At 38.9% G+C, this 135,407-nt stretch overlaps 1 protein-coding gene across 1 annotated transcript; it reads right to left on the bottom strand.

The window, feature by feature from the left end:
- Positions 1–41,928: 41,928 nt before the first annotated feature.
- Positions 41,929–126,282, bottom strand: LOC113051606 (potassium channel subfamily K member 5-like). Its single transcript, XM_026215503.1, has 5 exons — positions 125,663–126,282; positions 88,130–88,241; positions 87,629–87,795; positions 87,301–87,469; positions 41,929–43,737 (listed from the first exon to the last, which is right to left on the bottom strand). Exons 1-5 carry the CDS (start codon positions 125,846–125,848, stop codon positions 42,815–42,817), a joined length of 1,557 nt encoding a protein of 518 aa, XP_026071288.1. The 5' UTR covers positions 125,849–126,282; the 3' UTR covers positions 41,929–42,814.
- Positions 126,283–135,407: the final 9,125 nt, after the last annotated feature.

The raw sequence follows: 135,407 nt of genomic DNA, 5'->3' as shown, positions 1-135,407 counted from the left end.
GAAAATAGCCTACTGTATGAACGTAATTAAATGATTCAGTGGAAAAAAAAAAATTAATACATTTCTAAAATAAATATCCACATTTCTCGAACACTAGCACTTAACACATAATATAGATCTTATGTGTTATATTATTCCTCACTGAGGCTGTCACAATATATTATTTAATGGCTTTTTACATTAATTTCGCTGTTGTGTTTGTTCATGTGCATTCTTTTTATAATTATTATTATCTATGAGTTTGTGTCATTTAATACACTGCAAAGTATCTATTTATGTAACATTAATATTTTTATGTACTTGTCAAATTCCAGTCATGAAAATGTGTTTATTTTTCTAATGCCTCAAATGCAGCATATTGAGTTCAGTTCAATTAAGTTTATTTGGAAAGCACTTTTTACAATACAATCGTTACAAAGCAACTTTAAAGAAAATTATGTTTCTACAATATTTAGTAATAGTGGTGACTGTCAGTTTGTGCATGTATGACGGGATTTGTAGAACAATTAATACAAGACGTAGTCAGCCAGATGATGAACATTATTAATATTATTATTAATTATTATATGATGAAGTCACACTTGTAGCAATATTTGTTAGTTATGTTTGTTGTGTTTTATGGTGTCACCTTTATCTATACACATTTTACCTATTTATTTATTATTCTCAGGTAGGTAAGGAAAGTCGACTCTGGACAAAACTATAAGCATTAAAAAAAAACTTACAATAAGCTCAGAAGACTTCCCTGTGGTCAGTTCTTGCTTAGGGCTCTTAAATTACTACTTTTGCAGACAATAATTTCAATAAAGTCAAGGTATAATCAGCTGGTATCAGGCGTCGAGGGATACTGCGCTTGTTCAGTATCCGTCCGTCTAGTCTCTCTCTCAGTATTTTATACACAGACGTCGAACGCTGGTTCTTCTGATGTCATCACCTGGAGTGCGGCCAACTCCTCTGCCGAAGCTTTCAGTTGTTTAAGTCGCATTGCTTTAGCCCTTTTCCTCTTCTTTTTCCTCTTAACCATCTGCGAAATACACCTTAATTACTATATTGTCCATTCATCATAAAAACTATTTCTAATACATAAGTGTTTCTACTCTATATCACTATACATTTCATGCAAAAGATGCGTTTTTAATCTATATTTAAACAGAAACAGTGTGCCTGAACCCCCGAACATTATCAGGAAGGCTATTCCAGAGTTTGGGAGCCAAATGTGAAAAAGCTCTACCTCCTTTAGTGGACTTTGCTATTCTAGGACCAACCAAAAGTCCAGCGTTTTGTGACCTTAGTGATGGATTGTAACGTGGTAGAAGGCTAGTTAGGTACGCAGGAGCTAAACCATCTAGGGCCTTACAGGCAAGTAATGATAATTTGTAACTGATACAGAACGTAATAGGTAGCCAGTACAGGGACTGTAAAATTGGGGTAATATGATCATATTTTCTTGACCTGGTAAGGACTCTAGCTGAGGTATTTTGGACTACCTGTAGCTTATTGAAGAAGCAGGACAACCACCAAGAAGTGCATTACAATAGTCCAGTCTAGAGGTCATAAATGCATGAAATAGCTTTTCTGCATCAGAAAAAGATAACATGTTTCGTAGCTTGGCAATGTTTCTAAGATGGAAGAATGCAGTTTTTGTAACATGGGAAATATGATTTTCAAAAGACAATTTGCTGTCTAATATAACACCCATATTTTTGAGTGTAGAGGAAGTAACAGTACATCTGTCTAGTTGCAGATTGTAATCTACAAGATTCTGTGTTGTGTTTTTTGGTCCAATAATTAATATCTCTGTCTTATCCGAATTTAATTGGAGAAAATTATTTGTCATCCAATCTTTTACATTTTTGACACACTCTGTTAGCTTAGATAATTTAGAAATTTAATCTGGTCTCGTTGAGATATATAGCTGAGTATCATCAGCATAACAGTGGAAGCTAATTCCGTATTTTCAAATAATATTACCAAGGGGCAACATGTATATTGAAAATAGAAGGGGACTTTGTACGGATCCTTGTGGCACTCCATATTTTACTGATGATAAATGAGATGACTCCCCATTTAAGTAAACAAAATGGTAGCGATCGGACAGGTAGGATCTAAACCATCTTATAGCCTGCCCTTGAATACCTGTATAGTTTTGTAATCGATCTATGAGTATGTCATGATCTATGGTGTCGAACGTAGCACTGAGATCAAGTAAGACTAGAAATGAGATGCAGCCTGGATCTGACGAAAGAAGCAGGTCATTTGTAATTTTAACAAGTGCAGTTTCTGTGCTATGATGGGGCCTTAAACCTGACTGAAATTCTTCATACAGATCATTTTTGTGTAGGAAGGTGCTCAATTGAGCAGACACAACTTTTTCTAAAATTGTAGACATAAATGGAAGATTTGAAATAGGCCTATAATTTGCCAGTTCACTAGGATCTAGTTTTGGTTTCTTAATAAGAGGCTTAATAATCACCAGCTTGAATGGTTTTGGGACGTGACCTAAAGATAACGAAGAGTTAATGATATTGAGAAGCGGTTCTTCGGCTACAGGTAACAACTCTTTCAGTAATTTAGTGGGTACAGGATCTAATAAACATGTTGCTGATTTAGATACAGTGATAAGTTTATTTAGCTCTTCCTGTCCTATATTTGTAAAGCACTGCAGTTTATCTTTGGGTGCGATGGATGAAACTGAAGTGTTAAACGCTGTAGAATCTACATTCGCTATTTTATTTCTAATGTTATCTATTTGATCAGTGAAGAAATTCATAAAGTCATTACTATTAAAGCTGCAGTAGGTAACTTTTGTAAAAATGTGTTTTTTACATATTTGTTAAACCTGTCATTATGTCCTGACAGTAGAATATGAGACAGATAATCTGTGAAAAAAATCAAGCTCCTCTGGCTCCTCCCAGTGGTCCTATTGCAATTTGCAGGAATACATCGCTCCCGGTAAGAAACAACCAATCAGAGCTGCGGTCCGTAACTTTTTTATGTGTTCAAAATTTTAAAAAATTTATATAATAAGTGAGTACATCATGAATCCATTTTCCAAACCGGGTTTTTAGCCTGTCCTGAATCACTAGGGTACACCTATAATAAGTGTTTATATTCAGACTATTTTAGATTGCTTGGGGGCAACACGGCGGAGTAACCCAGTACCTTTGTGATTCTTCATAGACATAAACAGAGAGAAGTAGATCCGGCTACAATGTTCTTCCGCAAGACGCAAGCAGTTCTGTTTATTAACCGCTAGAGCGTCAAAAGTTACCGACTGCAGCTTTAAACGTTGGTGTAATATTTGAATCAGGTGGCGTCTGGTAATTTGTTAATTTAGCCACAGTGCTAAATAAAAACCTTGGATTGTTTTGGTTATTTTCTATGAGTTTGTGGATATGCTCTGCCCTAGCAGTTTTTAGAGCCTGTCTGGGTAGACATACTGTTTTTCCATGCAATTCTAAAAACTTCCAGGTTAGTTTTTCTCTATTTGCGTTCAAGACTACGAGTTACTTTCTTGAGAGAGTGAGTATTACTGTTATACCATGGCACAGTACGTTTTTCTCTAACCTTTTTCAATTTGATGGGGGCAACAGCCTTTAATGTATTAGAGAAAATAGTGCCCATGTTGTCAATCATTTAGTCTAATTCATGTGTATTTTTGGTTACAAATAGCAGTTGAGATAGATCATGCAGGTTATTTGGGAATCTGTCTTTGATGGCTGGAACAATATAGTTCTGCCCAGACGGTAACCCTGAGACATATGCATGCACGATACAAGGAAATGGTCTGTAACATCATCACTTTGAGGTACGATATCTATATCAGTAAGATCGATTCCATGCAAATTAAATTTAGTGTATGATTAAAACGATGAGTGGGCCCGGTGACATTTTGCTTGACTCTAAAAGAGTTTATTAGGTCAGTAAACGCAAGTCCTAATGCATCATTTGTATTATCAATGTGAATATTAAAATCTCCCATGATTAGCGCCTTATCAACTGTAACCAGAAGGTCTGAGAGGAAATCTGCATATTCTTTTAGGAATTCTGTATACGGCCCTGGTGGTCTATACACAGTAGCCAGAGCAAGAGATACATTACATTTATTTTGCATGTCTGACAGTATAACATTAAAGGTGCTGTAGGGAAGTTTTGTAAAAAAATATTTTTTACATATTTATTAAACCTGTCATTATGTCCTGACAGTAGAATATGAGACAGATAATCTGTGAAAAAAAAATCAAGCTCCTCTGGCTCCTCCCAGTGGTCCTATTGCCATTTGCAGAAACTCCATCGCTCCCGGTAAAAAATAACCAATCAGAGCTGCGGTCCGTAACTTTGTTTGTGTTCAAAATGCAGAAAAATTTATATAATAAGCGAGTACACCATGAATCCATTTTCCAAACCGTGTTTTTGCTTGTTCTGAATCACTAGGGTGCACCTATAATAAGTGTTTATATTCTGACTATTTTAGATTGCTTCAGGGATACCGCGGCGGAGTAACCCAGTACCTTTGTGATTCTTCATAGACATAAACAGAGAGAAGTAGTTCCGGCTACGATGTTCTTCCGCAAGACGCAAGAAGTTCTGTTTATTAACCGCTAGAGCGTCAAAAGTTACAGACTGCAGCTTTAAACGTTGGTGGGATATTTGAATCAGGTGGCGTCTGGTAATTTGTTAATTTAGCCACAGTGCTAAATAAAAACCTTGGATTGTTTTGGTAGAGCGTCAAAAGTTCCCTACCGCAGCTTTAAGCAGAACTATTTCAAAGTAGTTAAACCTGTATCCTGTTTTCTGGGTAACATTGAGAATATCAGTACATGTTTTGCCATTGACTTGCAATCTTGAACAGATTATCAGGTTATCTGTTATCACCCCCTCACCTCTTGTGTACTCTGTGACCAGTGTGAACACTGATTCATTAGAAAATAGTTGTCAGATCAAGTCACCTTTATTTATTTATTTATTTAAATAGTCTTGTTTTGGTTTATAGTTTTCATAGTCTCTTTTCAGTTTAATGTTTTCATAGTCTCTTTTCAGTTTATTGTTTTCATACTCTTGTTTCAGTTTATAGATTTCATAGTTTAGTCGTTTTCTTGTATTTCTAGTCTTTTTCTCTGTTACTCTTGTTTTGACCCTTTGCTCTGGATTCTGTAATACTCCTCTTGCTTAGCCCTCTGGATATTGTTCTTTCATTGAAGACCCATGCTTGCCCTTGGAATATTCTTTGTCTTGTCCTCTATATACCTGTTTGCCATTGTTTGACCCATGCCTTTTATGAGCACGTCTCTGTGTAATAAAAGCTTGCACATTGGATCCGCACGTCTCTCCCCGTTACAGAACACTCGGCCACACGAATATCCAGAGGCTTTTTTTAAGAACATTGGCCAGAACACAGCAAGAATTTTGTTAGCCCTTAGATAGTGTTAATTTTGTCAGACGAGACGAAATGTGTTCGTCAACTACCTTTTTTTCATTACTAAGACAAGACGATGACAAGACTGCACCACTGTCCAAAAACGCTGACTAAGACTAAATTAACATGCATTATTGTTGACGAAAAAAGATTAGATGAAAATGTTTTGTATAAAATAAAAACTGAGATAAAATCACTCTTTATTTTCGTCTACAATCGCTTCTGCTTTTTCATCAGCTGTTAAGCCTTTAAAATATTCAGAACGAGTTCTCGGCTTCGTACTGTTGCTCAAGTTACAGGTCTCTTACTACTGTTGCTGCCAGCCTGTGGGCAGCCTTAACCCGGGTGAAGGCCTGTTGGCTCTGCTCCGTCCACTGGACCGTATCTGGTACCCCCTTTTTAGTGAGGTCAGTCAGCGGGCTGGTGAGGTTCGAATAGTCAGGGATAAACCTCCTGTAATATCCTGCCAGCCCCAGGAACTGCCTCACATCCTTTTTGGTCTTGGGCCTGGGGCAGGCTGCAATCACTGCAGTCTTATCAATTTGGGGACGCACCTGCCCATGACCCAAGTGGAAGCCCAGATACCTTACCTCCACCCGCCCAACTTCGCACTTCTTCGGGTTGGCCGTTAGCCCCGCCTGTCTCAGCGCCCCAAGGACGGCCCTCACATGCTCCATGTGCTGCTGCCAGTCTCCAATATAGATGATGATATCATCCAGATAGGCCACGGCATATGCAGCATGGGGTCTTAGCACCCTATCCATGAGACGCTGGAACGTAGCCGGGGCCCCGAACAAACCGAATGGAAGCGTCACGAATTGGTGCAATCCAAACGGCGTTGTGAAGGCTGTTTTTTCTTTGGACAGTGGAGATAAGGGGATCCGCCAATATACTGAAATGTTTTTTCAGTAACGGGGTAATCTAACTAATTACTTTTCCCGTCGTTACAATGCCCTTAACGTTACTGAACGTTAAATGCGGTGCGTTACTATGCATTGATTTAATAATATGCAATCCGAACGCACCCCTGGCTCACACAGCGAGTGAGCAGGTGGGTTAATGACGAGATAAGCGGTTGTGATTGGCTAAGGCAGAGTCATGTGTTTCATGGTAGCCAATCAGAGCCAGTGTTTTTACACACATGCCGGCACACGCGGCTCACGCGGCAAACACACACACGCAACAGCTACACAGAGATTCGCAGCAGAGATGGCGAGTCAGGAGCAATCCGATGAAAAGTTGGCATTTTCATCAATTCGAACAATTCTCTGACATGTAGCAACTTTTTTTTTTTTTTACAGTAACGCAAATAGTTACTTTCCCTGGTAACGAGTTACTTTTATTATAGAGTAATTCAGTTACTAACTCAGTTACTTTTTGAAACAAGTAGTGAGTAACTATAACTAATTACTTTTTTAAAGTAACGTTCCCAACACTGCTCGTAATGTGAGCAACCCTTAAAGCCGTAAACCCGTAAAGTACAGTAAACCTTGGACGCCAACAACGACTCAAATCACAGACAAACTTTAAGCAGCATTTAAATCTCCATAGAAAAATTATACTTGCAAATGCCTCTGTGTAACGCTTGATCTTTTGAAACCAGCGTGCGTGTGCTGGAGCCGCGTGAGCTGGAGCAGCATGGTCCTTTGTGGCAAGGAGTGTCCGTTCATCTTCCGGGCTGCTGCGGAATCGCGCTGTATTTGAAAGGTTTAACAAGGCAGTGTTTCAGGATTCGTCTTCCTCGTGTGGAGAGGCGAATAGGTGAATAAACTTAGTAATGAAAAGAAAAGGCATTAGTGTAAAAAGGTTTCATTTGTATGCCTGAATTTAACCCATGAATCGATGACCTGCATATCCGTTACACCTCCCCCTTTTCGTCGGATGAAGTCCCTGTGTGGACATCATCGGACTGCAATTATCAGGATGGGCAGATGACAGGTGAATCGTGATGGTCATGTAGCAGGTGGATCATGATGGCAGGTAGTTCCTGAAGTTGAGGATTCAGCTTGATGAGGTTCGGTGTTGTCTTTGACTTGGCACCCCCTTTCCGGGGATTCCATCGGAGACCTCCAGCCATGCTTGTCGTGAGTTTGGCTGTAGCGGTTTGCATCTCGTTGAGTACTTGGTCAAGCAGGTTGACATGGGTGGCAGTGTCATGCTGGTCGTAGGTCAGTGTAGCTGAGCGCACAGGAGTGTTGACGAGCTATCTGTCACCCACAATCTCTGCTTGCGTTTCTGTGACTTGTGTACGAGGCTTGACTTCGGCAGGGCAGCGCGTATCGCTGACCCGGGGTTGCAACCCGCAGATTCCTTCAGCGTTGTGTCTGAGGAAGGGTGCATGTTTGGGGCCAGGTACAGCTGTGTGTCGCTGTCGTGGTAGGCCACCACATCTGGAATGTGTGTCTTGGTGTGGGTGTTGCTTTTCCACAACCTGACACTGACAATGTCTTTACGTCTGTAGACTTGGCTTGACTCGCTGATGGGTTGGTTCAGGAGCACATTCACTTCTCTCTGTTTGGGGTTGACGTGCAGTAGGATGGCATTATCCAGAGAGTTGGCCAGGTGTATTTGTAGTAGGTCAGCTGGCGTGGTGATGGTGTAAGCCAGCACAGTTAGCACAAGGCTTAAGGGTATCATGTATGGTGGGGTGTTACCCGTGGTTAGGGTGTCATTGGAGGAGGTAACCTCCCACAGCATGTCTGTTGTTAACTCTGTAAACAGCTGAGTCAGATAATAGGGAGAGAGAGAGAGAAAGGGGAGGAAGAAACAAGCGAGGGCTGTCTTTGGTTGGATAGGGCAGCCTCTTTGCTTAGTGGGCGGCGACTGGGTTTTGCTCACCCTGCCCCATGTTTTGCCACATCTTGCTGCTGGCATGACGGTTGCTTCAATGTTTTGTCAGTGGCTCTGGTGCTGCGTGGTGCAGTACATGCTGTGTCATGGAAATATATTGGCATTATCCCCCTTTTGCTCCGTGGCATTACAAGCCCTGGCATTGTGATGTCAGACGGTGCACAACCCACAATATTGTTCTGTGCACGCAGCATGTTTTGTGTATCATGCAGTGGTCTGGGGCGTTGGTTGTCAGTGACTGTAGACTGGTTGCCAGGGTGGATGGAGGGGTCTGAGAGGTGGTAAAGCAAAGTCATTATGGAGGTTTCAGAAGCCTGCATGTCCACTATGTTGGTCAGTGTAGACAACGGAGCCAGCGTAAGCGATTCTGAGGTAGACAGTTTAGCTAGTAAAGTTCTCATGCTGTGTGTAATCACTACAACTTTGAATGTGGGTGGGTGGGTTGGGAGTGACCACAGAATGTTGTTTAGTGTGCCAGTATTGGCAAGGGTGTCAGATTGATCTTTTAAGTCCTTGTCTAGACTTAGTAGCTTCGAGTGTTCTTTTACCTTCCTCCAGTACATGGTCACATTGTGTGTTTTTGTGATGTTATCACATTGCTGGAACAGGTGTTGGTGTTTGACATGCTTGTTGTTTGCAGTTTTGAAACCATTCTGTTTACAGCATGGAAGATGGCACACGAAACTGAGTCTAGCATAGTTAGAGTCTGTACAGGCTTTGTTCAAACAGATGTTGAATTCAGCTGGTGAGTTGGCATAGTCGAACAGACACCTGTTGAAGGTGAACTGACGGTCGCCAAGTGTTAATGTCAGTTTGGTATTGAGAGGTGTAGCAGCTTCATCAGCCTCACTGACGTTCTGGTGGGAGACTGTGTATACTGTGAGGTGTTGGTCATCTGTCAGATCCATTCTGCACACCTGGTCTTTGCTCACCGACATGAGAGATGTGATGGCGACAAATTTGAAGGGTGCAGTGTACAATGTGTTGTTTGTACTCCCTTCGGGTATCAGTGCAGGTGGAATGGGCTCAATGACAGGTAGTACTAGTTCAAAGTCATTAAAGTCATGGCTCACTAGCCATCCCAGCTGGTAGGCCTTGGGAATGTTGATGTCCGTTGCCCTGCAGTTGTTGCACAGGATGTAGACTATACAAGATGACATTTCAGTGAGAGGTGTGGCTTCAAATGTGAGTCCGAGTTCCACACATTCAGGTGAGGATTGGAAGAAACCCAGCGTGTGGTTTAAGGTTTGACCACATTGCAGGTTGAGCCGACCAGCGACCCCTTTGGTGTAAGCTGGTACCACCATACCCTGTTTGTTGACTAAGGTGCAGGGGCTTGAATTTGAACTTGAGCCACGGCTGGGTGCTGGGGTTCCTGTGACCTCTGTGACCTGACAGTCTGGCTCTGTAGGAGTTCCTGTGACCTCTGTGACCTGGCAGTCTGGCTCTGGCAACCTGTGTGGCTGGAGGGAAAGAGGTTATCGCACTTGAGCAAAGTCTTTTAGCTGTTTGAAGTTCAGACAAGGGTCAAAGTGGTCTAGCAGGTCTTTGTCGATGAGAAATGTATGAGTGTTCATTGGTGAGACATACATGGGATGTACTAGACTCATCAGAACGATTGTCAGGTGAATGGAAACAACCTGTTCAAACCGGATGTCATTCTGTCTGTACGCCTGTACATTCAGTTCATAAGTTTGAGGTGTAAGAGTTCGATCTTGTCTCTTAGCTTCAAATTGGAGTCTTTTGAAAAGGTGGGATGAGATCACCGTCAGGTTTAATCCTGTGTCGATCAGGTCTTCCATGCTGACTCCATTTCGGCTCACCCCCTTTTTGACAATGCTGCCCAGGAATGTTGGCATCAGGGCAGGTGTGACGATCGATCGGTGGTGAGGACCGGTCTTGTGTAGCTCGCTGCGAAGGCAGGTAGTCAAAACAGCATTTTCTGGTACCTTGTGTTTGTGGTACCTGGTGTGAGGACCTGTGCCGTCTTGTTCAGGGTGTGCAGGTGTCAGCTGTGGAGCTTGGGTGATGTTGTCACCTTGTGATGTGAAAGTTAGCTTTGTGGTCTGTGGATGACGGGCAGTGTTCTGGGTGCTTGGCTCATCCAAATGGCAGTTAGACAGGGTGTTGGTTTCAGTTCTTATGCTTAGACATACGATGTCTGGTTCATCTTCCTTGTCTTTCTTGCGAGTTTTCATGTAAAGAAGCTCTTTCAGCATCCTCAGGATCTCTGCTGTCTCAGACGTGGCTGCACTCTGTTTTTCTGACGTGGGCTCAGGATTGAGCTTACCAGTGTCATGTTGAGAGTGGTTCCATTGCCGGCTGTCGGGGCTTTGTGTCCTGGATGGTGGGGATCGGCTCTTTTTGGGTCGCCGGTCCCAGAATCACTCGCTCTGGTGCGTTGGATGAGCACCACCATGATTGTGTTGCCCTCTGCTGGCTTGGAACGGTATTGACTCAGTAAAAATGTCTGTGACTGTGGTGTTGTAGGGCGCCCTCTAGGGTTAACTCCAAGCAGTGCTCAGAGACAGAGATTTTGGGGTTTTTCACAGTCTTTTCACAAATAGTCTTTTGCTTGGTGCAAGCTTTGTGGGCCAAGTTCCGTAACTCTTGTGTAGTCATGGTACTCGGACACGCTGGGACTCTGAGATGAAAACTCCAACTGGCATGTAGGTTTAGAAGGAACAGAGTTTTTAAGTTGACATCCCTTTCCATACTTGGTTCGTTGCATGCTCCGAAGTAGGCTTTTCGTAGCTGACTACAGAAAGTCTGTGGGTTTTCAAGTCGGCCCTGTTTGAGGTCCATAGCAATAAGGAGCCCATGGTCTAAGCCTGGATCAGAGAATTCAAGAATCAAAGTTTGTAGCAGTTGCTGGTAGTACGCTTTGACAGTCTCTGGTTGACGATCCAGAAAACAATGCACATCATGGCAGGACGTGATTTTTAACAGGTATGTGTTCACATCTGTCACGTTGGTGACAGTTTGCCAGTGAAAGCCAATTTCTTGTAAAGAAGCATGAACATCATGTTCTCCTGCAGGATCTGGATTGAATGTAGAGATGCTTCTGGCTAGCTTGTCAAGTTCTCGGTGAGCCGTGCAGGGTTTAGTGGCATGCGTTCTCTGGAAGGGTTCTCTCCCCTCCGTTGTTGACAGGTGTTCTTGTAAGCTGGCTGGTGATTTCTTGAGCCGTGAGCAGGGGCGTAGCAGCCATTTTAAAAGTGGGGGGGACAGCTGTATGGTGATTTGACCCAAAGCTGATGTTCATAATAAATTCTAAATAGAATACCAATTGGCATTTTACTTTTTCAAATTTGGGAACATGACATGATAGCTTACAGGAACCTATTTTTGTTAAATCATACTCAAAATTTAAAAATACTGCAGGACTTTGAGACCAATGGGAGACCATCTATATATATATATATTTTTTTTATGAAATAAAGATATTTTATGATATTTACAATATTTCAGTTGCACTACATTTGAACAATAACTTTTTTTTTTTTTAAAGTTGGACAAAAACAGGTGTTAAATGAGTATACAGATTACATCTACAGTAATTTTATACAACATACATTTTATGAAAAATATGAGACAGATAATCTGTGAAAAAATCAAGCTCCTCTGGCTCCTCCCAGTGGTCCTATTGCCTTTTGCAGAAATACATCGCTCCCGTTAAAAAACAACCAATCAGAGCTGCGGTCCGTAACTTTGTTTGTTCAAAATGTAGAAAAATGTATATAATAAGCGAGTACACCATGAATCCATTTTCCAAACCGTGTTTTTGGCTTGTCCTGAATCACTAGGGTGCACCTATAATAAGTGTTTATATTCGGACTATTTTAGATTGCTTCGGGGATACCGCGGCGGATTAACCCAGTACATGTGATTCTTCATAGACATTAACCATAGAGAAGTAATTCCGTCTACGATGTTCTTCCGCAAGACGCAAGCAGTTCTGTTTATTAACCGCTAGAGCGACAAAAGTTCCCTACTGCAGTTTAAGATAGTCAATCTGCTTTTTTTTTATACAAATCTCACCTGTACACATTCTGGAGAGGTTGAGCAACTGCCCCCTCTCTCTGCCAGTGACGTCACAGCCTGCCTTTCCTACAGACTAGTTAGGACATAAAGTAACAGTTATGAATTAAAAGAATAAAATTTGATAAAGTATTTTAAGATATTCGTTGCAAAACAAATATGATTTATTGTGAAATGATAATTTTACTCCGCGAGCAGCATGTAGACAAACAAAAGACAGCAGAAACCAATAACATTGTTACGTCTTATTTAGCAGACGCTTTTATCCAAAGTGACAATTAGGAGAGCATTTAACACACTGAATCCGGCGCGACGTGACGAGGTCCATTAGGGTTCAATAGGTTAAATCATAACATGAAAACTTTATCGCGCGATTCGTGTCATCGCGACATACTGTAACATACTTACAGTGTGTGTTTGAAAAAAGGATGTAATCGTCCTTTGCTTTTTTCTGGGGTGCATTTTATCCCAGACGGCCTAATAGCAAAGTGAACAAACGAACGAACGAAAATTCAGAAGAGCAACAAGAGATTTGAAGCTCATAGCAGACGCGCCCAGGAGATGATTCGCTCTGTGATTGGCTGAATGTTACTTCACTCAAATCTAAGTAACAAATCAGAGAACACTACAGGAAATATTCACGCTGGATCCTAAAAAAAAAAAAAAAAAAAATAGCAGGGGTCAGAATCACCTGTTTCTAAAAGTGCGGGGGACGTGTCCCCCCCCCCGTCCCCCCCGGTTGCTACGCCCCTGGCCGTGAGCTTACACCCCCTTTTTAAGCTCTGGGTTCTTGGCTGAAAGGGTTGGAGTGGCGGGCCGACAGAAACTTTGTGGTGTGTGTTTCTCCAATCCAGCCACTCTGTAATCTGTGAGATTATCTCAGTTCTGTGTGAACAGTGTCAAGTTCATCTTGGAGCTCATCTCTCTGCAGAGTAAGCTCGTTGATTTTAGCTAGGGCCGCTTGCAAGTGTGTTTTGCAGGCCCAGGTTTTATAGTCTCTTTCTTTTTGTTCAGTCTCTGCTCTTTTTAGGAGAGCGTCACCTGGCTGGAGTTTTTTTGTTGAGTTCTTTTCTGGCTTCTCTCTCCAGCTGTTCTGTGTCGTTTATGAGAATTTTGGGGCTAACTGATGCAAACAGTCAGACAGTTCAGTAGCCAATTAACTTGGGTCAACGAAGGACCTGAAAAGGAGATTTGACAGGCAGTAGCCTAGCGGGTCACGTGATGACACCGGCTGCTGGTTGTCGCTCTACTATTTAGCTTCCTTGGTGGCTCTCACAGGTTACTGTCTCTATGTGAAATGAAAGAAACAAATCACAACAGAACAGAGGATAGAAAAAGATCAAAGTGAAACACAACACTTGAAATGAGATAAAAACAATAGAAACACAATGTGTTAGTGAGAGTAAGGAGGCCTAAGCCTACTGCTAGGTTTTAAGATAGGGCCAACAGGTGAGTGGGCTATCTGGGTAGGAAACCTAGAAATATGGTGTGGCTTAAAGAAGCAAAAGGGGTCAAACACTTAAAGGGGGGGTGAAATGCTATTTCATGCATACTGAGTTTTTTACACTGTTAAAGAGTTGGATTCCCATGCTAAACATGGACAAAGTTTCAAAAATTAAGTTGTACGTTTGAAGGAGTATTTTTGTTCCAAAAAAACCTCTTCCGGTTTGTCACAAGTTTCGGAAAGTTTTTTTTGAGTATGGCTCTGTGTGACGTTAGATGGAGCGGAATTTCCTTATATGGGTCCTAAGGCACTTCTGCCGGAAGAGCGCGCGCTCCCGTATAGCAGAGCACTGAGAGGCTGAGCACAGCCTGATCAGAGCGAGAGCGTCGCGAAAAGTCACAAAAGAAGTGTGTTTTTGGTTGCCAGGGCAAGACAACCCTGCACAGATTACCAAAAGAGAAACAGCATTAAGGGACCAGTGGATGGAGTTTATTTTTACAGAGCATCAACGGAGTTGTGCAAGAGCTTTTGTTTGTTCCCTGCATTTCGGATTGCACATAAAAACTAAAAAGGGTCACGATCGTGTGTTAGAACCACATGCGGTGAGTAAAACTGCTTCAAATATCTCTGTGTTGTTAACTTAGCTATCAGCGCGTAAGCACATCAAGTAAACAACATGCGATGTTGTCATCAAACTGCACTTTCCACATGTACAGCTTAAAAAAAAAAAAAAAGACGACATAAAGTGGAACTTAGTCATTTTCCAAAACCGCTAAGCAAATATATACAGTTTCAGTACATACCACATAGCATACCGCCTTTGCTGATGCTGCTCTTGTTAAATTTCAGCCTCTGGATCTGTGTCACAGCTTCCACATGCTCTCAACTCAAAAGCCTACTGGCGCTCGTGATTCTTTAGCTCCGCCCACACGTCACGCCTCTAGGCGCTCGTGTTTTTCCGGGAAAAATTGGTACAGACTATCTTTCTCTTATAAATATAATAAAAATAAAGACTTTTTGGAGTTATGAAGGATGCAGTACTACTCTATAGGTACTCAAGATTAACAGGATATTGAGTGAAAACGAGCATTTCACCCCCCCCCCCCTTTAAAATATATCCGGGGGATATCTAATATTCTGTGGCTTATAATAAGTGGATGGGTTTTATCACATTTGGTTCACCTGGGTGAATTGTAGTCATTCAGGTGGAAACCAGTGGCTGGGTCAACCTCTCCGGTGCTCCACAAACACTCAACCGCAGTGTCCCCGGTCCTCTGTTACTCTGGCGTTGCACCCTCTTGAACAGCTTGTGACTTTTAACACAACCTTTGGAGTGCCAAATTGCTGATGTCTCCACTGCGTGCCGCTAACGGACAGAGACAAGAGGAACCGAGTTTCACTCGCAGCCAGTGTCGGTGACACTGGTCGGGCAGCCTTGCTCACTGGAAACCTGAGATGACTGTCCAATCTCCAAGGGAGTTCTACACTCAAATACACAAAGGATGAACAAAGGAAACTTAAAGTTAATTAAGGTTTGGTTTGTTTAACAACGATTGAGTAAATATATATGTAGAAAGGAAAGGTAACAGCTTTTACCTAATAATGATAAAACAAAGAAAAGGGATTATGATAATAATGGTAATTATCAAAATAACCTAAGCCAAGAGAGAGAAGAAAAATAATAAAAAATCAAAATAAAAGACAGGAATGGAACACGTGAGAAGTAGCTGGTTTTCACCACTAGGGGGAAGTACTGCCTCTCTGTGCTTAACCTGGTGAGCAGAAAACTTAATTCAAATTAAAAAAATTCAAAACTGGTTTAAATCAAAATTTTAAATAAGCATGTAAGAATTAAAATGAAAATCTGAATAATATTCTATAATAACCAATGATAGCTGTAAGGTATCATTAATAATTATGAAATTAATCAAAACAAAGGTAAGACATGCAATTCAAAGGGAGATATCTGTTAGTCAATTTAACAGGAGACTGCCACTAGATGGCTTACCTTCTAAGTGGGTCAATCAGTAGTTGACCTGAAACATCTAGATTTCCAATATTAAACAATTACATTTTAATTCAAATCATGTTTGAACCAAACTCAAAGTAAATGTCAACAGTCAAAGGAAGGGAAAATTCTTTTGTTTCCCTGTAATAATATTCGCACGAGCAAAGCTGTAAATGCAAATAATTGTTGAGAATTTTAGACTTTAGAATTTTGCACTCATGCAAGATGGAATCAGAAGGCAGGGCGTAACTTGAAACTTCTAAACAACGAGCTCCCTCTGGTGTTTACATAGCGGAATTACAGAATTGCCATTTCAAAATGACTTAGAATCTGATCGTTTGTAAGGCTGATTTTCTGCATCAAACAGAAAAGGTTTTAACTCTGTGGTGCTATATTAAACATAGGGTGAAGGAAGGATCCGTTCACTTCCAAAACACAAATGTAAAAAAAAAACAAAAAAAAAAAAAAACAGGAATTTTCCATCTGTTGACTCCCATTAAACATTTATCAAAATAGCACTTATGATTTAAATGTTATAGGTTTAGAAATCGGGTAGCTAAGCCAATTTTAGACCAGGAGTTTTTTTTATAGTTTATTTTTGAATATCACTGTGGTTCACCACAAATTCAATAACAATATTTAATAAGCAAGGCCTTTTTAACTGAATCAGAAGAACATCGCTCATGTTCAGATTTACGTTGCAACTAATAAAAGATTTCTTCATCTTTTAATTATTCCAGGGTTTATACAGAGATTCTTAAATTGAATTTACTACCTTTTTACCACCTATTTTACTACCACCACAATATTTTTACTACCAACACGGCTTCAAACTTCAACTGTAGCAGTGTTAAGTGTTAAGTAAAGTGACAAGTAAAGACATGAAACATCTTTCCAAAATTAATTAATAACATATTTAATCACAATTTAATGAGGCAATTATAACTTAATTTCAACACTGGGAGGGAGAGATAGAGAACCAGAGAGAGCGAGAAAGTGAAAGTCAGGAGAGGTTCTGTAGGTGTATGTGAGTGTGCATGTGTGTTAGGGCAAGTGAGTGAGCTACATTCAAGTAAGAGGAAACGCTACCATAGGACTTGGATTAATCAAGATATCACAACAGGTCTTGGTCCATAGGATTTACTCAATATGTCAAAGAGTAACAATTACATAAAAATTAGAAGACAGACTGGACCTTTAGAATGAACAGCTACACAATGTGTAATAATAGAGTGCACTGCAATTGTACACTATAGTAACAGTATTTCATTAATAAACAAATAACGTTAACACTGGACACAAGCCAAGCACTGTCCAACACACACACACAGAGAGAGAAAAGAGAGAAAACATCAAACAGAAAACACAAAGCCTCTCTTTGAAACGAATTTCGTTTTGTATTAATTTTATCTTAATTTTAATCCATGTTTCATTATTTTGTATAATCATAACACGTTCAGACATGAACCGAAACTCAGCGTATAGGTAGCCTAGGCTACTCGCCTCACAGACCTAAACAAATTACAAATATCCTATATCTATTATCTACAGAAAGGTTGAAATTTCTACTTTTAAACAGAACCATTCAAAACTAAATAAAAGTAGGCTAGGCAGTGGTGGACTGGGACAGTAAATCAGGCCGGGAATCTGACTCCACCCCAGGCCACCTCTGTTGCTGCAGTCACCACCCAATTCATATGTCCACCAGTCTGTTAAACTTTTTGGCTCTTTCAGTTGTTTGAATTGGGTTATACTTAAAAAATAAATCAAAATCCTTAGACTGTGGACAGGCAAAATAATCAAATTAAGTATCAAGAAGTATCAAGGCATTCACTGTCTCTATCATCTTTCCCTGAATCCCCTCTCTCTCACTCTGCACATTGAGTTTCTCTGCAATATCAAATAAAAACTTTCAATAATCTATATTAATTATGCAGCCATCAATTGTATGTCCCAATGATCACAGTCCTACTACTGATGACCTTATTAATCATAAAAGCACATATTTTTCTAAGAGTATAGCCAGCATGTTTAGTTTTGTTAATAGCTTAAACTTTACCTGAAGGTTTCCTGCTCTGACTCAAAAGCTGAACTGTCCACCCCCTCTTGTTCAACAGCAGGAGCACTAACAGCACTAGTGCTACTGTTGCTTCCTTCATCACCAAATAAATAAGCATTGTACACTAGGCTATATATGGTAGGCTAGAAATAGAAAATCAGTTTCTGGTCAATTTTGGCTCTAAAAAAATACTGTATCTTCATATGCAAAACAGTGTGCTAGTTTGTCATTAAGATGCTCTTTTAAAACATCTATCATTATATACATTTGTAATATATATTTATTTTAAATTGATTTTATCTATTGTAAGTCGCTTTGAATGAAAGCTTCCATCTGCCAAATGATTGTGTAAATATTAGGGTGGAACAGTTCAACTTTTTCACAGTTCGGTTTGTTTCACGTTTTAGAGTCACGGTTTCGGTATAGTTGTATATTCTGTGTTTATGGAAAAACTATACTTTCACAAAATATATATTATCATATTATTAAGAATATTCTAAATACAAGCAACATCACAAATAAGTACAATAGAGTAAAGATACAAATAAAATAAATTGACTTTCAGTTTTTTTTTTAGGTAGGTCTTGCATTAGTTTTTAGGTACAGAAATTAAAGTAATCAAATGTAAAACAGCATTGCATTTTGGACTATAAATGTAAGATTATTCTTTATTTAAGTAAAAAAAAAAAAGGCTTTTTAATCAAGAGCAGTGAGTGATTTCTTGGTTGTTGCTGTTCGATTAATATAAAGACTTTTTCACTTTTTCACATTCACTTTTTTTTTTACAGTGTTCGTATTAGTATTGAACAAGAGTGAATGATTTGTAGAGGGTTTTTTTCCATTGCTGTTGTTGTAATGTCTGGGAATCCAGAATGCGCAAGCATCAACAGAAACATATATTATCTGAACCCTGTTTGTTTTACGTGTCATTTATTTAAACCATATTACAGATGCTTTGTCAGATTTAAGTTGAACAGCGGTCCCAGCGCGTGTCGAACCGTGTGTGCTAAACTGAACAGTTCGTTTTTTTCAGTGAACCATAGTAAATATAAATTTAATTCTGACCGACCTGCTCCCTTTCTGGCAAAAATGGCTGGGATTTTGCAACAACTTGCTGCGTCTGTGGCCAGGGCTTTTCTCCTTTCCCTCTCTGCTCCTCCTTTGCGCTCCATTTTTTGCGCGATTTTCTAAGATAAAGCCTGCCTTTGGATATAGCAAATTAGGCAGTGCTTCGCTGATGTTTGGTCATGTGGTGGGTTCATATCACTCCGCGATCGCCGGATTCATAGATTCAAGACCGTCAATTAATTCGCAGTTGCATAACAGCCTATTGCACGTCAGCTTGATCGACTGCACAGCGGCAGCCGGCAGGCCAGACTGACCGTCAGGCCACTGGGAAATGTCCCGGTGCTCCCGATGGTCAGTCCACCCCTGGCTAATCCTTGAGAAATGCCTTTTTCTCCGGTGCGTTCACTACTGCGAAGATCGCGAGTCAGTGTCAACCTCATCTTTGCAGCTGGCACAGAAACACTTGTTTATTAATAAACAATTAAAATGTCATAATATTTTTTTTTTTACAGTGTTTAGGTGCCGTTCATATAAACGCGCCACCACTGCATGAGAGAGAGACACACACACACACACACACACACACATGCAAGGTCTCTCCCGCTTTGCCGTGCGCTTGCTACACGGTTTGCATGCGCGCTTTTGCTCACTCGCTCTAGATTCGCAGGAGATTTGAACAGACGCCGAAACTGGCACTTCACTGTCGCCAAACGAAAAATCTAACCGCACTTAACTTAATTTCGGACCCTGACTTCCGGTTGGGCCTCGGAGAGATGTAGACGTGTCTAACTGAGCTCTCCCACATGAACCTTAAAATTCGTTGACAAGACACTTTTTTCGGTGTATGAAGCCATACAGACACTTTGTGCATTGGTAAACTGTGAGAATTTTGTTTTTTATTCTGTTAATTGAGTTGAGCCATCTATAAACATGCCGGACCTGAGGAAGGCTGCTAAAGCTAGCGAACCAGCAGAAAGCACAAGCTCGGGGCAGTCAGTCAATAAATTCATTAAGAAATGAACTGCTGGCGAAAATGGATGAGAAAGCAGAAATGCAAAATGAAGAAATACGCAAGCAAATCAGTGGTCTGAGAGACGAGCTGAAAGGTGCAATCGATCAGGCTAACACCAAAGCTAACGCGCTAGAGGAGCGCACCGCAGGCTTGGAAACTGCAGCTAACACTCACTCGGATGCTATCGCTAATCTGGAGCAGCAGGTGGCTGAACTGAAAAAAGAGGTGGTGAGTTTGATGGCAAAGGCTGAGGATTTGGAAGCGAGATCACGGAGATGTAATTTACGCATCTTTGGGGTGAAAGAAGGACGAGAGGCAGGCGTTTCAGCGAGCACCTTCGTTGCAAAACTTTTACAAAAAGTGATGGGCCTGGACGAGCCGCCAGTTATTGACAGGGCTCACCGTACTTTGCAGCAAGCCCCGGGAGATGGGCAGCCACCGAGAGCCTTTGTCGTCAAATGCCATTACTATCAAGAGAAGGAAAGCATTCTACGAAAGGCTGTTACATCTCCAAAACTCGTATCTGAAAATGGCGACACTATCAGAGTGTTCCCTGATTACACGCAGAACGTGGCGCGACGGAGAGCGGCTTTCGGACAGGTGAGACAGTTATTACGGCAATGCGAGGGAGTAAAATACGGGCTGTTGTATCCTGCAAAACTGAGGATTACGACTCGGGACGGCCAGCAGAAGAGCTTTACTGACCCAGAGAAGGCGGTTACCTTCGTCAGGGGACTTATGAGTGATTAATATGGGTGTCTGTTCGGCTACACACCTCGATATATTTGTTGGGAGTATTGGAGTGAACCAATTATTGTTGGGGATCAATATTGCTGCAATGTAATGCCATGGGACATTGGATCAGTTCAGTGGCATTGGACAGTGGGTGTACTGACGGCTAGTTGCATATGCGGATTGAGGCGTGTTTTTTTTTTTTTTGTCTCACTCAGAACTGTCTTCTAATGTAGGAACAAGTATGGATAATTTGACGGTTTTAAAATGTTCGGCTAAATGGTTATTATAAGGTTTGTGTGGGGCCTCAGCTCCACTCGGTAAGTTTTATTTTCTTCTTTCTATGAAACTTCATAGTGGCTTGGGAGGTTGGGGGGGTGCAGTCTCTCATTTGGGGAGGGACCAGCAGGGGTTTGTGTTGTTAATGGGTGAGTTAAAAGTTTTCTTTTTACTTTGCACAGTTTGTTTTTTCTCTGTCTTTGTGTCTTTGTTCCTTTCCCCTTTACCTTCTTTCTTTTTCTTAGCGTTGGAGATGAGTTTTCATAATAGCACTGAGTTGGACTTTATCAGCCATGGGTTCTGCAGATGGAATGAATAGACCTGCGACTAAATTTGTGAGCTGGAACGTGAGGGGACTCAATCATCCTGTAAAGCGAAGTAAGGTGTTTTCACATTTAAACAAATTGAAAGCAGAGATAATATTCCTACAGGAAACACACCTTCGCACAACAGACATTCCTATATTAAAGAGAGGATGCGTATCACAGGTCTACCACTCTGAATTAAATTCTAAATTTCGCGGTACAGCCATCTTGATTGGCAAAAATGTACAATTTATACAAACCAGTGTTATTAGGGATAAATGCGGGTGTTTTGTTATTGTCCAGGGTAGACTTTATAACGTGCCGGTGGTCCTAGTTAGTGTGTACGCTCCAAATTGGGATAACCCAGACTTTTTTAAAGAACTGTTTGGCCGTATACCAGAGCCGGGCACACATCATCTGATTGTGGGAGGAGACTTTAATACGGTTCTTAAACCTCATCTAGACCGTTCCAAAGCATTTACAGCCCCTCCTTCCCCCTCTAAATCTGCAACTATTATAAATGCTTTTTGCGGTTCTAGTGGTGTAGTAGATCCATGGAGATTTAAGAATCCTACATTAAAGGAGTTTTCCTTTTTCTCCGCTGTTCATCAAACATACTCAAGAATAGATTTCTTTTTGCTGGATCAAAAAATGCTTTCATCAATTAAGTCTTGCAGTTATGAAAGCATTGTTATTTCTGACCACTCTCCGGTCACTATGGAACTTTGGCTCCAGGCTAGAAGGCCAATTCAATGTAATTGGCGATTTAATACATCTTTGTTGTCTGATGAAACATTTGTAGACTTTATTTCAACACAGATTGATTTCTTTATTGAAACTAACCAGCTGCCAGACACTGATATTTTAATACTTTGGGAAACTCTTAAAGCATATATTAGAGGTCAAATAATAGAATACACTGCTCGTCTAAAAAAAAACAGGTCTAGACGCTACAATGAGTTGATCAATCTAATCCACAATGTTGACCAGCAACACTCCTCGGCCCCTACAGCTGACCTACGCAAAAAAAGAATAGCATTACAAACTGAATTTGATCTTCTTGCCTCTACGGAAGCAGGAGAGAAATTTCTGAAATCTAGACAAAACTTTTACGAACATGGAGAGCGGGCAAGCAGGTTACTCTCTCACCAGCTGCGTCAATATTCTGCAACCAATTTTATTACAAAAATACAAACTGCGGATGGAGAATTTAAGCTTGACCCAAAAGACATTAATGAACAATTCAGATTATTTTATTCATCCTTATATTCTTCAGAAAATCCTAGTGACCATGTATTTCTTGAAAATTTAACTCTGCCGACTATAGCTGAGGAGGATAAGGCCATCCTTGAACAGCCGATATTTGAAACTGAGATTAGTCAAGCAATTAGGTTAATGAAAAATAGAAAGGCACCAGGCCCTGATGGGTATCCAATTGAGTTTTATAAGGCTTTTGCCTCTAAGTTGATACCTTTACTGTGCTTAGTCTATAATGAATCACTCAAACAAGGAAAGCTGCCTACATCTATGACCCAGGCCACAATATCTGTGCTTCCCAAAAAGGACAAAGACCCCACTAAATGCGAGTCTTATCGCCCGATCAGCCTACTCACATGTGATTATAAAATACTTACAAAGATTCTCTCCTTAAGATTGGAACCCATAGTACCAAAAATTGTGCATCCTGACCAGACAGGCTTTGTAAAGGGCAGGCAGTCTTTTCATAATTTACGTCGCCTCTTTAACATAATATATTCTAAACATTCGATTCACTCGCCAGAAATAGTGATCTCATTAGACGCGCATAAAGCTTTCGATCGAATTGAGTATGGACACCTTTTCAAAACTCTGAGCAAATTCGGCTTTGGCCCAGTCTTTGTTTCTTGGATTCAGACGTTGTATGCAGCACCCCAAGCTAGAGTGAGGACTAATAACTTTAATTCGCAATATTTCACTGTTCAGAGAGGGACACGACAGGGTTGTCCGTTGTCCCCTCTTCTCTTTGATCTGGTCATTGAGCCACTTGCCGCGGCATTGCGAAGTAATAACAATATACGGGGTATCACGAGGGGTGGCCTGGTTCATAAAGAGGGCCCCATGACATACCTGGGAGTAAGTGTCACAAGTAGATATAAGGACCTATTCCAAAATAACTTCAAACCAGCTTTAGGACAGATCAAGGAGAACCTTAATCGCTGGTCTAATCTGCCCCTGTCCCTAGCTGGACGCATTAATTCAATAAAGATGGTAACGCTACCTAAAATCTTGTACTTATTCCAAACAGTCCCGATCTTCATACCCAAATCATTCTTTAAAGAGCTTGACAGGCATATCAGTACATTTATATGGAACAAAACTATACCTCGCGTACGGAAAACAGTTCTCGAGAGACGTAAGGAGAATGCTGGGCTAGCTCTACCAAATTTTTTATACTATTATTGGGCTGCAAACATTCACAAATTAGTAATATGGTATGGAGCTTCTATTGGTGGGAGTAGTCCGAGTTGGTGTCTAATGGAACAACATTCATGCTCGTCCGTTTCTTTGGCCTCAATGTTGTGTGCTCCACTGCCAGTGGCGGTGGGTGCACACACGGACAATCCTATTGTAAGAGGCAGCTTACGCATATGGACCCAATTTCGGAAACATTTTGGTCACATACAAGCTTTGGTGTCTATGCCTCTTTCCTCAAACTTTCTTTTTAAGCCATCGCTTATAGATGCGGCCTTTCTCACCTGGACTAGAAAAGGCATAAACAGTGTGGGAGATCTTTTTGTAGATGGCACGTTTGTTTCTTTTGACTATTTGGTTAATGAATTAAGTTTACCAAAAACACATTTTTTTAGGTACCTTCAGGTCCGTGATTTTGTCCGTTCCCAGTTTCGTTCATTCCCCTTAAAACCAAATATCGGCCCTCTTGATCATTGTCTGACGGTCAAGCCTCATCTTTCGGGTGGTGTCTCCCAGCTGTATACTGCTATTCAGGCCATGAAATGCCCTTCTCTACTGTCTCTTAAGGTACAGTGGGAGGAGGATCTAAACACAGAATTGACGGATGAAATTTGGCAAAGAGCTATACATAAAATATACACATCGTCTATCTGTGTTAGGCACAGGTTGATACAATTCAAAGTATTTAATCGCCTGCATCTCTCTAGGACCAAATTGGCCAAAATATATACTAATGTGGATCCCAACTGTACGCGCTGTCACCAAGCCCCTGCCTCTCTGGCTCACATGTTTTGGTCATGCCCAAGCATAGGCACATTCTGGTCTGAGATATTTAATATATTCACCTACATCTGTAAAAAGAATATGGATCCAGATCCTATAATTGCAATATTTGGGGTGGTACATGGTAAATTTGGGGTATCAAGAGACCAATCTCAATTAATAGCATTTTCTACACTGTTAGCTCGTCGACTAATTCTTACAAATTGGAAATCTTCCTCACCCCCAAAACACTCACGTTGGGTGTGCGAAACTATGTCCTTCCTCCAGCTTGAAAAGTTAAGAACTATAGTCCAAAACTCAGCAGAAAGGTTTCAGAATGTATGGCAACCTTTCTTCGATTATTACGAAACTGCATTTGATGCTAATTCTTTAGATTAAAAAAAAAAAAAGGTATGTTGTCATCTCCTCTTTTCCCCTCTCCTTATTTTTTTATTTTTTATTTTATTTTATTTATTTATTTATTATTTATTTTTTTATTATTATTATTTATTTTTCTTTTTTGTTTGTTTTGTTTTGTTTTTGGGTGTTCTGTGTGCATTCTCAATATTTGTGCAAACCTTGGATGCCAATCTGCGACGAAAGGGGATATGTGAGATAATGTATAAAGTATGAGGTTTGTGGATGGGGATGCCTTGTATGACATAAGAGAATATATGTCGGTTTGTGTTATGTACATTTAAAACAATAAAAACACTTTGAAATAAAAAAAAAAAAAAATAAATAAAAATAAAATAAAAAAAACTTAATTTCGGACCCTGGATATAGACCCAGTTAGATGGGGCTTCGAAAATTTACTACCTCGTTAGATGACGTTTACTACTTTTTACTTCTATTTACTGGCCTTAGTTTGGCATAATTTAATTTACTACCTTTTACAACCCCGCGGAAACCCTGTATTCATATTAAAATGTTCTCACTGTAAAAAGATTTTGGTCTTTCTTAACAGGAGACTTTTAACGTTATACTGCAGTTTACTTTCATTAAAAATGACAGTGACTATACTGTTAAGTTTCTATAAATACCTAACGTGCTGACTGATAAGCTTTTTGCCTCAGTCAGTTAGGAGTGAGTTCGCGTCTTGCGACTTATCTCACAAGTACATAATTTAATAGCGCACATGCAGAAATTATTAAAAACCATATACACAGATTGATTGCTCACAAAACGACGTTTGAAATGCCCGCTTTTCTCCACCAATATGTAGCCGCACTGGGTTGTACATAATAATTAACTCAAATTATATATAGGGAATTTGAATAATTAATCAGGAATATGATTAATATATATCTCATATGACATTTACACTAAATTTTATTGAAGATGAAAATAGCTCAATTGCCTATACCAATAACTCATACCTGACAGTAAATCTATGGCACAGTCATAGGACAATGCGGAGGGAGAGAAGCAGCATGAGACTTACTGAACACTTCCTTCAGGTTGAGGGACTCCGCGGGCACGTTAGACAAATTTGCAATCAGCTGCAAACATGAGGTGATAGCGAACGTGTGCACGGCTGCGGGAATGGCGCGTCACATGTCTGTCTATCTTCACCGTAAAACACAAATTCACTGCTTCCTCCTGAAACATAGACATAGAAACAGACGGACAAGCAGACACTAGACAAGACTCATTACATTTATTACTGATTGCAAACTGATGGAATGAAGTTGCCAGTCCACTTTGGGATTGTGATGGAGGAGCCAGGGGTGACCAAGAACTATGGGTGCAAGGGGTGAGTCTAGTATATAGAATGAGGTGACTTCTGAGTGGTTGCCTGATGTGATGAGGGTAATGTTTCCAGTGGTGAGTGAGATAACCGGCAGTCTTTGTCCAATGAGGGCGTGAACCGTGATCTGGTGAGTGAGGGGTCTGAGGGGAATTTGCTGCCAGCCTTTGCGTGCAAGTGCATGGTCCATGAAATTACCTTCAGCCCTGGAGTCCAGAAGTGCTTGACAGTCATGAGATCATGCTGACCATCTCAGTCTTACCGGGAGGAGTGTAGATGCTGATGAGGTCTTCTCGGCGGAGATCCCACCCGATAGTAGCCTCATACTTACTACCGAGCTTGGCCTTTTACCGGACAGATGTAGGCATGATGACCAGTTCCACCGCAGTAGAGGCAAAGGTCCAGGGATCTTCACCTCTCCTTCTCCTCCCGGGAAAGCTGAGCTCGCCCTACCTGCATGGGCTCGTGATCGTAGAAGGGGCTGGCCGCATCCTCGCCGCGTCAGTGTCAGTCATGCCTCTACCCTTAGTGCCAGCTCAATGAGTCCATTGAGTGAGGTCAGAAGGTCCAGGGCGTAGATCTCCTTCTGGACGTGGTCAGCCAGCCCATGCAGGAACATGTCCCACTGCGCCTCCTCGTTCCATTGACAAACAAGAGACAAAAGACAGGGCATTAAATAGGCTGATGTAATGAGCTGCAGCTGCAGCTGATCAAGATGATCAGCGGTAACACCCACCTGAAACAATCAACATGACGTAACATGAGACGAGCAGGAAACAGTGCGACAGTATGTATACGTAAATAAGCATGTAAACGTGAACATATATATATATATATACAATCATAAAAAATGTGTTTTACGGTGAAGATAGACAGACATGTGACGCGCCATTCCCGCAGCCGTGCACACGTTCGCTCTCACCTCATGTTTGCAGCTGATTGCAAATGATCATAACTGATGGACAACTATACCCGGGAAAAGACAACAGTAGTCCGGTGTTGAGATAAGAAAAAGAAAAAAGCCCAAGATGAGGCCCTTGCGTCACTTTTAGGTAGCCTGCCTTTATATTCCTGTTAAACTTTTTTGGATTTGATAACATTAAGCTAATAACGTGTTTTAATGTTGGTGATAGTAATATCACCGCTGCATCTGACTTAAAGCTCACATTTTTTTAAAGCTTTGATTGTGTTTACAGTGTGCAATATAACGTGTTCATGTTTCGCATGTAAAAAACACTGTATTTTTCACACAATTAACTTATCTGTATACCGCTGTTTTCACTGTCATAAAAACGGGGTGATGACTTCCTTGTTCTATAAAGCCCCTCCTTCAGAAATATGTAGCGAGTTCTGATTGTGCCAGCGGTTCCTGTGTTGTTATTCGACAGCAGTTTAGCGCACGCTGCCCTCCTGGAAACGCAATTGGGCTAGTTTTGGTAGTCTTTGTGTTTACTTCAACAATGTGTGGTGCCATGATGCTGTTGTGGTCTGCACACCCCTGGTTGAGTTTATGATTATGAAGTACCAGCTGTTCTATCTAGTGAGGGAATATACAGCCATACTGCTCGTTGCTGTTTACATTCCTCCAAACTCAAACAACAGCAACAGGAATAATGCACTAAATTAACTGTACCAGCAAATCAGTGAGCAGCAGACAGCCTACCCTGATGCTTTTCTCATCATAGTTGGATATTTCAACCATGCAGACTTAAAGAGTGTGTTTCCAAAAATACACCAACACATTAACTTTCCAACATGAGGTAATAACATTTTAGACTGTGTTTACACCACACAGAGAGGAGCCCGCCCCCTCCCCCATCTCGGTGCCTCAGACCACATCATGCTATTGCCTGCATACAGAATGTTCATTAAAGTCTCCAAACCAGTTCACAAACAAATTGTGGCCGGAAGGGTCGTCAGAGGCTCTTCAAGACTGCTTTGACACCACTGACTGGAATATGTTTAAGCAGACTGCCACATACAATAACACCACAGACCTCCAAGAGTACTCAGAGACTGTCACTGCCTACATCAACAAGTTTACTGATGATGTAACAGTCACAAAAACCATCATTGTCCGGGCCAACCAGAAGCCGTGGATGACAGGGGAGGTCTACAAACTCCTGAAGACGCGGAAGACTGCCTTAGAGCTGGAGATGAGATGGGCCTGAGGACAGCCAGGGACAACCTATTCCGTGGCATCAGAGAGGCTAAGAGACAGTACTCCGGGAGGATAGCCCATCAATTCAGCGACAGCAGAGACACACGGAGCCTGTGGCAGGGCATACAGACCATTACGGACTACAAGCCACCACCGTCGACCTGTTACAGCAACATCTCTCTGCTGAACGAGGTAAACGCCTTCTTTGCTAGCTTTTAGAAACAAAACAGCACCACTGCACAGAAAGTTCCACCTTTTCCCGGCAACCAGGTGATGATGATGACCCAAGACAGCGTCAGGAGATCCTTCAGCAGGATCAATGCACGCAAAGCTCCGGGTCCTGACAACATTACTTGGCGTGTACTGACAAACTGTGCAGTGGAACTCACTGATGTCTTTACAGACATTTTCAACATCCCACTTAGTCAGGCTGTTGCTCCCACATGCTTCAAGGCTACCACCATCATTACAGTCCTGAAGAAGCCATCTCCAACCTGCTTCAATGCCTACTGTCTAGTTGCACTTACTCCTATTATAATGAAGTGCTCTGAATGGCTAGTCATGGACCATATCAAGTCATAGCAACAGAGATGAGACCAACTACAGGAGTGAGGTGAGCCGCCTGGTCGGGTGGTGCGGTGACCACAATCTCTCTCTGAATGTAGAGAAGACAAAGGAGATTGTTGTAGACTTCGAGAGAGTGAACACTCAGCATGCTCCTTTGACCATCAACGGTGCGACTGTGAAAAGAGTTAGCAGCAACAAGTTCCTGGGTGTGCACATCACAGAGGACCTCGCCTGGACTGAAAACACAGCAGCACTGGCCAATAAATCCAAACTGATTAATGTTATCTGTAAGCGCTAGCCAAGACAGTGTAAAGAAATACCCTTTGTGAGAAGCAGTTAAATCAGCGGGAATTAAAAGCAGATCATAAGTGTATTTATTTCTTGTCTCATTAGTGTTTAGCGCAGTTGTCGTTGCTCTAGGAAACACTTGTTTGTTTACTGTGTTAAGACGTGCTGCGTTAAGTCTCTACTCTACCGCATACGTTGTCAGTGTTGTGCGCTTGCTTAGACCTTTGTTGTGATAAACAGTAAAGTGCTTTCAAGCGCTAGCCAAGACAGTGTAAAGAAATACCCTTTGTGAGAAGCAGTTAAATCAGCAGGAGTTAAAAGCAGATCGTAAGTGTATTTATTTCTTGTCTCATTAGTGTCTAGCACAGTTGTCGTTGCTAGGAAAAACTTGTTTCACTTGACACTTGACCTTTGTTATGATAAACAGTAAAGTGCGTTCATCTGAATTCAATTTCCATTTTGTTGGGTATTAAAAAAGGTTAGTATAACGTGGTAGTGGTTGCGGCAACCCTCCAGTTCAGCCCTCCTCGCGAGAAGTATTGTTTTGATCAATCTCTTTTACCTTCTCCTTCTTGCATTTCTGTTTCAGTTGTTTTTTGTTTATAACCAATTCTTACTATGTGTTTCCAGATCTCTACTATCACTACCACTGGCAAACCACACATCACGCAATGTAGGCAGCGCAATCTTAACAACTTGCACACTTTGCCTATATCTGCTAATACACTACTTTCTTTTTCTATTGTTCTTTGGAATTGCCAGTCTGCTGTAAACAAAGCCGATTTCATTACTTCTATTATTAGTTATTCAAAGCTCAATATCATGGCCCTAACAGAGACCTGGATCAAACCAGAGGACACTGCTTCACCTGCAGCACTCTACTGATAACTCTGCAGAACAACATCTCATGAAGCACGTTTAGTCCAATGAAGCAATAACGTTATAATATGGATTAAATTCCTTTTTACGTTTCAGTTCTTCAGTGACAGAACTGTTTACGTCCGTTACGGAATAACTCACGGTTGGAAACTGCGTCTTCGTAGTAAAAAGACAGCATGGTTTTGCAGCGTACAGTGTCACAAACAGATTGAGACAATCCACCAGAAAAAAGAATGAATGAAAGATAGGCGAAAGATAGTTTATTTGAATTTGCCGCTCCCTCATGACTTGCTCTGACGCACCTGTCAGCTGATGGAGGCGGAATTTACAGCGATCGCCTTTTCCTTTGTTTTATTTTTCAACAGTTCTTATATATGTGAGAGTGTGTTTTATGTTGAATGTGAATGTATTTGCATGATTACCATCTGTTTGCCAAGCAAGATATTTTATTTAACAGAATTCACCTACAAAAAACGACCCGTTTGGAGTACATCCCTCTACATAATTCCTGCAGTAATGACGTCACTAAAACACTTTTTTGACTTACCTCCGCCCAAATGAATTCACAAAAAGGGGGGGTGTGGCCTTGTTGTGCTCCAACGTAGAAGAAGGAAGAGCTGCATTTGTTTTTGTCGCCATGTCGTTGAAACGCTGTTATTTTCATCTCGGAGTCCAATCATCTTTGTTTGGCCTTCCCAGGGACGCTGTACTTGGAGATTTATGGTTACAATTTATGTTTAATTTGGTTCCCGAAAATTATAATCCACATGTAAATCTATGTGCAGCACATTTTGCTGAGGACAGCTTGCTGAGGAGAACTTCCTCAATCTCAATCAGTTTAATGCCGGATTCGCACAAAGATTATTCCTGAAAGATGGAGCAGTTCCCTCTTTGTCTGGAGAAGGCGTTGTTTATGGACCACAACTGGTAAGTGTATTTAATTATTTAAGTTGGTGTGTTTAACGGTTTCTGTAACTTATTACACAAAGGGCAACGCTGTTTAACTTTGTTAACTAGGGCTGTGGAAAAAAACGAATGCGATTTTCATGCACATCTCGTCAGTAATTATTATAAGTACATCTCCCGCACATGCTCCTGCCCACTTGCTTCTCAAAGCTAGTCCAATCGCATTTTGAGGGGGGCCGCGCGCGCTCAGCTGTTGTCGAATCAAAACACAGGAGCCGCTGGCACAATCAGAACTCGTTACGTATTTCTGAAGGAGGGACTTTATAGAACAAAGAAGTCATCAGCTCGTTTTTATGACAGTGAAAACAGCAGTACACATATAGGTGAATTGTGTAAAAAATACTGAGTTTTTTTACACGTGAAACATGAACACATGTTATATTGCACACTGTAAACACAATCAAAGCTTCAAAAAAGTGCGTAAAATGGGACCTACAATCACCTTCTGTTTTTTAAAGTGATAAAATATAACTTAATTCACACCATATTTCTGATATTATCGATCAATCTTATCAGATTAACTTTGATCGTTCACTTTTATTTTATATCCGTGAGTGCAGTACACCTGCAAAGCATTAGCATTAGTTAGCTTGTCATTAGCGTTTTCATTCGAACCTATCGCTGTTTTCTTTTCTCCTCTCCTCTCTCTCGCTCCAGTTTTTTACAAGTTCATCAAACAACCGCAGTAAGAATATTTCATCAAGCACGGTGAGTAATGGCTTCTCCTGCTATTGTTATTTGCACCTCTTGCCACATGTACAGTTTATCTGAGGAAATCACATGTGATAAATGCAGGAAAATAGTTAGGCTGACAGAGAAGATTTCAGAATTAGAGACACGCATCCAAACTTTAATTGAGGACAGTAAGAATGTTAGGGCACTAGATACGTCTTTGGATGCGTCTAGCTCAGGGATTCCTCTACATTGTTCGGCTCCGGAAACAGAGCCCCTGCAGCAGGGCAAGTGGGTGACGGTGAGGCAATGTAGTCGTGGGTCAAAACACCGCTCTTCTGTTACGATCAAAACATTAAACAGGTTGTCCCCACTCTGTGATGCACCCACTGAGAAACCTGATGAAAGTGCTCTAGTTATTGGTGATTCTATTGTACGGAACGTGAATATAGAGACACCAGCCACCATAGTCAAATTTTTACTGGGAGCCAGAGCGCCTGACATCTTGGCAAATTTAAAAGTGCTGGCTAATGCTAAACGTAAATACAGTAAGATTGTTATTCATGCCGGCGCTAATGATGTCGGAGATCACTAAAAATAACATTAAAGAGGTGTGTGAACTTGCAAGCACGATGTCAGAAACTGTAATATGCTCTGGTTCCCTTCCCTGCTTACCGTGGTGACGAGATGCATAGCAGATTGTCATCACTCAATGGCTGGATGTCTAAGTGGTGCCCCCAGAATAACATAGGTTTCACAGACAATTGGATGAGCTTTTGCGACAGACCTGACCTGTTGAAAAGAGATGGTCTTCATCCCTCCTGGGGTGGCGCCACTCATCTCTCTAGAAATATGGCAAATAGTCTTAGTGTTTATACTTGACTAACTGGGGCCCAGGTCAGGAAGCAGACAGACTGGCTAAACCGACCGTCTGTTAGCTGCCTCACATCACAGAGGTCAGTTAATTCTCAGCACATAGAGACTCTCTCAGAAGAACGAAGAACACTTTTTGTAAATAATATGATCACTGATCATAATATAGATGTACTCAGTTTGACAGAAACCTGGCTAAAACCTGATGAATACATTATTTTAAATGAGTCCACCCCCCAAGATTACTGTTATAAACATGAGCCGTGTCTAAAAGGCAAAGGGGGAGGAGTTGCTTCAATATATAACAACGTTTTTCAGGATTTCTCAGAGGGCAGGCTTCAAGTATAACTTGTTTGAAGTAATGGTGCTACATATAACATTGTCCAGAGAAACAAATGTTAATGATAAATCCCCTGTTATGTTTGTACTGGCTACTGTATACAGGCCACCAAGGCACGATACAGACTTTATTAAAGAGTTTGGTGATTTTACATCCGAGTTAGTTCTGGCTGTAGATAAAGTTTTAATAATTGGTGATTTTAATATCCATGTCGATAATGAAAAAGATGCATTGGGATCAGCATTTATAGACATTCTGAACTCTATTGGTGTTAGACAACACGTTTCAGGACCTACTCATTTTCGAAATCATACTCTAGATTTAATACTGTCACATGGAATTGATGTTGATAGTGTTGGAATTATTCAGCCAAGTGATGATATCTCAGATCAATATTTAGTTCTGTGCAAACTTCATATAGCCAAAATTGTAAATTGTACTTCTTGTTACAAGTATGGAAGAACCATCACTTCTACCACAAAAGACTGCTTTTTAAGTTATCTTCCTGATGTATCCAAATTCCTTAGCATATCCAAAACCTCAGAACAACTTGATGATGTAACAGAAACTATGGACTCTCTCTTTTCTAGCACTTTAAATAAAGTTGCTCCTTTACGCTTAAGGAATGTTAAGGAAAAGAGTTTGACACCATGGTATAATGAGCATACTCGCACCCTAAAGAGAGCAGCCCGAAAAATGGAGCGCAGCTGGAGGAAAACAAAACTAGAGGTATTTTGTATGGCTTGGCGGGAAAGTAACCTATCCTACAGAAAAGCATTAAAAACTGCTAGATCCGATTACTTTTCTTCTCTTTTAGAATGAAGATGTATCATATCGATCACAAGTGCAGTGTGGAGTACCTCAAGACTCAGTACTAGGGCCGCTACTCTTCACGCTTTATATTTCCATTAATGCCAACAAAGTGTCTATGCAAAAAAATGTTGTGGTCAATAGAGTCAAATGCAGCACTAAGACCCAATAGCACTAATAGAGAGATACAACCACGATCAGATGATAAGAGCAGGTCATTTGTAACTATAAGGAAAGCAGTCTCAGTACTATAATACGGTCTAAATCCTGACTGGAAATCCTCACATATACCATTATTTTCTAAGAAGGAATATAATTGTGAGGATACTACCTTTACTAGTATCTTGGACAGAAAAGGGAGATTCGAGATCGGTCTATAACTAACTAGTTCTTTGGGGTCAAGTTGTGGTTATTTGATTATAGGCTTAATAACAGCCAGTTTGAAGGTTTTGGGAACATATCCTAATGACAATGAGGAATTAAAAACAGTCAGAAGAGGATCTATGACTTCTGGAAGCACCTCTTTTAGGAGCTTAGATGGAATATGGTCTAACATACATGTTGCTGGTTTAGATGATTTAACAAGTTTATACAATTGTTCCTCTCCTATAGTAGAGAAAGAGTGGAATTGTTCCTCAAGGGGTCTAAAGTGCACTCTCTGATGTGATACTGTAGCTGACGACTGAATGGTTACAATTTAATCTCTAATAGTATCAATTTTAGATGTAAAGTAGTTCATAAAGTCATTACTGCAGTGATGTTGGTAAATGTCAACCCTTGTTGAGGCTTTATTTTTCATTAATTTAGCCACTGTATTGAATAAATACCTGGGGTTATGTTTGTTTTCTTCTAAAAGAGAAGAAAAGTAATCGGGTCTAGCAGTTTTTAATGCTTTTCTGTAGGATAGGTTACTTTCCCGCCAAGCTATACGAAATACCTCTAGTTTTGTTATTTTTTGGGCTGTTCTCTTTAGGGTGTGAGTGTGCTCATTATACCATGGTGTCAGACTCTTTTGCTTAACCTTCCCCTAAGCAGCAACTGTATTTAAAATTCTAGAAAAGAGAGAGTTGTACATGTCCAATTTCTAATCCTTTATGTACCCTGGTGGAAGGCCTGAATTGCCTTCTCTTCATTCTCTTTGTGCTGGCCTTCAGGAAGCAGAAACATTTCCCAGACAGCAAAAGAGAGAACAGACCAATGTTAGGATGGCTCAGGTCTTTCATTATCTTGCTGCCCTTGTTCCAGTTTGTAAAAAAAAGAAAAGAAATACAACACCCAGCCCTAGCTCAGCTGATCGCACCACCCTCTGGAGAGCTCATCTGTCTTTGTGCAGTTCCCAAACCAGGCTGTAATGTTTCCCATCAAGATGCTCTTAGTGGTGCAGGTTTAAAAGTTCCTGAGCACCTTAGAGGGCAGTTTAAAGTCCTTTAAGCATATGTGGTGGAACAAAGACCGATGTGGTTTCTTCACCAGGGTGTTAATGTGACAGGACCATGTCAGGTTATTAACATATTATGATGTGCTAAACATGTAAGCAACAATGTCAGCCTCTTAGCCTGCACCCCAATGCCCTCGTCCTGAACGCCCCTCAACTTACACGTGTCAGTGTTTATGAACAGATTAAATGAAACGGGACAAATTTACTCTTGACAAACTATGTATCATTATAAAGATCTAAGCCTCAAGCAGCGATGACAGATCGCTGTTTTTCAATGGAAAGCTTATAAAGACTGTATTTGCTACATGTGTAAGCAGTACACATTAAAACATGAACATTTGAAACGCAGTACATACCAGATCCGTTGTAATAATGAGTCATAAACACATCCACAGCTGTAAATCCCAGTTTAGTTAGAAAGTTAAGGGTCAACTGAACGACATCTCATGGAGCACGTTTATTCCAACGAAGCAATAAAGTTGTAATATGGATCATAATTCCTTTGTTTACGTTTCAGTAAAATGTACAAATGTTTGGCTCGGTAATGCAAGTGAACTGGTTCAAGAAGGTCCGGTTACATCGATGTGATTAGTTCGCAAACAATACGTCACTCCAGAAAAATGCAGAGCCTCCAAAGCTCTCTCAAGCACCACCAGCTGGTTGTTTTCAGAAGAACACTAGGCATTACGCTAAAAATGCTCTGGTGGACTAAATCATTTGTTGTTAGGCATATAGCCTATTAGTTTCTTACTTGCCAAACCTGAGCATTGAGTCCAACGGATTTCACACTATTGCTAGATAAATAATTTGCGTAGCTGTAGTTCATGGTCGGGGAATGTGCTAATTTGTGAATGCATGTGCATTTACGAATTATTGGAATTCATTAACTTACACTTTTAACTATCAAATCTGACCTTTACAAAGTATTTGTGAATACAGAGGAGAGTTTGTTTTTCATGTAAATTACTCCGAATTTACTCCTGGCCAGTGATGCTGACCTGAACAGTTAACCTTCCTCAGAGAAGAACCAAGATGACTTGGGGGGCCCAGGCAAAATTATTAGATGAAGCCCTTCTAAAAGATTATTTTGTTAATATATATTCGTTAACTAAATATAAATTAACACAACATACAAAAATTTGTTAAAACCTGTTAGCCTGCACCTGGACGCTGGCAAACTACCTCAGTCACTTCAGCTTGGGTGATGTACGAATCTACCTCCAAACCCTTGGCCTCTGCTTCCTCAATGGATGACATGTTGGTGGGGTTGAGGAGATCCTCAAAGTATTCCACCCACCATCAGACGATATCCCCAGATGAGGTCAACAGCTGCCCACCTCCAATGTAAATGATGTTGGCACGCTGGCTGGCTTGTGGGACTCTTGAAGCAGCTGACGGGTACCGGCAGGCCAAGCGGCTTGCAGCCCGGTGGTTATGGAGGCAAAAACTCGAGTCTGGGAGGAGTTTGGTGATACCATGGAGAAAGACTATTGGTTGGCTTCGAAGTACATACATACAGAGGATTGAAATTGTGTTACTCTCAGACCCTTGGTGCATACAGATAACACTAACAATTGGACATTAAATACAGATGATAAAATGAAAAGTACGACTATACAAATATACAAAAAGGTAATGTAAAAAGAAAGATAAGTAAAGCAGCACAAGGCACATGGCAGATGGAGTGAAAACCAGTGAAGTAAACAGTGCAGATAAAATGATTGTAGTGCAATAAAGCGTATTCAGTCTGATTAAAGTGTCAAAAATCTCAGAGAGCAGTTCTTAATTTAGACTGACAGCTGAGGTAGTTGAATGAGGTCAGTTAACTGCTGAATGAGGCAGTGAGCAGACCAATGCTGCAAAAAGTGTCTGGTGGAGGTCCCAGTATGTTAGTGGGAGTTGGGGGGGGGGTTGTTGGGGGATGAGGTTCAGATTGATGAATGAGACTGTCCTTCAGTCTGCTGGTCCTGATCACCTGTGATGCAGATGGCTTTATGGGTGAGGCAGGCTCCATAAGTGTCCTGGAGGGAGGGGAAAGAGACATCAACAATCTTTTCAGCTGCTCTCTCTATGCATTGAAAGGTCTTCCAGCAGGATGCGTTGCAGCCGCCATACAGTGATGAAGCTAGTCAGGATGCTCTCGATGGTGCCTCTGTAGAAGGTGAACATGATGGTGGCCGGGACTATGGCTCTTCTCACTTTGTGGAGGAAGTAGAGATGCTGCTGTGCTTTCTTGGCCAGTGCCGCAGTATTGTAAGTCCAGGAGATGACCTCTGTGATGTGCACACCCAGGAAATTAATGCTGCACACTCTCTCAACAGTCAGAGGAGCATGCTGAGTGTGCACTCTCCTGAAGTCAACAACAATCTCCTTTGTCTTCTCCACATTCAGAGAGAGATTTCTGTCACTGCACAACACAGGCCAGGTGGCTCACCTCGCTCCTGTAGTTTGTCTCATCTCTGTTGCTCGACTGTTACCACAGTCATGTCATCCACAGACTTAATAAAGAGGTTGGACTTGTGCTAAGGTGTGCAGTCGTGGGTCAACTGAGTGAAGATGAGGGTGCTCAGCACACATCCTTGTGGGTCCCCTGTGTTCAGTGTTATGGTGCTGGATGTGTTGCTGCCGACCCGTACTGCCTGAGGTCTTCCAGTCAGAAAGTGTAACAGCCAGTTGCACAGTGAAGTGTTGAGCCCCAGCTGGACCAATTTGTTAATGAGCTGTTGAGGGAGGTTTGTGTTGAATGGTGAACTGAAGTCTTCTGATGTATGAGTCCTTTTCCTCTAGATGTGTGAGTGCTGAGTGGAGGGTAGTGGCTGTGGCATCATCGTCCTAGTGTTTGGAACTGGAATTAATCCGGGAGGCGGGGGGGGGGGGACTTGATGTGGTGCATGACTAGCCATTCAAAGCACTTCATGGAATGGGGTAAGTGCAACAGGACGGTAGTCATTTTGGCAGGAAAGAGACAGCTTCTTCGGGAATGGAAAGGTGGTGGTAGCTTTGAAGCATGTGTGAACAACAGCCTGATTAAGTAAGATGTTGAAAACATCAGTGTAGACATCAGTGAGTTCCAATGCACTGTCTCTCAGTACACACCCAAGAATGCTGTCAGGACCCTGAGCTTTGCGTGTGTTAAACCTGCTGAAGGATCTCTTCACGATGTCTCGGGTCAGCATCATCTCTTGGTCACTGGGAGGAAGTGTGGTCTTCTGTGCAGTGGTGCTGTTTTGTGCATCAAAGCAAGTGAAGAGGGCGTTCAGCTCATTCAGCAGGTAGATGGTGCTGATGGGGCTTAACAAGAACAATATGACATATGTAACCAAATCCCTTGACATGTCTGTATGCCTTGACCCCAACCTCAGTCAATTCCTTGTAAAGTTAATTCAAATTCTTGAATTTATTTTGCTTGACAATCCTCATAACGCTGCAGTTCTCTCTGTGGGTTGTGCATCTTTTTCTTCCACACTTTTTCCTTCTACTCAATTTTCTGTTAACAATCTAGTCAATGATTGTCTTCTGGATAACTGTCAGATCAGCAGTCTTCCCCATGATTGTGTAGCCTAGTGAACCAAACTGAGAGACCATTTTGAAGGCTCAGGAAACATTTTCATGTATTCAGGTGCATGTCACCATATTCTAATTTGTTCAGTGAATTTGTGCATTTTGTTTATTGTGAGCCAAAATCATCACAATTAAAAGAACCAAAAACTTAAACTACTTCAGTCTGTGTGCATTTAAGTTATTTAATACATGAGTTTCACAATTTTAGTTGAATTACTGAAATAAATGACATTTTCTATGAATCTCTAATTTATTGAGATGCACCTGTACAATTGAATTTAGTTTGCTTAATTGCATTCTTGTCTATCAGTGTAAAGCAGCTTTGAAACGATCTGTATTGTATAAAGCTCTAAATAAATAAAGGTGAATTGACTTTGAATCATTGTGAATGATTTATCATTCATCATTTATGCTTTCGGCACAGAATAAAATTTTTCTACTTTCAAATTAAAGGAATTATTTTCCTATTCAAATAAAACAAGCCATATCACCCTGGAGCCCAAGACCGGTTTCCCACTGAAGCTAAGCAGGCCTGAGCCTGGTCAGTACCTGGATGGAAGACCTCCTGAGAAAACTAGGTTGCTGCTGGAAGAGCTGCTTCTGAGGCCAGCAGGGGGTGCTCACCCTGTGGTCTGTTTGGTGGGGACACTATACTGTCAACAAGCACCGTCCTTCGGATGAGACGTTAAACCGAGGTCCAAAAGAGTAGAGGTGTGACCTCGGCATCCTGGCTAAATTCACCCATTGGCCTCTGACCATCATGGCCTCATAACAATCCCCATATCCGCTGATTGGCTTCATCACTCCGTCTACTCTCCACCAGTAAGATGGTGTGTGGTGGGCGTTCTGGCGCACTATATATTCAATACCTAGAAAATAAATAAATATTAAACTTTAAAAGCAATTAGACCTAAACCTGAACACCTACAAAACTTTTAGCCAATTTAATTACCATCTACACAATAGTGGAAAAACAAAACAAAAACAAAAGTACTGTGATTTAAACTAGAACATGTAACTTTTTGCTGTGAATTCTAAACAATAAATACCTGTTATTCTTGTTCTGTAAAATTTTTAAACAAAGGAATATACTGTGTAAAGCTACTTATTAGCACTTATTGCACTTTTAAGGATAGTTGATTTGAGACATCAAATATTTTCAAGTATTGAGAAATGTGTTCTAGTGATTTTAAACTGTGACAAGCTTTCCCCCTGCTGGTGAAATGATAGGGTTGTGTGACATTTGTTCCAATGAGGAATGTAAGCGTGGGTTGTAGGGTAACACTGCATGACTGATGCAGCTTCAGTGCCAACTCCGCAGTGCAAAGATCAATTTTGTTATTGGTTTAATTTGATTGATATTATTCTAACTGGATTTACTCAATAATGTTTGGCATCGATGACATGACAGTACAATTTTACACCTTTAGTTGCACTTTAACATTTCATTGAGGGACAATTTATCATTCCATGTAAAATGGTAACTACTTTTTTTTTTACCACTCTGCTTGTGAACCTTTCTCAAGCAAGGCAGTTTTACAATTCAGCAGAAAAGTTTTATGACCTCATATTACAATGCTGGCATGTTTCTGATGGAACTGGCGTGAGACAATGCAATTATTTGCAGCTTTACCAAAATAACTTGTGTAATTACAAATTTTAACAAAATGAGTTACCAAAAAACTAACTCTTAGTTTTTAGTGAGAAAATAATAGTGTGTTTAAAAGGCTAAAGTTGGTTGAGTGTCACTTGGACTGGATAATTTTAAGCTGTTGTTGTTCTCTTGTTGATCTGATTGCTTCTATTGTTCTCATTTGTAAGTCGCACTGGATAAAAGCGTCTGCTAAATTATTAAATGTAAATGTAAGCAACACTGACCTCTGGGCTCAAAGTGTATTTATAGTGAGCTCACAAGGAGTTAATGTTATTCAATAGGCCTTACGTGAACAAAATACTAGTAGCCTCACACTGTATTCTTGGCATGCAAGCTCTAATCGGAGCCTTTTCAGCAAATGAGTAATGAGATAAAAGAGGCCAGCACTTATCCCGTATTGAAATACAGTGATCGATTCCTTAAGTACTGTATCACATAAATAAATGTGACATCCCTATTGTCCAATCCTTTCCTTATAATCACCATCAAGTCTAAATAAGTGGCCTTTGTGGTTTAGAAATAGAATTCAAACAGAGAACAATTGTGTGCTTGTAATGACATGGAACAAATGTTTATAACTTCAGAAGGCCATAAAAAAAAGAGAGAAGAGAGAAGACTAAGGTTCATCATGCAAAATAGACATGTTTTCAGCATCATTACTGCTTATGTGAAATTAAGAATATATTTAGCTTCAAATAAGGCCAAGTATCTTTCTGAAACCACTGCTCAAAGATGAGAGAGAGCGAGAGAAAAAAACTAATGGCAGGAATCCTACTTGTTTATTTCAAAAGAAAAATGCTTATTCATCCCAACATTCAAGTCCATGCAGTGATCATATGAACAGATTAAAACAACACTATAAAAATACAGCATTACAAAGTACAGGATATTTAAAACGAAGAAAACTATCAAATCCTCTACCTTTCACATAGTTTAGGAAAAATGCTTATGCTTATTTTATGAAAATGGGACGAAAGTTTGCAGCATGAACAAAACACAAAACCACGACATGACAGGTTAACCTAAGGTCAGTTAAGCTTGGCCAGTAATATAAATTCTAGTTTTAATCATTTGAGACATATTAGCTCATAGCTAATTAAACAGAGACTACAGGCGAATACAAAGAAAACAAATACTAATGGTGGCAGTTGATGAAAACCATTTTCAAATGTTCACCTAAGAAACACATTGTTCTCTCAAGAGAAATAAAGCGATCTCAGAAGAAGTGTAATCGGGAGAATGGGGGTGGGCCTTTATTTATTTTATTTTTCAAAGTTTGAGCTTGTGAAAACCCTGTTTGCACGCAATTGAGAATGACACCAAAAGTTAAACTGAAATGTAACATTCAACTAATTGTAGCACAAACCAATAACAGGCTCACAACAAAGAGCCTTATATCTGGTTAAGAGTACACAGGAGAATGATTGAACAAAAGACAACACTAAAGCTCCTTAGATGAAAGGTAAATTGGTGCAAAAAGTATTTACGTGATGCACACACAAATTAATATTAGAGACATCCATTAGCAAATAAGAGTGCACATATAAATTCAATCAACTTTTATTAAAACAAGAAAAAAAGAAATTCCAAAAGATTATTAAGGAATCGCTCTTAAAATACAAAATTACATCTGCAAAACGAAACTGACTCAGGATGCATCTCTACACACAAGGGGCATTCAGTATCATGATGCAAGAGGATCATGTGAGAAAACAAAGCTCAGTGAAGGCAACCACAACTAGGAATTTTATTTTTTAATCCCTTGGGGCATTATAATGGTTATTTTGTATGTTGGTTTTATGTCAACATGGAACCAGCATAATGTCAACACATGAGTCAGACACCAAAACAGTCATTATTATGTTAGGAAAACTAACTGCAATAATTTCCTGTTATCTTGGTTGATTTCCTGTAATCTCGGGTCTATTCAACTACTGTCTTCTTGAATTGACAGGGACACAGAGCAAGGCCCATAGGGTATTTCAGTGTGGATTATCAGTGTGGATGTATTGTCAGTTATAGGAGTTAACACATTTTAGGAACATACAAACAATGCCTGCATCAATAAAAGACTTGGAATTAAAATCAGTGTTAAACAGTCAAACCATGGCATAACTTTTAAAACAAATCCCAAGATAAGACCTAAAAGGTCGACATGGTTACCCAATAGAAAACCTTGGGCTAAAATGGAAGACAATAAAAATAGGTTCAGCATCCAATAAGGATTAAGCTTTGACAGTTTTATTTCCTCTTTCTTATCTAAAAAATATTCCACCAATATGGTGGGGAAAAACATGCAGAGAACATGCATTTTTAGTGATTTAGGTCATATTGACTATTAAACCCTGCAGTTTAGACACATCTGATGTATCATTTCTGGTTTCCATGAAATACATTTTTTTACAGAAGTTTTTGAAAGGAGACAGAATCAAATGTCAGTGTTGTCCTCTTTGGAATACTCTTCCACCAGCTGTTGGTCATGGTCCGATCCTTCTGTGGTGAATACAGAGGTCTCTGATTCCGTGAACTGTCCCTTTTTGAAATCTGTCTCATAAGCAGTTGAGAACTTAGCTATAAAGTCATTATCATTATCCTCCAAGTTGTTTATTAGCAAATTCTCTTCATCAATGAAGGTAATGTTGGGATTGGGAAACATGAGGGTTTGGTAACTTTTGGAGTCCCATGTGATCCGGCCATCATTGCAGCCTCTAGGTTCAAGACCTTTATGGTCCTCTCCTGCCTCCTTGTCCAACTGATTCTCATACAACCTTATACAGTCTAGGTCGGTGTCTTTTTCTCCTTCCCCATGCCTTTCATTCATGAGGCATCGTTCTTCTTGGTAGGCCCTTGGAAGGTAGCTCTTGGATTTGGAGAGAGCTACAGTAACTCTGTCACTGAAGCTATAGTGGCGCTTCTGTCGAGGTGAACGGTCTAGACTGAGAATGGAATTTCCATTAATGCAAAGACTATCACTGCAGCTCTTTGAGCGGTTTATCGTTTTATTCTTGCTGCCAGTGATAAAGCTGACATGTTGAGCTTCTCCTTCCTTCTCTGTACCTATCTGCTTGATTAAGTCATTATAACATTCTTTTCTCTTGGACAAGAAGCTAAATATGTTGGCATCATTAGGAGTTGGTGGCAGATGTAGGGTCTTGTGATTTTCCTTGATGCGCTGCAACTCATCCAGAGAAAGTTTGCGCCTTTTACGGCGCTTCTTTAGAGCCTTGTGAGCCTCCACAACCATGCGCACCTTCCAGTTGAAAAACAAAGAGAGCCATGCAAGACCAAGATAAATCCACACCTCTACAAAGTACCTATACAAAGTAGGGTAGTCAGCACTGGGGTCAACACCTAAAATAAAAAAAATAAAAAATACAAAGAAAATAGTTTACAAATGTATATTTAAAATATACAGTTGACATTTATGATTAACTCTACCATCCCTATATGCCTTTCTCATGATTTCAAAATGACTCCTCTCTACATTTCACTAAAACAACTTAGACTGAATTTCCCAAAAGTAACTAGAACAGGGGTCGGTAACCTTTCCGACATGATGTGCCATTTTTTATTTTTCTGGGAAACCACTTTGCCAACACATTCTTTCTCTCAACATGGCCATATTAGAGAATATATATATATATATATATATATATATATATATATATATATATATATATATATATATATATATATATATATATATATATATATATATATATATATATATATTAGTGGTGGGCCATTATCGCGTTAACGTGCCGTGACGAGACTCTTATCGGGCGATAAACAAATATCGCCGTTAATCTATTCTCAAAGTTGGGTTGGGAGCTGGGTCTATACTAAGCAAGCTATGATGACTTTAAGCTTGATATTTTATATAACCGACTGGCTGAGGCCAGCCTAACGGACAGCGACACTGAACCGAGCTCTCTTCTGCGAAGTTCTCCTCGAAGTCCCTCCTGCACCCGAACGAACAAATACAAATCGCAGTTTGAAACAAACAACAAGATGTGAAAGAGCCCGATTCAGTACTCGCGCTGTTCTGGTGTTCAGGGTTCACGCAGAGAAAGGCGTCTCGAGGCGCAAAAAATAAGCGTTTTCAACTGTTTTGATCAAAACACTTGAACATCGAATTTGCTTATTTTTGCTCTAGTGCCGACAAATACATACGAAATATGTCAAAATATCCACTTGGGAAATTATGCTCGAAAAAACAGTCAGTTATTTCTTAAGTGAAAGTAAACAGTTGAGGGAAAAAAATGGGATGTGTATTATATTGGATGCGTTCATCGTCTCTTAAAGGGACCGCGCCTAATTTAGCGACTGGCTGCTGTAATGTTAATCCAAGAAAATGAAAATCACACACTGCTCTTGACTGAATTACTTAGTTTTAACAGTCAAACCAAAAATTATTCAGACACCAGATACATTTTTTTGACATATATAGCAAAACTGTAATAATGTGAGAAATGTTGAAGGTGTCTGAATAAATGTAGGTTTCATTGTATATTTAATTTTTACATTGAAGACTATCCAGTGTTTTTTTTTTACATTTAATTATTTAGTTTCTGTACCTTGACACCTACAAACTGAAAAAAAAAAAACTTAAACATTGTGTAAATAGCACAAATAAATAAAAATAAACGAACATACAAATTAGACAGTTTCAAACAAGGCCCACTGGTACAACCTTCACCGGGTCCCCGCTTGTGCAATGTGGAATTAGTTTACAGCTTTTTCAAGCAGTTTGTGATGCATTTTGGAAACAGGAGATGTACATTTCTAATGCACCATCTAGCTTGATAAACCCCTTCTCAAAGACTTACTGTTTGTCAATTTTATTTGGGTAACACACATATTCTGAATGCCGTCGGCAGAATTCAAATGAGCCATTTCAATATAGATTAATCTAGATTAATTTCAAGATCACAGTGAGATTAATCTAGATTAAAATTGCCCATATATATATATATATATATATATATATATATATATATATATATATATATATATATATATACACACATAATAGTACAGACCAAATGTTTGGAAACATTACTATTTTTAATGTTTTTGAAAGAAGTTTCTTCTGCTAATCAAGCCTGCATTTATTTGATCAAAAATACAGAAAAAAACAGTAATATTGTGAAATATTATTACAACTTAAAATAATAGTTTTCTATTTGAATATACTTAAAAAATAATAATAATAATATTCATGTGATGCAAAGCTGAATTTTCAGCATCATTACTCCAGCCTTCAGTGTCACATGTAACTGAAACAGTCTATCATGTAACAGTCTATCACATGATCATTTAGAAATCATTCTAATATTCTGATTTATTATGAGTGTTGGAACAGTTCTGCTGTCTAATATATTTGATGAATAAAAGGTTAAAAAGAACTGCATTTATTAAAGAAGAAAAAAAAAAAAAAAAAGCAATTGGGAGTTTTCTTTTTGTTTTCTGTAGTTTGTCTTGCTGAAATGTCCACCTTGTTTCATCTTCATCATCCTGGTACTGTAGGTCAGTGGTCCCCAACCCCCGGGCCGCGGGCCGGTACCGGTCCGTGTGTCATTTGGTACCGGGCCGCACAAGAAGGAATAAATAATTTACATTAAAGCTGCAGTTGGTAACTTTTGGCGCTCGTGTCTGGCGGAAGAATATTGTAGCCGGAGCTACTTCTCTCTGTTTACATCTATGGAGTCACGCAGGTACTGTGCTACTCTGCAGCATTGCCGACCCCAACCAGACTAAAATAGTCCTAATATAAACACATATTATAAGGGTACCGTAGTGATTAAGGAAAATCACTTTGGAAAATGGATTCATGATGTACTTACTCATTATATATATTTTTTACATTTTCAACACAAAACAAGACTGTGGCACAGCCCTGCGCTGACTGGACCAAACGAACCGTGAGCGGTGGATTTTTGCAAAACAAATAACAGAAGTGGAGGTAGAAGTGCGCTAAGCCATAACAATCTTTAATTTTGCAAAAAGGCCGGATGCTCTGTGTTATTTTCATGGATTTTATATTCGTTTTTGTGGTGCTCTTATTTTTTAGGCATGTTTAAACGTCACCATAGTGACCATAATCAGTGAAAAAAGTGGGTTAAGGGGCAGAGAGGATGTTATTCATGTTATGTTGTTGGCACGATGTTACAAGGATGCTGCTAATAAAGTTTTATACGAATACACAGTGGATTCATGTTTATTATTATATTTACAATATACCACAGTTTTTATGCCAGTCGTATCATTTTATTTTATATTTATCCATCACACCTTAAAGCCCGGTCCGTGAAACTTTTGTCTGACATTAAACCGGTCCTTGGTGCTAAAAAGGTTGGGGACCACTGCTGTAGGTGATGGGACTGAACCAGTTAATATTAATTCCCATGGGGGCAGGATGGCTTTCTAATTACTGATGGATTTCTGCTGGTGTGTTGGCTTTTTCATGCCTTTTTACACCTCCCTTTCTTCATGTGTTAAATACTTTTTTCATCCTTCCATTCTATTACACATAACTTAATTTCCGAACTTATCGGTTTTGTTTTTCTGTATGGATTACTTGGGTTGTTACTGACATTTGGTGAAAATTTCAAGTCAACAGCACATTTAGAAATATATTTACTGAGAAAAATGGTGATGTGTTTGTAAGGATTGAAAGAACCTTGAGATACTTTGATCTCTTGAGAAACAGACAATACAAACATACACACAGTGTTGGGGAAAGTTACTTTTAAAAGTAATGCATTACAATATTGCGTTACTCCCCAAAAAAGTAACTAATTACGTTACTTAGTTACTTTTTATGGAAAGTAATGCATTACGTTACTTTTGCGTTACTTTTTTATATGAGCAGGGCTTGATTGTTTTTAATATAAGAAGTTCTATTTATAGCAAATGTAAAAGCCCTTTCACACCAAAAAGTGTAAAGAATAAACCTCAGGCTGAAGGAAAAGTAAATTCACGTCTGTACAGTAGCACACAGGAGAAGAAGATTCAACACTCTTCAGCAATAAAAAACAATGAAGCACAATTGTTAGTTTATCTAAAGTCATTTTTGCTTATTAGTATGGTTGTACTGGATCATCAAAAGACAGCAGCAAAGTTAATAAAATGGGATTAGATACATTTGTGTTATTTAACATTTAATTATTGCAGGTTTGTGTCATATTTTAAGTTTGTATTTCACTGTTTTGATTCATTTTGATGAATACTAACTCTAAATTATTTTGTCAGTAGGATGAATTAATACACATTCACATTTAGTCTATAACTATATCATGTTCTCACAGTGCACACAACGCCTCTGTACTTCTGATTTGTCTCAGTATGGGGACTTGTCAGTCAATAAATGGAAAAACAAACAAACTGTTTTTTTTTTGAAAAAGTAACTCAGATATTTTCTTGTAAATTAAAAAGTAATGCGTTACTTTACTAGTTACTTGAAAAAAGTAATCTGATTACGTAACTCGAGTTACTTGTAATGCGTTACCCCCAACACTGCATACACAGGCATCTTCGAGACACCCCACAGAGTGGAGGTGTAGGAGACCCCCTTCCCTTCTGGCCATTTGTTACATTTTAAATCCTTCACCCATACTTCCTTCTACTCAATCAGCTCAAAATGATTACATGAAAATGTCAATGCAAGTGAACTAACAGTCATGTCTGGTATCATTTGAAATGTCTCAGTGCAACTGGTACAATAGTCTCAATCTTACAAAAGTAGATTAAAAGATTATACAGATCATAAGAGTTAAGAGATATTTTGCCTACTGTAATAGGAGTGCCCCTTCCCAGGGTACTCCATGTAAATTACCCCCTGTTCACATTGAGTTGTAAAATCACCCAGGCTTGGGACCGGTCTCCATCTCAGCGGATGGTTGTCTTGGTCTGAGGTATTTAAACCATTGCAGCAAAAGGATCAGGGCGATTTCTGTAGCCAGAAAGCCCGTAGTGTGTTGTGTGTCTCTTCATTTCATACTATGTATTTTCTAAGGTCAGGTATGCTTATTTTACTTTTAGATTCATCTTTAAGAATTTTATGTTTGGTATTGATATGATTTGATATGATATGTTTGAATTGGATATGTAATCGGCAGAACACATATTTAGTAGATCACGTTGAATCCTTGCCATCGACATGAGCACCTGAATGAATGAGCTGATATAAAATAAAGAGTTTAACTAGAATAATCAAATGTCAAAACGTACTCGGTTACGAACGTAACCTCGGTTCCCTAAGATACAGAACGAGAACTGCGTATGGGGAAAAGCTCCTTTTTTCCTCGATACTGAAGCCTTTTTTCAATAACGCAGTGCAACTGCACTGCCATTGGTTTAATCTGTAAACTTTTTTAAACCAATGACAGCGCTGCGTAGCTGCGCGAGCCTGTGGCGATGCAGCACGCCAAAGCCCGCCAAAATGGGCGGGGCGAATGGCTATATAAGCAGGCAATCGCCAGAGGAAATCAGGTCATACGACTGAAGCGACGACACTGATCCCGCAGCCTCGTGGCACGGCATAAAACGCAGTACTCGTTCCGTATCTCAGGGAACCGAGGTTACATTCGTAACCGAGTACGTTCCCTTTCTATACTTCAGTCATACTGCGTATGGGGAACGAATTCAACCGCGCCGTGCCACGGTAGGGAACGACAAGACTTAACTTGAACACCCTGAGGTCCAGAGAATAAGTGAGAGGGCCGGAGCCATCGAACCCTTGATGCTACACTGCTAAGAGGGAGCTAGCTCCCTGGAGGTGGTATGATGACAGAGTCTGCTAGAGGCCGTCGTATCAAACTGAAAGAACCCGAGCATGCAAGGTCGGGATATCCAAGTTATAGAATCTGACAAAAGTGGATGGCGAGGACCAGCCGGCCGCCTCACAGATGTCCTTGATAGAGACACCACTAGACCAGGCCCATGAAGAGGCCATCCCTCTAGTAGAGTGGGCTCTAACTCCTATGGGGCACTCAAGGCCCATAGAGGAGCAACATAGAGCGATAGCTTCAACTATCCAACGCGAGAGGCGTTGCTTTGAGACCGAAGACCCTTTGGTGCGGCCACCAAAGCAGACAAAAAGCTGGTCAGATTGCCTGAACGGCTGCGACTGCTCAATGTAAATCCTCAAAGCCCTCACTGGGCAGAGTAAATCCAGCTCTCACTCACCTGACAACGGAGGCAAAGCTGAGAGGGAAATTACCTGTGCTCTGAATGGCGTCGAGAGCACTTTAGGTAAGTAGCCATGCCTGGGTTTTAAAATGATGAGTCATTGGGCCCAAACTCAAGGCATGCAGGGCTCACCGAGAGGGCCTGCAAATCGCCAACACGCTTGACCGATGCTAGAGCAAGTAGCAGAGCGGTTTTGAGCGTTAGGGGCCGAAGGTCAGCTGACCGCAGCGGTTCAAAGGGAGGTCCTTTGAGTGCTCCAAGGACCATGTGAAGGTCCCAAGTGGGAACGGTGAGAGGACGTGGGGGCTTCAACTGCCTAGCACCTCTCAGGAAACGCACAATGAGGCTGTTTCGACCCACTGATTGGCCAGCAATAGGAGCATGAAATGCTGCAATGGCTGCTACGTAAACCTTGAGTGTGGAAGGGGTGAGACCCTTTTCTAGACGCTCCTGGAGAAATGACAGTATCGAAGATACATCACACTCAACAGGGTCTTTGTTTTGTGCTAAGCACCAGTCAACAAAGACTGACCATTTTTGGGCATAGAGGCGTCTTGTAGACGGGGCTCTTGCCTGAGCAATGGTGTGTAGCACGTCCCCGGGGAGGCTCAGAGGTTCCCATCGAGGGACCATACATGCAGAGCCCAGAGTTCTGGCTGTGGATGCCAGATTGTCCTGTTCGCCTGAGAGAGGAGGTCCCGCCTCAGGGGGATCGGCCATGGGGCTTTCATGGAAAGCCTGAAAAGCTCCGTGGACCAAACTTGGGTCCTCCAGAGTGGGGCCACTAGGAGGACTCTGTGTCTGTCTTCCCTGACTCGTCTGATGACCTGAGGGATCAGAGCGATCGGGGGAAAAGCATAAAGAAGGAGGATGGGCCAGTTGGGCTGCTAGACAGGCCTGGTTGACCCTGAAGCGAAAGCGGCCGTGCCGCCAAGCATGAGGTGGGACCCGGAGTTTCAGCCAGTACTGCAAGGGCCGCATTCGTAAGAGGCCGAGCTGTAAAACTGGGGAGGAGGAAGCCATCAGCCCTAGCATCCTCTGAAAGAACTTCAGAGGGAAACAGGCTTTGTTCTTGACAGAGGCCGCGAGCTGCTGAAGTACCAGAGCGCGCTCTGGTGATATGACCGCCCTCATATTGACTGAGTCGAAAACTGCTCCCAGGAACGTAATACGTTGGTTGGGGAGCAGTGAGCTTTTGGTGAAATTGACCCTGAGTCCTAGGCACTGTAAGTGGCTCAGGAGCACGGATCTGTTGTGGTCTAGCTCGGTTCGAGACTGGGATAGAATGAGCCAGTTTATCGAGTTATCGTTCAGAATGTGGATTCCCATCTGTCTCAGAGGGGAAAGCGCCTCGTTCATGCACTTCGTGAAAGTGCGGGGAGCTAGAGACAGCCCAAAGGGAAGGACTGTATATTGGTAAGCCACACCCTCGAACGCGAATCTCAAGAATCGTCTGTGATGGGGGGCTATCTGGATGTGAAAGTAAGCATCTTTCAGTTCCAGCGAGAAGAACCAGTCCTCGGGGCAAATCTGCGTGAGGATCTGCTTCAGTGTCAACATCTTGAACTTCCGTTTCATGAGGGAAAGGTTCAGGTGTCTGAGGTCTAAGATGGGAGACCGCCATCTTTCTTGGGGACAAGGAAATAACGGCTGTAGAACCCCGATCCGCTTTCTGAGGGAGGAACTATCTCTATGGCTCCCTTCCTTAACAGCGTCATCACTTCGGTGCGGAGGACCTGAGCGTCGTCCGGCTCTACCGAGGTGGGAATCCCTCCGCGAAAACGCGGGGGTCTTCGGGCGAACTGCAGTGAGTAGCCGTGTTTTATTATCCCCAACACCCACTTGGACACTCCGGGGATGGCCTGCCATGCCTCGGCCCGCGTGATAAGGGGCTGGATAGTGTCGGATGGCAGACAGCTGATTAGGGGCCTGAACACTGACGAGTGTGGAAGAGGAAAACTGCTCTCTTTTTGAAAATGTGAAATATTTATTGTGTTCGCCATAACAACGGCGCTTTGCGTGGACGCAACAACGGTGGGCCCAGGTCGCACAGCAGACAGGCGAGAGAGCTTCTGGGGCGGTCCAGCCGCGGCGGGACTTTGCCCCTTCCTCTTTCTTCCCCAACGATCAGGAGGATTTAGAGGGCGTCGTGCCCAGCGCAATCCTTTGCCGGGGGCCCTGACGTCTAGGCGGTTTCGCGCGCCTAGTGGGGCGAGCTGGGTGCTGCTCCTTAGGGGGCGTCGCCTGGGGGGTAGAAGGGGCAGGTTTGCTTTGGTGCTGTGTCAGCGCAGTCCTGGGGCGACTCGAGGCAGAGGTGGAGCGCTTGGGCAGGAAGTGTCGCATGGCTTGGGACGACTTCTGTGCTGCAGTGAAGCGTTCTGTAAATCCTTCTACAGCTGGTCTCGATGGCGCATGGAGAGACTGGGGCATCGAGAAAGGCCACTTTGTCGCTCTCCTTAATCTCTGTTAGGTTGAGCCAGAGGTGGCGCTCCAGCACAACCAGGTTGGCCATGGATCGTCCGATGGCCTGGGCCGTGGCTTTCTTTTTTTTTTTTTCAAATCAGTGGCGCTGCGGAGGTCGCGAAAGGCAGGTTCACTAGAGCTAGACTCATCCAGGGAAAGGAGAAGCTTTGCCTGGAACACCTGCAATATGGCCATGGTGTGCAGAGATGAAGCGGCTTGGCCCGCAGAAGTGTAGGCCCTGCCAGCCATGGCAGAGGTCGTCCTGCAGGGCTTGGAAGGAAGGGCTCTCTTATTTTTCCACCCCACAGCCACGGGGGGACAGAGGTGAGCAGCCACGGCCTCGTCCAGGGGCGGCAATTGCTCATAGCCCTTCTCCTGAGAGCCATCTACTGAGCTGAGAGCTGCAGAGGAAGTGCGTAGGCGGGCCAAGTAGGGGGCACGCCATGACTTTGTCAGCTCATCATGAACCTCAGGGAAGAACGGGGCAGATCGCTGGCGGGGGGCCTGGCGGCGTCCTGGCAGGTACCACTCGTCCAGCCTGCTGCGTGTCGGCTCTTCAGGGGGGGCCCACTCCAGATGGAGTTCCTCAACGGCCTTGGAGAGGATGCGGAGAAGCTCGGCATCCATCCCAGCTCTGGCGTCGATGGGCTCCAGCGACGGCAAGTGGGCGGGGTCAGAATCGCCGGCCCAGTCCTCCGTTTCAGAAGCCACGAGTGACATGGAGTCGTCAAGCGGCTCGTCCTCCGATCCGCCGAAAGAGACGAGGTCGCTCGCTTCAGCCGAGGGACGCTGCTCTGGGCGTGAGAAGAGGACAGGGGACGGCTCTCTCATTAGAGAGGGTGAGGCACGCGGGCGCTGAGCCGGCGTGAGCTCACCCAAATCCGGGCGCTGAGCCCCTCTTCCCCGCTGTCTTTTCCTGGCCGGCTCCCGGGAGGAAAAAGATGGGAGGGCGCGAGGGGCGGGATTGCTTTCATTAAAGAAAGCAATCCGCGAGCGCAGAGAGGCGAGACTCATGCTCTCACAAAAGCAGCATGAAGTCTCAGTGAGTGCAGCCTCAGCATGGGGTTTACCCAGGCAGAAAACACACTCACCATGGCCGTCGTCATCATACAGCTGTGGCGCGGCATGGCCCCTGCCGTTAAAACGGCGTTAGAAACGCTCTTTTTGAGCGGTGAAAAACCGCTGGAAAAAGCTCTTTTACGATCGCCGGATGGCGGCAGGAGATCGCTGAGAAGCGTCCGGAAGCGGGCGGCCCGAGAGCGGCGCTGAGAGCGGCTGTCTGTGAGAACGCCGGCACTGCAGGCGGTCGGCGGTCTCAGCTGGTCCGCTGCGGTGCCTCTTCGACGGCGAGAGCTCGTTCCAGGCGAAGGCGTTCAGCAGAGATCCAGCGAAGTGAAGTCGTCACTGAAGGAGTAATAACTGATTTCCTCTGGCGATTGCCTGCTTATATAGCCATTCGCCCCGCCCATTTTGGCGGGCTTTGGCGCGCTGCATCGCCACAGGCTCGCGCAGCTACGCAGCACTGTCATTGGTTTAAAAAAGTTTACAGATTAAACCAATGGCAGTGCAGTTGCACTGCGTTATTGAAAAAAGGCTTCAGTATCGAGGAAAAAAGGAGCTTTTCCCCATACGCAGTATGAGTGAAGTATCGAAAGGGAACAATAGATCTACTAATTAGAAACAGACGTACAACAAATTTGCCTTTTCAACCTAAATTCGAGATCAAACTAAAATGGAGTCAGATTAGATAATGAAATGGAGTCAGAATAGAATTGGATTTAAATTGAATAACTCTACGTGCTGAAAGACCGAACACGCAGGAAACCCTCATCCAGCACCGGATACCTTCCTTGGGCCAAGTGCCTGGACCTTACATGTTCAATACTTATTTTTCCTGCTGTATAATTATATTTACATAGGCTTAAATCTTACATCTCCGGTTTCTTACATCTCCGTCATCTCTCTAAAATCAAGCCTTTCCTCACTTTTCAAGACTTTGAGAAAGTAATTCATGTTTTATATCATTATGTTTAGATTACTGTAACTCCCTGTATTGTGGAATGAATACCACTACCTTGCCCCTTCTCCAGTTGGTCCAAAATGCATCAACAAGACTCTTAATAGGCCTACATAAATTTACTCATATAACTCCTGTCTTAGTTTCTCTGCATTGGCTGCCTGTGCGTTTTAGAGTTGAGTAAAAAATTCTTGTTTGTCTTTAAAGGGATAGTTCACCCAAAAATCATAATTATGTCTTTAATAACTCACCCTCATGTCGTTCCAAACCAGTAAGACCTCCATTTATCTTCGGAACACAGTTTAAGATATTTTAGATTTAGTCCGAGAGCTCTCAGTCCCTCCATTGAAACTGTGTGTACGGTATACTGTCCATGTCCAGAAAGGTAAGAAAAACATCATCAAAGTAGTCCATGTGACATCAGAGGGTCAGTTAGAATATTTTGAAGCATCGAAAATACATATTGGTCCAAAAATATCAAAAACTATGACTTTATTCAGCATTGTCTCCTCTTCCGTGTCTGTTGTGAGAGAGTTCAAATTAAAGCAGTTTGTCACATCCGGTTTTCGAAAGAATCATTCGATGTAACCGGATCTTTTTGACCAGTTCACCTAATCAAACGGAATCGTTTAAAACGGTTCGCGTCTCCAATACGCATTAATCCACAAATGACTTAAGCTGTTAACTTTTTAAATTTGGCTGACACTCTCTCTGAGTTAAAACAAACCAATATCCCGTAGTAATTCATGTACTCAGACAGTACACTGACTGAACTGATGTGAAGAGAGAGATGAAAACCGAGCCGAGCTGTTTTGCGCTCAACGTAATGTCATCATTGGCGATGATTGCAAGCCTTCGGTTTACCTGGGCTCATAACATTAGCACAGAATCAGTTCAGAATCAATCACCCAAAGAATCAGTTCGGTTCAGACGCTCTGTGTGTCGGTCTGCTTCACGCTGAATCACACATGCACAGTATCATCAGCTCGTCGGTTCTCGGCATTTAGCAATTATCTGGCTCGGTTCATCTTCAGTTCTCTCTTCTCAGTGTACTGTTTGAGTACATTAATTACTCAAGGATATTGGTTTGTTTTAACTCGGAGGAAGTGTCAGCCACATTAAAAAAGTTAACAGCTCAAGTCATTTGTGGATTAATGCGTATTGGAGATGCGAACAGTTTAAAACGATTCAGTTCGATTTGTGAAATGGTTCAAAAAGATCCGGTTACATCGAATGATTCGTTCGCGAATCAGATATGACAAACTGCTTTGTTTTGAACTCTCTCTCACAACAGATACGGAAGAGAAGACACTGCTGAATAAAGTCATAGTTTTTGCTATTTTTGGACCAAAATGTATTTTCGATGCTTCAAAATATTCTAATGGACCTTCTGATTATGTTTGTCTTACCTTTCTGGACATGAACAGTATACCGTACACACAGTTTCAATGGAGGGACTAAGAGCTCTCGGACTAAATCTAAAATATCTTAAACTGTGTTATGAAGATAAATGGAGGTCTTACTGGTTTGGAACAACATGAGGGTGAGTTATTAATAACATAATTATGATTTTTGGGTGAACTATCCCTTTTAAGTCTTTAAACACCTTAGCTCCCTCATATTTATCTGAACTGCTTTCCTTACATAACCCCTATCGAGCACTTACATCTAATAATCTTAGATTGCTCACTGTTCCTAGAGTTAAATTAAAGAAAAGGGGTAGAAGTGCATTCTCTGTTGTAGGCCCTAAACTTTGGAATAGCCTATCAGTTCATGTTAGATCTGCTGCTACTTTACAGGTTTTTAAATCTTTACTCAAAGCACATTACTTCTCCATTGCTTTCAATGTCCCTTGATGTTTCATAGATTTTTAATCACAATTCTGGTCTTATTATATTTTGTTATATATTTAAAATGTGTATATCATTTTGTTTTTTAGCTGGGATTTTATTTATTTGCCATTTTGATGTTCTATTTACAAGTTATTTTAGTTTGACGCGAGTGCACTCCTCTCTGGCTATTGATGTACACTACCACTGCTGTATTTTCTATTTGGATCAGAATGTGATGGTCTCTCATGAATGGAAGAAAGTCCTTCAGTGCTAAGCAAACACAAGCTCCACAACCACGCACACACACACACACACACAAGCTCCTTGCCCATTTAGCATGCCTAGGCCTGTCTGTGAACATGCAAAAGAGCATGCTTTAAACCTGCCAGTCTATTACATTCCTGGAGATGATTTTAGACACACACACAATGTTCACACGCTTATCAGCACAGAGGCCAGCATATAAATTGCCTAGAAATGGAAGCTGTTCAGCTTGGTAGGCTGCTTGGAAACTGGCCAGTTCAGCCCCATATATGCCACAGCCTCTGTGGGAATACTAATGAGCTCTGCACCCAACAAGGCAGGGGTGGAGCTAGACTCATCTGTAATGGGCTTCAACCAGGCACCCAGGACAGAGGCACTCGTGGACATCATATCCTCCTCCCCCACAGCCAAATGAAACCAGATCCCATGCTTCAGATGGAGGACAGAAACTGTCCTTGGCATAGGAGAGTGGAGGTGCTGTCTAGCCAAAACGATGTGGGCATTGGGCCTATGTTAGCTGATCAGCTGAGCCTCCTAGGTAGCCATCTGTGATCTCTCCGCCCGCAACTCAATGGAGGCTGGCGGGGGAGATGCAGAAGCCAATGGGCCACCGTTTGGCAGGTTCAAGCAGATATGGCAAACCAATCCTTCCAAAGCCACCTCAGCATGGCTTTGGCCCAGACACAGCACACATTCCATGTGTGCAACCTACACACTCTAAGAGGCCACCACACATGCAGCATCCGCAATACATTTTCTGATTTCTTCTTTCTCCAGAACCCAGGAGGCAGAGGTGTCATGTCCATTCAGATTTTTGAGCCAATGGATTTTGAATGCAGCCTCCAAAAAAATTATGCCATGGGCGTAGATTATGCGAGGGACGTGTCCTCCTTTTAATATCACGGAAATTTGTCCCCCCACTTTCTCAGTCAAGTGTGTTCACATAGAGGTTTTCAGGAGCTGGTGTGATTAAATATAGATTCAAACTCAAAGAGACAGGATAGTCTGTGCATGACCTGATATTTTATTCAGACCCAGAAGGCGAGAAGAACAACACGGAGTGCTAAACACTCCAGCAGTGTTTCATTCATATTCAAAGCCGGAGGGTGTTCTCACGCAGAAAGTCATAACAGGAAATTCCTAATATGGACAAAAGCATCCAGCTATCGCTGTATGAAAACAATGTTTTCACAGAAAAACAGAAACTTTTGGAAACAAAAGACATTAAACATACAATTGCGTCGATATATGGTTTTTAGTCATCTCCAGTAGGTGATATTAAAGTATATGAACAATGAAGTGCTAACTGACATAGCACTTATTAAAAATTCAGCTTTGATCACAGGAATAAATTACATTTTAAAATATATTCAAATAGAAAATAGTCATTTTAAATAGTAAAACGTATTTCACAATATCACTGCTTTTGCAGTACTTTGGATCAAATAAATGCAGGCTTGGTGAGCAGAAGAGACTTCTTTAAAAACATTAAAACAATATTTCTGTTAAAAAACTGTTGACTGGTAGGCTATACAGATTACAGAAATGTTATATTGTAATATATGTAAAACAGTCGCATGTTCGTGAAATTACCGCCAGGTGGCGCAAAGGGACGGATTGTGAAATGAATGTAATTGTAAAATGAGATAAAAGGAAGAAGTTAAACAACAATAACATTATGATATAACATTGTAACGTCTTTAAAAAAAATATTCAAACATTTACAGGGAGTTAATTTAAAAACGTAAGATAGTCTTAGGCTACAGTCTACTCATCAAAAATTAAAAGAAGACCTTTACACAAAGGATCATATGCATGCTATTGTTATTAAACAGTAAATGAATATAAGGCCCATGTATGTATATATATATATATATAAGGATAAAAAGCTAAATGTTTTCATTTCATTTTCATTCATAAACCATTCTTGGTTTAAAAAAAATCTTCAGGTTCCATATGCAGAGCGAAATGAGAACGGTCCAGCATTTAGCAATAATTATTATTAACTCTGTTTTTATTCTTGATTTGATACTCAAGATCTTGATACTAAAACTTTGCATTTTTGAATTATGCCTTATGTGTGACCAAAAATGGAGTATTTTCTGTTTCAGTTGTTTGACCGTGCTGGTGCCTCATGATGATATTCACTGGAAACAGCAGTCGTTCACCAGACATTCAGCATTAGCAGCGGTCAACTTACTCCATATATTGTTAAATATGATTTTTTTTCCATCGATACTTAAACACGCGTAAACGACAAAGCATATTTTACCTCATGAATAATAGTTAAGCTTCAAATGGGCAACATCACGAATATGGAAACAGATTTCTCCTGAGTGAGCGAATGAGAAAGCCCAACCTTACCTTTATGCTTAACCTTTAAATTATTATTATTTGTTTGTTTATAGCTAAGCCTATATTATATACTGCAATTATATTTATCCATTAGAATTCTGTTTTTAATTCTTGTTTTGTTCTGATATATTTGTTAAATTTAAAGGATTTGTTGTAAAGTGAAGGGAACTAAATATATCCTGTTTGTACACCATAACATTATTAGGCCAGACGTTATTATTTCTAAATGTAATAAAATGCAATTTATACATGAATTATATAATATATATTAAAAAAAAAAAACATGCAGCAAACGAAAATAGGTGATTAATCCGTTAAAATGAAACCTATACACAACTCATATTTTTTTTTCTCTCCCAAACTTAATTTATTTTTTAGCGTGTTTAAAAATAATAAAGAAAACATCCATCAAATGAAAAAAGGCAATTAATCCGTTAAAATGTGTTATTCTGGGTTAATAGTAATTATAAGTATTATATACTTCAGAGCAGAGCCTGCATGGGCCTAATATAGGCTATCCAGTTTTTTTTTTTTTTCATTGCATCTGAAAATGACATTTTAAAAAGTCATAAAGTATTTATTTTTTTAACAAGGGAACTTAAAGTTGTGAACTAAAATATAATTTCAACCATACAGCATGTAAATAAATAAAATGCATACTTTTCATAACCTTTCATTCTTCATAAAATGCATAACGTTTCTGGTGTTTAGATTTGTACTTCAATATAATGAGCTCCAAGTTTAAGAATAGACCTAGACTAGTCTCTCTCTCTCTCTCTATTTAACAGCCTTTGCTCAATGAAATACGTCTTCTTTCCATTAGAATTAATGTTTTCCTGCCTTGCTAAATGTTGTGCTCATGATCAATAAGTTGTATTTGCCTCAATCTGATTTAGTAAAGTCAAACCGCAGACAGTGAAACTGCTTCAGTTAGCGGAGTCCCGCGCGCTGTGAGGCGGGAACAGAGGATTCCGCTTGGTATTAAAGCCTTCCTCAAACATCCACGACCACAAATAACAATGATTTTCATAAAATAATGATTAATTATTAATTGATAATTTGTTATTATCATTATGGTCTTGTGAAAATAATAATATGGGCTGCGAGAAAATTATGAATACAAAGAGTAGTGCTGCTGAGTGCAGGCATGTTTCAGCTCAGTAACACACCGTTCCTCAGAGCCAAAACACAGACCGAATTCTGTTCAGCTGGAGGGGGTTGGGTTTTTGGGGGTAGTTATGTATGGCTTGTGGGGGTCGAGATAAAGGTGTGAATCTCTTGCTCTTTCATATGGACAGTGTCTTATGAGGCTTTCAAAGTTGCTGAACCGGTTTATATAGGACTGTTGTTTTGGTTATAGACAAAAAAATGGTCTGACCCCACGTAAGATTTTTCTAGTTCTAGTCGTTCATTTGTTATACTCAACTAATCAGAGGTTTATATAAAATTTACATAATCTAGTCTTAATATATTCCGTGCTCAAGCACATGCATTAAGTTTGCCACAAAGCACATGCAGAAGTAGCCTAATAATTGTGAAAAATGAGACATTTTAATTATTTATTAATAAACAGATGTTTTCTAGTCATTTAAATGCAGCTTTTAAAAGCAAGTAGGACTGTAAGTAGGGATAAACCAATTTTATCAATTAACTTGAATTTTTAATTTACATCGGTTTGTTTGAATGAAAATCTGTTTTCTTTTTAACATCCACTGAAGCACCACTCAGTTCTCCCCTAGTTAAGAGTGGCTCAACCCTCCCCGGGATTCTGACAGAGACATGCCGCAGAGCAAAAGATGAGCTGAGCGGTGTGATTCTGACTGGAGCCTCCATCACGAGTACAATTCATGCCAACAGCCCGTTATATAACTGCATATTCAGCAAGAAATCATGTTAAACATATTTAGCTATGGCTTGATCAGGTTACAATGACTGCAAGATTCGAGCAGGATGTTAAAGGCAAAGGAGTTTGTCCGCTTCTTTTACTGATTATTTTCGGGTTAAAGCATGATTTAAACAGATACAGCACATTCACACGCAATCGCTTTAGCAATAATGCATTCAAACAAATTTAATCTTACAGTGCTACTACATTATGAGTAGGCTATTTGATTTTGAAATCTTGAAGAAATTAATCAATCTGTTTAGATAAAATAACGCACAAAAATGTACTGTTATTTTCCTCACAAACAAAATTTGCACAGCAGAAAGCAGCGATTAAAGATTGAATGCTTACAATGTTATTTGTTTGGCATGTGATAGGGAAAAAAGTTTACACACAATAGCCTATCACTTTGAAACTCTCCTATTATTTTATTATTATTATTATTATTATTATTATTATTATTTTATAGGCTACGTTATGAACATAACATTTCGAACATACTGAAATACTTAATGTGAAGGCGAAGCAGTGTTTCTAGTATCAGTGTGCGCGGAGCTGATGCTCTGAGCGCGGAAGGAAGTTGTTGCTGCTCTAACTACTCCCACAGACTCTGCTGCTGTAAATAATATGATGATATGACCATACAGTCAATACAGATATTTAATAAAAACATAACAAGAAGGGCTGTAATATAATCAATTAAAAAACGTACGCCAGGTCTACACCGGTGAGTGGCATGATCTGACAAAAGACAACAGAACCCAGTGATGGACACACTGGACACAATCCCCATCAGTGAACTGATGCTCTTTCTGTTTACGACAAAATGTACTGATACTGTGTTCATATGATTTGACACTATAGTGTGATGTCATCAGGTTTAGACACACTTTTAGCACAGCGGGGCACAGATGACAACTCTCGCATCCGGTGTAGACACAGACAGTGTCTGCTGTATTTACAAATAAGTTATATAAGAAAAAATAAAACCTAAACAAGCGGCATAAAAGTTTGAAAAGTTAAGAAGTTTAAAAAAAAGTGATTAACATATTACTAGCATTATAAGCAAGAGACTACCATGTCGTTAACATGATTAGCAAAGTTGCTAACATGTTTCTAGCATGTTGTTAGCATGATCTTAGCAGGATTGGCATGATGCTAGCATTTTTCTAGCATGATTAGCATGCGACTAGCATGTTGCTAGCATTTTTCTAGCATGATTAGCATGTGGCTAGTATGTTTCTAGCATGATTAGCATGTGGTTACCATATCACTAACATTTTGCTAGCATGATTAGCATGTTACTAGCATGTTTCTACCATGATTAGCATGTGGCTAGCATGTTGCTAGCATTTTTGTAACATGATTAGCATGTTGCTAACATTTCGCTAACATTTTGCTAGCATGATTAACAAGTTGCAAGCATGTTTGTAGCATGATTAGCATGTTGCTAGCATGTTTGTAGCATGATTAGCATGTTGCTAGCATGTCACTAGCATTTTTTAGCATGATAAGCATTTTGCTAACATGATAAGCATGTTGCTAGCATTTTTCTAGCATGATTAGCATGTTGCTAGCATGTTTGTAGCATGATTAACATGTTGTTAACATGTTTGTAGCATGATTAGCATGTTGCTAACATGATTGCCATGTTGCTAGTATGTCACTAGCATGTTTTTAGGATGATTAGTATACAACTAGCATGTTGCTAGCATGATTAACATCAATCAATCAATCACCTTTATTTATATAGTGCTTTAAACAAAATACATTGCGTCAAAGCACTGAACAACATTCATTTGGAAAACAGTGTCTCAATAATGCAAAATGATAGTTAAAGGCAGTTCATCATTGAATTCAGTTATGTCATCTCTGTTCAGTTGAAATAGTGTCTGTTTTTACTTGCAATCATGTCAATGATATCGCTGTAGATGAAGTGACCCCAACTAAGCAAGCCAGAGGCGACAGCGGCAAGGAACTGCAAGGAATTAACATGCGACTAGCATGTCGCTAGCATGATTAGCAAAGTTACTAGCATGTTGCTAACATGACTAGCATGTGTCTAGCATGTGGCTAGCATGACTAGCAAGTGACTAGCATGTCATTAGCATGATTAGCAAGTGACTAACATGTTTCTATGCTAATCCAGGTAAAACCAGTTGATTCAGTTAGAAACCAGCTAAGACCAGCCAAAACTACTTTAAAACCATGTTAAAAGCATGTTTCTGACATGATTATCAAGTTACTAACATGTTGTTAACATGTTTCTATGATAATCTAGCTAAAACCAGTTGATTCAGTAAAGAAAACCAGCTAAAACCAGCTAAGACCAGCTAAGGCCAGCTTGACAGTGGCCAAAACCACTTTAAACCATGTTAGAAGTATGTTTCTAGTCTGATTACCAAGTTACTAGCATGTTATTAACATGTTTCTATGATAATCTAGTTAAAACCAGTTGATTCAGTAAAGAAAACCACCTAAAACCATCTAAGACCAGCTAAGGCCAGCGTGACAGTGGCCGAAACCACTTTAAAACCATATTAAAGGCATGTTTCTAGTCTGATTAACTAGCATGTTTTTAGCATGTTTATATGTGAATCTGGCCAAAACCAGCTAAAACCAGTGGAATCAGTAAAAACCAGCTAAAACCCAGCTACGACCAGCGTGAGAGTGGTCAAAACCACTTAAAAACCAGTTTGGGAGACTAGCCAAAACAACTGATCAGCTTAGGCTGGTTTTAGCTGTATTCTCAGTAGAGAGTTTTTAAGGTTTGCTATGGTAGTAGACAGCTTAAATATATTATAAGCCTTATTTTTCCAACGTTTGTACCCCCTCAATGAAAGTCTATGGGATTTAAGGTGGATTTGGTAGTCTGGTTTACGAAAACCATAAGCCGGATCAGTTAGAAAAGATATAGCAACCCGAGTCAGACCAGTCTGAAGGTCTGACCCTAGTTTGGTGGTTCTAGCTTGAAAGCTCTAGGAGGAGACAGTGTTTAAAATTTGGCTCAGAAGAATAATAATAACTAGAAAAAAAAGTTTGTTGAGACAAACTTTAAGTTGGCTTGAGAAAGCCTGACCAGAAAGTTTGAAGAAGTTTAAAGAAGTTAGAAGTTTATAGTTTAAAGTTAGATTGATAGATTAGTTGAAAGAAAGATATATTAGTTAGAAAGAATGACAGATTGATTAGTTAGAAAGAAGGATATAGATTAGCTAAAATGAAAGCATGATTAGCAAGTTACTAGCATGTTGTTAGCATGATTAGCATGTTGTTAACATGTTTCTACCATGATTAGCATGTTGCTAGCATTTTGCTAGCATGTTTCTAGCATGACTAACATGCGACTAGCATGTTGCTAGCATTATTTTAGCATAATTACCATGTTGCTAGCATGTTTCTAGCATGACTAGCATGCGACTAGCATGTTGCTAGCATGATTTTAGCATAATTAACATGTTGCTAGCATGTTTCTAGCATGCGACTAGCATGTTGCTAGCATGATTTTAGCATTATTAGCATGTTGTTAACATGTTTCTAGCATGATTAGCATGTTGCTAGCATGTTGCTAGCATGATTAACATGTTACCATGTTGATAGCATGTTTCTAGCATGACTAGCATGCGACTAGCATGTTGCTAGCATGTTGTTAGCATGTTTCTAACATGACTAGCATGCGGCAAGCATGTTTCTAGCATGATTAACATGTTGCTAACATGTTTCTAGCTTGATTACCATATTGCTAGCATGTCGTTAACATAACATTACATTACATAACATAACATTTCGAACATACTGAAATACTTAATGTGAAGGCGAAGCAGTGTTTCTAGTATCAGTGTGCGCGGAGCTGATGCTCTGAGCGCGGAAGGAAGTTGTTGCTGCTCTAACTACTCCCACAGACTCTGCTGCTGTAAATAATATGATGATATGACCATACAGTCAATACAGATATTTAATAAAAACATAACAAGAAGGGCTGTAATATAATCAATTAAAAAACGTACGCCAGGTCTACACCGGTGAGTGGCATGATCTGACAAAAGACAACAGAACCCAGTGATGGACACACTGGACACAATCCCCATCAGTGAACTGATGCTCTTTCTGTTTACGACAAAATGTACTGATACTGTGTTCATATGATTTGACACTATAGTGTGATGTCATCAGGTTTAGACACACTTTTAGCGCAGCGGGGCACAGATGACAACTCTCGCATCCGGTGTAGACACAGACAGTGTCTGCTGTATTTACAAATAAGTTATATAAGAAAAAATAAAACCTAAACAAGCGGCATAAAAGTTTGAAAAGTTAAGAAGTTTAAAAAAAAAGTGATTAACATATTACTAGCATTATAAGCAAGAGACTACCATGTCGTTAACATGATTAGCAAAGTTGCTAACATGTTTCTAGCATGTTGTTAGCATGATCTTAGCAGGATTGGCATGATGCTAGCATTTTTCTAGCATGATTAGCATGCGACTAGCATGTTGCTAGCATTTTTCTAGCATGATTAGCATGTGGCTAGTATGTTTCTAGCATGATTAGCATGTGGTTACCATATCACTAGCATTTTGCTAGCATGATTAGCATGTTACTAGCATGTTTCTACCATGATTAGCATGTGGCTAGCATGTTGCTAGCATTTTTGTAACATGATTAGCATGTTGCTAACATTTCGCTAACATTTTGCTAGCATGATTAACAAGTTGCAAGCATGTTTGTAGCATGATTAGCATGTTGCTAGCATGTTTGTAGCATGATTAGCATGTTGCTAGCATGTCACTAGCATTTTTTAGCATGATAAGCATTTTGCTAACATGATAAGCATGTTGCTAGCATTTTTCTAGCATGATTAGCATGTTGCTAGCATGTTTGTAGCATGATTAACATGTTGTTAACATGTTTGTAGCATGATTAGCATGTTGCTAACATGATTGCCATGTTGCTAGTATGTCACTAGCATGTTTTTAGGATGATTAGTATACAACTAGCATGTTGCTAGCATGATTAACATCAATCAATCAATCACCTTTATTTATATAGTGCTTTAAACAAAATACATTGCGTCAAAGCACTGAACAACATTCATTTGGAAAACAGTGTCTCAATAATGCAAAATGATAGTTAAAGGCAGTTCATCATTGAATTCAGTTATGTCATCTCTGTTCAGTTGAAATAGTGTCTGTTTTTACTTGCAATCATGTCAATGATATCGCTATAGATGAAGTGACCCCAACTAAGCAAGCCAGAGGCGACAGCGGCAAGGAACTGCAAGGAATTAACATGCGACTAGCATGTCGCTAGCATGATTAGCAAAGTTACTAGCATGTTGCTAACATGACTAGCATGTGTCTAGCATGTGGCTAGCATGACTAGCAAGTGACTAGCATGTCATTAGCATGATTAGCAAGTGACTAACATGTTTCTATGCTAATCCAGGTAAAAACAGTTGATTCAGTTAGAAACCAGCTAAGACCAGCAAAAACTACTTTAAAACCATGTTAAAAGCATGTTTCTGACATGATTATCAAGTTACTAACATGTTGTTAACATGTTTCTATGATAATCTAGCTAAAACCAGTTGATTCAGTAAAGAAAACCAGCTAAAACCAGCTAAGACCAGCTAAGGCCAGCTTGACAGTGGCCAAAACCACTTTAAACCATGTTAGAAGTATGTTTCTAGTCTGATTACCAAGTTACTAGCATGTTATTAACATGTTTCTATGATAATCTAGTTAAAACCAGTTGATTCAGTAAAGAAAACCACCTAAAACCATCTAAGACCAGCTAAGGCCAGCGTGACAGTGGCCGAAACCACTTTAAAACCATATTAAAGGCATGTTTCTAGTCTGATTAACTAGCATGTTGTTAGCATGTTTATATGTGAATCTGGCCAAAACCAGCTAAAACCAGTGGAATCAGTAAAAACCAGCTAAAACCCAGCTACGACCAGCGTGAGAGTGGTCAAAACCACTTAAAAACCAGTTTGGGAGACTAGCCAAAACAACTGATCAGCTTAGGCTGGTTTTAGCTGTATTCTCAGTAGAGAGTTTTTAAGGTTTGCTATGGTAGTAGACAGCTTAAATATATTATAAGCCTTATTTTTCCAACGTTTGTACCCCCTCAATGAAAGTCTATGGGATTTAAGGTGGATTTGGTAGTCTGGTTTACGAAAACCATAAGCCGGATCAGTTAGAAAAGATATAGCAACCCGAGTCAGACCAGTCTGAAGGTCTGACCCTAGTTTGGTGGTTCTAGCTTGAAAGCTCTAGGAGGAGACAGTGTTTAAAATTTGGCTCAGAAGAATAATAATAACTAGAAAAAAAAGTTTGTTGAGACAAACTTTAAGTTGGCTTGAGAAAGCCTGACCAGAAAGTTTGAAGAAGTTTAAAGAAGTTAGAAGTTTATAGTTTAAAGTTAGATTGATAGATTAGTTGAAAGAAAGATATATTAGTTAGAAAGAATGACAGATTGATTAGTTAGAAAGAAGGATATAGATTAGCTAAAATGAAAGCATGATTAGCAAGTTACTAGCATGTTGTTAGCATGATTAGCATGTTGTTAACATGTTTCTACCATGATTAGCATGTTGCTAGCATTTTGCTAGCATGTTTCTAGCATGACTAACATGCGACTAGCATGTTGCTAGCATTATTTTAGCATAATTACCATGTTGCTAGCATGTTTCTAGCATGACTAGCATGCGACTAGCATGTTGCTAGCATGATTTTAGCATAATTAACATGTTGCTAGCATGTTTCTAGCATGCGACTAGCATGTTGCTAGCATGATTTTAGCATTATTAGCATGTTGTTAACATGTTTCTAGCATGATTAGCATGTTGCTAGCATGTTGCTAGCATGATTAACATGTTACCATGTTGATAGCATGTTTCTAGCATGACTAGCATGCGACTAGCATGTTGCTAGCATGTTGTTAGCATGTTTCTAACATGACTAGCATGCGGCAAGCATGTTTCTAGCATGATTAGCATGTTGCTAACATGTTTCTAGCTTGATTACCATATTGCTAGCATGTCGTTAACATGTTTCTAGCATGATTAGCATGCGACTAGCATGTTGCTAGCATTATTTTACCATGATTAGCATGTTACTAACATGTTTCTAGCTTGATTAGCATATTGCTAGCATGTCACTAACATGTTTCTAACATGATTAACATGTTTCTAGCATGAGACTAGCATGTTGCTAATATGATTAGCATGTTGCTAGGATGTTTCTAGCATGACTAGCATGATTAGCATGTTGTTAGCATGTTTCTAACATGATTAGCATGGGACTAGCATGTTGCTAGCATTATTTTACCATGATTAGCATGTTACTAGCATGTTTCTAGCTTGATTAGCATATTGCTAGCATGTCGCTAACATGTTTCTCACATGATTAACATGTTTCTAGCATGAGACTAGCATGTTGGTAGCATGACTAGCATGTTGGTAGCATGACTAGCATGCGACTCGCATGTTTCTAGCATGATTTACCATAGTTTACCACGATTTACCATAGTTTACCATGATTTACCATAGTTTACCATTATTTACCACGATTTACCATAGTTTACCATGATTTACTAAAGTATACCAAAATGTACCATGTTCATGTATGATTTACTGATTCTAGCATGATTTATCATAGTTTACCATGATTTACCATAGTTTACCATGATTTACAACGATTCACCATAGTTTACCATGATTTACTATAGTCAGTGATGGGAATAACGGCGTTATAAATAACGGCGTTACTAACGGCATTACTTTTTCCAGTAACGAGTAATCTAATTGATTACTCTTCTCATCTTAATAACGCCGTTACCGTTACTGCCAAAAAATGCGGCGCGTTACTATAACTGATGATGAAGCTGTTTTTTTTTTCATCAGACCAACTAGATCTCTGAGCGAGAGGCAAATACTTTTTTTTACTGTTCTTCCTTGGTTAGTGGGCAGAGCACGAGACAAGCGCATAAATGCTGACGATTGGCTGAGGTAGAGTAAAATTTCATTGTAAGCCAATCAGAGTTGGGCGGGTTTTCGAAAGCACGCATAGTGATGGGAATTCGGCTCTTTTGACTCAGCTCACTGAAAAGAGCCGGCTCTTTGGCTCACAAACGGCTCTTTAAATGACTTTGACTATAATATTTCAATTTTTATTACATAATTATTTAATTTCTATAGGCTAAATTTGAAAAAATAGAGTTGGCTCTTCAGATATGCGAGCCAGCTCCCGAAGTTCAACTAAAAAAGCCGGCTCTGGCTTATTCGCGAATCGCGAACGAGTCGATCCATCATCACTAACGCTCATTCGCGAACGACCCATCATCGGACAGGACAGGACACACAACGAACAACACAAGCCAGTCAGTCAACGAGAGACAGGTATGGCGACGAGCCCAAATAATCCAAAAGTAGCCTTCTCTAAATGGAAGTATATACATTACTTTTTCCTTCAAGAAATTAAAGAAACAATAAAAGGAAATATCAAAAGTTCCCAAAAATCTATCGTGTTATTTGCATTGATCCACTATATAAACATAATATCTACATACATGCCATTTGATTGGAGGCTAGTCTCACTTTGTCCCACAGCAACTTTTTTTTTTAGATGTGTGTACAATGTTTCATGTTTCTGTTAATAATGTATTGTATTAAGTGTCCATTTCATTATAATATTCAGATTTATCATAAATAATTGAACATGCACATGTATTTTAAGTTCCTTTAAAGAGGGGTAGAGGTGGGGTCACGTTTGAGCATTTAAAATTTAATTTTACTTGAAAGTAACGCAATAGTTACTTTCTTAAGTAACTGAGTTACTAATTTAGTTACTTTTTGGAAGAAGTAACTAGTAACTGTAACTAATTACTTTTTAAAAGTAACTTGCCCAACACTGACTATAGTATACCATGATTTACCATGTTCAAGTATGATTTACTGATTCTAGCCTATTACTAGCAAGATTTACCATAGTTTAGCATGATTTACCATAGTTTACCATGATTTACCATAGTTTACCATTATTTACTATAGTATACCATGATTTACCATAGTTTAGCATGATTTACCATGATTTACTATAGTTTAGCATGATTTACCATGATTTACCATAGTTTACCATTATTTACTATAGTATACCATGATTTACCATGTTCAAGTATGATTTACTATGATTCTAGCATGATTTACCATAGTTTACCATTATTTACCACGATTTACCATAGTTTACCATGATTTACTATAGTATACCACGATTTACCATGTTCAAGTATGATTTACTGATTCTAGCATGATTTAACATAGTTTACCATGATTTACCATAGTTTACCATGATTTACCACGATTTACCATGTTCAAGTATGATTTACTGATTCTGGCATGATTTATCATAGTTTACCATGATTTATGATCTAAGATAATTAGATAGATAGATAGATAGATAGATAGATAGATAGATAGAAATAGTCAGATAGATAGATAGATAGATAGATAGATAGATAGATAGATAGATAGATAGATAGATAGATAGATAGATAGATAGATTAGATGAGTTTGAATGAGTTTAAATTGATTAGCATCAAAGCTTGATTGAGTCTAATGGGATTTGGAGCTTGGGTCATCTGAACATCCTGTCAATGAAAGTCTATGGGCATTTTTATGATTTTTAATATTAATTTTTAAGAAAACCATAACTCAAACCAGTCTGAAAAGATATAGCACACCGAGTCAGAACAGTATGAAGGTCTGACCCGAGATTGGAGTTTGTAGCTTAAACAGTCTAGGAGGAGTAGGTGTCCAAAAATTTTCCGGCCAGAAAAAGAAGAAGAAGAAGAAGAAGAAGAAGAACTAGAAAAAAAAGTTTGTTGAGACAAACTTTAAGTTGGCTTGAGAAAGCCTGACCAGAAAGTTTGAAGAAGTTTAAAGAAGTTAGAAGTTTATAGTTTAAAGTTAAATTGATAGATTAGTTGAAAGAAAGATATATTAGTTAGAAAGAATGACAGATTGATTAGTTAGAAAGAATGATATAGATTAGCTCAAATGAAAGAATGATAGATTAGCTTGACAGAAAGAATGCATGCGACTAACATGTTTCTAGCATGATTAGCAAGTTACTAGCATGTTGTTAACATGACTAGCATGTTGCTGCCATGTTTTTAGCATGACTAGCATGTTACTAGCATGTTTCTAGCATGATTAACATGCGGATAGCATGTTTTTAGCATGACTAGCATGTCGCTACCATGTTTCTAGTATGTTTCTAGCATGATTAACATGCTGCTAGCATGTTGCTAGCATGTTTATAGTATGATAAGCAAGTTACTTGCATGTGGTTAGCATTACTAACATGTTGCTAGCATGTTTCTAGAATTACTAGCATGCGACTAGCATGTTGTTAGCATTTTTCTAGCATGATTAGCATTTGACTAGCACGTTGCTAACCTGTTTCTAACATGATTAGCATGTTGTTAACATGTTTCTAGCATGATTAGCATGCGACTAGCATGTTGCTAACATAATAATAATAATAATTCTTTACATTTATATAACGCTTTTCTAGACACTCAAAGCGCTTTACATAGACAGGGGGTATCTCCTCATCCACCACCAGTGTGCAGCATCCACCTGGATGATGCGACGGCAGCCATATTGCACCAAAACGCCCACCACACACCAGCTTACTGGTGGAGAGGAGACAATGAATGTGATGAAGCCAATCAGTAGATATGGGGATTGTTAGGAGGCCATGATGGTCAGAGACCAATGGGCGAATTTAACCAGGATGCCGAGGTCACACCTCTACTCTTTCCGAAAGACATCCTGGGATTTTTAATGACCACAGAGAGTCAGGACCTCGGTTTAACGTTTCATCCGAAGGACGGTGCTTGTTGACAGTATAGTGTCCCCATCACTACACTGGGGCGCTAGGACCCACACAGACCACAGGGTGAGCACCCCCTGCTGGCCTCACTAGCACCTCTTCCAGCAGCAACCTAGTTTTCTCAGGAGGTCTCCCATCCAGGTACTGACCAGGCTCAGCCCTGCTTAGCTTCAGTGGGCAACCGGCTCCAGGGTGATATGGCTGCCGGCTACATGATTTTAGCATAATTAGCATGTCGCTAGCATTTCTCTAGCATGATTAGCATGTCCACTAGCATGTTTCTAGCATGATTAGCATTTGCTAGCATGTTTCTAGCATGATTAGCATGCGATTGGCATGTTGCTTGTATGTTGCTAGCATGATTAGCATGCAACTATCATGTGGCTAGCATTTTTCTAGCATGATTAGCATGCGACTAGCATGTTGCTAGCATGATTTTAGCACGATTAACATGTTGCTAGCATGTTTCTTGCATGATTAGCATGTCGCTAGCATGATTTTAGCATGATTAACATGTTGCTAGCATGTCACTAGCATGTCTCTAGCATGATTAGCATGTTGCTAGCATGTCTCTAGCATGATTATGATGCGACTAACATGTTGCTAGCATGATTAGCATGTTGCTAGCATGTTTCTAGCATAACTAGCATGCGACTAGCATGTTGCTAGCATGATTTTTACCATGATTACCATGTTGCTAGCATGTTGCTAGCTTGTTTCTAGCATGTGACTAGCAAGTTGCTTGTTTGATTAGCATGTTGCTAGCATGATTTTAGCATGAATAACATGTTGTTAACATGTTTCTAGCATGACTAGCATGCAACTAGCATGTTGCTAGCATGATTATAGTATGATTAACATGTTGCTAGCATGTTTCTAACATGATTAGCATGTTCTTAGCATTTTTATAGCATGACTAGCATACATTTAACATGTTGCTAGCATGTTTCTAGCATGATAAGCATGTTGCTAGCATGTTTCTAGCATGACTAGCATGCGACTAGCATGTTGCTAGCATGATTTTAACATGATTAGCATGTTGCTAGCAGGTCTCTACCATGTCTCTAGCATGATTAGCATGTTGCTAGCATGTCGCTAGCATGTTTCTAGAATGATTAGCATGCGACTAACATGTTGCTAACATGATTTTAGCATGATTAGCATGTTGCTAGCATGATTTTAGCATTACTAGCATTTTGCTAGCATGTTTCTAGCATGGTTACCATTTGACTAGCATGTTTCTAGCACGACTAGCATGCGACTAGCATGTTGCTAGCATTATAATCATGTTGCTAGCATGTTCCTAGCATGTGACTAGCATGTTGATAGCATGATTTTACCATGATTAGCATGTTGCTAGCTTGTTTAAAGCATGACTAGCATGCGTCTAACAAGTTTGCTAGTTTTATTAACAAGTTGCTAGCATGATTTTAGCATGATTAGCATGTTGCTACCATGTTTCTACCATTACTAGCATGCGACTAGCATGTTGCTAGCATTATTTTAACATGATTAGCATGTTGATAGCATGTCACTAGAATGTCTCTAGCATTATTAGTATGTTGCTACCATGTTTCTAGCATGATTAACATGCGACTAGCATTTTTCTAGCATGACTAGCATGCGACTAGCATGTTGCTAGTATTATTTTAGTATGATTAGCATGTTGCTAGCATGATTAGCATGTTGTTAGCATGTTTCTAGCATGACTAGCATGTGTCTAGCATGTTGCTAGCAAGTTTCTAGCATGATTAGCATGTTGTTAGCATTGTTTCTAGCATGACTAACATGCGACTAGCATGTTGCTAGCATGATTTTAGCATGATTAGCATATTATTAGGATAGATAGATAGATAGATAGATAGATAGATAGATAGATAGATAGATAGATAGATAGATAGATAGAAATAGTCAGATAGATAGATAGATAGAAATAGAGCGACAGATAGACAGATAGACAGACAGATAGATAGATAGATAGATAGATAGATAGATAGATAGATAGATAGATAGATAGATTAGATGAGTTTGAATGAGTTTAAATTGATTAGCATCAAAGCTTGATGGAGTCTAATGGGATTTGGAGCTTGGGTCATCTGAACATCATTTCAATGAAAGTCTATGGGCATTTTTATGATTTTTAATATAAATTTTTCAGAAAACCGTAACTCAAACCAGTCTGAAAAGATATAGCACACAGAGTCAGAACACAATGAAGGTCTGACCCGAGTTTGGAGTATGTAGCTTGAACGGTCTAGGAGGACCGTTTTTTTTTCAAGCCAACTTAATTAAAATATAGGCATAATATATGAAAATATTGACATTGCATATTAATCCATGTAGCCTACCACCCTAAAATAGGCTACCACTTTTAATGCTCCGATGCAAAGTAAACAACAATTTCTTTTGAATAATATAACACATAATTCATAGAATATAAATAACACTGCACACTTTTTAATGTATCAAATCTAAAATATGGTTTAATACCTTGTAATGAAAATATAAGCACAGGCTCAGGCACAGACTTGAAATTTATCCTGCTTGAATTCGTTCTAAGAAATGCACACAACTTCATAAGTACCAAACTTTTCTATTCTAGTGAATATTACATATTAAATGTATAAAATATTTAAAATATTTTAACTATAGTGTTTTTCTTTCATTTTCCGTGACTGAAGCTACAAATTTAACCAAAGTACAGCCGCTCCCTATATGCAGAGTACGCAATCTGCATAGGGCACCAACTCACAGAGGAGGCACCATCACAGTTGCTCAAAAAAAACAAAACAAAAAAAAACATGGACCATTCTCCCATCCGCGCTCGCGACCGCTCGCACCTCACATTTGCGGCTGAATGTTCATAATTGATGGATAGACATCTATGCCCGGGTAAAGGACATCAGCAATCAGACAGAGAGAAAAGAAAACTAAAGTAAAAAAAAACATTGGACATTTGAGAGTCTCGATTTCAGGGACCGTCTCTAAAGTCACAAGCGATATTGGTATACACTTTTCTAACGTCAGTAGCATTTGAGGAGAATGACTTACAGTCATAACAACAACTAAAATTTTTCATCTAGGTGTCAGCTATAATGCACAATTGAATTGAATGTTTGATATTTATTAAAATAAACTGTAAATCATATGTAAATTATGCTAATTTTACACATGGGCTCAAATGCAAATTTATAGCTCAACAGCATTTGAGGAGAAAGACTTGCAGTCATAAAACTACAATATCTTTAAGATTTTGTACTGTTCAAAAGCTAAGAAGCAAAGCTAGAAGCTTAAAGCAAAATGTAATGGTGTCCCAAGTATTTAAACTGGCCTGTTGGCCACACTTCAAATGTTTTCCTGACCAATCAGATATTGTTTTGGCTCGGAGGTATCATAATTCATATGTTTTCTTATCAAGCACGGGGTCTGAATTTTCCTGCTCTTGCAGTGTCTAATTTTGGACATGATTCCTATAACAAGAATATGATACATTTGACAAAAAGCTGATGGTCATGACTGTTTCAAGCTAACAGATTCAAACACGTACACACTAAACATGAATATGTATCCTTAAGCGAATCCAATAGTTATTAAAAGACATACTCAATAAGTGATTATAACATGATAGTCAAATGTGTGGGTTCCATATTGTAACACTAATGAGCTGATGGTATTTCAGCCATCTGTTCCATATTAATGAATCCTGACTCTGACACATTCTGCCCTCAAAAACCAGAACGTGAGTAAATAAGGACCTTCCTTTTACAACATAATTCACCATTTTGGGCGCCGTGATGTCGGCCACATCCTGCCGTGGGTGACAGTTATTACACCTATTGAGACTGTCCAGGGATACCCGTGAGCAGCCTCAAAGGAGAAACGAAACACATTCCACACACACACACAAAAACAAACCTTTCTTAAGGTTCTTTATCTTTGTCATTTTATTAATATGTATTTTGAGTGTTTGTGTATTGCATAAAAATGGTTAATCCTGTGTAAATGGTTAAAGTTGCTGACTTATAAATTGGAAATGTGTCTCCTAATTTTAATGTTCTCATATAGAACCATGGGTTGTAACCCTACTCCTGACCAGGTCGTAAAACTTTATGATCCCACTGGGAAACAGGACAGGAAAAAGCTAGTTCACCGGTACCTTTTTCTCAATGTATCCTAAACTATTACCTTTTGTTTTAATGTATCCTAAACATATTAAGTATTTCTTTTTGGTACATTAGATGTTTTCCATAATCAAAAATTGGAGTATCCACAATTTTATTGTGTGTTAATTTTTAAATGTGTGTAATTCTGCATTTGAATGTAACTTCGTGTTTCTATCAGTTATATATTACATTACATTACATTTAGCTGACGCTTTTATCCAAAGCGACTTACAATTGCTATATATGTCAGAGGTCACATGCCTCTGGAGCAACTAGGGGTTAAGTGTTGTAACGGATATGCAGATCATCGATTCATGGGTTAAATTCAGGCATAAAAAATGAAACCCGTTTTGCACTAAATGCCTGGCCTGGCGCCAGCCTGGCTGGACTTAAATTATTTACGATACCCGTGCGAGCCTCAAAGGAGAAATGAAAACCCCCAACCAAATTCCTGAACACAAAAAGAAACCTTTCTTAGAAGTTCCTTTCATCATTTTATTAATAATATGTATTTTAAATATGTTTATGGATTGCATAAAATGGTTAATCCTTGTTTTGTGAAGAGTATAAGTTGCTAGCTTATACTTTAGGAAATGTCTCTCCTCACTTTAACTTTCTCAAAGAGAGCCATGTTTCTGCAACCCCCACCCCTGCAGGTCGTAAAACTTTATGACCACCCTGGACAACAGGACAGGAGAGAAGCCAAATCACTGGTTTCTTTTCCCAATGCATTCTAAACTTACCTTTTTGTTTTTATGTTTTCTAAATGTATTACGTATTTCTTTTTGGTACATCAGAGGTTTCCATATAAATTGGGACTATCTGCAGTGTTATCATGTGTTAATCAAATCTTTAAATGTGTGCAATTCTGCATTTGAATGTAACTTCACGTTTTGATCATTTATATATATTATTTTTGGTATCTGTGTAATCGTCATGCTTTGACAGACCCATTTATCTAGAGCAAAGTAATGAAAAATGTATTTAATCTGGAATTACTTGCTAGAATATCCCTGATGAAATCGGACAACCCCTAAATCACTAGGGGGTTTGTCTCCACAGAGACAAAGAAACTTTTCCCCCGCTTCAGATCGCGGACGTTCATTGGGTGCTTACGCAAAAAGAGGCGTGAACCATCCCAAGCCATAAGAACCGACCGGACAAGATCCGCCCTTCTTTTCTCTTCTTCTCGTTCTTCGTTCTCACACACGCTGCGACCAGCCGCGCTCATTTCGCCTTCCCCCTCAGCACAGGGACTCCTTCGGAAACTTTCGTTTTTGTTGTTTGTTGTCTTTTCTTTACTAAGTTTATTCGACTATTTGCCTCTCCACACAAGGAAGACGAATTCTGGAACATTGTTTGTTGAACCTTTCAAATACCGCGCGAAGATGAATGGACACCCCTTTGCCACAAAGGACCACGTGACCCCACGCTCACGCCAAGATCCAGAGCAGCTCAAACGCGCATCCCTGCGCGCGTCGGTCTCCAGCCCACGCACATTGGACACTTTGCAAGTATCACTTTTCTATGGAGATTTAAATGCTGCTTTAAAGTGTTGCTATGATCTGATTGTTATTGGCTTCCGAAAAGGTTACTGACTGATTTTCATACCTGAGCTCATTCTGTGATCTCTCTCTCTTTCTCCATTTTCTCTCTCTCTCTCTCTCGCTCGCTCGCTCTCTTTCTCTCTCTCTCTCTCTCTCTCTCTCTCTCTTTTATTTGGATTCCGTTATGTCTTGTATAAAGGTTACTGTCTGTATTGTCGTACGCATATTTACTCTGTGTGATTTGTAGTTTCGATGTATCACTAGTTGAATTATTAAAAACCCTATATTCATGATTGGCTTGGACTCCACCCCACTCACATTACGAGTCACTGAAAGGTCTGATCTTTAGCTACAAGCTTTAAATTTAGAAACTAAATTTATCATAAGGATAGGATAATGTTTTCATGGCCAGAAAATATTTTTCCTTGAATTATAAGAAGTGATAACTTTTATTGAAAATTGATAGGTCAAGGTTGATAGGTTTGATAGGTTGATAGGTTTGATTTGCAGTAATTTACAGTAAAAGATATCACAATAATTGATATGAAGAATGGAATATTGACATATTAATGAGTAAGTTACAGTGCCCTGTAATTTGTTATTGGTATAGACAATTGAGCTATTTTTCATAATCAATAAAAATTAATGTAACTGTCATCTGAGATATATATTAATCATATTCCTGATTAATTATTCAAATTCCCTATATATCATTTGAGTTAATTATTATGTAAAACTCATTGTTGTTACAGTGTCTTTCTCAGGGACACATTGGTGCCTCACAGTGGATTCGAACCCAGGTCTCTCACACCAAAGGCATGTGTCTTATCCACTGTGCCAACACCACCCAACATATATTTGTTCATGTACTGTTTGGTGTTTTTTGGAATTGTCATGTTGTGACCTGTATAAAAAGGGTTTGTAAAAATGTATTAATCTTGAATTGCGAACTTTCTACAATACCACTGCTGAGATCTGACAAGCCCTAAGTTATTAGGGTGGGTGTTTCCACAGAGACAAAGGAACTTTTTCCCCGCTTCAGATCGCGGACGTTCATTGGTTGTTCACGCGAACAGAGGCGTGAACCATCTCAAGCCATATGAGCTGACCGAAGAAGGTCCGCCCTCTTACTTTCTTCCCTTCTGCTTCGACCCTCGTCGCTTCCGCTAGTCCCTCTGAGCGGCCTCGGGCCGCTCTAATATCGCCGTCCCTCTCAGCCGGGAGGGATTCTCATGGATCCTTCGGAAGTTTTCGTTTCCGTTGTTTTATTTCTTTTCTTTACTAAGTTTATTCAACTATTCGCCTCTCCACACAAGGAAGACGAATTCTGGAAGACTGTTTGTTAAACCTTTCAAATACCGCGTGATTCCGCAGCAGCCCCGGGCCTGAAGACAAAGGACCATGCTGATCCAGCACACGCACGCTGGTTTCAAAAGACCAGCGCACAAAGCGTCACAAAAAGACCACGCTCACGCACGCTGGACCATGCAAGTATCTTTCTCTATGGAGATTTAAATGCTGCTTAAAGTTTGTCTATGATTTGAGTCGTTGTTGGCATCCAAGGGTTACTGTTTGTGAGTTTGCATAACTAACCTCATTCTGTGACCATGCTCTCTCTCTCTCACCTCCCTCCTCTCTCATTCATTCTCTCTCTTTCTCTCGTTCTCTCTCTCTCTCCCTCATTTGGATTCCGCTATGTCTTGTACAAAGTTTACTGTCTGTATTGTCGTAAGCATATTTACTCTGTGTGATTTGTAGTTTGATGTATCATTAGTTCAATTATTAAAAACCCATATATTCATGATTGCCTCCGAACCCCTCACATTACGAGTCAATGAAGTGTCTGATCTTAGCTACATGCTGTTTATTATTAGTAACTAAATTGATCATAATAACAGGATAATGTTTTCATGGCCAGAGAATATTTTTCCTTGAATTATAAGAAGTGATAACTTTATTGAAAATTGATAAGTTAATCTTACGGCCGTTTGCTGGACAAACCACTGTTTGATTTGCAGTAATTTACAGTAACCGATATCACTATAATTGATATGAAGAATGGAATATTGACATATTAATGAGTGAATTACAGTGCCCTATAATGAGTTATTGATAAAGGCAATTGAGCTATTTTTCATCTTTCAATAAAATTTAGTGTAACTGTCATATGAGACATATATTAATCATATTCCTGATTAATTATTCAAATCACCTATATATCATTTGAGTTAATTATTATGTACAACCCAGTGCGGCTACAATATAAATGAATATGGAGTGAAGCAATGGACTGATATTCATTTATAAATCTTTTTGAGTTCATTTTGGTCCTAATATATGTAGAAAAGACTTCTGTGCCATTCTCTTGACAAAGATTTCTGTGGAGGCCAGAGGTTAAAAGGCCCCCCTTTAGGAATTTCGGTCTGGTTCTGTTAGGTGGCGGAAGTCAATCCAAGGATCTTGTGTAGTAATCTCATGGGTTTACATGTGATGTCCGGTGTTGCATCTCAATTACTTGCCCCAAATTTGACAATCTCTTCTCTGAATTGAAATAGTCAATACTTGTTCTAATGGTGTTAATGTTGAAAGCTGTTCTGTGAAAGAGTTGGTTGGTTGGTTAACTTGTTTCTGACTTGTAGCACTAGGACTGATTAGTAGTTGCAAAGTTAAACAATGAGTGGTGAGCAATCATTAAAATTGCATAGGAGCATTTTCTGGTGTGCGGACTCATATTTGCAAAAAGGGCCCAAATGCACATGAATCTATCTGCCGGGCTCTGAATGCGAAATCCTTTTGTGGACGTGTTCTTCACGAATAAATGTCCAGAAACATGGCAGCTAAACTCTTAAAATTCATATCATGTTAGTATAATGGTCTTCTCATTTTAATAGTATGTATATAACAGTCTCAGTCATAGTTATTAACATTCAGCATTGGAGTTTGACCTACTCGCACAGTGCGCTGAAGAGATATCTCCTTAGTACTACAATGAAGTGCTTGACTCAAAACCAAATGCATCTTATATCAGGTAAATAATATATCCACGATATATATACACCGGTTTAAATTATTTGAAAATCACTTGTACCCTACCTGTTCGAAAAAATCCAAATTTTCTGCCTGTGTCAGTTTGAGTCGTGGTAAAGTTTTAAATCCTTGCCGCCAAGATGCTCCTCTGTCGTTCACGGATTATGGAAAGTGAAACATAAATCTAGAGGGGTGGTTGGATTTATTACCGCACTTTAAAATATCAATTTGAAGCTTCTTTCTTTTCAGATTCTTACAGCTTCATCATGATAGGCTGTATATTAACTTATGAAAGTGAAAGAAAAGTGAAAGTGAATAAAGTGAATTTATTGGGATAAAACCGGTAATTATATGTGAAATCAGACATTTGAGCTCCCCCATATAGTCAAAATGGCCTAATAACACCCCACAAATATTCGACTGTTAGATTGGTAGTCGAATCAGGCTCCTCGAATCGAAGCACTGATTCATCCAATATTCGGGGTCACCCCAGGAAGTTTGTTACACAATCTTAGGTGAGGACCAAGTGAGTGCATCCTACGTAAAACCAGTGCTTTACCTATTGAAAGTCAACATATCGAGCCTGAATGATGATGACACTGAACTAACAAAAACAATGAAGACAACCATTCGCAAATACCTCACTGACAAATATCAGGATCCCAAGGATGACCTGCGGTTCAAAACCCAGTAAACTGACAGAGTAAATACAAGCCAGAGCAGCAGTATCCAGTATCCAGCTGCTGCAGCATTGTAGCAGCCTTTATCTACCTCCACATCACAGAGCCCTGATGCAGAACAAACACAACCCAAGAAAGCAAGAAAACACTTGCCAGGTTTTTTAAAAACTCAGGTGCTGTAAGTGCATATGCAGCTGCAGGATCAGCTTCCTTATCTCTAAAAGAGGGGAATCGAAGGGCTACTTGTCCACAACAATATAAAGGGAATGGAAAGGTTACTTGTCCATACCAAATGGAGAACATTACGTGGATCCTCTGGAATGGTGGAGAGTTCATGAGGTAAACTTTATAAGACTTGACAATATGCAGAAAGTGCATTCCCAGCAACAAGTGCTCTCTCAGAAAGAGCCTTCCGCATTGGTGGCAATATTGTCACCTGGCTGCCATAGGGCAACTCTCAAGCCAGATAAAGTCAATCAACAGGTTTTCCTCTCTAAAGATTTGTGATTATGATCAGTCATACTAGGCTTGTCGTGATAGACAGTGTTGATGAAGATACCGATGTTAAGCCACAACACCAGTTACATTACTTGCCCACCGTGGCACCAACCCCCACTGTCATTTTGATTTTTTGTAGTAATACAAATCATTTAATTCAGTAAAAGAACAGATACTACAATTAAAAACTGAACACGGCAGCTCAATGTAGCGTGCCGAACGACAGTCGCATCAAATTTCAGATTTATTTTATCCAGTGAGGAGAGCTGACTGACAAAAAGAGTGAGGTGAGAAAGACAAGACAATGACGGCTGATTTAAAACGAAATGCAGAAGCACCTTTTTGGCAATATTTTGGATTTTGAAAACCCTCCTGACTTTTGTCGTTTATCTAAGGTGATTTTGGAAGTTTTTTTTTAACATTTGTTTCTTATTTAATTGGTTCCAAATTTTTTGCTGATTATTTATTTATTTAAACGGTGTCATTTATTTACTTTATTTGACATCAAGGTGTGTGCCGTGCCTCCAAGCTTTCCTACTCTTTTTGTTAATAAACATTTTACGTTTCATATTTGGTTATATATTTTACATGTATACTTTTTTCCAGTTTTGTATACCTATATAAACTTTATCTAAGTTATTTGTTATTTTTGTAACAGAGTGAAATATCTGTGATTTTATATCTGTTATTCTGCAATGAAAGAATGGAAAGGTGTACTGTCAATGTCAATTTTATTTATATAGCACTATTAAACACAACCACTGGTTGACCAATGTGCTAAACAACTATAAAATCATTTCAATAAGACAAAACATAATACAATAAAAACAATAAAACAATACAGTAGAAAATTCGCCTTTTTAAAATGCTAAATCAAAAAGGTACGTTTTCAACGTAGATTTAAAAACGGATAGTGAAGGTGCAGATCTAATACAAAGGGGTAATGCATTCCACAATCTAGGGGCAGCTACCGAGAAAGCGCGGTCCCCCCTACATTTCAGCCTCGACTTGAGGATGCATAATAATCTCTGGTTGGACGACCGGAGAGACAAGAGGGGTCGGTGTTCAGTCAATAAATCAGAAAGATAAGTAGGGGCAAGACCATTTAATGATTTAAACACTAAAAGTAGAATTTTAAAATTAACTCGATAGCGCACGGGTAGCCAGTGTAGAGAGTGTAAAACCGGTGTAATATGCTCCCATTTTTTGGAGCGCGATAAAAGCCTAGCAGCTGCATTTTGAACTATCTGCAAGCGAAATAGGGCTGACTGACTAATCCCTAGATACAGCGAATTGCAGTAGTCCAATCTAGATGTAATAAAAGCATGAATAATTTTTTCGAAATTTCTTGTAGATAAAATGGGTTTAACTTTTGCTAGTAGTCGAAGCTGAAAGAAACATGATTTAACCACTGAATTTATCTGTTTGTCAAACTTTAGACCATCATCGAAGATAACACCCAGATTTTTTACCCAAGGCTTCACAGATAGATTTTTATCGCCTAGGGTTACTTTAGGCGCAGTTAAAGAATTTGATGGACCAAACACAATTATTTCTGTTTTACTCTCATTAAAATTTAAAAAATTTAAAGACAACCAGGCTTTCACATCAGACAGGCAAGACATAAGTGCTTCCAAACCATTTGAGCTCTGTTTTAAGGGCGAATAGATTTGAGTATCGTCTGCGTAGCAATGAAATGACAGGCCATGCTTTCTAAAAATAGAACCCAAAGGGAGCATATACAATGAAAAAAGAATAGGAGCTAAAATGGAGCCCTGGGGAACACCACAGGACAAGGTAGCTTCCTCAGAAAAATGTTCACCAATGTTAACTCTGAAACTTCGATTTGAAAGATAAGAGTTAAACCATTCAAGAGCACTTCCTTTTATGCCTACACAGTGTTCCAAACGAGCTAGCAGGATGGCATGGTCCACAGTGTCAAAAGCAGCACTCAAGTCTAGGAGCGGAGCACTAGCACAGCATGAGTCACCAGTTAATAAAATATCATTTAAAACCTTCAGAAGTGCAGTCTCAGTTGAGTGGTGTTTTCTAAAACCTGATTGAAAAACGTCAAGGATCTTATTTTCATCCAGAAAGCTTTGTAGATGTTGCAGAACTACTTTTTCTAAGATCTCTGAAATAAAAGACAAATTAGAAATGGGTCTGTAGTTGGCTAAAACAGAAGGATCTAAGTTCGGCCTTTTAAGCAAGGGATAAACTGTGGCATGTTTTAACACATCAGGTACAATACTACTTTCCAAACATTGATTTATCATGGTCACAAAATAAGGACCCACAGCATCAAAAACTTGTTTGAAGAAATATGATGGAAGAGCATCAATAGAGGAGCCAGACGGCTTTAACTGACACACTATTTCTTGAAGATATATAGGTTCAAACTGGTTCAACTCAGCAGAACCAAAAGTAGTAATTGAAGGATCAAACGCAGGTGGGACTATCCCTAACCTGATATCATTGATTTTATTTATAAAATATCTAAGAAAGTCATCACACATAGTTTTTGACGCATCTGGGTGCTCACGAATAGTTGGATTAACAACAGCGTTAAAAATAGTAAAAAGTGTTTTAGGTCTATGGTAATTATTTTCAATGATTGCCGCAAAGTACCTGGATTTAGCTGCTCTCACTGACTTCTGAAATTTTGATAGTGAGTCACTTAAAATTTCAAATGAAATTTGGAGCCGGTCCTTTTTCCACTTTCGCTCCGCTCTCCTACAACACTGCCTCAGAGAACGTATGTTTTCATCGATCCAAGGCTCAGATCTAGGTTTAAGTTTTGTGGATGTTACAGGAGCAACTGAGTCTAAGACAGTCTGGACAGGAGGTCCTCTGCACTCAAGTCACATTTACTGACATCTACTGATTTAAAAGCGTCACAGAAAGCTAATGAAAAGGCTTTGCTGGTGGTAGAGGTGATTAATCGAGATTTACGGGTACATTGAGTGACTTTTGGAATATTAGAAAACCAAGGAACAGAAAACAAGACAGATTTATGATCAGAAAACACATTGTCAGACACCTCAGGATCCGACAGAGAAAAGCCATATGATAGCACCAGATCAAGTGTATGTCCCATTTTATGAGTGGGGACATTCACATGTTGTTCTAGATCAAATGCATTTAGTAGAACAACAAATTCTTTAGCTAATGAATCCACTGTGCAGCATACATGTACATTAAAATCACCAAGGATCAACAATTTGTCATATTTTGGTATAAATTCCCCCAGGAAGTCTGCAAACTCATTTAAAAAGTTTGTGTTCTGCTTTTTCGGGGGGCGGTATTTCAGAGCAACCAAAAGTGGGAAATTCATGTCCAGTATAAACAGCTGCAGCTCAAAACTCTGATAGTCATTTATCATAATTTGGTGGCAAGAAAATGTTTCTTTAAAAATAGTAACCAAGCCTCCACCACGACCAGATTTACGAGGTGAATTTAAGAACAAACATTTTGGAGGTAAAAGTTCCGAGAAAGGGCTAAGATCCCCAGTAGTAAGCCAAGATTCTGTAATGAACAAGAAGTCCAATTTCCGCGAAGAGAAGAAGTCATTTATAATAACAGTTTTATTTACCACTGATCTGACATTTAACAATGCCATTGTAAGCCGACGCGAATTTTCAGACAAAACCTCAGATCGCGGTGTCCGGGGAAAAGCACGAAGATGGTGCAAGCACACTCCCCCACGGTGGACTCAGGGCGAGCCGTAGACAGGAAGCACAGCATCCACAGCCAGAGTCAGTGGAATATTCCAATTTTGCACTGGATCCAGGGAGCGCGAGCGAATGAAGAAATCGCCGGCCAAACCCTTTCCATGATGAAGAGCCTGAAAAGACCGCGACTCGCGCTGTTGTTGCAGGAAGTGCTTCAGCTTAACGGCAAGACCACCCCGACATCCGCGCCGTTTCCGACGCCTCCTCGCCGGTAGGGAACTTGGCCAACGACGAAGGTAGCCAGGTATTGACTTCAGAAACGGAGGTGAGTGATATGAGCCATATCGTGCTTGAGATAATAGTTCGTTTGCGCTAGGTTGTAGGCTTAACAGCGCTAATTTGTCATAGACAAATGATGACAAGGCGTACTGTATAAAATAAGAAATAAAACAAAATAAAACAAACAAACTGTGGATTTCACCACGAGACCGACGGCACACCACAGACACCGGCGCCATCTTCCCTCCCAATGTACTGTAGAGATACTACAAGCCATTATAGTGCGCTATATATGCTTACCTGTATGGCATATAAGAAGAAGCTGGCATGAAGAAGCAAGTCAGTTCTGGGGTAGTGGGAGCACATGTTTCTTGGAGGCTACCTTAGAAAACTTGGAATCATTGAGAAACCGTAGGGTTTTAAGCTCAATGTTAAGAAATATTCATTTACCATGCATCTTAGGGTGAATTGGGAAGCCTATTGGTTCAAAAAGGATTTTGTGGTGGATTGGATTTGTTTGTTTTGTTTTTGAGAGAAGTTGTTCAACGTACTCAATGTTTTTCTTCATGGAAACCAATTTCAACGCACTCAATGTTTTTTTTTTATTTTTATGTTGCATAGTTTCATCTTTTTCTCAGGACAAAACTTCAGCTCAGATAAGAACCTTTATTGGATTTAGCAATGTGAAATCAAAGACACTGTTTCTCTGGTCCTTCATTTGGATATTTGTTATAAAGTGCCACAGAACAGGGGGAATCAAGTTCATTAAACAATAATTGATCTATGTGATAAACTCTCGTTAGTAACTAAATCGAAGAACAAAAAGAGGAAAGTTACATTTTATATTAGGAATAGCCTGCCCTATAGAATGGTGTATTTTAATTTGTTTTATTAATAAAAGTTATATGTTTTATAACTACGTAAGCTGAAGTGAGTTTGACTTTGTATTTTGTTGTTGCATTCAAACAATTGACGCAGAACTGACGCTAGTTCAAAAGTGGGGTAAAATGCACACGGCGCTTTTAAGGTATTTAAAAGCAAAGGAAAGCGGAAAAAAAGGGAATGTCCCCGCAGTGATACCGGTATTATCGGTGTTGTCTCACACCGATTAACTTGTGGGAAAATTTCCTCACTGTCACAACTCAAAGTCATACTTTGCACGCTTTTATAAAGAGATGTAAGTTGTAAAAAGGTGAAAGGTATGTTCTAAAACTGCTATTGCTAAGTTTACAAGAGTCAGGATTCAGAAATATTTTTGCACATTTGGTTGATTTGTTTTGGGTCTCACATTTCACTTTTTACCATTTTAATTATTTAAAAAAATAATAATAATTTTTATAGTGTTATAGTGTTGTGTTTACTTTTTGAAGCCAATGTTTATTTTGATGTTTGTGTGTTAATGTTTATCTATGACTGCATTTTTAACTAGACCAAGTTAATATTTTTATTCAAACATTTCTTTTAACCTTTTTAAAATAAGCTATTTTCATTTAAACTTTTTTCAACCTTGTATGCATATCTTTGTTTATTATATACTTTGTTAGATGCTATTACCTAAAAAAAGAAAGCTGTCTGAGTGTTGACTGGTTTAAAAATAAATCTAGCATTGGCAACAATGTTCATTTTGTGATAAGTCGTTGATTGTAACTGAATGCAAGTCTTGTTGAATGTTCTATAGTTAACCACTTCTATTTTTGTTGCTTTGTAGGACTGCATTTTTAAATGGAGGCATTAGTTTGTCTCTAAGGCTCAGTATGTCAAAATATTCTATAAAAAAACAACATGAAAAATAATTATGATAAAATTGTGAAATAATTGTTTACTGAATTTTTTTTAAATATATTTTTCCATATTTCCCAACCCAATTTATACGTAGTATGCTAAATGCTGTTACATAATAATGAAGATGATGATGATGATAAATTAAATATGTATAATAATCTAATTATTATTGTTATTATTGGTGTATGGGATAATAATAGGTGCTAAAAATAAGCATACGAGATAACAACAGTGATGCCTTGTCTGCCACTAATAAGCTTAAACAGTAGATAAGTATTTTGGCTTTTTTTATCCAACATAAGGGGCTAAATTCATTTTATCAGGTGATTTATGATAAAAAGCTGTTTTGAACTCAGTCACCCACCTGCTACAAGATCACCAAATCCAATTGTTGTCAAAGTGACAAAAGAAAAATACAAGCCCTCGATATAGGTCCAGCCTTCTTGAGACATGAATACAAATGGGGGAATCACCAAATGCACCAACACACCCCATAACAGAAAGACAGCTGTGCAGGTGAACTGTGTTCTCCGCTTTAAGAAGAAACACACACAAACACACACACACATACACAATTAATAACCTTATAATATGAAAATTAGAAAAATGCAGTTAAGAGGTTTCACAGCTGATATTATAATGAAATTAAGATTTCAAATGTAATGTTTTTTTTTATTATTATTATTCCTTACCAATGTTACCCCTTTCTTAGTAAGATATTGCCCAAGATGTTTAGCTCTTCCACCAAAAAACTTTCCAAGTTCACTAATCCAAGTAAAACACAGCGGCACTCCAAAAAGACCATAAAAAATACAGAACACCCTCCCTGAAGGTGTTTTGGGAGCAATATTTCCATAACCTGTGAAAAAAAAAATGTTTTGGTGAAAACATTCAGCTTACGATAAATACAATTTATCTCATTACAGTCTGAACACAATGTGTTCTATCATTTAGACATGAAATTCATATATTTATCTGAGTATTAAAAAGAATAAAATAATATATAGTGAAAAACAATGCTTAAAAGTTCTTTGTGAAAAATAAAATAAATAATAATAATAATATTTGTAATGACTGTAGCATAAATATTCATCAATTCCCTGATTATTTTTAGCTAATTAAATTATTGTTTCACAGATTCAGTGAACAGATCCACTTGATTTTCACAATGAGTAAATAGATCAGATCCTTACCAATAGTTGTAATAACTGTAGCAGCAAAAATGACAGCATTGGGCCAATTCCAGTTGTTAAAGGTTTTGTCTCCTGTGATGGTGATGCCTTGGCCTGCAGCATCAGACACCACCTATTTCAAAAGAAAGAAAAAAAACTGTTAGCGCAGTCATATATTAAATTCAAATAAACTTCTATCCTGTCATGCCAGTAATGTTATCAACACCTCCCTGAGTATACTTAGCCAGACATAGTCCGTAATCTCTGGGAGATCATAATCATTCATTTCTGGGACATGAGTGAGCCATCCCTCGATTAAAAAGTTTTTGGTTATGAATCTGATCTCATATCATGCAAAACTATCAGAGATATAGTGAAAAAGGCTTAATATTTTTCTAAACACTTGTTCAATAACAGACAAAAGGATCTGGTGAGTTATTAAACCGATAAACACTCAAATAAATTATGACTGATTCTTCTTGATGAAACAGCTGCTCATGAAACCTAGGCAAATATAACTGATGATGGTAAGGGCTGTTACATTTCCGACACACCCTAAGCAGTTTCAAGGTTTCCGGCAGAGGGTGTACATGGGTGCTGCTGCAATTGGATCTCTTTCTGGAAGGTACATGTTTTTTAAACAACATTTGAGTTACAGTTCTTATTGCTTGACATGTGTGATTTCCTTTAGGATGAGATAAACATTTACATGCTTAAGTGAACAGGTGGGCTGAGTCTTTTATAGATGTTGGCATTACAGAAGGTCATGTGCAATGCAATAAAATAGCTTCTCCTTGTAAACGATACCATGAAAAATTCGAGTATTTGGGAGATCACGTGACCCTTCGGCAGCAATGAACACACAGTCCTTCACTCTGCTCATTTTGTCAGAATTTGTGTATTTCCTGTCAGTAAATTTTGAACCACTCTTTACCTACAAACGACCAACAATTCTATAAAAGAGCTAAAAGCAAAAGCTGAAAAGCTAACCAATGCAGCAAAGCAGACACGGGACTGGATAGATTCTGTTCAAGCAGCTGCACGTGAGTATATGAGGCTAAACTTAAGAAATCAACTCACAAATAAAATGACAGACACTGAAGATAGGAGAAGGAGAAATAACGTACAACTGGTGGGGTTGCAGGAAGGAGCCAGGACTCTGATGCAGCTGGCTTTTCTAGAGCTAATCTTTCATAGTGAATCCATTCACTGAAAGGCCGTGACATAGAGATTGACCCAGCACATTGCATTTATGACGGAAGGAAAAACTCAGATAAGCTGCGTACTCTCATCTTCCATGTACTAAGATACTAAGAAAAACTCTGTCTACAGCCATTACTCACCTATCCGGCGGTAATTAAACTAAGTCACAAAGGTGAGCAGATGATGTTTGACAAAAGGTGGATGATTTTTAGGGCTCTCCCCAAATAGTCGACTAAACGTTAGTCGATATGAAGAGGGCTTGGTCGAATACATTTTCATTAGGTGGTTAGTCGCAAAAAAAAAAAAAAATTCACGTGAAAAAATTACCCAATCAGGGGCTCCGCAGACATCAAAGCAACGAGAGATCAACGAGATCTCGTGCCTCGCGGTATACCAAAGCGCACTTGATGAGGTAGAGCATGCAAGAGAAGGATGAACAAAAAATGTACTTGGCAGATAAAACAAAGGTTGATTCGGGACCATTGGCATGGTGGCAAAAAAATTAACATCGATATCCAAAGCTCGCTAAAGCAGCTAAACGCCTCCACTGTATCCCTTCCACATCCACTCCATCAGGGCGCAACTTTTCAAAGGCCGGCTTCATTGTGAACAAGTCGAGAAGCTCCCTTCTTCCCAACAATGTAGACAAGCTGATGTTCCTCTCACATAATATGAAAAAAATAAAATCGAATTGAAAGTTTAGGTAAGAATGCTTAATATCCTTTTTGTAGTGTTTCTGTTTGCTATCTGTTAGGCTATATATAAAAAAATGGGTATTTTTATAACGGTTGGGCTATACAAATAAGTAAGTACATATTATTTTTTATTTATTCATTTTCATATAATGCAGAAGTTGTTTTTTATTCTGTAAGAAAAATTAGTCTGATGTTTGCAATATGCTGTTTCAGGTCAAGACTCGTCGTCTTAATGGCAGCTTGAGGCTTTGCTCTGATATTTAGGGCCCGAGCACCGAGGTGCGAGGACCCTCTTGTATCTGCTTTGTTTATTAGGGCCCGAGCACCGATGGTGTGAGGACCCTTTTGGAATTGCTCCGTTTATTATTAGGGCTCAAGTCTGGAGGGCGAGAGCCCTATTGTTTTCCTTAGGATTATTATTATTATTATTTTTTTTTTTTTTTCTTTATTCTTCTAATTTTTTTCCAAGGTTTCGGGGGCTTTTGGGGTCCTTAACATGCTCAAAAACTCTTGAAAATTGGCACACACCTTGGAACCTGCGGCCATTAGGGCCCGGCTGAGTCTGATACATGGGCGTGGCACAGGGGCTCTACAGCGCCCCCTGTAGTACTGAGGGCCATATATCATGCATACTTGCACGTATACATATGAAACTTGGTACATATATATATATATATATATATATATATATATATATATATATATATATATATAACTCAAACCAAACAACCGCCCAACAGGAAGTTGGCTATTTAGGGTTTTATGAAAAACACATGCTCTGGAATTTGATATACTCCTCTGAGGAACTCCACCCGTTCACCACAAAACTCGGTGAACACGATCTCAAGACATTGGGGATGCTAAATTGCGAAGAGATTTTTGATATCTCGAACGGTTTGCTCATGGCGAGGCGTTAAAATTATGGCGAGAAATGACAAACAGGAAATGTCTAATAACATCCACATACATTTCCTGAATTTGATCAAACTTAATTGGTTTGTTCGTTGTATGATACTGATCGTATATATGTGACTATTAGGAGTCAAAGTTATAGTGCCACCAACTGGCAGCAGGAAGTGAATCATTTTCAAAACGCTTTGAATTCAGCATCTTATTTTTACTTGATTTGCTTCAAACTTCATCAGAATAATGACAAAACAAGGCCGAAGAAAATCTGTTGTGGGGATATTTATATCTAATATAGTGTTGCCATTGCAACGTGTCAAACTTGAATGTTCTGTTCTGGTGATTTTTAGGCAGATAACAAGCTCAGATTTACATGAAACTCGTAACAGATATAAGTATTAAAGATAGCTAGACCATGGCAACAGCTTTTAAAAGGGCGTGGAAGAGGCACTCTATAGCGCCACCTTTTGTCAAAAGTGGGGGGGTTAATTTTAGCTACAGACACCAAACTTGGTACATAAATTGTTCTTATCAAGTCGGACAACTTTCTAATTCACAGTCATAAGCTACGACCAACAGGAAGTTGGCTATTTTGACTTGAATATGGATTTGTGGGAAAATTATTTTGTGAATTAATGAATACTCCTCACAGGGGAAGTACACTATACACACCAAACTTTGTCTACATGAAGAAAAAACATTGAGGAACTTAAATTGCGAATGGATTTTGGATAGCTTGAACGGTTTTGTTGTGGTGATTTTTTGAAATAACAGTAAAAAGTGAAACATTAATCGTCTTGTATTTTTAAACTACAGCTTCCAAACCTTTAAAAAACATTTTTCATTTAGAAAACCGGTGATTCTGAGGAAATATGCATAGTTTCATGACTTTACAGCATTGTATGATTAAAAGAAAATTAAAAAAACTGTCAGACATCTGATCTCACTCTGTCACTCTGTGTGAGGAATGTATGTGTGCTCACTGTGTGTGTGTGTGTGTGTGTGTGTGTGAGTGGGGGAGGGGTATGAGCTGAGTGGCAGACAGACAGACAGACAGAGAGACTTAAATATCTCTTTAATCACCAGAAAAAAATTGTTTAAATTTTAAATTGTTATTTTTTTTTGTTGTTGTTGCTAATTGTGCTGTTTTCATTACAGCTTAAGAAATCTCTTAGGCCTTATCCTTTTCTGACAGTTTCAGGGATTAAAAAAAAAATCTAAAAATACTTGTGCTGCAAATAATAATTTCAAACTCACTTGATACTGACCTCTGACACCCTGTGACATGACATTTATTTGAATTTACATAATCTCATGGATGTAACAGTAAAACTGTTCATCTCACAGATGAAGACTAAGCTGTGATGCAAGCAGAACTATTTCACAAATGCTTATAGGTCAATTAAATCATAACAAAACACTTTTAAATTATTTAAGGATTTGGTAACACTTTAAAATAATGTCTCAATTGTTAACATTAGTAAATGCATTGGTAACACTTCATAATAGCTGCACTCCTTAACTAAGCATTAGTAAATAGTCAGTTCATGCTTTATATAGCCTTCTCCCAAAATGTATATTTTAGTAAGCATTTTATAAATACAGCTATAATTAAATTGTTCATGGTTTATATGCACATTTATTTTGAGGAGATTAAAGGCTGTAATCCTCCTAAAAATAATAATAATAATAATAATAATAATAATAATAATAATAATAATAAAAATAAACAAACAAAGAACTCAGAAATATTTATTTCAAGATGCAATGAAAGAAAACTGTACACTTGAATTTATATATATATATATATATATATATATACAATTGCATAAGTTTATTTATTTATATTTTTTATCAAGTGTCCAGCTAATAATAATAATAATATGCATTTTATTTAGTTTTAGCTACAGACACCAAACTTGGTACATAAATTGTTCTTATCAAGACGGACAACTTTATAATTCACAGTCATAAGCTACAACCAACAGGTCCGCTATTTTGTTTTTAATATGGATTTTTGGGCATATTCTTTTGTGATTTAATGCATACTCAGAGGAAAAGTTCACTATACACACCAAACTTTGTCTACATATTGCAAAAACATTGAGGAACTTAAATTGCGAACGGATTTTGGTTAGCTTGAACGGTTTTGTTGTGGTGATTTTTTGAAATGACAGTAAAAAGGGAATCATTAATTGGCTTGTATTTTTAAATTGCAGCTTCCAAACATTTCAAAGCATTTTATCATACAGAGATCAAATCATTCTGAGGAAATATGCATAGTTTCACAACTTTACAACACTGTATGGACAACAGAAAATTAAAAAAACTGTCAGACTTCTCAACTGACATGATCTCACTCTGGCCACTCTGTCTGTGTGAGGGAAGGTAGGGGGAGAGGGAGAGGGAGGGGGAGTGTGAAGGGGTTGGTGACTGACTGAATTTTTGGTGACTGACAGTGTGTGTGGATTGTCGGGAGGGGAGGGGCTATCTGGCAGAGAGAGAGACAGAGAGAGAGAGAGAGAGACCTAATCATCTCTTTAATCATCAGGGGGAAAAAAATCTGTATTTTAAATGTTTGTTTTTGTTGTTGCTAATGGTGGTGTTTTTTTCCCTTTCATTACAACTAAAGAAATATATTAGGCCTTATCCTTTTCTGACAGTTTTAGGGATTTAAAAACATCCTAAGAATCCTTATTTGTGCTGCAAATAATAATTTCAAACTCATTTGATACTGACCTATGACATCCTGTGACATGACATGACATTTATCTGAGTTTAAGAGTTATGCATCTACATCCGTCTGCATGGACTCTTGTCTGTAGGTGTTCTAAACTTGCTTACTCCTATTATCAATGGCAATGGCATTGGAAAGCCAGTACATTATATATAATGTATAAATAATAAAAAGATCCTTAAAAAAGTATGAAAATACAATGATTGAACTTTATAGATGTGCTCAAAAACAAAACATTTATAGCTGTATTTATTAACTGCTTAATAATGCCTATTAAAAGAGTGCTATTATGTTGTTTCACACTATCAACTTTAGTTAGTCTGTAATGTTGCTGTTTCAGCATAAAAAAGTTCTGCAAAGATTCAAAGCTCAAAGTCCAAATAGGAGAAATTGTATTTAACAAAAATCACATTTTAAAAACTACAACGAACAACTTGTTTGGACTACAACAAATATTTTCCAGGACTTCTGATATCACAAATACGGACGAATGGGATGTAAATTGCAGAGATGGGACCAAGTCACACATGTGCAAGTCTCAAGTAAGTCTCAAGTCTTAACCTTCAAGTCTCAAGTAAGTCCCAAGTATTTTTTTCTTGGGCAAGTCAAGTCAAGTCAAGTCACAAGCTATGTCAAGTCAAGTCCAAGTCAAGTCACCTTAATATTGTTATTTTACCTGCAGAATCTGATCTTAATAAAGTTAAAAGACAAGATAAGTAACTGTCAGTAAATTAAAATAATTTGGATTTGCATTGTAAATACTCATGTTCAGTAAAATACATCATGGAATCAAACAAAATTGTAACTTCCTAAAATTTATTTATTTTTCACTTCTGCCAACAGTGTTTGAAATGTTTTACATTTTCAACATTGAGTCCATAAAACAAATAACAGCTAAACATTTAACAGACTCCTCTCTGAACAACTCTCTCTCTCTCTCTCTCTCTCTCTCTCTCTCTCTCAAACACAGTTTACATATAACATTAAACTGTTACTTTTCTTCTCTCTCTTTCTCTCTCTCAGAGTATAGAATATAAATATGACGTATTTTCAGTTGTTTCATACTTTTTTTGTTATGTACAGTACAGACCAAAAGTTTGGACACACCTTCTCATTCAAAGAGTTTTCTTTATTTTCATGACTATGCAAATTGTAGATTCACACTGAAGGCATCAAAACTATGAATTAACACATGTGGAATTATATATGGAATTATATACATAACAAAAAAGTGTGAAACAACCAAAAATATGTCATATTCTAGATTCTTCAAAGTAGCCACCTTTTGCTTTGATTACTGCTTTGCACACTCTTGACATTCTCTTGATGAGCTTCAAGAGGTAGTCACCTGAAATGGTCTTCCAACAGTCTTGAAGGAGTTCTCCGAGAGATGCTTAGCTCTTGTTGGCCCTTTTGCCTTCTGTATGCGGTCCAGCTCACCCCTAAACCATCTCGATTGGGTTCAGGTCCGGTGACTGTGGAGGCCAGGTCATCTGGCGCAGCACCCCATCACTCTCCTTCTTGGTCAAATAGCCCTTGATGCCTTCAGTGTGACTCTACAATTTTCATATTCATGAAAATAAAGACAACTCTTTGAATGAGAAGGTGTGTCCAAACTTTTGGTCTGTACTGTACATAACAAAAAAGTATGAAACAACTTAAAATACGTCATATTTATTTTCTGTACTGTATATATATATATATATGCACTTCTCATGATTGGGTAATCGCGGCAGCTACATTAGTTTTTCTGATTAATTGTTTTGCTCTATGAGAAAGACAAGGTAACAAAATATTCGGGGCTTATGCCCCCTTAGCCCAGCCCTAGCGCCGCCCCTGGAATGCGTTTTTTTGATTGCCTGCTAGCGGATCATTAGGGGCCGTTCACATCACGTCTTTTGCGCGCGCAAGTTCGTTATTTCCAATGTAGGCGCGCGGTATGCGCGCTCATAATGGAAGCAACGCACGCGCGTCGCACCGCATCGAGTTAAAAACATCTAAACTTTTCAGAATGCCGCAAGCACACCGCAGGTCATGTGACAATAACTAACCAATCAGCTTCATCCTTTCCCGAATCAACGTTGAAAGCTCAGCTAAGATGAAGGAACAGCTGTTCATAGCTGTATATGGATTGCCATTTTGAAACGAATTCAGTAGCAGAGCTACTGCGAGCGATTTTTAGTGCTGCAAATCCATTTATCCTTTGCTGAAATTTCCGCGTCTTCAATGAGAGAGAGCGTGTCATGGATGCTTAGCAACGACAGACGCCCCAGGAGCACTTCTGTCCGAGCGCTTTGGAAACAAGGATAAAGCGGCGCGACTAGCGTTTTCCACGCGTTTTTTGAAGTTTTCTATTGAAGACAAAAGCGATGACCCTCGGTACCTCTCAGGCTGACATGTTGATGTGATGTGATATCTGATTTAAGTGGGCGTGGTGTGTGTAAGGTAGAGAGGGCATGACTGATGATAGTGTCCTGATCCAGTCACGACGCTATTCTCAGCCTGCGCTCCAGCTGAGTAATCAACTTTATTTAAAAAAATAATTTATATATTTTATATTCAAACTGAAAACATGATGTGATTAACACTCAAGTCATTCAAGTCATCGTGTCTCAAGTCAAGTCAAGTCCCGAGTCTTTAACTTCCAAGTCCGAGTCAAATCTCAAGTCCTAAAAATAGCGACTCGAGTCGACTCGAGTCCAAGTCACCAAGTCACAAGTCCCCATGTCTGGTAAATTGATTAAGCTGCACTAGAGAAGGCAATGAGTGTGATATACGTAGTTGACCATGAAGACTGGAAAAGAAAAAAACTCCTTATATTTAGGTGTGAAGAATTATTAGGCATTTTTCCTTTACTGATAAAATGAGCCAAAAACAAAGGTTTAACTCAGACTGAAAATCTAAAATTATTAGATCCCCATGAGAAATATTCAAAATAAGTACAGTACAGTAATTGCAGAGTTAAGACAAGACCACTGGACAGCAAAATGCTTACTGGGTCACAGGGGTCAGAAAAAAACAAGTGGAGAAGAACAGAAACACATTAACTGGAAAATAATTAAGAATTAAAGTGAAGAATTAGGTGTAAAACTATCAGGGAGCATTTAGTCTACAGTACCACCATTTTTCAGAGCTGCAACTTTCCTGGAGTCTCCAGAATTACAAGGTGTCAGCTTCTGAGAGACTTAAAAGATCCCAAAAATGACTTAATTAGAATAGCATGAAGTATTGTGAAATACTATATATTAAGACTTTATATATAGGCTTTATGAAGAGATGGGTTCTGAGTGACTCTTGTATGACGCTTTGAGGAATATATCTTCCAGAATCTGGCATTAGATTTAGGAGCTTATTTTTATTCCATCTCCTATCCTGAAAAGTCTGTCTTGCAGAATTGACAAAAAATTAATCTTCACATTAATTCTTAATTCTTTTGCAATTCTTTTTGTCATTTTTTCACCGTTTTTTTTTCTTCTTCTGCCCCCGTGACCCAGTCACCTATTTTTGTCCAATGGTCAAGTTTTAACCTAATTATTGTTAATTATCTTAAAATAATTATTGTTCATGTTAACATAGTTAATGTTTATGAATTAAATATTATTGTAATGTGTAACTAATGTTATATAGATTGTTCTGTGAATGTGATTTCAAAGTCTAGATGATTTGGATTAACCCTTTAACTGCCGTATCCCTTAAAACCTGACTGCCAGAGGGCTATTGTGAATGCATGTGCCCACTGGGCACAATTTACCTGATGCCACAGGGGTGGCGTTGCACTGATGGCTTGAGCCCGCCATCGCTGCTTGCAGCTATATTAAGGGCTCAAGCCTGGAGGGCGAGAGCCCTATTGTTTTCCTTTTAGGGATTTTTTTTAGGGCCCGAGCCAATGGGCGCAGGGCCCTATTGTTCCCCTAAGGATTCTTCTTCTTATTATTTAAATTTTTTAGGAACATTCCAGGGGGTTTTTGGGGGCCTTAACATACTCAAAAACTCTTGAAAATTGGCACACACATTGGAACCTGCGGCCATCAGGACGCCGCAGAGACTGGGACCCGGGCGTGGCACAGGGGCTCAACAGCGCCCCCTGGAACACAGTCAGAAACCTTGAACCATAGCTCACACATACTTGCATGTATTTATATGAAACTCAGTACACTTATAGATCTCATTAGGCCGAACAACTTTCACACTCTATGTCATAGGCTCTGCCCAACAGGAAGTCAGCTATTCAGGGCTGTTTAAAAAAAGCATGCTCTGGAATTTGAAATACTCCTTTGAGGTTTTCCACCCGTTCGCCACAAAACTTGGTGAACATGATCTCAAGTCACTGAGGATTAAAAATTGCAAGGGGATTTTTGATATCTCGAACGGTTCTCCCGTGGTGAGGCGTTGAAATTAAGGCAAAAATTAGAAACAGGAAGTGCCTAATAACATCCACATACATTTCCTGAGTTTCATCAAACTTCATCGGTTTGTTCATTGTAATATGTTGCTTGCATATATGTAACTATAAGGTGTCAAAGTTACAGCGCCACCAACTGGCAGCAGGAAGTGAATCATTTTCAAAATGCTTTTAATTCAGCATCTTATTTTTACTTGATTTGCTTCAAACTTCATCAGAATGATGACAAAACACAGCCGATGAAATCTATTGTGGGTATACTGATATCTAATATAGTGTTGCCATGGCAACGTGTCAAACTTGAATATTCTGTTATGGTGATTTTGAGGCAGACAACAAACTCAGATTTACATTAAACTCAGAACACATATCAGTATTAATGATATCTAGACAATGGCAAAAGCTTTTAAAAGGACGTGAAGGAGGCACTCTATAGCGCCACCTTTTGTCAAAAGTGGGGGGGTTAGTTTTAGCTATACAGACACCAAACTTGGTACATAAATTGTTCTTATCAAGACGGACAACTTTCTAATTCACAGTCATAAGCTATGACCAACAGGAAGTCAGCTATTTTGATTTGAATATGCATTTTTGGGCAAATTCGGCTGTGAATTAATGCATACTCCTCACAGGGGAAGTGCACTATACACACCAAACTTTGTCTAAATGTTGAAAAAACATTGAGAAACTTAAATTGTGAATGGATTTTGGATAGCTTGAACGGTTTTGTCGTGGTGATTTTTTGAAATAACATTAAAAAGGGAAACATTAATTGTCTTGTATTTTTAAATTGCAGCATCCAAACATTTCAAAACAATTTTTCATTTAGAGAACATGCGATTCTGAGGAAATATGCATAGTTCCACGACTTTACAACACTGTATGATTAAAAGAAAATTAGAAAAACTGTCAGACATCTGATCTCACTCTCTGGCATTCTCTCTGTGTGAGGGAAAGGAGGGGGAGGGGTGCTTGAGGGCCTGCCTGACAGAGAGAGAGAGAGAGAGAGAGAGAGAGAGTTTACATCTTTTTAATCACCAGAAGAAAAAAAAAAACAGTAATTATGTATTGTTGATTTTTTTCATCATTACAGCTTGAGAAATCTACCATTTTCTGTCAGTTTTAGGGACGAAAAAAACCTAGTACAATTTTTAGGGCTCAGACAAAATTATTTTAATTAGGTTAAGAATTATGTTAATTGCAAAATACATTTAAAAAATACATAAACGTTGACATGTATATATTGTTTTATTCTGATAATAATTTTAAACTTATTTGATACTGACCTTTGACAGACATTCTGTGACATGACATGACCTGAATTTACACAATCTTGCTGATTTAACAGTAAAACAGTTCAGCTCATGGAAAAAGACTAAGCTGTAATGCAGGCAAAAATATTTTACAAATGCTTATAAATCAATAAAATCATTAAAAATGCTTTTTCACAAAGTGCATAATAATAAGGCACGTTGATATTCTGATGACATTTTTTTTTTCAAGCACATTTTACCAATTTCAAATCACATCAATCTTAATAAATTCTATAGATTTGGTATTTCATGATTTATGAGTGATATATATAATTGTCCTTGAAGGCTGGAAGTGAAAAGCTCATATTCAGGAGTGCTAAATTTTTAGGCATGTCTTCTTGTCATGCATTGGTCATAGAGCTCATTGTAGCGATGCTTCAGGTGTTTAAATATATTTGTTATACATTATACAGGATCACTGTTTGCAGAGTGTATACAGTTTCACTGTTTGCAGAGTGTATACAGTATGTGTATGTGGTGCAGACGCAGCAGCGAGAGCATGTTATTGTAACGCAAAAACACATTAAAATAATGCGCGAGCATGAATCTCTCCGCTTGCATGCACATTTCCTTTACTTTGTCACAAAACCAGACACGCATCCTCTGATATATGCTGCTTTTGCTCGGAGAGCGTGCGCGCACTTAAAACCCGTTTCCTCTGCTCAAACTGTGTCCTGTGGACTCACAACTCTCTCTATGCTCATGAGCTAGATATTCATTCTTTACACACCTTTCTACTTCCAACCTTTTCTGTTCACATCTTTTACTGTGTGCAGTGTGAATGCTCTGATCCATTAACATGAACTCTGAAAAAAATATGCATTACAGATAGAGCTTGTGAACCTGGCCTTGCATAGGCATATGCACAGTCTGTCCTGTTCTCGTGCTCCATTTAGGAACGCTTCATTCGGACTGGTTCAGATAGCAACACCAAACGTGCAGTGTGTAATACCTATCATGGCCACCACCAGATGGAGCTATAGGATTACTTTTAAATAATTGTTTTAGAAACGTGTATACAGCATTTAAATCATTTATAAAAATCTTTCTAAGTAAAATAATATGTATTTTAAAAAGCTAATGAATTTTACTGGTAATATAGTTTTATATAATTATTTCAGAAATGTTTATAGATCAATAAAAGTATTTAAAAAAATGTTTATAGATCATGAAAAGTGTTTTGCAACAATTTATAATAATCTCTCTTTGGTTTACATTAGTTAACATGAACTAACAACGAACAATCTATTTTTCAGATCATTTATTAATCTTTTTTTATGTTAGTTATTCCTATCATTAAAAATATTATTGTTTGTTATTTCACAGTACATAAACTAATCTTAAAATAAAAATGTAATTAAAAAAATATTATTAATAATGTATTAAAATATTTTAACTAAGCTTTAATTAACATTTATAGAAACACTTATATTGAAAGAGACTGAAATGGAAGTAATTTTTACTTTTAAAAAATCGCTTGTAAAACACAGTTAACAAATGCAGTAAGCAGATGAAAGGACAGAACAACAAAGATATATAGTGGCCCCTATTGGCAACAGGAAGTGTCATATTTTCCGCTGCAACAAACTACTCCTAGAATTTTTTTTACATTTAATGTCTTTTTTGTGTTCAGTCTATCTTTTTTTAAGTTTTTGTTAAAGGTCGTGTCCATAGCGCCATGACAAAATTGATGTCTCGCCATAGGAAGAGAAGTTGTTGTAACTCAGGCATAAAATATTCGATCTTCCCCAAACTTCAAATTGCTCCGTTTATTATTATTATTATTATTAGGGCCCGAGCACCGATGGTGCGAGGACCCTCTTGGAATTGCTCCGTTTCTTATTATTAGGGCCCGAGCACCGATGGTGCGAGGACCCTCTTGGAATTGCTCCGTTTATTATTATTATTATTAGGGACCAAGCACCGAAGGTGCGAGGCACCTATTGTTTTTGTTGGCGTTCTTATTATTAGGGGCCAAGCACCGAAGGTGCGAAGGCACCTATTGTGTTTGTTGGCGTTATTAGGGGCCAAGCACCGAAGGTGCGTAGGCACCTATTGTTTTTGTTGGCGTTCTTCTTCTTATTATTATTCTTCCAATTGGGAGTCTATGGCAGCCCATAGAACCGAATGCGGGAAAGTTGTTTTGGTATGACATTCTGATAGAGGACAGTGCCAACATTAAGTACACCAATTTTGGTGTGTCTAAGACATTCCCTCTAGCGCCACCAACTGTCCAAAATTTCACTTTAGTTTTGTTAATACATTTTTAACCATAAGGCCAATCAACAAAATTATTTTTTTCCTGTGATTTCTGTGCTCATGCCAATTCGATTGCACCCTATGATGTCATTTTCCATCATATAAATATGGCCGCCATTTTGAATTTTTTGAAAAACCTACTTTTTCGAACTCGTCCTAGACGGTTTGTCCGATTCACACGAAAATTGAACCAGATCATCTTCAGGCAGTGCTGACCAAAAGTTATGCAAATCAAATTGATTCGTCAAACCATTTTCGATAAACGCTCAAACTAATTTTACATAACGCTTACAAAAACAGTCGTAAGGCTGTATCTCTGCAACGATTTATCGTATTCAGACCAAACCTGGTACTTGTCATAACAAGCATGACTTGAGGCTACTTTCTGCGTTTCGGCGCAGCGCCACCTACTGGTCCGGAGAAATGAAAAATTGCTAATTTTGCTTATAACTTCTGAACAGTTTGTCCAAAAATCATAAAATTGGTCTTGTTCGATTTAGGGCAATATGCCGAGTCAACTGATATCCAATTTTACCATTTCGGCCATTTTGACTGTCGGCCATTTTGAATTTTGTGCTAAAATGCTGTATTTTCAGAACGCATCAACGGATTGTTCTGAAACATGGTATGAGTCATCAGCACAATGTCCTGAAGGAGCATGAGAAGTTTCGAAACAGTGCCACCTAGTGGTGATCTTCTTTTTTTAAATGCTTATAACTTTGGGTGTGGTCCACTTATTTTCACGAGACACATCAAATTGGACTCCTGAAACCTTACCGAGTCCTACGATACCAAACATGCTAGGTTTTGCCTTACGGTTTGTGAAGCGTTGTGATTTAGCGCTTAAAAATCATTTGGCTATATCTTTGAAACCGCTTGTCTGATCGAGACGAAACCACCGTCAGAAGTTCGGAAACATAGGTCGATAGCTAAACACCAATGCCCAAATGCCAAAATATTGATAATAAGGGGTAGTAATATTCAATCAAAGTCAAGAGTCAGTCGTTTTTTATGTGCTTTTTCATATAAATGTCTATAACTCTGAAGTGAATTGAGATATTTTCACCAAAATTGACACACATATGTATGGGCTCACTCTGAGCACACTTTAAAAAAATGGTGGGACTGAGCCTCTTGGTGGCGCTATAATAGAACGAAACATGAAATTCTATATAGACTGACTTCTATATAGTTTTGTGAAATAAAATGTTATACTAAACAAATGCATTGGTGTAATATTACGAAACTCAAAATGTGCCAACAACACCATCCCCTGAAAGTACTCAAAATATTTTGAAACAGCGCCACTTAGTGGTCAAAGGTTATAAATCAATTTACATAAAGGCTAATAACTTTTGAATAACTCTGGCTATTGACATCATGCTGGTCTTTTTAGATTCCTTGGGTCAAGTCGAGAACATAGATATAAAGTTTTTCTTATTTGGCTGAACTTCCTGTCCGCCATTTTGATTAATGTTGAAAACCTACTTTTTCGAACTCCTCCTAGACCGTTTGTCTGATTTTCACCAAATTTGACGTGGATCATCTTCAGACCATCCTGGCAAAATGTTATGGATTTCGTATCGATATACGAAGCAGATCTCATTTAGCGCATCAACGAAGCTGCTGGAAGGGTGCCAAAATGCATTTGAGGCTGTATCTCTGCAAAGCTTTGACATATTTGCACCAAACTTTGTATGTGTCATCGTCACCTCACACTGAGCATTCCAAACTAATTTGGTAACAGCGCCACCTATTGGTTACATGTGATAAGCCAATAAATCCTATTACTAGTTGTTGTGTTTATTGTTTTCAAGCCATTTTGCCTAAAATAATCTTAAAACTGTCTTAATTACTCATTCCTGCCATTCGTCTGAAGCTTGCTTCTGTAGTGCTTGGCCCCGTTATTGCTGCTTGCAGCTATATTTAGGGGCCAAGCACCGAAGGTGCGAAGGCACCTATTGTGTTTGTTGGCGTTATTAGGGGCCAAGCACCGAAGGTGCGAAGGCACCTATTGTGTTTGTTGGCGTTATTATTCTTCCTCTTCTTCTTCCACCCCAAGTCTATGGTAGCCCATAGAACCGATTGCGGGAAAGTTGTATAATTTGGCACACTAATAGAGGACTGTCTGAACATTAACCGTAGCAAATTTGAAGTCTCTAACTCAAACTCTCTAGCGCCACCAATTGTCTAAACTTTCAAAAACTTGATGCTAATAACTCTTGAACCGTAAGCCACAAAATGAAAATTCTTTTTTCCTGTGATTCCTTGGCTCATGCCGAGTCGAATGGACACCGAATTTCTCAAACCGTTTCCGAATAGCTCATGAACGAATTCTTCGAAAAGCACGCAAACGTGAACGTGAGGCTATATCTCCGCAACGGTTTGGCCTATTGAGACCAATCTTGGTGGGTCTTATAACAACCATTCCCTGGGACTACCTGCAGTGTTTCGGCGCTGTGCCCCCTAGTGGTCAGGAGATATGAAAAATGCATGTTTTTGCTCATAACTTCTGAACGGTTTTGCCAAAAATCACAAAAGTGGTGTCTTTAGATTCAGTGCATCATTCCGAGTCGAATGATACCGAATTTTCCCAATTCGGCCATTTTGGGCGTCGGCCATTTTGAATTTAGTTGTAAATTGCTGTATCTTAAGAATGATGTTCCGTATCATTTCGCAAATAATTACAAAAATGTCCGGCTCCATGCCCTGAATGTACACAAAAAAATTGGGGGCAGCGCCACCTTGTGGTCAATAGTTATAACGATTTTTCGAAAAATGCTAATAACTTTTGCATACATTAGCCTATTGTAACAAAACTGATGTTGATAGATTCCTTGGGTCATGCCGAGAACACCGATACCCCATTTGTCAATTTTGGCAAAATTTCCTGTCCGCCATTTTGATTCATGTTGAAAATCTACTTTTTCGAACTCCTCCTAGACCGTTGCTCAGATTTTCACCAAATTTGATTTGGATCATCTTCAGACCATGCTGGCAAAAAGTTATGGAATTTGTGTCAATACACGTAACCGTTTTCAATTAGCGTACCAACGAATTTGCTGGAAAGATGCCAAACTGCATCTGAGGCTGTATCTCTGCAAAGGTTGGAGATATTTACACAAAACTTAATATGTGACATTGTCACATCACACTGACCACGCCACATCATTTTGGTCACAGCGCCACCTATTGGTCAAGAGTAATAAACCAATCAATAACCGCTAATTATTACATTTCCAATAATGCTAATAACTTTTGATTGCATTAGCCTATTATCATGAAACATGTCTCAAAATGTTCCTTGGGACATGCCGACAACATACATACCAATTATGTCATATTAAGCAAAACTTCCTGTCCGCCATTTTGATTCATGTTGAAAACCTTTTTTTAAACTCATCCTCAACCGTTTGTCTGATTTTCACCAAAATTGAATCAGATCATCTTCAGACCGTGCTGACAAAAAGTTAAGGATTTCGTGTCAATAGACGAAACCGTTTTTGTACAGCGCTGCTTCAGATGTCAGGCATCTTCACAAAATGAGTCTGAGGCTATATCTCTGCAAAGCTTTGTTGTAATTAAGCCAAACTTGTGTGTGCCATTGTCTAACATGGAGAATAGGCTCACAGACACTCACACACAGAAATGAAATGGTTCAACTATTATATGAATAATCAATAAGCATGATTACACACACACACACACAGAGAGAAGTACATGCCCACACATTTTGTTGTATGTAGATATTTGAAATAAATTATAGGTGACACACAACTCACAGAAAGACTTCTTTTCTTACATTTCTATGTCAGGTTTCATTGCATTCATATTCTGACATAATAGTAAACATTTGATATACATGTATGAATAAATTGTTGAACTTTCACTCAATGTGATCTTAAATGCTTGAACAGTAATATTAAATAATAGTAATATATATTTTTCTAGATGAATCAATCATCGAGACAATGAACTGTAATGTTTTAGTCTTTAGTGAGCCCATTAGTGGTCTTCCAGTGACATCTAGTGGTCGTAAATGCAATTTATCATACAACACTGTCTCTTTAACCTTTATAACTGTTATATGTTGTCTTAATTTCATTCCAAAGAAGCATACGCAATTTATGTATAATTTCACAGTCTAGATAATAGTACTGCACTGATTTTAAATAACCTAGATATGGCTGACAGTAAAAGAATAGAACAGAATTACAGACACACACAAACATGAAATGTTTAAACTACTATATTAATACTCAATAAGCATGCTTAAACCCACACACAGATGCACACATTTTGTTATATATATAGATAATTAAAATAAATGATGGGTGATAAAACCTATTGCAAGTCTTCTGTTTTTATGGGCTTCTATGTCATTTTTCAGGTTTCATTGCAGTCATAATCTGGCATAATTATAAACATTAGATATATCTGTATGAATAAATTGGTAAACTCTGACTCAATGTGATCTGAAATGCTTGAACAGTAATATTAAATAATAGTAATATAAATTTTTTCTAGATGAATCCCTCAACAAGCCCATAAACTGTAATGTTTTAGTCTTTAGTGAGCTCATTAGTGGTCTTCCGGTGACATCTAGTGGTTATAATTGCAATTTTTTATTCAACACTGGGTTTTGAAGCTTTATAAATATTACAGTGTTCTTTTTTACCTAATCTCTGTTAAATTTTGCATGATTGTTTAGAAAAAATACAGATCTAATGCATGTGTGATTATATTACCCCTTTTTTTTTGCAGTTTAATGCCATTCACAACAGAAATCTTTTGTTTTTTAGGCCATTTTAACTGTTATAGCACCAGCTATTTTCTGATCTTAATGAAACTTTGCATGCTTGGTGGGTCATCTTTCACATGTTATAACCAAGTTTCATAAAGTTCTGAGTTTTTGTTTCAGTTTTATAGGCTTTAGGTTACATGTGGCCACGGCCCTTTCCTAAATGACCTCTTATAGCTAACCAAAGGACAAAATGCAACATATTTTTGAAAATTATTGATCTAGAGAGTCCACAGAATATTATTGCAGTGGTTTGATCAAGACTGAACAAAAAACCAGGTGACCCAAAACATTCAAATTCGTGGACCAATTTTACGAAAAAGGCTATAACTCGGGAACAAAATGAGATATCTTCACCAAACTCAGAACTCATATGCATGAACAAAAACTTTAGTCAAATTATTATTATTTTTTCCATATCTGCCACTTGGTGGCGCTACAGGATGAAAAAAAATCAAATGGCTATAACTAAGCAACCGTTGATCCAATCAACTTGAAAATTGATATGGCCCAATGTGGCACAAGTGCTCTATGAGGAATTTCACTTATCTTAAAAAACATGGCCGCCATTGGCCAAACAACTTTAAGCACCTATTTGACAAGGTTAATGGAAGTCGATCGGAACGAAACTCGGTGGGCATGTTCGACTCATTGCCCTAAAGGTCTGTAAGTATTTTGAAAGAAATTGCCCACAACATTGTCACCTCCCACAGAACACAACAAAGCGATTTGATTACAGCGCCACCTATTTTCCAAAAATGATAATGCATAATTTTACTGGAGTTTTACTGGCTGTTTCAATTACATTCTTCCAATAATTGCTTTTCTTACTCGTTGCATTTGGTCTGATGCTCCATGCCATGCTTAGCTCCTCGCTGTGGAACTTTTATTAACGATTTTCAGCCATTTCAATTACAATCATGCAATTATTAATTTCATTATTCATTGTTGCATTTGGTCTGATGCTACATATGCTTAGCTCCTGATGTTGCCGCTGGAATGCTTGGCCCCGTGATTGCTGCTTGCAGCTATATTTATTATTATTATTCTTCCGACTGGGAGTCTATGGCAGCCCATAGAACCGAATGCGGGAAAGTTGTTTTGGTTTGACATTCTGATAGAGGACAGTGCCAACATTAAGTACACCAATTTTGGTGTGTTTAAGACATTCCCTCTAGCGCCACCAACTGTCCGAAATTTCAATGTTTGTATGCTAATAACTTTTGAACCGTAAGCCAGAAAATGGAAATTCAAAAATCGCAAGGTTTAATTTTTTCGCTATTTTCAATTATTCGAAAAACCTACTTTTTCGAACTCGTCCTAGACGGTTAGTCCGATTGCCACGAAAATTGGCTCAGATCATCTTCAGACCATGCTGGTAAAAAGTTATGGAATTCAAGTTGATTTGTCCAACTGTTGTCGAATGACACGTAAACAAATTTGACGAAAAGCACGCAAAAATGCACGTGAGGCTATATCCCGGCAACGGTTTGTCATATTGAGACCAAACTTGGTGTGTGTTATAACAAGCATGAACTGAGACTACTTGCAGTGTTTCGAAACAGCGCCACCTAGTGGTCAGGAGATATGAAAAATGCATATTTTGGCTTATAACTTCTGAATGGTTTGGCCAAAAATCACACAACTGGTCTCTTTAGATTCAGTGAGTCATGTCGAGTCAAATGATATCCAATTTTCCCATGTCGGCCATTTTAGGCGTCGGCCATTTTGAATTATGAATTTAAATGCTGTATTTTTTGAACGCAGCATCGTATTGTTTCGCAAATAATTACAAAAATATTCGGCTCCATGCCCTGAAGGTACTCAAAAAGTTTGGTGGCAGCGCCACCTTGTGGCCAATAGTTATAATGAAATATCACATAAATGCTAATAACTTTTGAATAAATTAGTCTATTAAAATTAAAATGGTCTCGCTATATTCTGTGGGTCATGCAGAGAGTAATGATACCAATAATGTGAAAATTGGCCTTACTTCCTGTCCGCCATTTTGCTTAATGTTGAAAACCTACTTTTTCGAACTCCTCCTAGACCGTTAGCCCAATTTTCATTAAATTTGACGTGAATCATCTTCAGACCATGCTGGCAAAAAGTTATGGATTTCGTGTCGATATACGTTACGGTTCTCATTTAGCGCATCAACGAATTTGCTGGAAGGGTGCCAAAATGCATTTGAGACTGTATCTCTGCAACACTTTGACATATTTGCACCGAACTTTGTATGTGTCATCGCCACCTCACACTGACCATGCCACATAAATTTGGTAACAGCGCCACCTATTGGTCAAGAGTAATAAACCATTCATTAACCATGAGTAATTACACTTTTTAAAATGCTAATAACTTTTTATTGCATTAGCCTATTTGAATGAAACTGGGCTCAAAATATTCCCTGGCTTATGCCGATAACACAGATACCAAATATACCACAGTAAGCTGAACTTCCGGTCCGCCATTTTGATTTATGTTGAAAACATACTTTTTCGAACTCCTCATCAACCATAGGTCCGATTTTCACCAAATTCGAATCAAATGATCTTCAGACTATACTGATTCAAAGTTATGGATTTTGAGTCGATAGACAAAACCGTTTTCGCATACCACATCGACGAATTTGAGGCACAATGAGAAAATGACACTTGAGGCTGTATCCCTGGAATGCTTTGGCATATTGACACCAAACTTTGTGTGTGTCATTGAAAAGTCACACAGAGTACACCAAATTGATTTTATAACAGTGTCACCTATTGGTCAAGCTTGATAAGCCAAGTAATCATGCTACTAGAGGTGGTATTGGTGTTTTTTTTTTTGCCATTTCAAATACAATAATTCCAAAATTACTGTTATTGCTCATTAATGTATTTGGTGTGATGCTTCATGTGATGCTTAGCTACTACATTTGCCGTTGGAGTGCTTGGCCCCGTAATTGCTGCTTGCAGCTATATTTATTATTATTATTATTCCGCTTCTCCAAAATGAATCGCATTTTTGAGGGCCTAAACATGCTCAAAAAGTCATGAAACTTTGCACACACCTCAGAACTGGCGAAAATTTACATCTGATATAGGATTCAGAAGAGGGTGTGGCAAAATGGCTCGACAGCGCCACCTATAGACATTCAGCGGTGTGCGCCTCGAGCTATGTTTCACGTACATGCACGAAAATTGGCACACACACATGTAACACGCCAATACCTACAAAAAAGACTCTTGGAGCAAAATTCTAAACCCAACAGGAAGTCGGTTATTTATAATATTATGAGCAAATTTTGTGCAATTTTTGTCATTTCCATGCGTTGTATTTTAACGAACTCCTCCTAGAGATTTATTCAGATCAACACCAAATTTGGTATGCTTAACCTAAAGGCCTTTGCGAAGTTAAATTGCGAAGATTTTGAGTTTTCGTTGAAGGGTGTGTCCGTGGTGGCCTGGCGAATTTCGATGATTCGCCGTGAAAAATGAAGTTGTTATAACTCAGACATACAATGTCCAATCAGCCCCAAACTTCACATATTTGATAAAACTCCGGACCTGAACAGATTGACATGCCCATATTCAGTTATAGCTATAGCGCCACCTATTGGATACAAGAAGTGGCATATTTTACACTGCGACGAACTACTACAATTTTTATGACATCAGTGTCTTTTTTGTGGTCAGTCTAATCTAAAGGCCTGTGTGATGTTAAGTTGTGAAGATCTTGAGTTTTAGTCAAAGGGCGTGTCCATGGCGCGGTGACTAGGGATGCACCGATACCGATACCGGCGTGTAAGGGGTTAATCAAAGGCGCCGAGTGCCCACGCCCAGGCCCCGCCCCGGCTGCAGGTCAGAGTGGGGAGAAGGCGAGGCGAGACAACATGTCAGCTGTGTGGAACTATTTCAAAGTCAATGAAGACGACAAAACAAAGGCGGACTGCAAATTGTGCTCAGCGAAATTGTCCAGAGGAGGCTCAAAAGGTAGCGCATTTAACACAAGTAATTTAATCAAGCACCTAAAATCCCAACATGACAATGAGTACAAAGAGTTTACCCATGCTTCTACACCCACACAACCCACGCTGCAGCAAACTCTTGCAAGACGAGAGAAAATGTCCAGAGACAGTCCATGTGCTGTGAAAATAACACAGGCAATTATCGAGTACATTGCATTGAGTGACCAGCCACTCTCGGAGGTAGAAAATGTGGGATTCCTGCGTCTCCTCCATGTTTTGGAGCCCAGATATGATGTCCCAAGCCGCCGCTACATGAGAGCTGCCTAAACTACACGACTCCATGAAAAAACACATCCACGGCCTACTGCAAGCCTCCTCTGCGTTAAGTTTCACCACGGATATTTGGACAAGCAGTGTTAGCCCCGTGTCGCTAATTAGCCTAACCTCCCAGTGGATAGACGAGAGTTTCACGCCGCAACGAGCCATATTACATGCGAAACAATTCCGCGGCTCGCACACCAGCCAGGCTATAGCGCATGTGTTTGAGGAAATGCTCCAGACATGGGGTATACCTAAAACATCAGTAAATGTTGTGCTTCGTGACAATGCCAAAAACATGATTAAAGCCATGAATGACGCAGGGCTCCCAAGTCTGCCGTGTGTCGCGCACACGCTCCAACTGGCTGTTCACGAGGGCTTATTAGCATAGAGGAGCATAGCTGATGCTATAGCAGTGGGGCGGAAAATAGTTGGGCACTTTAAACATTCCGCCTTAGCCTACTCCCGCCTCGAGGACATTCAGGGACAGCTCAACCAGCCAATAAAGAGACTGCAGCAGGACGTACAAACACGCTGGAACAGCACGTATTACATGCTCCAGTCCCTCATTGAGCAAAAGCGAGTGCTGGGGGTGTATGTGTCCGAGCATGAACTCCCTGGCTATCTCACCGCTCACCAATGGGCTCTTATGGAGAAGACTGTGGCCATCCTTGCCCCCTTTGAGGAACTAACTAAAAAAGTGAGCAGCTACGAAGCACTAGCCTCTGATGTCATCCCAGCTGTGACTGTGCTAGTGAGACTTCTAAACAGAGAAACAGACGAGGACAACGGTGTCAAGACAATGAAAGCAACCTTACTGGAAGCTGTCAAGAAGCGCTTCAGTGACGTCGAGACCAATCCACTGTACTTCATCTCCACCATACTTGACCCAAGGTAAAGTCTGTGTGCTATTATGATAAACTACAGTACTAAATGTAAGATTAATTTCCATCTGAAATATTATATTTTTGTACTAAATTCACAATATAAAAAATACAACTAAAATACACAAATACAAATGTATGCAATATATATATAATATGAAATGTATTTCCCTTATTACTACCAGAAAGCCAAATGGCTGGCATTTATGACAGTGGTTTAGGGGAAACTAAAATCTGTCCTATTTTTCCACATATTAATACATTCATGAATTTTGTTCAGGTATAAAGATCGCTTCTTCTCCAACAACACTGCTCCGGAGGCCAAGCTGCACCTGAAGCAGGAGCTGCAGATGATGTCCAGAGCTGAGGCAGAGGAGAGTCGGGCAGAAGCTGCAGAACCTCCTGCTAAACTGTTCCTCAAGGCCCAGGCCAGCACTAGCAGCAGTCTGGACACTGTATTTGAAGAAATCGCTAAGGAGCAGCCCCAGGCAGCACAGCCGCTGGCAGCAGGTGCTGCCATTGAGCTCGACACATACCTCGGATGTGGCCCCAAGCCCTCGTGAAGACAGTCCTCTGAAGTACTGGGGTGTCAACAAAATTAGGTTCCACACTTTGGCTAAAATGGCCCAGAAATACCTCTCAGCCCCATGTAGCAGTGTGGAAAGTGAAAGGCTTTTTAGCTCAGTGTCACACATTATAGATGAAAACAGAAACAGGCTGACTGCTGATAATGCAGAAAAGCTACTTTTCTTAAAAAAAACCACTCACTTTTTCTAAATAGGCTCCATTAAGTGAGTCGCTTAGACTTGATGTTAATACCTACCTCAGTTGCACTATCTGCCGCAGTTCTATGTTTGGTGGATGTTGTTAGTTTATTCAAATATTGTGCACTAAATAGCAAAGATGTTTATTAATGCCCCGTGTTGTCCAAAGTGGCAGAGTTTACAACGAACTGAAAAAAATACTTGAGTTGCACTGTCACGGTTTAATTTTTTTTTTTATAATTATTTATTCTGTAATATTTTGCATACAACATGCTTTTCATTTTAAATAAATGTTCTTAATTCCAAACTAGTCCCTTGTTTTTTTTTGTTAAATTTATATGACTAAAGCTGTTACCTGTGAATTGAAATCATGTTTTTTTTTATTAAGTACTCGGTATCGGTATCGGCGAGTACTGAAATGCAAGTACTCGTACTCGTACTCCAAAAAAGTGGTATCGGTGCATCCCTAGCGGTAACGAAGTTTGATGTCTCGCCATGGGAATAAAAGATTGCTGTATTATTATTATTCCGCTTCTTTTTTTCTTCTCCCGAATGAATCGCATTTTTGAGGGCTTTAACATGCTCAAAAAGTCATGAAACTTTGCACATGCGTCAAACCTGGTGAAAATTTTCGTCTGATATAGGATTCAGAAGAGGGTGTGACAAAATGGCTCGACAGCGCCACCTATACTAAGAATGTTAATTTAGTTTTGGAATTTTGCCCCAGTCCTGTACACTCGTCCGCTGACTGGTAAATAATAATGATTTATTTTTTATTTTTTAATTATTATTTTTTGGGGCTAATTTATAGCTGTTTGATCTCTATGCTTTTGGCTCATCGGGACTTTTGGGGGGGACATGTCTTGGGTTGACGTGGATTGGTCACATATTAAAGGGGGGGAGGGGGGGTGAAATTCTCGTTTTCACTCAATATCCTGTTAATCTTGAGTACCTATAGAGTAGTACTGCATCCTTCATAACTCCAAAAAGTCTTTAGTTTTATTATATTCATAAGAGAAAGATAGTCTGTACCGATTTTTCCTGGAAAAACACGACAGGCTGGAGGAGTGACGTGTGGGCGGAGCTAAAGAATCACGAGCGCGAGTAAGCTTTTGCGTTGAGAGCGTCTGGAAGCTGTGACACAGATCCAGAGGCTAAAATTTAACAAGAGCAGCATCAGCAAACGACGTCTCTATGTGGTATGTACTAAAACTGTATATATTTGCTTAGCGGTTTTGGAAAATGACTAAGTTCCACTTTATGTCGTCTTTTTTTAAGCTGTACATGTGGAAAGTGCAGTTTGATGACAACATTGCATGTTGTTTACTTGATGTGCTTACGCGCCGATAGCTAAGTTAACAACACAGAGATATTTGAAGCAGTTTTACTCACCGCCTGCGGTTCCAACACACGATCGTGACCGTTTTTCGTTGGGACTGCATTATCCTTAAGAAATAAACAATGTGCAAACCCGGCGTCAAACTGGGCCTTGTTTGTAAAACAAGCATCTTCGAAATGCAGGGAACAAACAAAAACACTTGCACAACTCCGTTGATGCTCTGTAAAAATAAACTCCATCCACTGGTCCCTTAATGCCGTTTTTTTTTTTGGTAATCTGTGCAGGGTTGTCTTGCCCTGGCAACCAAAAAAACACTTCTGTGACATTTCGAGACGCTCTCGCTCTGATCAGTGAGTCTGTGCTCAGCCTCTCAGTGCGCTGCTATACGCGAGCGCGCGCTCTTCCGGCAGAAGTGTCCTTAGGACCCATATAAGGAAATTCTGCTCCATCTAACGTCACACAGAGCCATACTCGAAAAAAACTTTCCGAAACTTGTGACAAACCGGAAGGAGTATTTTTGGAAAAAAATACTCCTTCAAACGTACAAATAATTTTTTAAACTTTGTCCATGTTTAGTATGGGAATCCAACTCTTTAACAGTGTAAAAAAACTCAGTATGCATGAAATAGCATTTCACCCCCCCTTTAACATTTGTTTCTTTTGTTTGTGCAGACCTACACTCTCAGTAATGTGCAGTCTGCTTTGGATTTTGTACATAGTTGTTCGTTGTTCTTTTCACTTGTTTTTTTTTTCTATGCTCTTCAACAGACATCAATACATTTATTTATTTAGCTTTCTTTTAAAATGATTATGCATCTAGGTGGATTGGTATCTAGGATTATAAATTATGAATTATAAATGATAAATTATTTGAATGCTTGGCGAAAGAGATGTGTTTTTAATCTAGATTTAAACAGAGAGAGTGTGTCTGAACCCCAAACATTATCAGGAAGGCTATTCCAGAGCCAAATGCGAAAAAGCTCTACATCCTTTAGTGGACTTTGCTATCCAAGGAACTACCAAAAGTCCAACGTGATGGATTGTAGCATGATATAAGGCTAGTTAGGTACACTGGAGCTAAACTATTTAGTGCCTTATAGGTACGTAATAATTATTTGTAACTGATATAAAACTTAACAGGTAGACAGTGCAGAGACTGTGGAATTGGGGTGATATGATCATATTTTCTTGATCTGGTAAAGAATCTAGCCGCTGCATTTTGGACTACCTGTAGCTTGTTTATTGAAGATGCAGGACAACCACCTAGCAGTGCATTACAATACTCCAGCCTTAAAGGGGGGGTGAAATGCTTGTTTTCACTCAATAACTGTTAATCTTGAGTACCCATACAGTAGTACTGAATCCTTCATAACTCCAAAAAGTGTTTAGTTTTATTATATTTATAAGAGAAAGATAGTATGTACCGTTTTTTCCCGGAAAAACACGAGCCCCTGGAGGCGTGACGTGTGGGCGGAGCTAAAGAATCACAAGCGCGAGTAGGCTTTTGCGTTGAGAGCGTGTGGAAGCTGTGACATTACCGTGAGGGAAAAACCATCATCCAAAACAAACCATGGCTAACAGTCAGATTCAGCCATATATTTATGAATCAGAATCAGATCCAGAGGCTAAAATGTAAGTGACCAGTCAGTTATAAGTGATCAGTCTTTAAGAGAAGGACTACGTGAGAACCACTATGGATGATAAGTTCGCTCTGCCGCCTTGTTATTATTTTGTCTTTAAATAATTTGTAATGGCAAGAAAGAGTTAATCTCTCATGTTTGAGAAGAGAGCGATGCCGTGTAGCAGCCATTAAATGTGTGGGACACCAACTCCATTTCTCTTTCATTTCATGGATTTAATGAGTTTAACGGAGTCAAAGCGGACCACTTCAACGACTACAGGCTCTAATCCTCCTGCGCTCGCGCGTGTGGTGTGTTTAAGGTGTACATGTGGAAAGTGCAGTTTGATGACAACATCGCATGTTGTTTACTTGATGTGCTTACGCGATAGCTAAGTTAACAACACAGAGATATTTGAAGCAGTTTTACTCACCGCCTGTGGTTCCAACACACGATCGTGACCCCTTTTTTCGATGGGACTGCATTATCCTTAAGAAATAAACGATATGCAAATCCGGCGTCAAACTGGGCCTTGTTTGTTAAACAAGCATCTTCGAAATGCAGGGAACAAACAAAACACTTGCACAACTCCGTTGATGCTCTGTAAAAATAAACTCCATCAACTGGTCCCTTAATGCTGGTTTTTTTTGTGCAGGGTTGTCTTGCCCTGGCAACCAAAAACACACTTCTTTTGTGACATTCCCCGCTCTCGCTCTGATACTTAATAAATCTACTTTGATGTTATTAATTAGTTCACATTAAACAGGAAGTAACAGCAACAACTCGGCCACGTTGCCCCTGAAACCCCCACGCGCAATTAATACATGGTAGGTTGTTACCCTAAGCGGAACCAATAATTCCTGCCATTGTTTCTTACCAGGACTCTAAAAATCACGGGACAAACGTTACACGGGAACAATACACATAGTTTACAGGTATTTCATTCACTCTCTGATCAATAATTAAAATAAACTCTTGTATCACCAAACAGTCTCGGTGTGTGTTTGTGCGTATGTGTGCGTATTATCGTCCATGTTGAACGTGCGGTCACGTCACAAGACCCAGAAGTCTTTTTTTCTCGTGCATAATTAATATTACACTTTAATTAAGCAAAAACACATTTTGTGGAATTTTTGGTAGAATACTCGATTACAAAAATATTCGATAGCTACAGCCCTAAAATATATATTTATATATTTTTATATATATATATATATATATATATATATATATATATATATATATATATATATATTTATAAATATATATATATATATATATATATATATATATATATATATATATAATTTGTATGTTTGTTTATTTTTATTTATTTGTGTCTTTTCAAGTTTGTAGGTGTCAAGGTACAGAAACTAAATAATTAAATGTAAAAAAGCACTGTATAGTCTTCAATATAAAAATGAAATATACAATGAAACCTACATTTATTCAGACACCTTCAACATTTCTCACATTATTACAGTTTTGCTATATATATAAAAAAATATATCTGGTGTCTGAATAATTTTTGGTTTGACTGATAATACCACAAAGTAGTCAAGAGAAGTGAGTGATTTTCATTTTCATTTTCTTGGATTAACATTACAGCAGCCAGTAGCTAAATTAGGCGCGGTCACTTTGAGAGACGATGAATGCATCCAATATAATACACATCCCATTTTTCCTCAACGGTTTACTTTCACTTAAGAAATAACTGACACTTTTTTTTAGCATAATTTCCAAGGTGGATATTTTGACATATTTAGTATGTATTTGTCGGCACTAGAGCAAAAATAAGCAAATTTGATGTTCAAGTGTTTTGATCAAAACACTTGAAAATGCTTATTTTTAGCGTCTCGAGACGCCTTTCTCTGCGTGAGCCCTGAACACAAGAACACCGCGAGTACTGAATCGGGCTCTTTCACATCTTGTTGTTTGTTTCAAACTGCGATTTGTATTTGTTCGTTCCGGTGCAGGAGGGACTTTGAGGAGAACTTCGCAGAAGAGAGCTCGGTTCAGTGTCGCTGCCCGTTAGGCTGGCCTCAGCCAGTCAGTTATATAAAATATCAAGGTGAAAGTCATCATAGCTCGCTTAGTATAGACCCAGCTCCCAACCCAACTTTGAGAATAGATTAACGGCGATATTTTTTTTATCGCCCGATAAGAGTCTCGCGTTAACGCAGCACGTTAACGGCGATAACGGCCCACCACTAATATATATATATATATATATATATATATATATATATATATATATATATATATATATATATATATATATATATATATATATATATATATATATATATATATATTAGCATTGTAAGTCTTATCACAGAACAGTAACAATCTTTCATATAGACATTGCTTTAAACTCAAATATAAACAACGCATTATTCATGCATTTTACTTCTAGGTTTGTATAATAAGCTGCTCAAGCAAGCGGCAAAACATTTAAACACAAGAGTTTGCCTACTTTTCTTGTCAAAATATTTCAAATTAAAAAACCACAGACAGAAACAGTCTCGTGCATTTTGCATTTAAATCGTTATCACAAGCAATCCCACGGGTCTAAATGAACTTTCTTTGTGCTCTTTTTCTTGTTTTAAACCTAGCCAAAAACCCATGTGGCTGCATTTCCATGTCAATCCATGTTCATTTTTCCCACGAACAATGCGCTTTCACTTTAATTCAGCACCTGCAGCATAGCTAAAATAGACTCAGCACGTTAACAATCACTGTACTGTTACAGACAACGCAACGCACCTCACCGCATCTCGTGCAGCTGAAATCTGTTAATACGCACTGCAGACGGACTTATGTGAAACATGCGTTATAATGTAACACCAGAGCACTGCTGTGTGTACCCTCACCATGCCTCGAAGTCCCTGCTTAGAAATTTGGGCTGTGCGATATGGAAAAAAAAACCCTATCACGATTTTTCTTTTTCAATTTATTTATTTTTTTTTGCCATGCATTGGTCATAGAGTAGTGTTGTCACGGTACCAAAATTACAGTATTCGGTACCGATACCAGTGAAAATCCACGGTTCTCGGTACCAATTTCAGTACCAAAGCAAAACACAAAGATATGCTAATATATATATTTTTAAAACACTTTATCACTAAAAAAAACCAATGCCATTCTTTATACTTATTTACAATTGTGTTAAAATTTTTCTACAAGTAATACAATTATGAAAAACAGTAAACAAGTTTCACTCAAATGTAATTTGTCTTTTAATGAAATTTAAACATTTTTGTTAAATAAAGGGGATTTGCTATTAAAATTAAAACATGGAAGAAATATTGTTTGATTTATTTCTTTAAATAAATAACGTTTTATTAATACTTTCAACAGTAGTAGCAGTATCACATATATTCTACTAAATAATAGTAATATTTCTAGCCTTTACTGATTTGCTGAAAACAAAACAGGCACGGTAAAAGATGAGCGCCAGCCAATGAAATTGCCATTTGCACATTAGCTCCGTCCACCACCAGAGAAACTGGCAAATCTACTGCTTGTTCGAAAAAGTTAAATTATTCTAAATTAACTTAATTATTTTGACAGAAGACAACAAAGAATATAGTTTACATGTAGCGTGTTGACTCAGCGTGGTAAGACTCTCGCTCTCTCTTTTTGCATGTGTGAGAAACAGTGCAATCAGCAAAGCGGTGGCGAGTCCTGCGCCTTCACACAGAGTTTACAACGTGTCAAATACAGGTGCACTGTGCTTCGCCGTGTTTTGCCATGAATACCTTTAAATGGACACTGGTTTTACTCAAATGAAACAGTAAAATGCTTGTGAAAAGACTGACAAAATCTGGTGATGTTGTTTATGTATCTATGTCCTCATTGAGTGTGTCACGCGCTTCAGTCTATGTAGTAAACAAACCGCATGTCTCTGCCATTCATTCATTCACACAGAAACGCGCAGAACATGCAGGATTCAGATTTCAACCAGCTTCTGCGGCGTAACATTTACAGATACTGGTCCATATGAAGATTTGATTTAATTAATTTATGCTAACTTTCACAAATTCTGTTACTGTCCATATGAAAATGTAAGTTTCATTTTCATGACTGGATTTTAAGATTCCATCCATGTTTTCTGTTTCGCGGAAATCATAGCGCTCTATGCATCAAGAACCGGGTTGACTGGGTCCTCGGTACCACCGGAACTTAAAGAAACCGGGTACCGTCACATTTAAAATTTTTTAGTACCGACTTGGTACCGAAATAAGGGGCTTTTGACAACACTATCATAGAGCTCACTGTAGTGGTGCCTCAGGTGTTATACATTTTTAAATTAAATTTATGCATTTATCCAAAGCGACTTACAGTGCATTCAGGCTATCAATTTTTACCAATCATGTTATATGTTTTGCCTAATATATTTATTGCCCAAGGGTCACACATTCTCCATCTGCAGTGCGTATACAGTAAGTTATGTGTACACAGTTCAGAAGCAGCAACGAGAGCGCATCATTGTAACGCGAAAGCACATTAAAATAATGCTCGAGCGCGAATCTATCCACTCGCACCAGTGATGCGCGGGTCAATGTATTAATAACCCGCACCCAACCGACGTTTTCAACTAACCCGCCCGCAACTCAGACCGCAAAAAAAAAAAAAGAAATAGCAAATATTGTACCCAACTCGCTTCCTGACCTGCATTTTTAAAAAGCAGTAAATGCTCATCGTAGCGCCATTGGGCCATAGGAACGTAGGCAAAACTAACAAGGCAAAAAAAACAAACAAAAAAACACACTTAATACTACAATTTTGTCAAGAATTCTAAAATAGTCTAGTCTGGCTATGTCTATTTTTATGTAAAATGAAAATCTTTTAAAAAGAGTTTTCTATAAAACAAAACTTAATGAAATCGTCAAAATCATGTTTTACCAAAAACAGCAACGTTGCTTCCCATGCAGTCTTCTTTGCCGCCTCCATCTCTACGTGCAGACTGAGCTCGTGCATGTTCTTCATGGCAGTTATTCAGCCAATAAAGTGTAGGACTATGTATTTCAAAAATGTGTCTAGTACTATATAAATGACAAAGGTTTAATTGGCATTTTTATTTCAAAGGACCCGACCAACCACGACCCGAATATCATTAAAAATATTTTTGGATGACTCGTAACTGCGGGCTACTGCAGACACCCGCTCATTTTGGATCAACCCGCACATCACTGACTCGCACGCAGATTTCCTTTGCTCTGTTAACAAAAGCAGAATCGCGTGCTCAGATCATAGTCTGTATAAGGGTCGGATACACGCTGCCTTACAACGTGTCTCCTCTAGCTCTCACAACTCTCTCTGTGCTCACGCCCAAGATATTAAATCTTTTTGCACCTTTCTATTTATAACCTTTTCTGTTCTCATCTTTTTACTGCATGCAGTGTGAACATTCCATTAACATCGGTTCGAAAAAAAATAAGGCTACGCATCACTGACAGAGTGTGTGAACTTGGAGTTAGGCATATGCCCAGTCTGCTCTGTTTTAACGCTCCACTTAGGCACGCTACATCCTGTTTGGTTCAGATAACATACTGCGGAGGTCAGGGCCGCGGAAAATCGTGCTATAAAGTGATTTTGAAATCACGCACACTCAAATCGCGATTATATTTTGATTTCGATTAATCGCACAGCCCTATTAGAAATGCAGACCCTATTAGTTCGGTCTGACTGCTGAGTAATTAAATACACCAGTATGGCGGTGTATTCAAAATAAACATCGTAACTAAAATATACACTGGTTTTCGGTATGAACCAGTTTACCGCCCAGCACAATTGAAACTACATAGTGTTTCACTTGATTATACATTTAGTCAGGAATTATAGTTTCGAAATAGTCGAACTAGCAAAATGTTTACACGTTGTGAAAACTAGTATATATATATATATAGCTGAATAAAGCGCTTCATTCTTTTTTTTCTGAGGAAATCCAATTCTCAAATCCTGAGGTAATCCACATCACATCTTTTTGGGGTGAATTATGTCTTCCTCTCATCACAAAGCAAACAGTAAAATAAAACTTGAACAGTCTCCCTGCGTTGATTTCTGTATGGGCGTATGCAAGCCGCGCGCTTCAGTGAAACATTATAATCTGAATAGCGCATTCAGCATGGGGGCATGGTCGCATTAGAGATAATGAAGGGAGACGTGAAAAACAGACATTGCGTTGTTTTCATATGGATTACTTTATCACAGAATATTTGCTTTCGGCAGCACTTGTTTAGTTTAAAAGTAGACATGTCAGGCATTCTATATATATATATATATATATATATATATATATATATTAGGGCTGTGCAAAAAATCGAATGCGATTTTCATGCACATCTCATCAGTAAAGACGCTCCTGTAATTAGAAGTATATCTCCAGCACGTGCGTTCAGATCATGGTTGCAAGGTTTTCACAACAAATCCTGCCTCTGTTTGGTGCGCACAAGAGAGCCGCGTCTCACGGACAGCAACACTGAACCGAGCTCTCCTTCAGGACGTTTGCATCCTCCTGCACCTGAACGAACAAATACCCAAAATACCCGTCTTGGAAAGTGTGTTCGAAAAAATCTGTGGTTATGTCTTAAGTGAAAGCAAAGAGTTGAGAAAGAAATTGGATGCGTCTCTTAAAGTGGCCGCGCATAATTTACTAGCTCTGCTGTCGGTGTCTTTAATGTATGAAAATGAAAGTAAATCACTCACTGCTCTTGACTGAATTACTAGTTTTAACAAGAATTTATCCAAAGTCAATCCAAAAATCAGATAGAATTGATTATATTGTTTTACTAGTGGGTGCAGGACACTAGTTCATTTATGTAAGTATGGCAAAATACAGTGATCTGTGAAATATTATACCCAAAAATTCTTCATACTGTAGATTACCAGTGAAATTGATAAAAAAAAAAATAATTAGGGACCTGACCATTTTTTGCTTAAGTGTTTTTTCTTTAATTGCTAATGCAACCTTTTCACACCACAGACTGAACAAAATTAAGCATTCCTTGCTTGATAACTGTTCAACAAAGTATGGATAGTTGTGTAAATATTAATTTGTTCTGACACAGTTTAACCCTGAATTCTTGTCATATTTTATTACCAATTTCTAAACAACAGCAAATAAACTGTGATAATGTGAGAAATGTTGAAGGTGTCTGAATACATTTTGGTTTGTTTGTCTATTTTATTTTACAGTGAAGACTATGCAGTGCTATTTTAAATTAACAAAAACAAACTTCAAAAATGTAAACATTGTGTAAATAGCACAAATAAATAAATAGAATGAACATACAGTACAAATTAAACAATGTTAAACAGGGCCCACTATACAACCTGCACCGGGGCCCCTCTAACCCCAGCTACAAGACAATGCACTGTGTACTGTAAGAAATAGAACAAGGCATGTGGTTTAAAAGATGGCAAGTAAAATAAAAAGCAAATTTGTATGCAATACAGATTCATTATTTTTCATTATTCTCCAGTTATTACTATACTGTAAATAATTTGTGCGACCAAATCATGTTTTGCGCCAGTAACTGAAAAAGTTAGTAGCGCAAGTGCCACCAGTGGAAAAAGTTAGTGTAGTTCCCTGTTTACAACTAGGCCTGTCATGATAGTCGATAAATCAATTAATTGCGCGATAAAAAAATGAGCTCGATAATATTTTCGCCCGCGATGATTTCTTTATTCAATTTTTATTGAAAAGAAATGTAGCATGTCATGATGGGGGGTTAGTCTGGAGCGCAGCCTGTGGACAACCTGGCAGAAAACACCCTCTCTGATGGCACAGATGTCCCGGTAATAAAGAGATAACGACTCACTAGAGTGGCCAGCTTTGGGAAGTGCCTTTCACTTGCTTGTGGATGTTTGCGTCTCAAGTGATACAGCATTGCACTTGTACTACTGCTTTATTTTAATACCGCATAGCATATTTTGCTCCGTTGCCCTTTCTCTTGAAATGGGCCTACATTTCACTCGTTTCATTTGGCTTGCTCAGCTAAATATGTCTGTAGGTGCGTGGTTGCGCATGTCAATGTGCCCAGTGAATTAACACACACACTTTCCAAAGCGCTCGAACCTGAGCACAAAAAAAGACGTGGTATGTGAACAGCCCCTTCATCAGTCAGAATGTTTACTTTTGGTTAATGGTTAAACGGTCAATATGAGCATCCCTAACTGGCATATAAACATAATATAACATAGAAAATGTATACATTTTAAGCCACACTAAGTCAACATGTTGGTATTTCCACCTATGAAACTGCCATAAAATAAAATAGTTTATTGATCTTTGAAACGATGTACCTGCGTTTTTATGCCATTATCATTATATTAGTTGAAACTAGGGCTGAGATAAACGATTATTTTTTAAACGATTAATCTAGCGATTAATGCTAGATTTATGCTAGCTTTGACAGCTGCCAAAAAAAAAAGATCAATGCAGAAAAACCCCTGGATTGATTATATAACGTTGGACAGAATGTTGCTCCGGCCATCTCGTATATTCAGCGCATATAAGGTAAACGTTTTGCAAACGTTTTTTAGAGAGATAAAAACAGGTCGACGAATCGATGCGCATATTTTGCATCAACGTATTTTTTGCGTCGACGTCATCGATGACCTCGACGCGTTGTCCCAGCCTTAGTTGAAACTGGTCTTATAATGACAATATTATTGTTTATCGCAATAATTTCTTTGACAATTTATCATCCAGCAAAATTTGTTATCGTGACAGCCCTATTTACAACACTGTTCCAGAACAGTTTAACCCAAAGTCATTATAATCCATATATGTTCCCATTGGATGCAACAAATGCCTCATTTATAATGTGTGTTAATGTTTTTGTCTAGTCGCTCTGGCCTAGCTGGTCACACGCTATAGGTATTTGGCCAATCACAACACACTGGATAGCTGACCAATCAGAACACATCTCACTTTTCAGAACAATGAGCTTTGTAAAAATCAACGTGTTTCAGAAAGATGGGGCATAGAGGAGAAACAATATTGTACATTACGTGAAAAAAATAATGTGTTTTTTTTTTTTTACCTTAAACTGCATAAACACTTTATTATACCAACTACACAAAACAATGTTCTTTTTAGCAGCATCATATGACCCCTTTAAAAGCCCATCTTATTAACAATGAAACATAAAAACAAGAAAAGCACAATCTTTCACAAAACCTTAGCTTTTTCTACAGTAAGGCTGACATTTGTATGAAACTGCACAAATTTCATATTAATACACATTATAATCCCCCTTACTTGCCTTTGATCTTAATTTGACCACAGAATGTTTCCATAATGATTCTACGTTCTTAATGGAATTGTTTCAAATGCTTTAAAACAGTGCTACTTAACATTTTTAAAAGAGATTAGAGATTAGTTTAATTGTTTAAAAACAAAACGGTCCAAACATAAGGCTTGTTGCTTCATAAATCATAAAACCACAACTGTGAAAACCACTGAAATACAAAATTACAGACATGTGAAAAGTTGAAACTGTGCTGATGCAAAAAAAAAAAAAAAAAAAAAAAAAATTCCATTGCACAACCCTATAATCATTTCTGGTAACCGTGTAATAATTTTGTGGCTTATTTAATTCATTCATTTTTGTGAGTTATGCATTCAGAAGGTGCTGCTTCTGTAACAGTCATGTCCTGGGGCTGCCCTGGTCATGTTTTAGAGTAATTTGGCATACAATTTCCTCAGCTGACAGCCCGGACACAGTGAAAACCCTTCACACCACAAAGTTATCTTTCATCCCACTCTGTCCCTCATGCTTCACAACAAATGAGAACAAAAGAAGTGAAAGTGAATGCGACCACAGTTTGAAAAGGGTCATTTCACTTGGGGCAACCCAAATCCACCAAATGTCAGTTATATTAGGGGGATGGAACAGGAGACCCATACTTGCATACTTGTTTCTACATGCTTTTTTTCTGGTTTCAAGCAATGAAATGACCCTAAAAGACACATGTACCATCTCCTTGCATTCATAAGTGGATGAAATATTTGTAGGATACATATCTTGAGTAGTATGCCTACAAATTAAAATATAAAATCTATATAATTGTTTAAAAGAACAGGTGCAATAAACAGGAGAGCAAAAACCTAACTCTGTCACCCAGTGCAAGTAGTATATGTTCACAGTTTATAAATGTCGTCCCTATACTTACAATTAGTATACCTCAACCCTATGCAATGCACAGGTTTCTGACAGAGGGCTACAACTTAAATCTGTTAAAACACAGGTATGCATTTAGCTTTCTGTTTACACTCCAACATGAAGACGAGTTGCAACAAGTAAATTCCGCACATTTATTAGAACTGACGTCACTGAAACAATGCAATCCTACCTTTAGAATGCGGTCCAGGTCAACCTTTGTAAGACATGGGAATTGTTTCAATATTTTTTCCTTTTCTTCTTTATAATTATTTACTGCGGTCTCCCAATTCGGTTCCTCGATGACTTGAAATATTGCTGCACCGATGGACAGGTAAAAAATGATAGCCGAAGTCAGAAGGGGACCCTTGTCCACCATAATGATCTCAATTAATGTGGAGTGGTTAAAAAAAAAAAAAAACCTAAAGAAAACTACTCTGACAGCTCCCGCATTCTCACTATTAATTTAGCGTGAGCTCAAATTTACAGCGTCATAGAGCACAGTTTCTGGTTCGGAATGAACTTAAGACTAATGAAATATAATTGTAAACTTTGTGAAACTGTATATCTAGCAGATCCTTTCAGCATGTCTTTTAATAATTATTATTTTTCAAAAAGTCGTCAGGAGAGTTTGCAGGTCCACGTGCGCCACTCGCATTGCTAGTGCAGTGGTCTGATGAAACACAGCGTGATAGGAGGAAGTTGGACAAGATCCACCCACTATAGTCCCAGCTCTATCAGTCTCTTTCATAACATTATACTTTGTTTCAGTACCACATTTTCTTCCACATTTTTCAACGACAAAAACTAACTAAATGAGATCATTGTATAATTATTAAAAACTCAAACATATATCTATGACCTCCTCTATTAGTTTTTACATCCATGTTTGTCATGAAGTACAATTTTCAAGTGAAAAGGAACATAAGATTTCTGTGTACAAAAACTCATTTGGAATGAAAGGATATTTATTTTCCACCCATTTCTCTCCACCATTAAACTCCTAATGTTCTCCCTATTTTGTGAAATTGGAGAGTAAAAAACACAAGTAAAACTGATCACTTATGTTTAACTTAAAGAGCCAGTAAGATGAAAATTCTAAGCTTCCTATCACTGTTTATAAGTCCTGTACAACAGGTTTAAATCCATCCAAGGTTAAAAAACATTGTCATTTTTTCAAAATATCATTTTAAAATTACCTCAATTCTCAGAGATCCCCAAACGGTTCGCGCGAAGCTGTTCAAACCATTCAGTTTCCTTAAACCCCACCTTTCGGTAGCATACTGTGTTCTGATTGGTCAAGTGACATAGTCAGTTTTGATTGGTTGTTCCGCACACAACTTCACAGTAAACAATGTGTTAGTATCTTTTTGGGGCTTCCTCTCAACAGTAAAATAAAAACTTGAAGAACAGTCTCGCTTCTTTTTCTTCTTTGTGGGTGTATTCAAGCCGTGCGCTTCAGTTTGATTCTGAATAGTGCGTTAAGCGCGGGGGCGTGGTCACATTAGATATAATAAAGGGAGACGTGAAAAACGGACATCGCGTTGTTTTCATATGGATTACTTTATCACAGAATATTTTCGGCAGCACTTGTTTAGTTTTGCTCTTATCTGTACGATTAAATCTGAAAGTGTAATTTAAGTTCTTTTCGGGGTTATCAGGGGAAAATGACTCATAACACACTGTCTCCTCGACATGATGCCATCACACCAACTGCTAACCAGATCGTCTGTGTGGGGGGTGGGGCAGGTCAGAGTTTTGTTTCTCCCAACACGGTAGGAGATTATTATGCAAAGTATTCTAGTGACGTACATAGAGATGGGCAAAAGATTTGAAATCTAAAACGACTCGTTTCAGCGATTCAGAGTCGACTCCTTACTTTAGAAACCAATAACTTTATAAATCGTGTACATTTTGGTTTAATTACTTTGCACATTGTTTACACTGATTGACAGCTACATCATACACTGTAATACAGGTAATTTTTGATTTCCCATCTGTGTGGCTCTTTAGCTAGGCTATCTTAATTGACTTCCTAACTTTAGCACTCACTATTCTAATTATATTCCTTAAAAAAAAAAATCTAACTAGCTTTCTAATCTGGTTGTATTCTATCTGTTTCCTTTTCATTTATTATGCAATTAACAAAATCAAAAAAGACCTCTAACACTAGCTTGCTCTACTCTTTTTTTATTCTATCTGTTTTCTTTTTATTTGTTATATTATTTAAATGCCCTTGCTATGTGTACTGTGTTAAGGTAACTGAGACTTGTTATGGCACTTGAATATCATTGCTCTTTTGTTGATTTTGATTGCTTCCATTGCCATCATTTGTAAGTCGCATTTGGGTAAAAGCATCTGCTAAATGACTAAATGTAAATTTACAGATAACATATCTTTCATGTGGGATTAATATCTCAACTATTTTACAGTTTCAAAATGAAGTAGTTTCGATTTAACAGCTTCTCGCCTGCCTTTCTGAACAGACTAATGGCAGTTTATAGTTTAAGCATATTACAGTTTTTTCTCAAATGCTAAAACACAAAAGCCAATCCTCTAAACCAAATGACCAGTTGTCTAAACACATTTACTAAATCTAGCCATCATTTTCCATTATCATAAACACGTTTCACATGAAGACAAAATTCACAAAACACAATCCTCCATTCTCATAAATCTTAACACATTTTTTTTTTTTTTTTTTTGCTAAAACACAAGTTGCAAAAGAACTCCGGTCATATTCTCAAATGAAAACTAATGTGATGCAAAATGCTTGCCACAGTCAGCAATATTTGAACACAATAAACACACCTGGCGGCATTCATTACACACAACGATTCAAAATTGAAGACAATTGTTGCTAATGCTGTGACCATATGTATAAAAGCAAGTTCAGAGTGCACAGTTGGATGGAGGCAATGGATAAGGGCAGAGTCAGGGGAAGAGGAATAGAGTTAGAGGAGGGAGAAAAGCTGGCCATGGAAGAAGAGGAGTAGGCCAACGAGGAAGAGGAGTTCAAATCAGTGGAGGAAGAGGAGCAGGCCAACAAGGAAGAGGAGTTCAAATCAGAGGAGGAAGAGGAGCAGGCCAACGAGGAAGAGGAGTTCAAATCAGAGGAGGAAGAGGAGCAGGCCAACAATGGAGAGGAGAAGGTCCAGGAGGGAGAGTAAGACAACCTCGCACCATCATTACTGACTAGATGCGAGCAACAGTCATTGACCATGTCATTGTTCATGGCATGACAATGGCTGAAGCAGGACTATGAGTCTGTCCAAACCTGAGTAGGTTCACCATGGCCACCATTATCAGGGCATTCAGACAACACAACAGGTGTTACTCTATTGGTTTCTTTGTCACAATACAATTTTACAAGCCTGTGAAAGTAGTCTATTGGTTTCAAAGCAGCTGTTACTGTATTGTAAAACATGTCAATTAACAACACCTGTTTCTTTCTTTAGAGTTGAAAGAATGCCACATAGAGGTGGGAGGGTTGCCATATTTACAGCGGCACAAGAAACCCTCATTGTGGATCTGGTTCGTGAGAACAACCTCATCAGACTCCTGGAGATCAAAGACAAAGTCATTGCTGATAATGTCAACTTTGAGAGCATTGATGTCAGCTTGGCCACAATAGACAGAGTTCTCCGGTGCCAAAGGATGTGGATGAAACCGGTCTATAGGGTTCCCTTTGAGCGCAACTCTGCGCGACACAAAGACCTACGTTACGAGTATGTGCAAGTAAGTATACATCCATGTTCACAGTACAGTTAGTGGACATATTGTGTTGCTCAGTGGCCTACATTACTTCTGCACAATACTGCGCTACCTGATTGACTGTTCTGAACACCTGTGCACTTTCATATTTTCACAGAGGATATTACAGTTGGACGTGATGGCCAGACCTCATGAGTACCTCTTCCTGGATGAGGCTGGCTTCATCCTGCAGAAACGAAGGCAAAGAGGCCGTATCATCATTGGCCAAAGAGCCATCACTGAGGTTCATGGGGGGGTAATATTACTCTTTGTGCGGCCATGGGTTTGAAGTGGCTTGTCCACCGGCATGCTGTCCTTGGGTCTTACAACACTCAACGTCTCCTTACCTTCCTAGAGGAGCTAAAAGACATCCTCCTGGACCACCAACAACACCATCTTGGGACCGCACATCACATTTATGTGATCATTTGGGGAAATGTACGCTTCCACAAAACAAACCAACCCACCAACAGTAACCACTTTTTAAACGTCTGTCTGCCACCCTACTCCCCTTTCCGGAACCCTATAGAGGAGTTCTCATCATGGAGATGGAAGGTTTATGACAGACACTATATACACTAGAGAGAACCTCCCAAGGGCTATGGAGCTGGCCTGTGTTGACATCCCAGTGGAGGCCTTCCAAGGATGGATTCGCCATTCCAGGGCATTTTTCCCGCAGTGCCTGGCAATAGACAATATAGCCTGCAATGTGGATGAGGTGATGTGGTTCGATGCAGCTCAGCAACATGATGCCGCACAGTGATGTGTATAGTGTTTACATTTTTGAAAGCTTCGAGCTGCTCTTTTGGTGTGAAAGTTTGAGTTTTGAAGTGAGAAGGTGTGGTTGTGTTTATGTAGCTTTAGAAAAGGGTGTTGTGTTTAGACATTGGGGAACATGGAGGAAACGTTTGTGAAATGTGTTTTAGCATTTGAGAAAAACTATAGCTTGAAGATTTTCATAGCAACAACAACATAACTTACTCAGATAATGACCAAATATGAGACCTGAGAAGAAAATAAAAGAAAATCTGTTTTTGTGACATTTTTATTAAATAACTGTACTCTAGAATTTATGAAGTGTCCCTATCATGTATCTTTTCAGGACATATATTCCCCCAGGTTCCCTGACTCACTATTGGCTTTTATCAGATTACCACCATGGTTAACTTTTGAAGAACACAAAAGATTTTTCTTAAAAAAACAAAAATAAAACAGGTTTTCAGTCATCCAGAACTCATAAACGACCTCCACAGGATTACTCCAGGAAATTATTCAAGACAGGAAGATTCTATCAGAATGTGTACAGTTATTCTATATCCATGAGTGACATTAATGCACTCTTTTTTTTATTGTTTTTATTTCTTAATTTAAAAAATGCTTACGCAAACTGAATTCATAGAGTCAAGACAGCTGTGTTCTCTTATGTGATATGTTACGTGGAGGGGTAGGGATGAACAAACACAGGGTTTATTAACACAAAAGGGGAAAACAAAACCCATGAGGGGGAAAACACTGACTAGGGTAGATACAAAATAACTGTACAGGACTGAGTTAACAAGATAAACAAAGACTCAAAGCACAAGAACACTAACTGAACACTAACTCTCTCACGAGGCTGACAAGTAGAAACACATATGTGGAACAATGAACCGACAAAAGACAGAGCACACTAGGGGATCTAAATAGGAGAACTAATTAAGACACAACAGGTGGCACAGATACGGCAATCACGACAAGACTAGGATAACAAGGGGTGCGGGGCAAGGGAACGAGACAACACAAGCACATGGCCCAAAGACAAGGCCATGTGCTTGTACACAAAACACGGGTCTGTCATGATCCTGCCTCAAGACTAGAGAAAAGTCAGGACATGAAGGCAGAATCATGACAATATGTTTACATTTTTAATTTTGTCCTTATTGACATGTTTCAAATAATTTGGCTTGGTCATCACTTATGCTTATCCATGAAATTCTCAAAACTATTTTCGTGAAGGCCTAGCTAAATAAAAACTTTTGGAGAAAAAACAAACAAACAAGCAAACAATCAAAAATAAATAAGTTATATTTAATATATATACAGTACAGACCAAAAGTCTGGACACACCTTCTCATTCAAAGAGTTTTCTTTATTTTCATGACTATGTAAATTGTAGATTCACACTGGAGGCATTAAAACTATGAATTAACACGTTGAATTAAATATGGAATAATATACATAACAAAAAAGTGTGAAACAACTGAAAATTTCATATTCTAGGTTCTTCAAAGTAGCCACCCTTTGCTTTGATTACTGCTTTGCACACTCTTGGCATTCTCTTGATGAGCTTCAAGAGATAGTCACCTGAAATGGTCTTCCAACAGTCTTGAAGGAGTTCCCTGAGAGATGCTTAGCACTTGTTGGCCCTTTTGCCTTCAGTCTGCGGTCCAGCTCACCCCTAAACCATCTTGATTGGGTTCAGGTCTGGTGACTGTGGAAGCCAGGTCATCTGGCGCAGCACCCCATCACTCTCCTTCTTGGTCAAATAGCCCTTGATGCCTTCAGTGTGACTTTACAATTTTCATAATCAATAAAAATAAAGAATGAGAATGTGTGTCTAAACATTTGGTCTGTACTGTTATACACACACACAGAGACACACATTTTGCTAATGTCCATGCATGTAATTTTTACACCCTGCAAATTACATGTTTTTTAAGAATGTCACATGCTGATTATATATTGTGTTACCTTTTGAAATCATTTCATACCTTTCATACTGACAGTTTAAAACAGGTTCTGTGAGCACCAAAATGTTTGGATCTTGGAAGATATATGGTTTATATATGCTATGAATATATACTTCTTTAAGACAGCACATTTCACACATTTGTATGTTTTATGCTATATGCACCTACTGGTTTAAATGAAGTAGCTGGTCTCTTGTAGTTAGGCTTATGCATGCACATGCAAGTTTTGTTGTTTCATTCTTCAAAAACAAAACCTGTTTTAGATTATGTTTACAAAAGGTGTGTGGATGAGTCACCATTCTTCAAAAATTCTTGTACTTGCGTCAGTAGCCTAAGACTTCTCAGGAACAGCTGACTAGGTCTTAATTTCTTTTTCAGGTCTTAAAACACGTAGAAACTGTAGGTGTACAAATTATTGACAAAGTCGAAATTTTCAGATTTCAGAGGTACTTCCACGATATTTTAGGGAATATTTTATAGAAAATTTGTATTTCACGTACAGTTCCTGAATATAAGTTACTCAATATAAGTTTATAATGACCAGTAGAAGTTTATAATGACCAACATGACAGTACTTTTATCATTTCACCAGGCTACTTACCAAATTTATAAATAAATGGACATGAAACATTTATTGAGTTTTAGTAATTTTATGTGAAAAGAAAGAACATGAAGTTATGTGTGTAACACAAACGTATGAAAGAAATTTATGCTTGGCACAACAATCAATTACAGAATTTAGCTGTCACTACACATACACACACACACACACACACACAATACATTTAACAAATTCACTGCAGAATGCTGAGTTTTACCAATCTGTGAAAAATGTCAGATGAAAGGCCTGAATCTACAGTAAGTGCTCCTTTCCAAGGCCAAACCCGAAGTCTCTATACCTCCAGCCGAGGATGCCAGAATATTCATCGAGACTGAGAGAGCAGGTCCTTCCATATCTGAACCTCCCATGGATGTTTCTCCAGAAGTGACACAACAAACGGTGCCACCAGCAGAAGGCGCACTCTGTCCTGATGAACTCTCAATATAATTTCAGGAATCAGGAAAAATAGCAGAAAAGCACAAGCAGTATGGCTCTGGGCCTGTCTTGCATCAAAGCATCTAAAACCAGAGTACAATTAGAGTTGACTAAACCAAATGAGAAACCTGGTTTAGATGTAGTTTAGTGGGCTCACAAAATTTGCTATGAACATTCTGTGTTAACTCAGGGTTTGATGAAGAGTTTATGATGAAATCTGTAGCACATGCACTTGAAAGTATGAGATCTCCAGGCAACTGCCAATGATTTAAAACATAAAGAGCCTCAGTTTCATTCACTTCCAGCAAGAGAGTCGGAGCAATTCACTTCTGTGATGAAGATTAAAAGATAGTGATAAAATATATCATGAATTTAAATGCATTTGCAAGAGAGGAAGAAACACTGCCAGAAAAATTTGAGAAGGCAACTAAAACAATATATCTGACATAATCAATGCAAGTGACTAATCTGAATTTATTTAGTCAAAAAATTCTGTTCAACACAGAGCTTAAAAGAATTGTTCATTTTCACAGCTATATATATATATATATATATATATATATATATATATATATATATATATATATATATATATTCTAAAGCTTTTATTTATACATATAAATAAATATATAACGTGAATTATAAAATGATTTGTAACGAAATAAGGATATAGGATAAATACTACATAATTCATGTAAAATAAATATAATAAATAATTAACTAAAGAGGATGGTTTGAAAAAAATTTAATCTGTGCCAATTTGTGTCATGCATAATTTGTTCAACGGATTCACATATTGATCAATAATATAATATCTACGTAATATAAGTGTGTGATTTATAAATAATAATTGATGTGAGTAGTAGCAAAAATATTTTTGGTGATCTGTTCGGAGCTCTGAGACCCCAGCTATAGAACATGAAAAATGCAATAGAGGTGTGACATGCATTCAGTTTCATGCATTCAAGCATTGGCACAGTGTGTGATACAATAGTGCTTTGAAAACTGCATCGGAGCATCCGAGCCTCGGTATCAATTGCCCCATCATTACTGATTATAATCTATAGAACTTCTATTGTATTTTGTCGCGCCGCTCGTGTCCGGAGTAGATGATATAAATCTGACTGGGGAAGAAACTGATGATCTTGTAACCACAATTTTTTTTTTTTACTGTTATTAATTTATTTGCATGTCATTCATTCTTTGCCTGAAAAGATGGCAAAAAAAAAAAACCCCCGAAAGAGGTCATGGGTAAAGCACGCTTTAAGTGATATATGTGCATCGTCATGGCAACGATTGGTGGCCATGTCAGATTACGTCAGAGTTGTTGTAGTTTGTTGGAAACTCATTTCACACTGCTCAGACATTCCACAACCCAACAAACACAGATTAAGGATGTTCAGTTGAGTGAAAACAAACTCCAACCAATGCCGATGGGGTAATACACTGATCCAACAAACTCCAACGGATTAGTTTGTTGGTGTTTGTTGGCGTTTATCTGTGCAGTGTGAATTGGTCAGGCTCACATCAAGACTTCACGTTTATAAAAACTAATGAAACAAATTATCACAGATAGAATATCATACAGTACTTCCTGGAAAGTAAAGCTCTTTTGTTGTCTATAGAGTGTGTTTTTATTCGGGGTTGGAATGCAATGGACTCTGTATTGTGCCTAGAATCAGACATCAGGAAAGCACAGACCAACAAAGTAGTAATGTTTTTATTATTTAACAGAAGCTGTTCGGTTTCTTGGGGCTTGGTTTGATTGAAAAAAAAAATCATCAGAATTTTCATCTGACAGGTGTAAAAAGATCATTAGCATACTTTGTTGTTTTTATAAGGACAGGAATAGGAAGAAGGTAGAGCAGAGATGCCCAGCCAAAAACAAACAAACAAACAAACAAAAAAACACTGACTTTGCTGAACTTTCTTGAGTAGCCACTAATACTGGCTATGTGAAGCAGGCCTCTGGCCAGCACAGATTGTTGGGGTTTAGTTGATCCCCTTCTTTTCTCTTAAAGAAGAAGAATAAAAATAAAAGCATGTTAAGAAAGAAAATATCTCCCATTCTTTGTTATTCACAACATAAAGTTAAATAAACATTTAAGGTTTCACAAACTGGAGTTTACTAACTTAAATCCCTGAAGAAAATAAATCTGAGACATGATGGTGCAGGCTTATGAGGCTTCATTGATGCAATGCCACAGAGGCTGCTGCCAACAGCCAGTTAATTGTGCCCTATGAATGAGAACCCATTTTCAAGATCTGAAATACTTTTGTAAAACTAAAACTTGTTGTGATCACAACATGAAATTCCTGATCCATTAGACTGGAAATATATTACTCCACCTGATTTGTCTACCTATCTTTACTGTCTTCATAGTAGTAGCCTTATTTATCAGTAATTCATGCAGTAGTTC

The sequence above is a fragment of the Carassius auratus genome, chromosome 32 (genome assembly GCF_003368295.1).
Source record: "Carassius auratus strain Wakin chromosome 32, ASM336829v1, whole genome shotgun sequence".
NCBI lineage: Eukaryota > Metazoa > Chordata > Actinopteri > Cypriniformes > Cyprinidae > Carassius > Carassius auratus.
This window is presented reverse-complemented; position numbering and strand designations above follow the sequence as displayed.

Coding starts and splice junctions, on each gene's coding strand:
- LOC113051606 (XM_026215503.1), bottom strand. CDS start 125,848: ATGGTGGACAAGGGTCCCCTTCTGACTTCGGCTATCATTTTTTACCTG. Junction 87,470..87,628: donor CTAAGAAAGGGGTAACATTG/GTAAGGAATAAT, acceptor TTCTTCTTAAAG/CGGAGAACACAGTTCACCTG. Junction 43,738..87,300: donor ATTTGGTGATCTTGTAGCAG/GTGGGTGACTGA, acceptor TTTTTATTTTAG/GTGTTGACCCCAGTGCTGAC.